Source organism: Primulina huaijiensis, unplaced genomic scaffold, assembly GCF_012295235.1.
Source record: "Primulina huaijiensis isolate GDHJ02 unplaced genomic scaffold, ASM1229523v2 scaffold29509, whole genome shotgun sequence".
Taxonomy (NCBI): Eukaryota; Viridiplantae; Streptophyta; class Magnoliopsida; order Lamiales; family Gesneriaceae; genus Primulina; species Primulina huaijiensis.
This window is the reverse complement of record NW_027357014.1, coordinates 102732-243761: the sequence shown is the minus strand read 5'-3', so window position 1 is coordinate 243761 and position 141030 is coordinate 102732. Positions and strand designations below refer to the sequence as shown.

Below are 141030 nucleotides of genomic sequence, written 5' to 3'. Positions count from 1 at the left end.
TTTTATCCTTTCCACTGCCGTGGTTAGATTGATTTCGAATCCATCAAAGAACGATTTAAATATTTTGTTTATTAAATAAATTTAAACTAAAATTTAAAATAACTACCTAATTAAACTGAGTATTTAATTACAACAATCATGATTGATGCTCTGGATAGTTGCCGACCCCCATTAAAAACTAGATCGATTTCTTTGTATACCGGCAAAGAAAGTGATCGAGGTAGGCTCGAAGAGTTAGTAGTTTTGGGCTAAATACTACGGTAGTGGAGGTTGGGTTCGCAACATGGGTTACCATACTCACACTAACATGATTAACGACACCTTGGGGTCTTAAGGAAAACCAAGACAAGAGGTATGTAGTCGAAGTGAAAGTATCCCGAGGTGGGGCGTAAGTTGAAGATACTCCTAGGCCCGGGCCTTGAATTTGGCAAGTTATCGAGCTCGGGCACGAGCTAAGAGGTCTGGTGGTTGAGAGGATGATAGAATAGACTCAAAAAGGTGGAAACTTAATCCAAATAGGAGTTTTTGTCTCAAGGATAAGAGCTTTATCCTAAAAATGGGGCGAAAGATTGGTCGACGTTGTATGAGTCAATCTAGTTTGCAATAATGAACATATCAGCGAACAAATGAGCTAGAATTGACCGAGCCTCCAGGTAATGCAACTGATATCATCATTACTTTCATCCTATAAATACACAAATTTATGTATTCATTCATGGAATCATTATATATTGCATCATGCGTGCACTTATATCTAACAAATTTTCTTTTTATGTGAGCACAATAATCACCAAAAAACTCTTCCGATGTACCATTCACAAGTTTGATGTTTTGAGTTTGTGTAGGAATTGCTGCCAAGTATCCAACTCCTGGGGCTCAGCCCTTAAAACTCAGTTTGTTGTCAAGCTACTTCTCTAGCTAGGAGCACGGTCACTCCAACTAGAGAAACATCCGTGAAGACACGAAAGCTCCCAGCTCGAGGAGACAACACTAACTCTACCCATTTTCCCCCAACTTCATCAAATAAAAAGTAGACCAAGTGTAGAGATTTTTTGGTATTTTTTAAAACTCTACATCATAAAACAATATTATTAAGTGTGTAATCACTTACAGTAAGGATTCGGTAGGGACAAGAACTAAACAGCTCAATCATTTTCTCATAGTTCGTATATTCTTCTTTTTTTCTCACTGAAAAAACTGTTTAGTATTAAAGGAAAAATGTTAAGAAAAATAAAGGAACTTGTGGGTGCTCGTTCAAATAACAAGGTGATCGTCATATTGTCGTAAACTTCGATTTTTACAAAAGATAAAACTCAAAATATTTAAAAATATACATAAGATTTGAAGCTGCTGTTATTATTATTTCATCAGACAAACTAGATTATCCCTACTTGTTTAATTTGAAGTAGACCCATATTTGATCCTCTAATCTAACAATTAACTAGTATATATGTACAAACAAGCATATATACATGTGGTGTTTAGCTTTCATGGCCCCTCAAAGCATCCATGGAAACATGGGGGGATCCACTCGAGTTATCATCAATCAAAACACTTGCCAAAAAAGTGCAAAAGCTATCTTATCATTAAATTGCTTGAATAAATTATAATTATCATGTTGATAACTGTATCACTAGCTAGCTAGCTTAGATATCTTGGATTTAACTATTTTTTTTACAAGATTTCAAAATGGCCCACCGGGAAAATCTATGCTTACACCAAATGTGGTAAGAGCAACCAGATGAATGATTTCATGTGGAGACGTGCTTGTCAATGATATCGATTGCACCGAGACTTTTATTCTCTGTACGTGTATTATTATGATGATTATGGCGAAACAGTAGCCTTTGGATAAGATATTATAGTCATCTCCAACCCATAAATCTATTTTGGGACAGTTTCTATACAAAAATAATGCAGTTTCTGTACCAAATATAACATTCATCTCCAACCAATTTAATTCAAATCTTACACTAAAAAATATATTCCTAGAATATTCTTTTTGTTTACTATTTATTTATAAATTTAACAATATAATTATAATTAATGTTAATATTAGTATTATAATTATAATTTTATTTTTATTAATAGTTAATTTTATTTATTTGAATCTTATTTATATTAACTCTAATATTTGATTCTTGTATTTTTATTTCAATTGGGTATTGTAATTTTAATTTCAAAATTTTGCTATTGGTTTTCTGATATTTTATCAATTATATATTTATGAGAGTTAAAAATGTCAAAAATAAAATAAAAAAATAGAAATATTTTTATAAATTTTCTAATATAATTATAATTAAATTTTTTGTGTTTTAATTTTTATTATAAATTATATTTTATATCAACACGATTTAATTTTACTCACCGATTATATGATATTATTATTAAAAATATTTAATACATATTTATATTAATTAAAAAACATTAAAAAAATTAAAAATATATATAAAAAAGGCCCAAACCCAACGCCAAAATGGCGCCGGGTTTCTCCTCTGCGCCAAATTTGGCGCAGAGGAGGGAGGCTACGCCATTTTGGAGAAATGGCGCAGCCTCCGTTGGACAATTTAATCATGCGCTCACGCTATGATAGCGCAGGGTTGGAGAAGCCCTAAGGACATCTCTAAAGTTGCACTAAAATGAGGTAAAACACCATTTTGGTGCAACATATCCCTTCCAATGGGGGATCAAAATAGCGCAGCCCCACTCCCTTGCGTCAGGAGAGCCCTTGCGTCAAACCCTGCTTCAAATTTGACGCAGGGTTTGTTTCTTTTTTATTTTATTTATTATATTTATTTGTATTAAAAATTATAAATACTATTTAAATAATAGTCTAATATTTATGTTATTATTTTAAAAATTAGATATTTAATCATATAAATTTAAAAATATTAATTGTTGACTTTTAAAATATTTATTTATTTATTTTAATTATTATTAATTAAGGACTAATTTAATTTAATTATTGTAAATTTATTAATAATTATTATTTATATTATTATTTAAATTTATTAATAATAAAACAGTAGTCATAATTAAAAATATAATAATCAAAATATATGTAAAATAAAAGGAATATTTCGAGAATATTCTTTTAGTGTAAGATTTGAAATAAATGAGTTGGAGATAGATGTTGTTTTTGGTGCAGAAATCGCACTATTTTAGTGTAAAATTTGCACAAAAATAGATTTTGTGGTTGGAGATGACTTAATTGGAGAAAATATATGGAAACTTGAAGAAGTTTTTGTCAAATGTTGATCTGTATTTATATTTAATTGTCCACGATTAATTACCAACTTTCCTTAAAATATATGAGTAATACAACCACCATTTTATTTTCATCACAATAAATATATTATATATCAGTCCGATAGTCCGACGACAATTTTAAGCGTCGTAATTGCTGTTCGGATAAATAAGAAACGAAATATCTATCCCTCATTTCTTTGTCACATGACGGTGAAGATGAAGAGAGCAACCATGAAATGGACGAGGACTTGATACTTATCAAATACAAAGATATTAAGGTAATATGATCACACGTAAATTTTTTTTATTAAATTTATTAGCCGAATCTATCATATCGCGAAGTCTTAGTGTATTTGTTTATTAAATTTATTAGCCGAATCTATCAAGCGACGTCTTAGTATACGTCGAAGGGTTACATTCTTTTTATTTAAAGGAAATACATTAAGAAATTTTCTATGTACAGTCTATGATAGATCCCACAGTCAACTAAACATGGTAGTTGATCTTACACTTGGGGCAAAACCCTATTCGTATGATAGAAATCTCACTTTTTATCATCTAGCTCATGTCAAAATCTTGTATAAAACATTATATTTTAAGATATATATGTCATCGGTTATGGAGTATATAAGCCATCATCGCCCACAGGATTAGCAAAACAAGAAGTCTTAGCCCGAGGGTCGACCCGGCTGTAGGGTTATTTTACTCTATATAGGTTTGGTAAAAGTAATTATCAGAAGGGTAAGAAGATAACGAAATGGAGAAATCTGTTTTTACAAGAAAGAAACAACTGTCCTGAAATGTGTTGCAATAATATCGATACACGCCCACACAACCAACCCATGTATCATCAAATGTCATTATATTGCGTGCCGACCTTTCATATTTGTTGATAGAGTACTTAATTCAAATGTTTTTTATGATTGACTACTTTGATAGTAAAATTAAAACTATACGAATCTGACAAATAGTTTATCACGATTAGTGTTTTGTGGCCGAGATTAATTCGTTCATTATTCTTTGGATGTGTAATGGGTAAACGTCAGATATATTATGTAACAGCAAACAAACCACACAATAGATAATATGCAGAACACTGAAGATATGTTCAAGCAAGAAAAACTTTTATCGGATTCGAAATGTCAATAATATTTTCTGGGCAGAAGGTATATATATTATTGCCACAGTAATTCGTAAGTCATTTTTATATGTGTTAGGATCAAGAAGTTATATTTTTAATTATATTTAGTTTTTTAAGTCTTATATTTTTTATTATATGATGTTGATAGAAATCGTGCGGTCTGCTGGGAGATCAGATTTTAATGAGTAAATGACCTTCGGGTCTTGAAACACAAACATGAACGTTAGAACGAGGCCGAAAGGTTGTTCCGGCGTAGTGCTTCTGACGATCGAATCAAATAATAAGAAAATAAAGAGAGTACTATGTGTTTTGAATGAGTAAATATGTAAATGAATAAACAATCACCGAAAACTGATATTTATTGGAGAAGAATCCCAATGTGAGTAAATTTTTTGACGACTAAAACTCTAATCTCTGTAGAATTTTAAATCTGTTATATATATCGTATTCTAATATTTGAAAATTTGTCTACCTTTATTCATATCGTGTCATGTTGACCCAAGAAATTTATTATTAAAGACTGTTTAAAGATCTTCACACACATGGAAAAATATTATTAAACGAGGAGGTCCTTCACAGAGTACACACACACAACCTGTTACAAACGTACAAGATCTAATCAAGGACACAAAAATACAATCTACGAATATATTTATGTTCATTTGGAGTTTCAATAGTATTTAACAACGCAGCTTCTTAAATTTATGAGAGCTTCTCATCCAACTTTTGCCTGTATAGGGCCAAACCCTGTGAATCCAAAGACAGACATACTCAAAAAACTTGGTCAATTCAACGAAATGCGGAAAGCAGAAATCAAATGAATGAATAAAAGACTCGGAGAAAAGGAGAAGGGACCACGAGACTATCATGCATGATCTCAAATGATTCGGGAATGATGTAGATTTTAAGCTCAAACTCATCACTACAATGGAGATGATATCTTAGTGAACTCCAACTAATTTGACGATGAAGTATGAAGTACATAGCTATTCCTCATTATAACTAGTTCATTAGCACGAGATTTATGACATCGGACAGTTGTGATTTTACAGGACTAATAAATTTAGCGCATCAATGTTCAATCAAAATATGATTTGATCAGAAAGTTCTTTTGTGTGCGAAGTACAGAATTCCCTGACAAGAATTCGAGTCAGATACACATCTCTAAAAAGTAGTTATGGTATGCATTTATAAACAATATTTCTTCTTTTTACCAAAAGAGTGGTATACCTTAGTGTAAGCATAAACACTTGCTTCAGTTGGTGCCACTGGACTACCCCGACGAATAAATCTCCCTTCTTTAAAAATGTAAAGCATTGGTATCCCAGTCGATAGTTCCAAACTGATAACCTGACGAAGAGAAAGATGTGACCTTTTTTCATTACAAAGAAACAAACAAAATGTGATGGTCTAAATAATTCAGCCGAAAAATTGCACCTCTTGAGAAGTCAGTTTGTCTAGATACATAATAATAGATCTAAGCGAATTCCCATGAGCGGCAATCATGACATTTTTCCCCAGAAGAAGCTGTGGTTCAATCTGTTTAACAAGATATTCATTATCGTACTTCCATAAATCAGCATAAAATAACATGATAGACAGGATTCATATCAATCTTACATTTTCTCTAAAGTAGGCAACGGCTCTCTCAGCACACATTTCCAAACTTTCACCATTAGGAGGAGGCACATCATAGCTACGTCTCCACTCATGAACTTTCTCTTTTCCATATCTGTCTGCTGTTTCCTGCTTATTAAGACCCTGTAATTCTCCGTACCTGTATAGGTCAAACACCAAGGTAACAAACAGAGAGCAAAAAGGGGCAAATAATATTTCTAAAATAGCATGTTACAGAAGTCAAAACACCTACATTCTTTCATTTAGCTGCCAAGCCATTACAACTGGAATACACTGCTTGTTTGTTTCTTCACTAAAGATTTGACTCCAAGCTCTCGCTTGATCGCTCTCATCATGCAAAATAATTGGAACCTATATGGAGATTAATGTGTTTTGACAAGTCAAGGTATTGCAAAAGTACTCATTTCCTCAATATTTGAGCACGAATAACAGTCAAGACAAAGGTATTTAAATGGCTACATTATCTTTTCGAGGTTTAAAAAGGTAATCGACAGCAATGCAGATTGAAAATAGTGAGACCCATCAGAAAAAAAGAGCATTAAATTGTTGCTCCCAGAAAAATATTTGATAATTTACCTTCTTACGTCTGTGTTCAGTCATGGCAAGCATGGCAGTCATCTGCGCTCGAATAAGAGAAGAAGTGTAGATCATGTCGACTGGTATATTGCTGATTCTTTTACCAGCTTCGATAGCCTCGTCCACACCTTTCTTGGTTAAAGGCACATCAACACAACCCGTGAATAGATTCTTTTCATTCCACATAGACTCTCCATGCCGAATCAGGATCAATGCAGCTTCGTCTGGAAACATATTTGAAATTTACACCCTTTAAGATTCTACTTGAAGAAAATCTTATCAAGTATTGTTAGCTATCTCATCTTCAGCAAGATTCACATTACTTGATTTCTTTTTGGAGTCACTTGGCGTGCCATTCGACGGGGATAAAACAGGGTCAAACACTGTAGTCTGAGAGCCTGTGGCTTGTATCACACAAAAACTTTGCTTTTTAGAGCGATAAGTTCCTGTTCTCAACATTGCGACATCTAGCCTGAAACCTTTTGAGATCAACTTCAAAGAAGCATTTCCATTCTCTTGATTGCCGCAGGTAGTATTGAAGTAACCACGAGATGGTATAGTAGCTATTGCTTGGTGAAATGACGTTGCGGCCATTTTAAATCTGAACCAAGGTAATCAAATAAGTTTAAATACAAGTGTATTAACTATTTGCATGATAAAAAGTTCACAAAACTCATGTGACACGGTCTCACGGGTGAATTTTGTGACACGAGTATTCTATTTGAATCACTCGTGAAAAAGTATTACTTTTTATACCAAAAATATTTATTTTAATTGTAAATATGGTTATGATTGACACAACTCACGAATAAAGACCCGTGAAACCGTTTTACAAAATAACTACTCGAGAAAGTTTGATTCTTTTTTCACCTAGTGATCAGTAAAGCATTCAAACATCTATTCTGGCACATGCATAGGTTTCGTTGAAAGGAAGAAATATATCAACATAGGTTCAGGTTCAATGATAAGGTCTAAATAATTCATTAATCTCACTAATTACACTAGCCATTTACATGAATGCATCTAAAGTGGAGAGAACCAGAGAAAGAACCCCTTTCATTCTCTATCAAGAAGAGGTGCAAAGCTACGAATATTTCCTAACCAATGCAAACTGCTTAGCTCGAAAGCGATCGATTTGAACAAATCAAGAAAACTATATACACGGGAGATACAAAAAAAGATCTAACAAATAAATAAAGATCATACAATAGACTGACGTTTACACCTTCCAGTAAAAAGAAGCCCAAATCTATACATCCATAACTGAAGTTTCATTAACAAATATGAAATACGAATCGACAAAATTAAATGGATACGATAAACAGCAAAAATTAAAAGGAAAAAAAAAAAGAAGAAGAGCCCAGAAAATAAAATCAAAGAAAAATGCAACTTACACTAATAAATATCCAAAAGAAATATTACATGGTGCAAAACAGATACTATTATAGAGAAATAAAAGATAGACAGATCTTACAGCTACTATTATAGAGAAATAAAAGATAGACAGATCTTACAGCTATATATACAAATGCTATGGCAAAATGAAAGGAAGAATCTCAAGATGGTTGCGACGAAACCGAGGCAGAGCTTATTCCAAGGATTCTTGACGGAGGAAAAAATGGCTTTGGCATCAACTTTATTGCATCAGCGCATTTATGCATCGCATGGTTTCCGTTCAACAATTTTTTTGAGCTGAAAATCTAAAGAATTGACTGATAAATCCATGGAAATCGAGATGCGAATTGGGTAGTTGTATAATCCTGGACGCAATCGAGTTGTTAGGAGAAAAATAACATGAGAAAGGGATATTTCATTTCAAAGAAATCAAGAGCGGCGTCTCTTTCATTCCTTATGAGGTTGGCGATTTGGTGTCGCTAACAGTCGGGCAAAGCTTGGCGGCTCTTGCTCTTTCTTGTTTCTTTGTTTTGTTCTTGTTTTGGCTTCGCTTGGGTAGGTAGCTAGACTTTTGTACATTATTTTATGTTATAGGTCCAAAACAGGGTGTAAACTAATTATCATTTCAACAAATATTTCTCTCTTTTTTAAATTATCGAATTTGAACTAAACTCAAACATGTTCGAATTTTTTTTAATCAAAGTCGATCTCAAATTATTTTGTTCGATAATTTGTGAACAACAAAATATCATTAATATTTATTAATATAATATAATTATATATGAAATAAATATATTGTGTTTTTATTTTAGAGTATTTCGCAAACAAGTTCGAATATTTCGAGTCGAATTCGAACTCGAGCTTTCATTAGAATATATTCGAACAAAAAATTAAAATTTTTGAATCGAACTCGAGTTCAAATATACATATTTATATCCAAATTAAAACTTTAAAATTTTCTTCAAATTTGACTCAATTCGTTATTTCACACCCATAATCCAAGAAAATGGATGAAATCGAAACACAAATTTTTAATTAAAAGCAATTAGTCTAACTCTTTTTTTCTTGAGAAATTTCATACTATCATTAGTTGATAAAATGTGACTAATTCTGAGAAATTTCAGAAGCGTTTAGAATTTGACAAATTGTGACGGCAGAAAATATATAAATATCAATAGCCAAAACTGACTAATTCTTTATGTTTTCTGATTTATTGTTGTTTAGAGCAAAGATAGAGTCGCTTCAAATTATGCTGCGAAATTAAATCATTTGAGTTCGCCGATTGGAAGGTCGTTGGGGCTATGTAACCTGGACATCATCTCTTTTTCTTTTTTTTTTGCGATATTGTACGTATTAGAGAGAACCAAACGTAAATTTACATTATTTTTATAGAAAGAAAACACTTGATTAACTATGACATGACCTCGGTTTAAAATAATAGGACAAAATTAACATATACTAAACATCCAAATACTTGGATAGATCAATCGAAACATGGAGATTGAGCTATTATACTGTTTAAAAGATTTGAGTTGCACCGTTATCATTAACTATAATTTTTTTATATAAGAATTCATTTCTTTTTTTTTTCTTACCTGATATTTGCTCACCCTACCCTAAAAAAAAATTACAATATGAAGTGATTTCACGAATGAGAAATTAGCATGTTCATTTCAATCATTTCAATTATTCACATGATTGATTTGGATTTCGGGAAATCTGATGTGTGATTTTGCCTTGTATTCCATGTTCCAACCACCACGACTCTCAATAAAAGTATGCAGCTGTTGGGGTTAGATTTGAATTGAGCACTACTTAATGCACGAGGCTTGGTCACAACCACTTTTTTCCCCCAACCTTTTTTTTTTCTCTTTTAAATAATAATGTATATAAAAATTAAAATAGTAGATCGACGATCTCACATATGTATATCTATGAAACATATCAATCATGCTCATATTTACAATCATAAGCAATAATTTTAGCATAAAAAATAATATTTTTCAATGAAAGATCTAAATAAGATACATATCTCACAAAATTGACTCGGATGATGTCACATGAAAATTTTTGTTAAAGTAAAAACGAGTAATAACATACTAGTAGTATTATAATGATTCCGCCAAAGATTCTTGCTCCAGTGGCAAGGATGATACACACACATAGACACATAATAGTCATTGGTACTCACTGTATCCATTCATGTGTTTAGAGAAGATACCTAACGGGCTGCTTTTAGCAAGTGTGGGTTTGTAAATGGGCTTCTGCATGTCTTCGATTTCTTGGGCCACTCTGTAGAAGATTATTCATATTCGCTATTCTCTAATTACTTGTTACCTTTATCTGTTATAACCAATAATTCTCGGGCGACACAGATAAATTTTCATTCGCATTACTCGATTCCTCCGGGAAACGCAAAGATCCATCATATGTCAATAATATTATTTCCGTGTCCATTGTCTATATAAGTACCATGGCGATTTTCATGAATCAGATACGAAAAAGAAATTTAGTTTTCGATCATGAAAAAAGACAAGTTTTAGAAGGTGAAATGTTACTGAACTGAGACTCCGTAGATAGCCCAAGCGGTCTCACCCCATTCCAATTCGCCCTAGGTCGTAAGATTGAGTCTCCCGATGTAGTCATAATAAAAAAAAAAAGGTTTGTTACTGAACTGATCATATAATGATAAGAAAAATAGTAGGTCTCTTGTGAGACGGTCTCACGAATCTTTATCTGTTAGACGGGTCAATCCTACCAATATTCAAAATAAAAAGTAATATTCTTAGCATAAAAAGTAATATTTTTTCATTGATAACCCAAATAAGATATACGTCTCACAAAATACGACCCGTGATACAGTCTTACACAAGTTTTTGCCTGAGAAAAATACAAAAGAAATTAGAAGACGGAGATCTATACAAGGCCACGTAATTAATTAGTATATAATAATATATATATATTAAAAGCATAATAATTATAATTATATATTATTATATATATGTATGTTGTAAATCGGGCAGACAGTGAGCTGGTGAATTCATTTTCAGGGTCTCGAAAAATAATGGGACTGTATATTATTTAGAAAAGCAGTCGTCACCGCACGAGCAGATCCACTCTCACACAGACACACAAGCTTCTCTTTTTATTTCTCTCTCTCTTTCGTTGCTTTTTTTTTTCTTCTTCTTTTTTGTTTTTGGTTTATTAGGCGATAAGAAATTATAGAGGTACATTTTCCATAAAAAAATTTACAGTAGGCACCATTTTTTTGGGTGTTTTATTTCTTTTTATTCAAAAAATTATATAATATAATGAAAAAATATCGACAATTACAATAAGTTTTGAGTAGGTTTCTCGTGAGACAGTCTCACAATTTTTTATCTGTGAAACGAGTCAACACTACCGATATTCACAATAAAAAATAATACGCTTAGTATAAAAAGTAATATTTTTTCATAGATGATCCGTGAGACCGTCTCACAAGAATTTTTATGATAAGTTTTAGTGTTATTGCCAACATATTGTGCGAGCAAGATATATAAAGTATTTTAAAAAATACTTGTATATTTCAAATACATTCGAAATTAGTATTATTTCAAATTCATCGTTCAAATCGTTTTCTTTATTCAATTTTTTTCCATCCGAATCAAAACACAACTTCATTGATGATAAGACCTAGGTGGCCTCATACTTTTTTAGTACGTCATTGCATATGACATAAACATTATTTGTATCAGAGCATCCGCATTACACCCACCACCTCATCAAAAATCGTAAGATCCACATGCCACATACACATTACATTAACACATCTATTCTCCCACATTCATTTTAACATTCACACTCATTACTTGTAGGTCCCGCTGTCCACTCATTCATCTTACTCTTACTTTAAATTAAATATATTCACTTTCAAATTTTTTAAGAAATTTGAATTATTATTATTTTATATTAATAATAATATGTTTTTATATATTTAATACGTAAAATCACGTGTGTGAGGCCCGCGTTCAGCGACGGTTTTTGAAAATCCGTTGCAAATAGCGACGGTTTATCACAAATCGTCGCTAATTATCGAATTTTTTTTAAAAAAAAACTGACACAGGGGTGTTCATAACCACACCCTCTCTCATGTGAGTGGGCGTTGGAGAGTTAAATGGGTGTTATGGGTACCCTTAAGTTTCAATTTATTGTTTTTAACATTTATTTACTCTTGAACAACAATTATTGATCCCAATACACAAATAAAATAGTCTGACAATGAGGGGGAAAAAAACTATATTTGCAACTTTTCTTTTTTGTATTAGAATTTATTGTTGGTCATCGAGATTATGTCCATTCTAGAATATCAAGAAAATGTTATAATTATTATATGTTTATGTTAATATTTAATTCTTGAGATCCGTTTTGATCATAATCATAACCAAAAAAGCTCAAGCAGCAAAAGATTCCCAACATTTAGGATGGTGATTGGCCCGACCACGTTAAGTACAACATAACAATAACCAGTTGTATGAATATTATGTTTTAAATTACTTTACTTACATTGAAATATCATGAATTAGTAAGTAATTTGAAATTATTTTCATCCGTGATACTTATTTATTCGATCTATAATTATCTTGAAAATAATATTTTTGACATAAAAATATATATTTTTCATGAGTTGGATCAGATCAAAGATTTGTCTGACATAATAAACCGCGAGATGGTCTCACAAGTGGTTTTGTGTTAAATTTATTTATTTTAAATGACCATTTGTATAACAATAACAATATATCTATATATTCACAGAGAGAATCCCAAACATCATTTTAACAACCATGAAACATTAAATCAAAATATAATTATGATTGATTTATTTAAATAACTTCAATTGCACGTAATTTAAAATAATATAATATATTTGATTTAAAAAATAGACATATAAAATATGTATTAAAAGGGATTGAGGTAAAATGGGGTCCCCAAACAATAATGCAAAAGCTCCTTTCAAGATTCGTCAGCAAGAACTCGATCAANTTTAAGATCTTTTGTTGAATTGAATGTTGGCAAACCTTCTGGCCGAAAGAAAAGGGCCCGGAAATTAGACAATTTTGAAGTTAATTTTTTTTTTTTTTGTTATACAATAGAAAACAATCACATTCCACGGATAAGCATGAAGTGGGATCGGATGACACAGTAATTACAGTTGGGAAAAATTGGAAATAGTTAGTTATTAGGGGAGTGGGTCTGATGTGAGACCGTCTCACATATCTTAATCTGTGAGACGGGTCAACCCTACCTATATTTATAATAAAAAGTAATACTCTTAGCATAAAAAGTAATACTTTTTCATGGATGACCCAAATAAAAGATCCGTCTTACAAATACGACCCGTGAGACCGTCTCACACAAGTTTTTGCCTTATTCAAAATGTAAATTCGAACAAGACTTTTGCTGTGGATGAGGAAAGAAATTGAACAGTAGAGTTGGTTAAAACAGCTGTACTTGACTTGACTTTACATCACTCAAACACACACCATTCGGTGATTTTTTAAAATTATTATTAATTTGTTGTATTGCAAATAATGACAGTTTTCCTTTTTTAAATAATCAATTAATCTGAGACCATACCCACTTGCACAAGTGGGTAAGCGTCCCCTTCCATTGATAAAACCTTTTTCCAAGTTAGTCTAATAAATTATTATTGTTTTTTAATTATTGATACGGTGTTGGTTAGTATTATTATCATGAACGAGTCAGAAATATAACTCTATCTGATTTAAAATTTTAAACTCTAAAATCTTTTAATATTTTAAATTAATCTACCCGAGTTAATATCAAGTTTATCTAAAATTATACAAAAATTTGCATATAAATTTTTTAAAAAAAATTAAGACCACCCGAGTTTTTTTAGCCTGGGTGATAAGGAGTGTGGCTCCGCCACTGATTATTATCATTATTTAAAAAAAAGATAAAGTTTTTGTCTTTCCAATGCCTCGATGGATGATCAAAATTATCATGTTTAAATGTAATGCAACAATAAATCTCTAATCCAAAAAGAAAAGAAAGAAAGAAATATTACAATCGATGAACCATCGTATAATTTTTTTTTTTTATAACTAATCTTGAATGATTAATACTATGATGCGAGTGCGTGTTAAAGAAACCCATTTGTATAATCTTTTTAAGGTGACGATGAATAGATTCGTGAATCTTAATTATCAATGTAAGACTGATTCTACAAGTTGAAGCTCTATCGTACGTTGTCTTGTAAGTTTAAGTTTGTGTTTATTAAAGAGTAATTAGTTTTATCATTAATTCAAGGGTGGACCTTGAACCATGTTATTTATGTCCGTCACTATTGTCCTCAAGTTTTGTTTAAATTAATACTAATGTCAATTTGCAAGCAACCAGTGTTTTAAAAATCGGTCTGAGCTCTAGGCGAGCTGATTGAACCTAAAAGTGTTAGTCGGTCAACTTTAGTCGGACTTAGGCTGTCCTAAAACAAATTTAACAAAAAATGTGATTTGTTGGTTTATCATAACACCCAAAACTTCATTTTATCATATGTTGATATCGTGGAATCCGTCTAACATTGTTGGTTTGACACTCGATCAACGCCTAACGAATTTTAGAACTTTGGTACTTACATAGTTAGAATAATTATCAAAATATAATAATTTTTTATTTTAAATTAACGATTTCTTATTTATTTTTTTATATTATTGGTGATATAATCATCTAAAAGTTTAAACATAGATGATATAACTGAATTTGAAAATATAAGATCGAAAGATTTTAAAATAAGTTATTTTAGGAAAGTTTATATAATAAAGGTATAATTTTGTTTTGAAGTAAGAGTTTACCAAATTAGTTAAAAGTTACTTGGTAGTAAAACCTCTACTTTAATTAATAGTGTAGTAGTGATGATCAAGAGAAATATTTGAATAAAAACTCAGCGTTGGTATAATATATTCGTTAGTGTTTACTAATTTTGAAAAAACGTGATTATGGCCGTCTTATGATATTTTCTTATTATATATTTGACTTATTTAAAGATTGAGAGATCTGTTAAATATAAAATAAATCAATTTCACTTATATTTCTCTTATCTTCTCTTCTCTTCTTCAACAAATACAGGAGCCACCATCCGCGATCGCGGGAGCCTCTTGCCATTGTGGATTAATAAGAATCACTAAGATTTATGCAATGTTTGATTTTATTCTCGGACCTTGATAAAGAAGTTTTGACAAGCTAGAAATTTGGGAAAATAAAACATATATTTTCTTTTATTTTAGTAAAGCATTGATTATGTAATATATATCGTACTGATAATTTCGGTATCAGTAAATTTTATATGGATATCGAACCGAAATTTTCGATATACCGATAAAGTGTACGGTACTTCAAGATTTCGTTACAGTACCGGTATATACCGTTTTATGCCGAAAAACTTTACATTTTTAACTTTTTATAAATTTATTGTTTTAAAATATTATATATTTTAAAATTTTTATATATTTTTTGGGTATTTCTATATTCTTGTATATATCGAAATTTTCAAATTTCATACTGTTATCGTATCAGAAAATTCGATATCGTTACCGTACCGTATCGTATCGAAATCTTATGTATACTGAAAATTCGGTAATTTTTCGCTACGATAATCTTGATATATCGAAATTTCAGTATTTTTTATCACAAATATTTGTGATTAAAAAATATATATATAATAGGGTATTTTCTGAGATTAAAAAATATATATATAATAGGGTATTTTCCGAGAATGATAAAAAATTAAATTGATGGTAATAATTACACTGGAAGATGTCCAAACTCCATACAAATAGATATTTTTAAACAAAGCACAGTTGTCCAAGCTAGAAATTCATTAAAGAAGTAATAAAATAATATGTGGATGTCCAAAATTTTTGGAATTCATGCAGTAATTCATGTGGATGTCCAAAATTTTTGGATGCACGCAAACCAAGTAATAAATGAATCGCACTAGGCCACATGAATTACTGCATGACTGATATTTTCTTTAGTCCTTTTACTCCAAATTATTGGAGCTTATTCACATATTTTTTTTACAAAATACATTAAATCGAGAAGGACGAAAGCAGATACATTAAAACGTCAGAAATAAACAAAAAATAATTCCAAAATTGCCAATTTCAGCTGCTGCATTCATTGTATATCTTCAATAGGGTAGTTTGGATATGGTCCACTTCATGTTTCTACTATGCTTGGGACCTTTCCAATTTTAGAGGGTTCTTTTTTCCTGTTTCTCGCATTTCCAACTTGCTTTTGTTGTTACATTGTTATTTATACATACGGGCTAGTATGTATCTAACATCAAAGTGTTAAGTTTGAAACGAGTTTTTAAATTCGATATTCAATTATAAAATTCTTCTTTTCTTACTAAAAAAAACATATATACCATTAGTTACGCACCAAAAAATTTTTGAAATTTCATTATAATATCAGCGCAAAAATTTATTTGGATTAACTTATAATTTATAATTAAATAATTAGCAACATATGTTTTTTTTTAAAATAAAAAAACCAATCCGGTGAAAACTTAGGGGCTAATACAACACATCAAACTCCTAATTCAAATACCATCCGATCGATGTACATTTGTAAATTAACTCACACCGAAGTATAAATCTTGCGAAGTTTGAAAAAACATAAAATATTATGCACATATATTTTACAAAAGGATTTAGGTTGAAATATAAACAGTACGTCTACTGTAAAACGGTCTCATCTATATCATAAGATAGGTCGATGCGATCTATATCTGAAGTAAAAAAAAAATATCGGTTGATTTTAGTAAAAGATTTATTTCATAAAATTAACACATAAAACAATTTCATAAGAGCTTTTGTGAAATATAAAATCTGAAAAACCTATAGTCTACGTTCAAAACGAGCTGAAATGCTATATATCTACATATATGAAAGCATGAATAAATTGTTATCGGCCTGTTTTTGTATGGTTTCAGGTCATACAAAACACACGTGTCCTACTTTGATTTATCCAACGCACAAGAGTTTGTGCTGTCTAAAAAAGGGCACTTACAGCATTCGGTTTCCACCTTTTCTTCATTTTAAAAAATAAAAGGTTGTTTCAAAAAAAAATAATAAAATAAAATAAAAGGTATAAAAAAACATATATAGAGTTTTGGTTCATAATCAAGAGTCGCTTTTTTACTATGCGTTCTTGCTCTGATTTCAACCTCTTTCCTTCTCCTTCCCTTCACTCCTTTGATTCTCAGGAACAACTTTATCGTCCTCGTCTTCCTTAGCCAGGGTCTGGTTCGGTGCATAGGTTCTTCCGAAACCTTCTTCCTCGGACCTCGTCGCGTATGCTTCTCCAAATCCATGACTCATTGTGTCCCTGTTGCACAGCAATATACATATATATAGATAAAACCGTGTAACTGGGATATGAATCTATTAACCCTTTCTCGGTTTTGGGTTTCTGGTTTTGTTTGACCATTTTGTCATATTCTTCCGCGGGTCCGACTGTAGCTTGTGCATATCAGATTTTGGACGTTTTACTAATAATCTTATGTGGATATGATGGAAAAAAGGAGATGGGTCTGCGCTCGTAAGGTTCTTTATTGCAATAGTGGACATATGTAATTGATCAGAATAAAATGGCCATAAAAATTTGCTTGAATGAGGACTGAAGGTTTATATTATTATTTTTATTTTATTACATATGTGTTCTTTATTGCAATAGTGGACATCTGTAATTGATCAGAATAAAATGACCATAAAAATTTGCTCGGTGTCACGGTAACTTTTACACGTGTCCACTCTGCTCTGACAGGTGTTTGTGCAAGTTCCCAGAATTCAACATACATTTCAATATCTTTTGGTATTTATTCTAATAAAACAAAAGGTATTTTACATAATATTGTTGCATGAAAATTACTCACAGTCTCTACGAGTTTGCAAAGAATTGTATTAAAAACGGAATATGTACAAACTCGATGTCACGCTTCGATACCCAACGTGAATATTTGATGATGTTCAACGATCGCATTATTGATAAACAATAAGTTTCGCAGTACGATATAAATAAAAACAAATTTATAAAATAAATTCACATTTACAATATATAAATTTTGAAAACGGAAAAAATATGTTGAAGCGTTTACAACTTGAATTTAAAACTTAAATAAGCGAAACTAAAATAAACTTTTTGATTCATTTTATTAACCTCAAAATTGGTCTTGCTCATCTTCCTTGATTTCTTCTTCTCACTTATCTGAGAACGTTAGAATAAGAGGTGACCGATATAGCCGTCACTCAATAAATGATGGTTGTTCGACCACATACATAACAAATATGCATGATTTTTCAAAATTTGCATATCATGCATAACATAGTTCGTATAACTTATATCATGAGCATAAACATAACATAAAATTGTCCTCGACACTAAGATTATTTTATTTTCCATCACCGTGTAAGAGTCATAAACTTATCATACATTGAGATTTTCACTCATATACAGCTGAATACTCACAGTGCCAAAACATAGAGTATCATATAACAAGAAGAGGAAGAAAAATAATAATGATCGACCAAAACTTTCAAAACGAACTGAAATAATTCATATACAAATTATTTTAAAACATAAGCTTGTTTACCTCAAACTTGATAAAAAAAACACGTGTATGTGGATGGCTTGGTTCGAAATCCTTGAAGAACCACTATAGGGATTCGGACAGCATTTGTGCAACACTTTGATATTTGGATAACTTTGCCTCGAAAATTTGACAGCACTTGGGAGAGAGAATTTAAAAAATATAGAGATATGTATTCTTTTTGAAAATTTGGGCTTGGGTATATATAGAGGTGTTTTGAAAATCTTATCATAGTTCAGTTGATTTTCTTTCATTATTTTTTTGATAATTTTTCAATAATTTCGAGATGTTCCTTCCATACATTTAACCTTGCTAATTTCAAAAACTCGGTCTTCAATTTTATTAAGTTTTCAAAATTTATATTAGGTTAGGTAGTTGAATGCATTCTGTTTTCTTGTACTTGCATTTATAATTTTCTTCCTAATTTGATTGATACTCTAGCCCTAAATTCCAAAATCCTTAAACAGGATTTTCGAATTTAATATATTTATTGACATGAAAGTTCTGATTATCAAGTATTATTTAATATTTTCGAATTTATTATTACTCACAATAAAACCAAAATTGTGAAAATATAATTTTATACATGTCTATAATTAAATAAATAATTAAATACCAACAAATCATGATTCTCAAAATCGAGAGTGTATTAAGCATGTTCGTGTCCCTTAGTGTTTATCTGTCATGCTCAAGCACTTACAATTTAACTGCATCCAAGCTTAACGATAGATTTTGTTTGTAATGTGTATATTTTTAAACGTAATTTATACCAAATTTCTTATAAACATCATTATTTAAACAATATAATGCATTAAAATTTTTTGAAATATAAACGTTTAAGTACAAGAGAAAATAGTATGTATAAAAAAAAACGTGCCCATTACTAAAACTTAAAAAATAGTAACTATCTCCAACATGTATAAAAATATTTTGTGATTTTTATTTTTATCCAATGGCTAGACAAAAAGATCACGTATACCTTAACCATAGCTTCACAGTAACAACATTGATCGAACTTGTAGAATAGATAAGCTAGAATATATCTTCCTTTGGTCAAAACAACTTCAGGATTTTGATTACTGACACATACAATTAGCAAAATACATGAACTATGTTAACATAATAACTGCTAATGGTGACCTTTTTCCTAAAAAAAATAGTAAAGGAAAAAAACGTTAATTATTATCCAGCATGTTTAGTTGTTAATTTCTTGCTTATTGCTCTTGCTTAGCTTAGATTCATTCAAACTTGTTAGCTTCTTTATTTTTCAAATAAGTTCAATAAATCTTTTGCACGTTACAACATGCATACCCAACTCTAACCAAATTAAGGATTTTAAGTTTAAACATTTTCAAATTTATATGTTTCCACATCTAACATATCAGTTTACACCCAAACATGTCACGCATGCATAATATCTACAATACTAACATTTTTTCTCCCCATATTTAACATTAACAAAAGTTATTTTCATTTGTTTTTAAGTTTTTTTTTACACAAACAGATCAAACTTATTAGTCTTTTAATAAAACGTTGTATATATTGTTTCCTAGCTATATTAATTTATTACAAAGAAATCTACATTTGCTTTACTTTAGTTTATATTTATTTAATTGTCATAAATTAACAAAAGAGAAAATATAAAATTAGACATATACAAATATAAACACATATTCATCATCTTTAAAATATAAACAAAATTGATCATATGTTGCACAACAAACTTGGGTAAACACCTCAAAAATTGAGGTGACTATATACCTAGTCAAACTGCTAAGCCCAATATAAAATGCAATCTAAGAGCTTGATAGTTTATATCACAACTACAAGCCCNTGGAGCCAAATAATTCGGTTAGATTTCGTGTGCAAATGTATTTTCTTATCTCTTTAACCGATAATTATCAATATTCAAAAAGATAAATCTGTTTAAGTCGTAGTTTAACCTGATCATGTACACATCTATCCCATAAAGGATTCTTCAATAGCTTATGGGTTCATAAACGTAATCCAAATTAAATCTAATTAAATTTAAATTCAAATAAAATTTATCTATATCTCATTGGCAATAATTTAGATATATAATAATCTCCAACATACCCAAACACCATAAATTCAAGAGCACCAAACAATCTCCTCATAATATCAGATCCTTTAATTCACTTCACATAAGTAAAATAAAAAAAAATTGCACAAAAACAATGAAGTTTTTCATTGTGAGTTGCATTTTGGCCTCATGTGCTGCAGCGGCAGTTGCGACGGCGGAAAGCCCGTGTGGTGCCCCTTCACCCTCACCGGTTCAGGCCCCCGGAAATTCGGAACCAGCCGACTGCAGCACTTTGGTCTATAATATGATGGATTGTCTTCCATATATAAAGAAGGGTAGCAACGAAACCAAACCGGACGATTCGTGTTGCTCGGGTCTTAAGTCAGTTGTGAAGGGCAACGCTGAATGTATTTGTGTTGCATTGAACAGTAGTGAGAGCCTAGGCATTCATATTGACGTGAGTAAGGCTCAGAAGTTGTCTTCGTTTTGTCACGTTTCTCCGAATCCCGTCGATAAATGTAAAGGTGCGTCTATATTTCTTACAAATTTCGATGTTTGATTTGTTTTTTCCGAAATAAAAACGATTTTATCTAGCTGTTTAGGGCTATAAGAGTTTCCTGGGGGAAGAGTTATGCATGGTTAAATAAGCACGAAGTGGGTTATATCTAATTAATAATCCTCGATTCGATGCACCTAATAGTATTCCCTCTTGATGAAGCCGTACAAATCTTTACAAATATAGAATTCAAATTTATTTATTCATTTTTGCCACATTTTTTAAATGGCTTACTTTGCAGCTAAACCATCACCAAGTCACGGCACACCGTCAAAATCTCCGAAACCTCCGCATGCTGCCAAGCAACCAGCAGCAGCCCCCAAGACTCACCATAAAGCTCCGGCACCTGCTCCTATCAACTCTGGCGCTCATGCCATATCCGCCACGCCCTCGTTTATTTTGATCACATTATTTTGTTTGTCTTTATATCAATTCTTCGCTTAAAGTTTAGGGTTTTCTAGCATGGTTGATTCGCTAGCTACCTATTATATTTTATTATTTTGGTTCTAGGTTTTTGTATGTTTTATTGGTGGCATAGTTTAAAGTCGAATTTGATTTATTTAACTTCGTCTTTGGACGAGTATGGTTTCTTTATTACTTGGTTGTGCCAAAAATAAGAGGCGAAGCATTATAATACGGCAAAAAATCTGGATAATTAGTGGTTTTAGAAATCAAAATTTTAGACTAGAATGGAAAAGGGCATTTGAAAAACTTGATCCCTCACCAAACTAGCCCAATCTCATCCAAATTTAACCATAATAAAGTTCACATTTCAATCATTATATATTAAAACACTATATTGTCAACTATCAAATACAAATTGCTTCCATTTTAGACGCCTTGCCACGTTATTTCAAATATTCTTCATAGTTTTACTTCATTATGTATACATACATCGATCGAATATACTACTATTGTCGATATTTCTCTTTTAAATCTTAAAGGTTAGAATCATAGTCGCCCGAAGCTAGTTTGATATCTCTCGTTTGTCATAATCATACTCATAACAAAAGCCCGCAGCTCAGCTTTCGTTATCCGTTCTTTTCTCTTTATATTTATTGCGGATCACTCTACGAGCGTTTCGCCGTCTAAATGGTAGACATCATTAACATACGTCGTCTCACGGGGCGATGTGATAATTCGGTTATCTTCCTATTTCTGATAATTCTAATAATTTTTTATCAGGATTGTCGATGTGATACTATATATGTCATCATCGTTTTGGTGCAACTTCGGAAGAAAAGACAAAATTTTTTAAAAAGAAACAAAAATAGCGCGAAGTAAAACATAATTTTAACAAATTTAGAAATATGTTTTCCCTTCTTGTGAGATGGGCCGGTAAGTTTCTCAAATTCGGTCTTTTCTAATGTTTTCAAGTTAAGTTGAACCAGAATCCTAGTAATACGTACGCAAAACTTTAAATGATATTTTTCAAACAATAATAGATAATACAGCATGCAATAAAATTTGTAAGAGTTTGATGTCTTATTTTGAAGGAATAGAAAATTTTACTAAGTTTTAGGTGGTATTATTTTGTAAACCTATAGCTAGTTCCACCTAGTTTTCTCATCTGTTTTTTATTTCCCGAAAATTTTCTAACAAAAACTTGACTTGAAAATTTGTTCATACTTTTCCAGGTCATTGTGAATAAAAATACGCTGATACTCTCTCTCCTCGTGCGATTTGTGTATTATAATCCCGCTGTGTACCGGGATCAATTAACCCTATTTTCTGCACTCAACAATACCAACTATTACGGGGTAAGGAATTCTAGTTAATTACCATTTCCTGAATGTATGTTTCAGTGTGCTCTCTTGTTATGATTGTTTCTGAACTTTTAGTGTCTTCACGTGGACTTTCTTCAAAGAATATTCCTATGTTCTGTAGCCACTATTTTGTCTTTAAAGTTTATTCTTTTTAAGTTTGCTATTTCTTTCATCCGACGGTTGTCTGATCAGCTCAGCGTATCTATGCAGTTAGCAATAAAGGCAAATATATTGCTAGGGAAGATAAAGCGTAGTGAACTTTGTTCCAGTATAGTTGGCATTCTTTCGGAATGAGAAACGATTATCGAAGACGGTGAAAATGTCGATAGGCTATAATGTAAAGGTTCCATAATTGAACAAATGGATAATGGATGTTGTTGTGACTGCTCCTTTGTCCATCGAAGATGTAATTTTTGATCTTTTTGCCCACACCGATCACGCCCTTCAGCAACGGGCGGTTGAGATTTATGTTCGCAGATTATACCAGGTACCAGTTTTGTTGTCTTGAAATTATATGAGATACTAGCTGTTCTATATTCCTAGCCTGATATTTAGCGTCCATCATCATCCCTTTTTTGTAAGAGGAAGTACGAGAATGAAAGGCATCAACTCTGGACTTATAGCGTCTTGGGAGTTCTTGGAAGAGCGAGCTAAGACGAAGAATATGTATGAAGATGAAGTCTTGGATGAATCATTTATTGGGAAACACAGTGAGAGGAAGTACACGGTAATGGCTGTCATAAAATCTTTAGTAGGCAAGCGAATCTTCAGCAATGGTATTAGCTGAATTAGTGCTGCAGATTGAAGCAATTTCAGCTGCACGATGGATGAATTTAAGGGTGATTATGGCCTTGATGATGGCTGCCATTTTAGCTCCATCTTTCAACTATATATACCTCTCAATTCTGAAGGAAGACACTTCTTCGAGCAACATTACCTGCCCATTTCAATCTATAAATAGTGCCTCCATATGCTTGTAGAAGAACACACCCTAAGGTCACTGTCCAGAACTTTAAACAGTCAGATACAGATATCTAAATACAATCTCAACCATTTATATTGTACCAAACATCGGTCTAAATATTCGATCAAAAAATTCAGCCCCATCTAACTGGTAGAATTCAGCCACTGGCCTCTGCAATAAAAATGCACAGATTCTATGTGAGAAATCGAGAGCTTAGGTTTGTCGTCCAAAAACTGCTTCAAAGAATCATAAAAACCGATCTTCACCATTCACAATTTATTTCACGTCCTTATGAATCTTTTGACCAAATTTCAGATCCATCATCGCAAACGCCTGTGAAATTTGACTGAAATTTGGATATATGCAAATTCGGAAATTCATGTAACTCTCCTCCTTTTGGCGGCTTGTTGTATGTCAAGATAGGGCAATGACAATGTCTTTTTTATTCTCCATATGGGCTTGTCCCATATGTGCCAGATTCATTGGGCTTTTCGGACTTTTGTTCAAGCTTTCCAGCAAGTTTATTCACGTAAGTGAGCTTACTTATATATATATATATGTTGATAAATTCTCGATCCTATGTCGATAAAAGATTTCGTAGGAGACCGGCTGAAAAATGACGTGATCAAGAATGTGATGGATGCAGCTGGTAACCACCTACAACTGCAAGGAACGAAGCTTTTTTCTCATGGAAAGATGATTCCAGAAACTACGAGGAAAAGTTGCATGACTTGCGCATACAAAAATTTCACTTCAACTGTACGACATCAACAATTCTCTCCACAGGATTTACTGGCGCTACCTCAAAGTCTTGACGCCTTCCTGTAAAAGGAAAACAGTCAAAATCTCTTCCTTTTTTGCTTGCCTTGTTTGCTTATTGATAATGCATGCAGATCCATCAATCAGAGATCATTGAAAGAGTGAGATCAAAGTGATGAAGACATTGGGTCGAAGGAGCTTTGCTTTGCTTGTGACCAATTGGCGGCGGACATCAATTCCATGCTTCCTGGAGCTAGCATCAAACGTTGTCGCCATAAGAGACATTACATTTTTGTATCAAATCTTTATGTACCATTTATTTGGAGTTGTGTCCAATTATTTATTTAATAGTTGCTTTGGTCTAAAATAACTTATTTTTCAATGATAATATTATATTATTTTCATAAAAGAAGTAAAAATTTATAACCAAGAAAAATCAGGTTCAAATTTCAAAATAGAAATTGCTCAAATAGAAAGTAAGTTGATTAGTGAGCAACCCATTATTTTTATTTGTTAAAATTACTCTGACTAATTACAAGGTTTTAATATGATGAATTCAATTACATTTAATGATCCAAATAATAAATTTTTTAATTCATATACTATATTTAAAACAAATTCTCAATTTAAAGTAAGTAAACAGAATTTCATATTTGAACTCACATATACATATAAAATTTTGCGGAAAGCCGTATACGATGGAGAGATCTCCTATCTTTCCAAATTTATCCATACGATTCTTTATAGCTAAATATTTATTTAATAATTAAAATGCAAAAAATAAATTGTTCCCTAAAAAAACTTTCCACTATCACATTATTTTAATCACTATTTTCTTAACATTGAAAATAAAATTATAAATAAATGTTAATTAAACAGCTGTACGTGCTAAATATAAATATCTTCCTCTTGTCAAATCAAACTTAGGAAACCTCCCGAGGATCCTTGCATACGAAGATAACGTCTCACGCGCCTACAGTGGAGCAGGTGAAATCTTTCGGTGCGGACAATATTTGATCATTTTCCTGCTCTTGATATGAATCAAATTATCGCTCTTCACGATTATTTTGACCCGAAAGGACAATATTTTGTGGGTTGATAATCATAATTAGGATCTGAATTGAGGTGCTCTGTCATGGCGATGCTTGATTCCTTCTTCAGCAAACGATTTAATGCTGCAAAATGGTAATTCCTGATTCATTCGAGCCATTTTTTTTGTGTTTTATTGGTAAATCGCGTTTTCATTCTGTGTAGGGTTTTAAATTTTATTACTGTGCAGCTTGTTGAGTGTGGAGAAAATTGTTGAATATTTATGTTCATGGATTCTCTGATCTAAAATATTGACCTTATTGAGATGGGGAGAGTCTCATGTGATTGGATAATAGTTCCGTGTTCGTGTATTTCTTCCTTAGGTTTAATTCGAAACTAGTTTCCATGGTTATGTGTTTTAGAGGTTCTTCTGAATTTTGCAGGATAGTGATCAGTTACGAGTGATTGTGTGAATTTGCATTCTGATTGTTGTTTTCACTTTTTATGTGCCGACTGACAGTAAAACTTTGCTGAAACTTACTATACCTCGTATAAAATTGCTGAGGAATCGAAGAGAGATGCAATTAAAGCAGATGCGTCGTGAAATTGCTAAGCTCCTTGAGACTGGCCAAGAAGCCACGGCTCGAATTCGGGTATTAATGTTACTTCTTATCGCTGATGAATGTTTGTGATTTTCTATTGCTCTTGTAACTTTGGGCAACAAGTGATGATGTATTTGTAGACAGCCTTTTTTGTCTGAGTAATGTTCCTTTGTTTCTTTCCCATATAGGTTGAGCATATCATAAGAGAAGAAAAGATGATGGCTGCACAAGAAATAGTTGAGCTTTTTTGCGAGCTAATTTCTGTTCGTCTTCCAATTATGGAAGCCCAAAGGTATATACATTTTTTTTGCTTTAACTTTTTTCCCCATTTATATAACAATTTTTGTCTGTGGACTTGTTTATTGAGTATTGGCCATGTACGGGGATAAGTATTTAAATTGGTAACAAACAAATTAAACAAAAATCTGAAAAATCAGAGTGATAATCTCTTGAATCAAGCAACTTGAGCTGCCCCATGCTTTGTGAACCTTCCGCATGTAACATTGATAAACCTGTTTGGCAGACTTGGGCTGGGCTTCTTGCGTGTCCTGGTCTTGTGCTCTATCACCTGCATCCTTTACTATAGGAATAATAAGCTCTTTTTGAACTTGAATATCCCACTTTCATCTCAATTTAATCCATGTTGGTGCTAGTTTGGATATGGTGGTGAAGTCTCACGTATGGGCTTGAGTTCCACTGTTCTTTCATCATGTGATAGAGGCTACACTTTTTCTTGGCCACCAATTATATATATATATCGTATTCTGCCATAATCTTCAGACAAATTTGATGGAATTTTTGTGGTTGTTTACTTGTCTTATACCTAAACCTATCCGCATTGGCTGTTCAGGGAATGTCCTCTGGACTTGAAGGAAGCAATCTCTAGTGTGTGCTTTGCTGCACCAAGATGCGCTGATCTTGCTGAGTTGTTACAAGTGCAAATGCTATTTGCTGGTAAATATGGTAAAGAATTTGTGTCTGCTGCAACTGAGCTTATGCCAGAGTGTGGTGTCAATCGGCAGGTTACACAAATTGTCCTATTGTAGTCTGTCATGTAGGTTCAGCAGAGCTCTGTTTTCTCCTTATGTTTGTTTAACATTTTTCAATGTTACAGTTGGTGGAACTGTTATCTATTCGAGCACCCGCTCCAGATGTGAAATTGAAGCTGCTAAAAGAAATTGCTGAAGAGCACGAACTTGATTGGGACCCGAGTGTGTCTGAAAGTGAATTATTGAAGCCACATGAAGACTTGTTGGTAAGATTGCTCTTGTTTATTGATTCCACTTTTGGTTTCGTTATCTGATGTTTTGGCCATTTTTTAGAATGGACCGACACAATTTGTCAGTGGTTCTAAATTACCCCTTCCAAAAGAGAAGCACGATGGGACAACCCATACTACTTCGGAAAATGCCATTTCTGAATATCCAGATTCTGATGAGGGATTCGACATCATAGATTTTCCAGAAGTTCCGACACAGCCATTACAGTCAAACAAAGGCACCTCCTCGGCCCCAGAGATGCTTCCTTTTCCTGCCTCTGCTCTATATGAAATTGATGATCAAGAAGAAACAAAACCTTCTGATGATAATGATCATCAACCGCAGTTGACACTAGAAGACGAGGTGCAAGAGAAACTAGTTGTAAAAGGACAATCACCAACCATTTCAGCTGGTCCAGCTGGAAAAAAAGAGTTTCAGCCAGTTTTATCTGCTCCATCACAGCCATCATCATTTTCTGTCAGGGAATCTAATTTTCCTCCTACCACAAAGACTAAAGGTGATATTATGGATTTACAGGATGTATTGGCTGCTGCTCAGGCAGCCGCTGAATCAGCTGAGCGTGCGGCTGCAGCAGCTCGGTCAGCAGCTAGCATTGCCCAGCTTCGAATCAGTGGTCTTGCCAAGAAGAACAATGAAGACGGCTCTATTTCTACTGTTGAGAACCCTTTTCATCTCGACAAATCCAAGTCAGTCATGCTCCAAAATGTTGACTTTGACAAACAAAAGCCATTTGGGTCATCTGACAGTCTTTCTTCTCCAAACCTAAGTAACGGCTCTGAAAACTATCCCCCAACTCATCAGCCGACAGCTCATCGTTCATCTGAGGTTTCCAAAGATGATTCCTCATCAAGTAGCAGCCCTGTTCTCGATCAGGAAACTGGCCTTCACCAACCTCAGCGATTGCCTTCGATGGACGATGAGCCATATTTTTCATATCCAAACTTGTTCACATCCCAAGCTTCAAATCTCAGCACCGGTGCAGAGTCATTTAAGGAATCCAAATGATCAGTGACATCAACTTTTCTATTGCAGTTTCTGCTGTTTTAAGTGGATCTTTTTTTTTCCTCTCCTGATAACTGGGGTTATTGAGATGGTTTATCCATATACATGATATATTATGCTTGTATATGGCATGCTGTGAAGTGAGCGCTGTGTTAGTTGTGCTATTTGGATTTTTAGTGAATAAGTCGACCTATAGCCGTCTAAATGAATACACTTGGTTCCTGCGTCTAGATCTATACACACACATCCAGAATAACAGAATTTTTCGGCAGCAACCATATCAACTGTAAGCCAAGTGTTTTGTAAGATAAATTTATTTATTTTTTAAGGGGTGAGATCTGCTGGACCAGGTTCCACTGTTGGGAAATTTGGATCATTTTGATCATAGCATAAGCGAATGCCCTTATATAGAATTCAACCCCCCCTAAATCCTAAATGTGGATCCCCATTTCAGGCCGTTGGATTCGGCATAAGTGCGCAGGTTCGAGTTTTTCCCACTGTTGGGTATTGCAATTTTGGGTTTAAAGTGATTGCTATGAGTGTGAGGGGGGAAAAATGAGATTTGTAAAATTCTACCTAGTTTTGCTATTTCAATTGAGTCCTAGAGTGCAAATACCCTAGGCCATCTGCAGTTTGAGATACCTCTACACATACAAAGAATTATTACCTCCATCGGCTCCACATTGAAAATAACATGAAAATAAAGATACGCATTATAAATTGCCCTTCCTATCCACTTCGCAGTCCGCATTTTAGTTATAAATAAGTTGAAAATTCAGAACATTATAATTTTAAATAATATTCGGAAAATATTTTAGAAGTTGAACATAAAGTGCTCTGGCGAGCAATAAACTTGTAATTTTTCTGCTTAAATTAAATATTTGTGCAATTAAGAGTTAAATACAGCTAATTTAGGAAATCCAGAGATTTTCAAACATCGTTTCTCGACCTGGGATAGTGCTAATCCTGTAGAAATTTCTAAAAATGTTAAATGTCGTATATTTAATTAGAGATTGGAATCTTCAAAAAACAAAACTTAAGAGATTGGAACAGTTAATGAAATGAGAGAGAATTCACGTGGACTCCAGCATTTTGAATATACACAGTTCCTATTTCGATTCTCTTAGTTTGTCGTTTAATTTCTTCTTATTTTCCCTTTTTTGTGATGTTGATTGGTTCATTGCTGCTTCTCTCCTCGAAGGGGGGAGATTTTTTCTTTTACGTGGATTCGAACTTCAACCAAGCGGGGATGACGCTTTTGTTATCGATAGCAAAAATATGTGCGTGACGTTTTGCTACTCTACTAAATTTTGAATTCTCTCCATAATGTAGTTTTTTTAATTAGATTTATTTATTGATATTTTGGTCATGAATTAATTTCTTATACTCTAATAATTGGGCACTAATTATTGTTGGCCCCCATGGCATAGATGCCTACAGAGATGACCAAAGCCGTCTGCACATTAAGGTGTATTCCTACCTGAGTACTTTTGGTCGCAAATTTTTTTAAAAAACAGAAAACAGCTAGAGAATGATTTAAAAACTCCGATCTCAAATTATAGACTGATTTTTTATTTGGTCTCTAATCGCCTTTTTCTTGTACTTTCGTTATACAAATGAATTTTAAGGATTTCAACAAATATTACTCCCGACAATTGTAAACGTTCAACCTTGCTTGCGTCAGGAATAACTCGTTGGATTATAATGTATCCAATATCCTCGATGTAATAATATACATGAACACAGTGGTCCTCTCACTACATCCTAATTAAGAAATTTTAAAAGTATAATTTTAAGGTTTTTCATTTAAGCTTCGCCCCCTCTAATGAACCCCGAGTCTGGTTGTGTATCGCAGGAGGCCGGAGAGATAGGTATGGAGCTTTGTCCGACAGGATCGAGCCTACCGGATTGCTCACATGCATGCGGGCCATGCACACCGTGCCGGAGGGTGATGGTGAGCTTCAAGAAGTGCTCCGTCGAGTCATGCCCCATTGTCTACCGCTGCATGTGCAAAGGAAAATACTACCATGTCCCTTCCAGTTAATTTTGTTATCACCAGCGATGTCATATTTATTAAAAAAGTAAAAAGATGGGTCTTTCTCTGGTCATTAATTTGGTAGAATAATTAATAATATATAGTATATGATAGATTTATATAGGCTTTCTTTGAATTTAAAGATAGTTTTTCATGGAGATGTAAGTAGAGGATGTGCTCCAATTTTGATTTTCTACTTCTTTATGTATGTTGGGCATTTTGCGCCATGTTAAATGAGCAGAATATTGTCATTTTTTTTTGTTTAATTAAGTATGTTTTGCATTCATTGTAAGTTGGCAATGTTCCTTTTTCAGCTCGAGTTGTGTGCGTAATTTGATATTTTTTTTGGTAAATTCATATTATTCTCAAGAAAAATGAAAAGTAAATTAATTGGAGAATATCAATATATGGACGGATTTATGGAAGGAAAATACGACGTGAAAATGTATTTTGGCATGCATAAGCGACAATATACATTTTTATTCATTTAATAATTAATTATTTCAGAATATTAAATTTCCCAACATAAAAATCTTAGCCCCGTCCCTGCTCTTCTTAGGCACATGAATTAAAGCGTTAAAATATCCCACAGCATCCCTCTGCAAGTTCCATCACTATTTGCAATATTGAAATAACCACATATGTTCGAAGTGGAGATTTAAATGTAACGTTAAGCTCAAGTTTTTTGATTTATACAATGGGGGTTAATTGCAAACTCAAAACGTACGAAGCAATAATATTCATAGGCTAATATATAGTTCCATACAGTCTAATCAAGCACAATCATGGTTACTAATTCCGTAGCATTGCGCTTATTCATCCTTACCAGGATGAACTGGTACCCAATTTTGTTCGGGAACATCCTTTAGTATATATCACGCAGGTCTCGGAAGACGAGTAGACCATAACGAGCTTAAGGCACGCAGACGTTGAAAATGCTCCGCAAAAGAAACCAACCCTTTTGCTGCTTGTCGTGTCGTCAAGATTCGTGACATCTGTTGTAGACTTTGCTCTCGGAGATGGTCCGCCTGCGGCATCATGAAACTAGTCAAGAGTCGGCTAATTAAGCCACTGAACACTATAGAAAATTTGAGTCCTGTAGTTACTATACTAATGGTTGAATTTTGATACATATACATATATAGATTAGGTGAAAGTACTTGATGTATGAATGTTTCGAGTGATTCCAACTTTTCAAGAGCCGATCCCATTTGGTTGCTGTAGCTGCCTGGAGCCACGGCGAGAAAGGTGATACTTTGCGACATAGTTTGACGAAGCTTGTCCATTCCTTGTGTGAGAGCCTCCTCAGCTTGCGAGCAAGAGTCTCTCAAGTTGGTCACATTCGCTCTTTGCAGATCGTCCAACGGCTCTAGATGAGGAAATACAACCTGTTACAAGGTAACGATAGATTACTTCTGAGAAAAAAATCCTGCAACATTCGGTGTATCATTCTCTATATCATTCATAATTAATGAGTTATAACTTCATTTTACTTTTATAATTAATACACATATAGAAGATTTGTTGAGAGAATAACTACAAAACTAAAGCAAATAATATGATCGAATATATTAAATAATTAAACATGCCACCCCAGCTGAGACTTGCAGTATTGTAAGTAAAATTTCATCTTATAGAAGTTAAAATTGGGACAAAACCAAGTTCTATGATAAGAACAATTAATATATACATTTTATGAATGATTTATTTAATTGTAGGTCTTGTAGACTAATGTCTATATCTAAAAATGGATTTAATAATGAAAGAAAACTTTACGTTAATGAGTTCCGATGGTCGGAAGCCTCCTATCCAGAGGAAGAATCGTTCGACGGATGTTCTCCACATGCCGGAAACCAAGTAGAACGCATCGACCCTGGCAGCAGCTCTTTTCATGCGAAAGAGATTGCAGTAATGATTTAGTACATTTTCTACAAGGATATGGAGCTCTACATCAGCTATTGGTGTCTGCAGAACATTTCTTAGTTCCGAGATTTTCCGGTCTTCCTCCTCAATCCAGCGCCCGTATTCCATCTCAAATGCACCAATTCCTACAAATGCATCAGTTCAAATTGCTGTCAATCCTATTGCTTAGTAAGACAACTGCAACATATAATTTTATAATATTTAATGTCAAAGTTATACGTGAATTTGGTTGTGCAATTTTAAGTCTTCGTCATGTATAGCTTCTAAGTAAGACAACTCCGGCCAACATCCAATTGGTTGGGATCCTCAATATGTGTAATAGCTAGCGCTTTGTTTTAATTAGGGAGGAAAAAGTGGTTTATTAGAGAATATATTTGAGAGCAAACTAAATAAAGGAGGAAGAGGTCCCCTCATATTCCACCATATCTTCAATTATTATCATAAAGAAACCAGCTTGATACCTGAATTGATAGTTCCACAAAATGCCATATTGGTTGCAGCACCAGCTATGAGCAAACCCTGAAATATATACAGTCCCCGATTGAAATTTGAGACTATTGCTCATTTATATGATGTTGTATAGCTCCATCCATATAGATTGTTCACCTGTTGTCGGGCTCGCCCAAGTTCTAGCTCAAGCTGTGCTAGCTTCAAACGGCTTGTTTCCAGTTGCTGAACATAAGCCTGGATTAGTAACACACATAATTAATACCAAGAATATATTTAGACTGAATTTTTCATAAAAAAACTGTTGCTGCAAGTTCAACAGTATATGGATCGACGACGACAAACCTTCTTGCGTAATCGGCTTTTCTTGGCAGCCTCGCGATTTTGAGCCAATCTTCTTTGTATCTGCCATTAGCTAGCCTCTCAAGTCAATTTGTTCCTTTTCTTTAGCTTAATTGACTTATGTATTGTAAGTCCAAATTAACGGTTTTTTTTTTTTTCTCAGTGGATTAGGCCTCACCTTGTCTGAAACACCGTTAGACGCCTGATTATCTTCAGAATGCCCCAGTGATTTATCAGAAGCATATTGATCAGACTGCGATCAATTATAGGATGTCAAAATCAAATTAAACATCAGTATCTAAATATCTGAATTCCGCACACGTACCCTGTCGTCGATTTTGGATTCGGTATCGATGATTGTAGCAGTGCACACACCAGTTCCAGGACTGCAGAGACTACTTTCAAAAGTAGAGTCATCCCACATACTAAGTTGGTGGAGAGGTGATTGATATATGCCGATCCTACTTAAAGGGGCGAATTGAGTCGAATGAGAAGTCATGTTAATGATCTGAAACTGAACAAGGGACAATTGGAAAATTATTCGAATAATTTTTTTTATATATGCAAGAATGAAGAAAGACTCATGCTGACTTCCCGAGATCAATTCAAAACATGAAATTTGTTTCTCAGTTAGTGGCAAAATAAGCTAATCATGATCAGAAACAAGAAAATTTTGATAGCCGCGGTATCGAGATGTATTGTACTTCACACCAGCTTGTTTCTCTCCACAATCAGGAGAAAGTAAGACAAATAATTGAATCGTATGATCCTCCAACTAATTTATAAATAAATGGTAAAAAGAAGCGACTCTTTCTGGTAAGCTACAGTCAAATACTTTTAACTTTTCTTTTCTTTTCCTTTATTAATTATAATCCCACAAACCATATATTATGTTCAGAATTGGAATTCAAAACGTTAAAAAAATCTAATGGTATCATGTCCTTTGTTCTCTCATCTAAAAATAATTAGAACTGCAGTTATGGAATTATTCATTACATTTATGACTTAGAATAAGGTTGGAAGCAACGAGAGACAATTACATGCATGTGTCTCCTTTTTAACCAGAAAAACTAATAATCTATATAAATTTTTTGAGTGCTTTTGATCTTCCCGTCCTTAAAAGTTCTTTGCCTACCTCATTGTTCTGGAAAAAAAAAATTTATATAATTTAGTTCCTTCTTCAAATAGCTCAAGGATCAAGAAAAGACACATTGATCCATGTGTGTACTTACATATGCACGTAATTGGGTAGTCAAATCACTTGATAAGATTGAATTGTTTTCTTTTATAGAAAGCATATAGCTTTAAGAAACCCAAATTCTTTAATGAATAATGTACACATAAGATTCACCCATTATGGGAATGTGTACAGGACACGCATTCCGGTTTTACTTTCGCCTCGTCAAACGACAAAATTGAATAATTAGTGCTTAATTAATCAGAAATATCGACCCAAAGAACATACAAATAATTTTTAAAAAAAAATTTAACAAAACCATATCATAAATTGCCTCCAAGATCCCACCACACCGCCAATAGTATTGGTCGATTATTAATTAAGCTGTCTCATTTTAAAGGGTTTGATCCTAACGATCAAATTATTTTGGGGAATATGGAAACCATCTTCGGACAGAATAGAAGAAAATGTATAATATTAAAAGAAAGTACATGTTTCCGAAAAGGACTTCAAAATCATCCGCTTAGTCATAATTAAGCTTTTATAATCCGAGATTAATATTCTGGCTTTGAGTAAATTATTGTTTTAAGCCATGATTAAAGGCCAGTTGTTACTTTTATAGTTTTACACATAATAAGTACACTTTAGGCACGATAGAACAACAAATATGTAATATATATATAAATATTGTTGAAAAGTCACGAATAAAATTATGAGACAGTCTCACACAAGTTTTTGTGTTTTTTTATATCACCAAACTAAATATGAAACTGGAATAATTGTATTATTAACTACTAATGATTATGGAAAAATATTTAAGAATGGTGATGTTTTTTCGCAGTCTATTTTATGTTAAATACATTCAAATTTATGAGTAAAACTCTAATTAATTGTCCTTTTAAGAATTATTAATTAAAAATATTAACAAGTGAGATGATTTTAATCAATTATAAATCTAATTATTTATAAAAACATGTATTGAAGTAGAAGGATGAAATTTCCTTGAAATATTTTATTAAAAATCTATTTCGAATATAAAAATCCATTTTCTCTTTTCCTCTAGCTTTTACAGCTTGAAATCTCACATTTGAAAGCATAAACTAATTTCCAAAAGATCTTTCGGTGGCTTAGCCCATTTGAATTCCTCTATGTTGGTTAGCTCCCACTTTAATTTGTTTTTATTTATTTATTTATTGACACTTCTTTTTCTTTATTGTTATTATTACTATAATGTTTCTTCCAAATCAAGAAAGTAACGAAACAAAGTGGCCACATCTAATAAATAATCCAATTTATTATCCATATGCTTTTAAAAAAGCTATTAAAAAGAAAGCAATATTAGCACGGTATGTTTTCAAAAAAGTGACCAATTAAACATACACAAGTATAAATAAATAAGTGGGATGTGAAATCTAATCTATTTATTTAATGGTCCGTTATTTGTGAAACAGTCTTGCGGATACATATTTAATAGTTGATTTTTTGTTATACAGTCTCACGGATCTTTATTTGTGAGACGGACTAACTCTGTCCATATTTACAATAATAAGTAATAATTGTGACATAAAAAATAATAATTTTTTCATGGATGACTCAAATAGAAGATTTGTTTCATAAAATTGACTCGTGAGATTATCTCACGAAAGTTTTTGTGTTTATTTAATTGGATTATAGAATTTTATGAATTCATTACACTTGTACGGTCACATTTATTTCAGTTGAATATTATTTTATTAATTATAATGTAATTATTGGTCCAATTATAGTAAGCTTGAAATGTGATATTCATCAATTAACTTTAATAAACCTACGAGTTTGAATTCAAGTAAAACTTAAATAAATAGATAATTTTTTTACTAATATTGAGATAATTAGTTAAATATATTACGTAGCCACTAACTGCATAAAAAAGAAGAAAAAAAAAAGTAAATGTACACTAACGTTGCACGTGAATCTTCATAAAAAAATTTGCACATATTAATTTGAATACATGAAATATACATTAAAGATTAAATAAACGTATTTTACTTTTGAACTGTTTACCACTATCAAATGAAATCTGCATCAGATTACCATAATCTCAATAAAAACAAGAAAAATATATATATATATATATTATGGGAGGAACCAATTATACTTTGCAGATGGGTTAATTATTTATATAAAAATAAATAGTGCAATCCCATTTGTTGTATATGTATATATTATTTGTGAGATATTGCATGTCTCCAATTATTGAGGGCGAGTCATCATTTTATATATTTTAAAAAAATTGTGTGTCACATAATATTTGAACTTGTCGTTATGCTAATTAACAGTCGATTTAAACGTAGTTACGCGATTCTTTGAAAATTTGGCTCAAAGATACATTTACTTAAATGATTAAGTGCATGCTGCCATAATTGATTTTGACATATTATACAAATATATATTATATATAATGTGTGTGTTTGTCTTTTGAATTTAATTATATAGATAAAATGATATCAATCACATGAAAAAGGTTGTGCGGAGATTTTTTATTTTGGCTTTGATTACTTTAATTAATTGCATGTTGTATGGTTGAATTCCTTCTCCTCTAATTACGTTTAACTAAAGCCAATTAACTTGAGAGAATTTTCGACCAGCAGGAGCCCATGTCAGATATGCTCCCCAAACATAGACTACATAAACAAAGAAAATATATGTATATAAGATCGAGTGATTATCGTTTTACCAAAAACTATAGTTTATGATAATGATATAATTATAATATTTTAAATTACACAAGCAACTTGGGACACAATTGAATTGGATGATGCATATATAGGTCATTGTCGACTACTTTCAACAACGCGTATCCTTTGAGCTTTACAACATGTTGATAAGCCACTATATGTCATTAGGCAAAAAAAAATAAAGAAAAAAGATGAACTTTAATTTGCGTCTCCTTTTAAAATTTTTTTTTGTTTTCAAAAATGTTTAAAATTTCTTGATTTTTTTCTTTCCTTTTTCTTTTTCTACTTTAGAATTATTTTTTGTTTCTAACGAAAAAGGAATGACCTCATTTCAGCAAGCCCATAAATAACCCTTGATTACTATAAAAGGTAACAAATCAACACCAAGTTTTATAAATAGAGTAGGTCTCTTGGGAGATGGTCTCACGAATCTTTATCTGTGAGACGAATCAACCCTACCGATATTCACAATAAAAAGTAATACTCTTACGCTATGTTTGGTAGGAGTGATTATTGGAGAATTAAGGAAGGAATAATATATTATCCGTTGTTTGACTGATTTTTTAGTTGACAATTGATAACTCCCAGTCCGTGATAGACACACTGTACGGGCATGAAAAGAAGAGACATTAGTCCCAACTTTTTGGTGGTATACACAATGAACAGGAGTACATATTTATGCTTCTCCTACCCAATTTACCCTTTATCTCACCAACCAAAAAGACCAAACTCTTCTCATCTCTCTTCAATAGCTGCCTCTCGTATTTCTTCAGGCTTCGAAACTGTTGAAGGGTGAAGTACTTTTCTGTCTTCTGTAGCCGTTTTGTAAGCATCCGTTTGTGGAGGTAAATGTTGTATGGGTTTTTTTTTTGGCGAAGACCTCAAATCGAATGAGACCTGTAATTGGTGGAAGAAAAATGAATTAGAGGTGTGCACGAAACATTTCAGCAGTTAGTTTGCAAGAAATTCACCTTTTCAGTCGTCCTCCGTCCACCCAACTTTGCGAAGCTACGATGATGAAATCATAAATCGGAATGAGATTCCCCCAGCAACAGAGGACGTAAGGGTTAGGATTTGGGTTGAGGAAGAAAATCTCGTGGGTCAAATTTGTACCCAACTATTAAAATTTTACTACTATTTTAATATATACAATAAATGCCTACACTCAAATTTATTTTTACTAAATATATTTATATTATTTTTATTATATCTATATTGTAAATTTAAATATGTAATTATATATCTAATTATTTTAAGAATATATATTTAAATAGCAATGAAGGCATTTAGGTCATTACATTAAAATTTATAGAAATAATCCATCATTTTAAAATCATACCAAACACCATGTTATTTATCCGACCATACTATTAATCCATATCTCTCATTTTTTAATCACTTTGATTACTAATCATTTACTTATCTCATCACTCCAAACGTAGCTTTAGCATAAAAAATAATACTTTTTCATGCCCAAATAAGAGATACTCTTAGCATAAAAAGTAATATTTTTTCGTTGATGACTCAAATAAGAGATCCGTCTCACAAAATACGACCCGTGAGACCGTCTCACACAAGTTTTTGCCTTATAAGTTTCAACTTTCTTCTTNTATATACACAAATAAATTTCATTTTGCTCCAGCAAAAAAAAAAAGAAGAAGGAATTATTGTCTTTGTGTTTTCCTTTCATGATTGTTTCTTTTCTTTATAGCAATTATGTGACAAAAGGTCTTTGCGTTTATTCCTTAACGTTATCTTTTCAAAAAGAAAATGTTTGTTCAAAGAAAGAGAGAAGGAAAGATATGTGTGGAACTCATTTTTGCTTTCAAGGTTTGTCCTTTTCCTCACTGAAACTAATGTTGGAAGATATTTATTTATATACGATTGGAGGCCCATTACATCGTTTAAATTGGCCCAATTCATATGTGGCGGCCCACTTCTTTTGAAAATCTACCTCACTGGACTCTGCATAAGCAGGCTTCTAGTACTTTATCTGTTCGTGTGCTTGGTCGAATGATTCGGTTAAGGAAAAAACTGGAATGATACGGAGCTCGATTGATGATAATGTTATGTGAGTTCTAATTGAATGGCCTGAATTTCTGAGTTCTTTTTTTTCTTCTTTGATTTCTTTTCTTTTTTATTTTTTTGTGTGTGTAATTGTAACTGCTCGGAACAGTTCATGAATGCGTTTGGGGAAAAATTATGCGCAGTTGGAAACTTTTTACGGGACCATTTACGTCGGTCAAGTTTCTTATGTAGCATTTTTTTTCTACCAAACTTGGAAATGTTCGATTTACATGTTAAATTGTTCTTGTGCAGTTTACATGTTAAAATATTCTGTCCACATTGCGGTGTTTACTGCAGTTTATCATGGTGAAGATTGAAGAAGTTTTTAAATTTATGGTGGATTTAATAATACAACAGTTGGATTATTAAATACTCTTTTTACATTGTTGCCAGAGGGCCCAGAGGAGAGAAGTCATCCGGTTTGTAGGCCAACACTTTCTGGGAAATAGTCAGAGAAATTCTTTTCGATGTTCTCTCCATTGTATAGCTCCCTGCCCTTAGCTGTATATCAAAATCAACCGCCTTGTCCACTTGATACTCTGTTATTCATTCCACCAATACGTGGAAATAAAGTCTATAGAACAGAAATTCAGTATATAGCCCATTACACTTGCATATTGAATTTCCCCAACGTTTCCAAGAAGCCACCTTTTTTGACTCGTTCACATGCTCTATATGTATCTCCAGAAAATGTGGATGATAACTACAATGTGCTTGTATACAAGACTAATCCAATTATTCAACCAATTGACTCCAGCACATTTTGCCATTGGGTTCAGTCTTGTTCTAATACTGAAGAGGTTAGGAAAAGGCATGCCTTGGTTGTTAAGAGTATGAGAGATCCAGTAGTTTTTGTTAATAATAACTTGATCAGTGTGTATGTGAAATTTGGGGATTTGGTGTCAGCTCGTGGGGTGTTTGATTATATGTTGGAGAGAAATGTTGTTTCCTGGACGGCAATGCTTAACGGATACCAGAGATATGGGATAAATGATGAAGCTTTGAGATTGTACTGTGAGTTTGTTACCAGTGGGTTTGTGGGAAACTCAAAGACATTTGTGTGCATGTTAAATTTGTGTAGCAAGACCTTTGATTATGAACTTGGAAGGCAACTTCATGCTTGTGTAATAAAGAGTCAGTCGGGTAGTTTAATCTTAAATAGTGCCATCTTGCATTTTTACGCTCAATGTGGTGATTTGGATGGTGCTTTTCTTGTATTTAATGGAATGGAAAGATGGGATGTAATTTGTTGGACTACGATAATTACAGCTTATTCACAACACAGACGAGGGCAGGAGGCTTTTGCAATGTTTTTGAGGATGATATCCGATGGACTTGATCCAAACGAGTTTACTGTCTCTAGCTTGTTGAATGCCTGTGGTGAAGAACAAGCACTGAAATTTGGTAGACAATTACATGGAACCATTGTGAAGAATTCATATGATATGGATGTTTATGTTGGGACTTCACTGGTGGATATGTATGCAAAGTGTGGAGAAATCGTGGACTCCAGAACACTCTTTGATAGAATGAAATGGAAAAATACTGTCACTTGGACATCAATCATAGCAGGATATGCTCGTAATGGACATGGTGAGGACGCCATTAGACTGTTCCGTATGATGGGAAGATTGAAGGTATTTGCAAACAACTTAACCGTGGTTAGTATTCTCCGAGCTTGTGGTTTACTCCGGGCTTTGTCATTAGGAAAAGAAGTGCATGCGCAGGTTTTCAAGACCTTTTCACCAAGCAATATTTTCATAGGTAGTGCACTTGTGTGGCTTTATTGCAAATGTGGGGATTATGTCTCAGCATCTAAGGTTCTCCGATACCTGCCCGATAAAGATGTAGTTTCATGGACTGCAATGATTTCTGGTTGTTCCCTCCTTGGTCATGAGTACGAGGCCCTTGAGTACTTAAAAGAAATGCTGGGTGATGGTGTGGAACCCAATCCATATACTTATTCATCGGTGCTGAAGGCATGTGCTAAACTAGAAAATATTAACCAAGGGAGGCTAATCCATTCCTCCATAAACAAGAGCCCTGAATTATCCAACGTGTTTGTGGGCAGTGCTTTAGTTCATATGTATTCTAAATGTGGGTATCTTTCGGATGCGGTTAAGGTCTTCGATAGCATGCCTGAGAAGAACTTGGTTTCCTGGAAGTCGATGATCGTAGCATATGCAAGGAATGGGCTTTGTAGCGAGGCTTTGAGGCTCATGTATCAAATGCGAGCTGAGGGCATTGAGGTGGATGATTACATCCTCTCAACCGTTCTTTCTTCCTGTGGAGATTTTGAGTGGGACGAATGTTTATCATTACAGCATCGTTCGCAGTCATAAAGATCCTCTTCAACAGATTTCGAGAAATACATTCTGATTGACCCTGTGTAAGTGTTACATGCATGGTTCCTAATGTAAACCTAAGATTTAGAGCTTGAGATGTTGGAAGATTTCACGACCTCGTAGCTGAACTTTCCTAAGGGAGTCATTTTCTCACGTCATCACGACTGAAGTAAGAAATAGATCGATGGGGAACAAAGGCCAGCTCACCTTTTTTTTTACCTCAAAACTTGTGAAGCTACTCTTATATATCACACACACACACACACACATGTATATATACATATCTATTCTATTTTATTAACATTGATGACATGACAATAACTACTTAGGAAGGACACCAACTTTTTCTTCAAACTTTACCTTTATACGATACTAATATTACACTTTTGTTTTTTGTTTTTTTAAATTTCAACACACATTTTTATTTTTAATTTTTTTATTTCAACAATTCAAATATCAATTTAGTCCTTCCATAATTTGTCAAATTTCACTTTAGTCTATCGATAATGATAAAAAAGAATGTACACACACGCATCACGTGTGCAGAATAACTAGTATCCATAATGTTTGCAGTTTGGTCTGCTTAAATTGTGTGATGTTTTCGTGTATTCGCTATGTTAGATAGAAGTATTCCACTGTAGTATTCATCAATGTTATGAAAAAAATTACGCGGTAGGCAGACGGTGCTTAGGCACTTAGGCGGCCACTCAAGAGATTTTTGTTGTTAGCCTATATCCTTGAATATTCTTCTACTTCATCTCTATATTTTTCCAACACTTCATCGGTATCCGATTCAAATTCAAAATATACAACATTAGTTTGAAATACAGACTATGGTATATGTCTTTTTTTTAAAAAAATATTGACAAACATAATATCATGATAATAGAAATTAGATTCGAAGAGATGAACTTTCGCATTTTTTTAAAAAAACAAATAAATATTAATCTGTCTGGATGGATTTCGAGCAGCCTAGGCGGTTGATTAATGCAGCAACATACATATGCATCGCATTTCTAACTGACTTGCCTATATTCCCTGAATTCGTACTATTTATAGTCTTATTTTGAAGACTGTACTTACTAATAATACATCACAATTTACGTTCGACGTGTTATTAGTTAATAAAAAATTTATCTAACCATGCACGTGGATCTTTATTTATTTATTTTTTGAAAAAAAGAAATATTTGATGTTTTCTAATTTTTTTCTTGACCCAACCATTTTAAATATTTGAAAAGGGGGGGAAAAACAAATATGTTGCGTAGATCCACCCAAAAATATCCTCCTCAAGTCCCAAAAACCCAAATAAAAAGTTGCAAAAGGGGGAAAAACAACCAAATAAAAAGTAAATAAATAAAGCAACTGCATGGGTATTATTTTAGGTAATTTTCTCTTCCCAAACTCTATATTATCATCAAACCAAGAAAGCTGTAATCAACCAACTAATTGCATTGAAAGCCTGGCGGGATTTCAACTTTAATAACCTCGTCCATTCCGAACCCAACTAAGAAAATTAATTTTACCCGTTTTCGTATGGTGTAATTTGGCTTAGACAGCGATCTTCCTGAATTTTTACTCCACCTCCATTGCTGCACCCTTCGCTTTCCTACAAAGATTCCCTCTTTTCTTTTTCAATTTTTATTTTGACTTGCATTTCAAGCTGCCCCCCACCTTAGATCCGTGATTAGGTACCTAGACGATTCCTAACCTCCTTTTCTTTTACTGACTCAAGTTCTTGAAAATTGGTGTTTCTTTCTTCTTTTTCTTCACTGTTTCCTCTTTAAAATTTTTTATTTCCGAAAATGAGGTGTGAGCTAGTTTAAAAGTGAGCAGTGTCACTGAGATTTATCTGTGTATAGAAGGTTCACTCTCTGTGTTTTTAAATGATTTGACATTATTGCTCCAGTGGTTTTCCCACTTGTTTATCTTTTTGTTCTTGGACTTTCGGCAACACCTGCATTCTTTTTGATTTCTAGTTATAACATTTTCAGATTCTCTGGCACATTTTCAAGACAAGCCTTTTCTGGGATTTCAGTTGGTCTTTTGCTGTGCCCAGGATCATCTGGGGGCGTTGTTGAATGAAGCCAATGAACTAGAAGCCAAAGATTAGCGCTCCCTGTGTCAATTTAAAGAATAACATGAGGAGCGGCCTATTGCATTTCGAGGAAAAGGAATTTCTGTTTCTAACTTCATATATGCTAGAATTATAGAGATATTATTTCGTAAGTTGAATCAGTTTTGCTTGCATTTTCAAGATCTGGGCTTTGATTTTATTATTTGTAACAAGTAAATTCTTTCTTGAATTTTGATGTGATCCCTCTCTCTCTCTCTCTCTCTCTCTCTCTCTGTGTGTGTGTGTGTGTGTGTGTGTCTCACTCTCTCTGCTATTGATGCTTATGGTATTACCTTGTTGAAGTGAACTATCTCGTAAGATATTGATTTTTGAGAAAATAGTTTGTACCCTGTGCTTTGCGGGGTCATCGCAGTTCATGCGCTTAAAACAGGATTGGTTTACGGTGCTCCAATTTTGATTCAGTCAGAATGAAAGGTCTTCTCTTTTGTTCTTGTAGTTTCTTATTTTTGTAATTCGATTAATCGATGCCATTTCTTCAAGACTTTAGCATCCTTTTTAGGTTACTAATAAGATGCAAGTGCGTTCATATCAGACACTCTGCTATAACTGAATTGCAGGTTGGATTGATCAGGATATATTAGAATTATCAGTTAAACTGTATAAGTTCAGTAAGATGCCATAGTTTACGCTTTCAAAATTACTGCTTTTGTGGAAATAATTATAATCTCATGCAACCAACATTGTAAAAAGAGAACCAAAATTTAAGGCTTAGCAAAGGAGCCGAGTTTTAATACTTTCTTAATTTTAACAATTTCAGAGACATTCACTTAAGGTTAGTAATGGAATCTAATTCTATATACATTTAGTGTCAATGCATGGCTAATTAGATGTGAGTACGTAAATTCATGTCTTATCAAAACATTGTTTGATAATCATAAGTTTATCAAATTTTCATGAGGATTGCGCCATCTTTTCATGATTGTAACAGACACCAATTAATATCAATGCTGTTAATGTAGACTGTAGTATATATTTATTTTCTTTGATTATGGTTCATGACAATTTTCTATTTCACATTGCAGGTTTTGAGGAGGTTTTCTGGGTATTATGATATTATCTTCATCTAAGTTCAAGATTTGCTGTTTCAGCTGATGCTTGAATTAGGTTTGATACAATGTCAAAGATAACCAAGTGGAAACTTGATAAGACCAAAGTGAAAGTGGTCTTTCGGCTGCAATTTCATGCCACACATGTATGATTTCTCATAAATTTCATTCCCATATATGACGACTTTTTGTCTAAGACTTACTCTTTCTGAGTGTCTGGTTGTGTTTACCATACCAACACTCCTGTTAATTTTTGTTTAGACACTTTTTTCAATAGGTTGTACTGTTTGTAGATTTTTGTTTTAATTTTTGAGAAGTACTAGCAGTCTTGTACGTTGGACCTGCTCTAAAGATACTGACTAGCTATGAAGTGGATGAAAATTTATTTGGTTCCGAAACAATGAGTTTGCAATGACTGACCGACATTTTATGTTTGATGTCTCAGGTTCCACAGAATGGGTGGGATAAGTTGTTTATATCATTCATCCCTGCTGATTCTGGCAAACCAACAGCAAAGACAACCAAAGCTAATGTAAGAAATGGGACATGTAAATGGGCTGATCCTATTTATGAAACCACAAGGCTTCTTCAAGATTCTAAAAGCAAGCGATATGATGAGAAGCTATATAAACTTGTTGTGGCCATGGTATGTCTCAAAAGTGATACTACTTGTATTCTTTTTTTGTCCCCGATCTTTTCAAACTTCCTGATTAAATTTTGAACTATTTAATATGTTTAAGAATATTGATAAAATAAGCCTCTCCATGTCATTCGCATGGTTGATACATTACTAATTGCCATGAATTGAATCATTTTCTTTGTTGAAACACTTGACAAATATAGCATCATAAAATTTAGATGTCTTCTTTCTAGTTCCAAGTTACGAGAATTTTTTTCAGTCTAAGGCACGAGTACCATATGGATTTCATCATAAAACGCGTGTTCCGGTAATTTCACTTTGTTTAACGAACATTGTATTCTGTCATTGATATCGATTGGACTGCCAGTCAAGCCGTAGTCTTACCCTGTTCTGGACATGTTGTTTTGAGCTTTACCAAGCTAGTCTAATCTTAGGCCAAAATCAATCGAAGGAAATCTAAGAAAAGCCGAATCAAGAAGCTTAAAACTCACAAGTTCTATCATTCTGGTGAAGTGTGATGAGGTTTGAAGGGAGAAAGCAAATTCATGTAGATGACTACTAAGAGCCTTTACCAAAACTTCAAACTTAAGATATCTAAATGGAAAACGAGGATTTTAAAAGGCTAAACTGGCTAGAACTTGTTATTTCGAAAAGGTTGGAGTATCATAATTATAGCGAACTTAAATGTAATGGTTTCAGAGAATCGTGTTGGAATTTGGAGAATCGAATCTTAGTATTAGATGTTACTCATGGTCTATCGATATATTTGCCACACGTACTAATGGATTCAGTCATACTTTTTTGTTAATGTCTACTAAACAGTTCTTATGTTTCAGTACTGATATATCCCTCCAGTAATCATTGACAGAATGTCAAAGTCAGAGCTAGTGGCAGAATTTTAATCTTTTTAGTTCCATTATGTAGCAAGAAAAAACACATGGGCCTGGCATGATTGTTCCATCATTCTCGAGTAGCAAAAGGGCCAATAGTAAAGACTCGATCTATGGGATTAAACACTATCTTAATATTATTCTCTATATTTTTCTATAAATAAAATTCATGTAAAGGACTTTGTACACATTTGTGGTGGTTTTTGCTCTTCTGTTTATCTTCCCATCTTTAATCACAACAATATCAGTATTTTCCCCCAAATTCATTGATTCCAGGGCGCTTCACGGGCTAGCATCCTTGGAGAAGCCACTATTGATCTTTCTGATCATGTTGATGCTCTGAAGCCTTCTGCTGTGGCACTCTCGCTTCATGGATGCGATTTTGGAACTATATTACATGTGAGGGACATAAAGTTCGTGAATCACATTTTTACCATCGATTTAATTCTGCTACACGATGAGCACATTTATTTTTTTACAACTTTGTACTTTTTTTAACATTCATTTTAGGAGTTGACTATTGACTTGGACTCTTGTGGTGATTTAACTTTAGCTAGTTGATAATAGACAGCATCCAACTATCACTCTTCTACGTACTGTGCATCATCCACTTCCACTTGGAAAGAAAAATGTGCACTATTTAACCATTTAAAAGCTCTCCTTGCTAGCCTACAAATCTCTTGTTTTCCTAAGAGCAGATGCAAACTTGCTACAAAATTTTGAATTTAGAAGATTGGTCTTTCCACCCTCAAAAAAGGAAAAGGTCAATAGAGACATATACTTGCTTATAAAGCTTCCACTCTCTCTAGTTATTATTTTTTTCTTCATCCTCTTCTTTGTCTGTTGCTATTTTGATATCGGTACTCGCTCATAGTAATTAGATAAGCATGGTGGTTAGATTTCTGGAAATTTCACACAAAATGTCACCCTGGTTGGGGTAAGTATTATAAACTATATAGTATAATGTATTTTACATTTGATCTAGGCCAATGAATTGCGTCTTCGGAAATGTTGAAGCTGATTATGACACGCTGATGGTTGACAAAATCGCCTGTTGACATTTTAACTCTTGCTTTCATGTCCGTTACCTATGTTTCTGCTCTTCTAATTTTCTGGCCGCATTTGACGACATTTCTCACACGGCTGTCCTTTTGGTTGTTTATGCTTTTGCTTATGATTATAATGTTATATGTTTGCTACTCCTTATATAATATCTTGATTTATTGCATCTGCATCCAGGTTACTGTCCAGCTCCTGACCTCAAAAACCGGCTTTAGGTACTGAACCAAGACTAAAAAAGACTAACCTTTTTTTGTAAGTGAATTGAAATTAAAAATTTAATGCTCACAGGGAATTTGAGCAGCAGAGAGATCAAAGAGAAAGGGGATTGCAATCAGGGGACGATAGCCATGGTCATAATAATACTGGGAAAATACGACATACTGAAGAGGTCTCCTGTGATCAAACTTACATTGTCAGATTATTTTCGATTTTCCCTGTGGCCCTGCTTTGCTGTTTGTTCATTTCCTCTTTTGGTCATCTACACAACTTGCATTAAATATTCTCTTTGATATAACCTGTCAGATAATGTGTAAACCAAGACTAATTGTGAAGATCAGGTTAATTTCTTACTGATGTATTATGATGGAGGATTAATAGAACAAGGGGACAAGAGTGTCTCTGTTGCCTTTGTGGGAGACAGGAGACATATTTATTTGGCAACTATAACAACAATAAATAAATAAATAAGGAATGAAATTAAGATGGTATTTTTCTTAAATGATTTATTTTATCTATTCCTATACTCCATATCATGTTTGCAATTTCATTCTCTCACCACGTCGATCCATTGCTTTGTCTAGTTTGTAGAATCTAAATGTCTCATCACTTGATCTGGAAATCTTCGATGTCAGAGTTTTTTTGTGTGCTTGGCCGCATGGGTTTAAATTTCTATCATCTTATTTCTCAGAGTTCGTTCTCTATTTTTTAGGTCAGTGCAAGGCTTAGATCAGATGCTAATGATCTCTCTCCCCTTGAGGAAGACATGGACCTGAATGAAGAGTATGCCGACTCGGCTGCTGGATTTGATGGTTCATCCAATACATCAGAAAGTTTATTTGCTGAGAAGCATGATACTTCCAGCATACAAGATGTTGATAGCCTCAAAATAATGTTTGGCGATCTACAAACTCTTTCTCATTGTCAAATTCCTCATTCAGAGAAAGGAGATTCATCTGAACCTCAGAATATGGCCCAAGGGAGTAGTGATTCTGCTTTCATCTGGGATTCAGTCTATTCCTTTGATAATGAGTTGGCAATTGCTAGTGAGGATAACAATCGACTTAGAGAAAGTCTGGGATTGGCTGAATCATCCTTTTTAGGCCTTAAGTTGGAAGTCACTTCTTTGCAAAGTCTAGCCGGTGAATTAGGCACTGAAACTCAAAATTTTTCCCACCTCCTTACTTCTGAGCTTTTTTTGGGTGAAGAACTGGCAAAAGAAGTTTCAGCTATGAAATTAGAGTGCCTGAAACTCAAGGATGATATTAACAGGCTTAAAGATTTAAAATCTATCCCTCAGATTGCCATTTCAGAAACAAGTGACGATCGGAATTATCACTTGCTTGAGGATGTGAAGCTTCAATTTTTAAAGGTAATCTCTGCAGCAGAAGGCAAGATAAGAGAACTTCAAAGCAAGATTTACATTTTCGCTGATGGTTGTGACGGTAGACTGATTTACTCGGAGTTGGAGGCATTGCTCAGTATTCTGCGGAGTGTCAAACAAGGAAATGGGGATGCAACAAACTTGCTACATGTGGTGCCATCAGAAAGCACAGATGTGAAGGAGATCCGAGAAATATGCACAGATGAGCATACAGACCATGCATCCGAAAATGGATTTGGTTTGGATTTGTGTCATCCCGAAAGTATTCTTCAGCATTTCCGTGTTCCCCTTCCTGTCTCTGACCCTTCAGGTGCTATGGATGCATTGAAAGGCCAAATATTTGATCTTGTTAGGGAATTGGATGAGGCAAAAGTTGAAAAGGAAGGTCTTATCAGAAAAATGGATCAAATGGAATGTTATTATGAAACACTTATCCAGGAACTGGAAGAAAATCAGAAGCAAATGGTGGGAGAGTTGCAGCACCTCAGAAATGAACATTCAACTTGCCTGCATGCTTTGTCTTCCAGCAGAGTTGAAATAGAGTCTATGCATCAAGAAATGAATCAGAAGATGATACAATTTTGTAATGAGAGGCATGATTTGGAAGTCCTCAACAAGGAGCTTCAGAGAATGGTTTCCTCTTCAGAAGCCTCACTGAGAAGAGCCCGCTTAAATTACTCTATTGCCGTGGATAAATTGCAAAAGGACCTTGAGCTGCTTTCTTCGCAGGTTGTATCTATGCATGAGACAAATGAAAACCTCATCAAGCAGGCTTTTATACAACCTTCAGAATTAAATTTGCAACGGGACCATAATTTTTTGAAGAATCCTGAAGATTATGATGCAAAACGTGTACCTCAGCATCAGAATCAATGTTTGGGTGACAGGAGAAAATCTCTAGGTGGAGATATTCTTTTGGAAGACTTGAAGAGATCCTTCTCCTTGCAGGAAGAGCTTTATCAAAAGGTTGAAGCAGAACTTATCGAAATGTGTAATGTGAACTTGAACTTGGATATATACTCAAAAACATTGAAAGAATCGCTACTTGAAGCAAATGCTGAAATTGGCACAATGAAGGGGAAAATGGATGAATTTGTAGCAGAGTTGGAACTTTTAAACGCTTCTCAGAATCAGTTGATGATGAGGTTGAATGAAGCCTCAGATGACATTCATAGACTTAATGAGTACAAATCTAGTTGCATTTCTCAACGTAGTGAATTGGCTTTGCAAAACCAGCTTTTAGAAGATAAATTCGAAATTTTGTCCGAGGAAAATCATCTACTTTCTGAGAAGGTGAAAGATTTGGAAATTATTAAAATGGAATACAGAAGTTGCCAAAGCAAAATTGAAACTTATTTAACTGAGAATGTTGCGCTGTCTCTTTCCTTGAAACAAGAAGCATTTGAAAAGGAGAAACTTCAAAATGAATTGTCGCTTTTAGAGGAAAAGTGGAGTATCCTGAAATCTGAATCAGATGAGTTGGCATCTTTGAAGGAAAATCAAGATGATCATATCAGCTTTATGCAAGATAAGTTGGCGAATCTGTTGGAGTCCTACAATAAAAAAGTTTGTGTTTTGACTAATTCACGCTGTCTCGATTTCAAGCACATAGATACGAAAGATGCCATCTTACAGTTAGAAGAGATCCAGCATAATGCATGTGGAAGAATTTTTCAACTGATTGAACAAAATAAAAATCTCAAAGGTGAAATAGTCACGGACAGAATGGAAATTATGTCAATGAAGCAAAAGTTTAAGAGTGACATGCATGATATGGTGACTAAGCTTGATGCGTCCAATGCCCTTGTGGAGAAACTTCAAACTCAACTCGAATCTATTGGCAACAAATTCCAGTTCAGTTTTGAAATTGAAGGGAAGTATGTGCAGCAAAACAAATCACTTTTAGCTGATCTTGGTTTGTTGGAAGATCGAATGCAGGAACTGACATGTAAAAATGGTCACTTTGCCCAAGAGACTGCGTGCTTGGATGCACTGGTTGAGGAGCTTGGGAGTAGTAAATCAGCTATCTGTGCACTGATGCAAGAAAAACGAGAACTTCTTGTATCCTTGAAGAATGAAGATGAAAAATCTGTCAAGATTTCATCTGAGTTTACTTATCTGAAAGAAAGTTTGAGCAATTTGAATGATGAGTTGCAAAGAGAAAAGGTTTACAGAGATGAACTGGAGGTAAAAATTAAAGATCTTACTTCTCAGTTGAATAAGGATCATACTAAACTGATTTATTTGGAACAGCAAAATGCCGAAGTTGTTCATACTAGGGGCCTAGCATTAGATCTAGAGTTGGAGAAATCTAGACTTGCTCATCTTTTGGAGCAGCAAATGGAGCTTATGAAAGAACTTCACCGTCAAATTTCTGATCAATCTAGTCTTGAATGCCAGCTACTTTTACTTTATGATTACTCGCTTGCCGCAGATGTTGAGCTGACTTATGTCTCAAACCAGTACAGATCCCTCTGCAAAAAATATTCCCAGCAGCTTGTGCTCTCAGAGAGTTCTCTCAGGGAGGAACGGGAGAGGTATCATGAATTGGAGGTTACGTTGAATCGATACCGCACCGGTGAAGCTCATTTAAGTGAAGAAAGAGATAACTTGATGAAAATTCTTAAAAGGCTCGAGTCTGAATCTGAAGTCGCTGAAGCTCAAAATAGGCTTCTTTCTGTTTACAAAGATGATCTCAAGAATCAAGTTGAGGAGTGCAAGAGTAAGTTGGCAACAGTGGAAAACAGCAGCTCCTTGGATAAAATCTTACAAGCTTCTGAGGTAGAAAAGCTGAAAAATATGATGATAGATGCTGAAAAGAGATACTGCACCAGTGAAGCTCATTTAAGTGAAGAAAGAGATAACTTGATGAAAAATCTTAAAAGCCTCGAGTCTGAATTTGAAGTTGCTGAAGCTCAAAACAGGCTTCTTTCTGTTTCTAACGATGATGTCGAGAATCAACTTGAGGAGTGCAAGCGTAAGTTGGCAACAGTGGAAAACAGTAGCTCTTTGGATAAAATCTTACAAGCTTCTGAGGTAGAAAAGCTGAAAAATATGCTGATAGATGCTGAAAAGCAAATCAGTTGCTTGACAGTTTCAAAAGAAGAATTGGAAATTTTAATTTTAGTACTCAGAGGCAAACTGGATGAACAGTGTACTGATACAGTGCTGCTGGAGGATTACAAATACACGGTGATGGAGTTACGTTCCCAATGCGATGAAATTTCACATATGCTCTCTGAACAGGTTTTGAAGACTGAGGAATTTAAAAACTTGTCCATCCACTTGAAGGAACTAAAAAATGAGGCTGAAAATGAATTGCGTCTGGCTTGTGAGAAAAAAGAAGCTGAAGGGCATTCGATTGCTGTGCATGATTCACTGCGAGTTGCATTCATGAAAGAACAGTACGAAACTCAACTTCAAGAACTGAAGCAAAAGCTTTCTATATCCAAAAAAAATGGAGAAGAGATGTTTCTAAAATTAGAAGATGCTATTGATGAAGTTGAAAATAGGAAGAAGTCTGAAGCTGTGAACTTGAAGTGGAACGAGGAGCTATCGCACAAAATCATGGACATCGAAAAAGAATTGCAGTTGGTACTTGCAGAAAAACGTGAAATGAGCAAAGATTATGACCGCGTAAGAGCTGAACTTGAATGTGCATTGCTTAGCTTAGAGTGTTGCAAGGACGAAAAAGGAAAGCTTGAAGGTTATTTACAAGATTGTGAAGCAGAGAAATCTCAACTTGCTGTTGAAATTAACTTGGCAAAAGTACAGTTGGAGAATACAAAAGTTAAAAAACATGAAAATGGTTCTGTGATTGACGTGGGATATTCAGTGAACGAGTTACCTCAGAAATCATCCCCTATTGTCTTAGATCACAACAAATCTACTTACAGTGGTAAAAGAATACGTGCAATGTCAACCTTGGCTGATGATGATGCAGATTTAGCAAAGGCTGTAGAGTTGCGGACTTTTCAGGTACTGTCTTCTAAGCTGTGATTTTTTTACCACTTTTTAGAATGATTTAGAAATTAAAACTGCATGACTAAATCACATATGCAGCGATGAGCCTCTCATCGTGCTTCCTTTTACTTGTTGACCTCCCCTAGTAAGGGAGCTCCATGACCTCCACTCCTTTCATATGTTCTTGATGCTTACTAGTTTAAGCTATATTAGTTGATGCACAGCTGCCGCTTTCTCTAGCTAATAATCTATTAAGTTGGAAATTTGGAATTGATTATGATGCCAATAAAAGGTATGCGTAATTTGGATTTCCTCTTATTTTTTATTTTCTGAGAAATGATTTTTCACACCTCCAGGATGGAGGCAAGCATCAGATTCCCGAGGCAGCTGTAAGAGAACACCCATGGAGTAATGGAAAAAATTCGGATGTGAAAAGTGATTGTTTAGGATCCCATATATTGAAATCTAGCCTGGAGCACTTACAGGAAGAGGTATTTCTTGTCTTGAAAAGTCTCAGGCTATCAGGAGCTAAATGTTTACTTCTAAAAGTCTGCTTCTGAAAGTAGGTTTTAATGTAATATATTGATGAGATTCCATCATAATTAGTGCCTTTTCTCCTTCAGCTGGAAAAGATGAAAAAAGAAAATATAGACTTTCACATAGATCATGAGGTGGATCCGAATCTTCAAGTTCCTCGTAGAGAAATTATTCAGTTAGAAAAGGTAAGCTTCTGAACCATTTGTAACTATATTGTAATGTGTCAGCAGGAGTTTCATTTCTGTTTCATTATGCTCTTTTTAAGGCAAATGAAGAGCTCAGAAGCATGTTTCCCTTGTTCAATGACATCTCCAGTAGTGGGAATGCATTAAAAAGGGTTCTTGATTTGGAAATTGCGCTTGCCGAATCTTTGAAGGCAAAGAACAAATTGAACGCCCAATTTCTGAGGTATGTCCTTTACAACTTCTGTAGCGAGAAATGCAGACTAAGATTTTATTGGCATTTGCATCACTAACCTTAAGTACGTAGATGCTGAATCAAGAGATGCAGCATATTCATCCAGCAATAGCTTGATTAAAAAAGATTGTGATATTTATATTATAAATCTAGAGAGATTAATAAAAGTTTTAGCCAAGGTTCTAAAAAACAGTAAGCGTAGCGAATCGTCGAGGTTAAGTATCAAGCATTNATATTATTTCATTAAGAATATTAAAACTAAAGAATTAGCATTTTTTGTGCATTAGACGTGCTTAGATGATCAGGGCTTTGACCCATTTTTTCTCACTTTTTATCAAATTGTTATGTTTTTACTTGCACTTCATGCTTAATCTCGTTTTTGAAATCATTGGTTGTAACCCTCTAGACATTGTCTGGGAGATATAGGACCTCATGGTTGGATAATGTGAATTTTTTTGTGGTGATTGATTCTCTTTTCTTATATTTCTACTATTCTATAGCTCAGCTATTAGAATTTGATTACAACCTTCAGAAGAAAAAAACTCTTTTTTCATTGTACAACGAACATAGTGATATTATTTTTTTGATTGAATTTTAAAAGATGTAAATTGTCATCCAAGTGCTTGTTAAAAGAAGCTGTCATCAAGCCCTTTATCATTTCCTTAGCTACGTGAATAAGGTTGAAAATTTTTGCATGGTTTTCTTCTAGTTCTATTTAAGTCACATGGTATCCAAGTGAGGATGTTGCAAGTCCAAAACTCGTGATATGCCATTCTTATATATTTCACTAGGTTGATGATGGATGCTTATTTTAGGCCTTTTTGTCTACTAACTCTTTTGATAAACATCACATCTATAATTAATGCCACATACGATGTTTGAATATGTATTTCCTGCATATCACAGTTCTTTCTTGAAACAACATGGTGATGAGGAATCGGTGTTCAAAAGCTTCAGAGATATCAACGAGCTGATCAAAGAGATGTTGGAACTCAAGGGAAGGCACGCAATGGTAGAGACTGAACTGAGGGAGATGCACCATCGGTACTCTCGACTCAGTCTTCAGTTTGCCGAGGTTGAAGGCGAGAGACAGAAACTCAAGATGACGCTAAAGAATGTTCGAGCATCAAGGAAAGATGTAACCTTAAATCGGACATCATCTGTTGACTGATATTTCAAAATCCCTCTTCGGGCCGAGATTTGGCCATTTTATCGTGCCAGCAATTGACACTTTCAATATAATTTGGTGGGAATGGGATAGCTTAATGCAGTTATCCTTGTAAATTATTATTGCAGTTGGCCATGTTTTGTACCGGCAAAAAACGGTCCTTAGCAGATAGGCCTTTGTAAGAAATGAAATATATTTTCATTTATCGTGTATAGAAGAGTATCAATGAATATGCATGAATTTTCCCATACTCGAAAGTTGAATTCTATTATTTATATTAATCACTGTATTTTATTTTCGATTTATTTGCATATATATGAAAGGATACACTTGGTAGGTTTTCAGTTTTCTATTCAGGTATGAATTGAATTTAGCATACGTGAACTTCAATGTCATGCTCGCATAAATGTAAACAAAATGTGTACTTATCCAAATATCTAAAGTATGTGGAGGGTGGGGATCCGATACTATGCCAAATCTGAGGGGAGCAAAGCTTAATTAGATGCCAAAAAGTTTAAAATAATGATGCTAAACCTTAATATTTTATTTTGTTTGCAATTTGAGGCTGAAATTTTGAGATGGAAACTATGTCCAACTTTACCAGTGAATCTAATTTCTTATTTAAAAAGATCCATCCCTCTAACATGAATCTAGGTACAAAAATCCCATTCCCAACTGCTCAACATATGAGTAAATAAGTCAGCAAATCTTATTAACATGCCTGGAAAAGATATCCACACTTCTGAAACAAATGCTATATATTAAAAAAAAATCAAGAAACAACACAATTCAACCTTGGACAAGACTCAACTTCTGTCTACTTCTTAAAATGCCAACATAATTGCATGATATTTCATCCAAACTCGATACTGTAGGACGATAATCCGGTAAGCCTATAACTTGTGAATGAATCTATTAAACACGTGCAATGCTTCTGAATGAAATCCAGTAACTTCAGGAGATGCAAACGTATAGGGAAGCACAATAGATAAAGAAGACTTGTAGGTTACAAGATGGAGCATGCACATCCGCCATTCTTCTTCGAGTTATCCTGCAGCTTATCTGTAACAAGAGCACCTTCAATATTAGTCAATAGTATGTCTATAGAATATCATACAAGGGCCTAAAATTTCCAATAAATAGCATGAGTTTCTAGGGTTAAGTGTATCAAATTCACGGTAAAGATGCGAGAAATTCATATTGTCCAATCCAAATCTAACAGTGCCTCACATTTCCACGCTCGAACTCTTATATGTGCCAGCTTGCCTCAACTCTTCAGTCTGTCGTATGAGAGTGGGTGACTACAGTTCGGCTTTCGGCCATATATGGATCGCACAAGATATTTTGACCCACATAAATGTCAAAACAGTCATATATTACATGTTCCTGTTACTCAAGCATGGCCGCCAATCATCAACAATCAACTGGAGGACTTTTTTCGTAAAAAAAATTATATGCCCAAATCACACTCTCGTCAGAAATAATCATGCAAGATAGTGCTTAAAACAAGCAAAGTCTCAAGAGGTTGGACTTATGTTTTGATGTCGACAACTCAAAATAAATAAACATTATCAAATCATGAATCGCATGATCCTTCTTTTCCAAGGTGAATGCTTTTACACATGCATGATAGAATAATAAGATTTGAAAATTTTACAACAAAAATGTGAGTGTTTATTATTACCACTATTTTTGTCTGGAAGAGGAGGTCGCACAACAACATGCATGGTGATGACACCTCCGGGAACTTCACTAATTGGAACTCGCGATTCACCAAGTGTTTTATTATTTTCCAGTATTTTTCCCGCATTAATGAGCTTTATGTCGTTTACGGATTTTGGTCCGTTTTCTTTATCTGCATTTCAAATGTAAGTATGATACATCATCACAGAGAAATAAAGATCACAACAAATCCAACACTAAATTTAGAATAAGAAAGAAACTAATAACATATTGAACTAGTGAAAAAACATTTACTATCACTTCCCACTACCACCTTTCAACTTCTCCTTCCCAGAAATGGAAGGAAGTGAGCTCAAAAAGAAATATTTTAATGCTTGTGCTTAAATGGACATCAAAATGGCTTTTGTAGTGAGAAGGAAAACAGAGAGAAGACAAGGCGAAGTGTAAGGAAGATTCCACCTTTAAAAAAAAACTGTCAAAATAAACAAATTCTAGGCCTACAAGCATTGATATTCAAGGGTGAATACCCCACACCAGAAAGGATGAGTTGAGCGATACTCCAAGGAGTCTTCATTTAATTTGAAGAGAGATTTCAGGTCTTAAAATCTTTTTCATATGAAGTGCTGTTTTGCAATTAAGTAATGTCATAAATTACTCTAATTTTTAAGTATGCCTCTATCCTATGGGGTTATCACTCATTCACATTCAGTGCCGGCACTGATACTCAAAGGAGGAAAAATTGAGATTAATATATGATGTCCCTAAGAGGTTTTTAAAAAATAAGGAATCGATAAAAGATTTGATGATTGATGATTGACCAGCTTATGCTTTGATCTAAGATGCGAGATAACAAGGCGGTAGAAAGTTGTCTGACTGGAAAAGATCCAGATACCTACGGTGAGACCATATCAAAGCCTACTGATTGATGCGGTCCTTGATAGAAGAACAACATAGGTGGAAAATGACAGGGAAAGGGATGTATCTTCGTCTTGGCACGAAATTGTAACGGATAACTTTATCAGAAGTCCCATTTACCCATGGCAGAAATACTAGGATCTGTCATGAAATAAATTTTGTGTTCGAATGAGAAATTAATGGAATTTAAACCAAGAAGTTAATGCCTGTCACATATATCTATCCCCTTTAAAATAGCTCCCATTAGAACAGTCATTTTTTATATTTCTAGCTCCTTTAAAAAAGGATATTCAAAATCAAGAAACTGAATTGAGATAAATTGGATCTATACACTTGTAACTAAAAACAAAGGAAGACGAAAATATTTTCAGGATATATACGTAATACAGCTATTATAAAACGAAAAAATATTAAAAATTCCAGTCTGTATTGTCCCATGGGACATGCCAAAATTTCAGTATCAAAAACTAAACTCCTTAGCTCCAGTTAATGAACAAATCTACTAGTGTCCACATGAAACATAGAACTAAAGACCAACTAAAATCACAAACAATCTAGAACTAGAACAAATTGCACAATAATCAACCTTATCTTCATTAAAAATAGCCAAAATATAAACATAAATAAAAAAAAAAGACAACCTTTGGGCCATTGTGCGACAATCTTCTCCTTCAAGGATGCCACAGTTGCACATGAATTATATTTGCTTGGTCCAATGTCACTACCATCAGCTAGTCTGAATTTGAGGTCAACCAATTCATCCACAGCCATGTATCAAATCTTACAACCAAGTATAACCTCAAAAATACTTGTAACCCACAAACCAAATCAACCGCAGCGCCTCACAAAACGCAGTTCAAGAAATTCAGAACACACCTAAAAAAACCCAGATCAGAACTTGTAGAATATCCTATGAATCTTGCTCGGTCAATCAAAAAGTACAAAACTTTCAACACTCTAATCAATTTTTCTTTCAGTCAGCTGCAAAAATAATCGAGTCCCCAGATCAAAACTGACTAGATTTTAGCAATAAAACAACCATATTGCTTGATTAGATTTGTGGAAATATTTTTTGACTCTACAAACTGCGTGGTGACATCAAAGACAACAAAAAATCGAAAGATTTTTTACCACCGATTTTAGTTTTTCTTTTTGGGCCTGAGGATTCTGAGAAAGAAATGGTAACGCAGACTTAAAAGAAAAATCAAGCCCTCGCCAGATGAAAGGAGAAAGTTCTTGTTGGATGAAAGGTATTTTTTATTGGATGATGTGGAAATGATGAAATTGTTAAAAACCAAAGAGGATCCAATAATGGAAGAAGACCAAGTAAGATTCTACTGCTATTTACCTGAATCTGTATGAAAAGCAATAATGACACTATTTACACGTTCAGTGAACACTTGGAGCTCGTAAATTTTGATTCAAANATCTTTAAGGTGTGTTTTTAATTAAAAAAATCATAAAAACATATTTAGTAAATTTATATTTCATCTATAACTAATATATATGTTTTATCTTTATCTATATTTTTTAATTTTGAACTATCATATCATTCATAACATAAAAATCTATTATACAAAACCATTTTTATACCTTTTAATTTTAATATAACATATATTTTTCACAAAAAAATATTTAATACAAAATTTTAATATATATGCATACATTGTATGTGAATGATCATTAATATATGTATATATATATATATATGATGAATTCAACATATTCATGACTCCACCTAGAATTGGCAAAACAGATATCAGGGTAGGACAACCAACTCATAACCTGTCACAACCCGTCATTTGACAGGGCGACGACAGCACGTTATTTGGACAGATTGAGAGATTGTCAACCCGCTAATTTTTAATCATATTTGATGGGTTTGGGCGGGTTGACCCTCAATCTACCATAAGACAACATTTTGTCGGGGTTGAGTCGTATTTTGGGCGAGACAAGAAATTATCAACCCAACAAGAAAGGTGACTCAACTCGATAGACATAATCTATTTTGACAACTCTAACTTAACCACGTAATTGATAAGATATAAATTCCAAATTTTGATTAAATTTGTAGATATCGTTTCAAATATTTGATGGAATGAGTTTTAAAACAAAATTAGTATTTGGAGGATTTTATTAAACTAAGACTGTTTCGAAATCGATTGTATTTTCTGGGAATTCAAATGATTTGCTGGGATTTTATCAAACGTATTTATCCCACATATCGACACCAAACAAAAGCGTAATATCTTTAATTTGATCGGAATTAATTAAATAACCATCTATTCAAAGTTCAAACTTATATTATTTTATATACCAAATTACATATCAATCATTGTCTCGTGGATGAACGATTGACAAATCAAGATTCGTAGAAATTGGATTTAGCAAATTCGAATCTTTCTTCTCCCGAAAATGGTGGTCGGAATTTCAAACAAGTGATACAAAATTATTCGATAAACTATAAAAACATGAATATTCAAATAATATAAACATTATCTAAAGCTATAATGTATGATGTTTTTATTCTCAGGTCTTTTAATTCTATATTGTTCTAGTCAGTCTATTTAAAATTAAAATTTATTTTTTAAAAATTTGAATTTAATTATAACTTCACGATGAATTTTTCTTGATGGTTTGTTGTATTAACATTATTTTACTTTAATTACATATATTGCTGCATGCATAATATTATGATTTTTTCAATAAAATATACTAGACAAGGTTTCCATTTCCCATCAATTCCTTGCGTGAAATATGACTTGTTATTTAAAATTATATGTTGTGAGATTAATATTTTTTTATAGTGTATCTAATTTAATTTAACTGTGTCTTACTATATAGTTATATGGAAATAATAATTGTATAATGAAAATTAAAACACCAAATTATGAAAGAAGAAAAAATATTGAAAAAGGTATCTAAAAAATTATTCAACTCAAGGGGAAAAAAATCAAAAAATTAAAAATCGAAAAATAAAAGAAAACAAAAACAAAAATGATGCTTATGTGATTACAGCCTTAAACGCCGGCACTGCGACCCTAAACCCACTGCAACTGTTACCATTGAAGCACTCCGGTACCGCTTCTTCCACCGTCCGATCATCTCCTTTCTCGATCCCTTCATTCCCACCGTCGATTCTGTCACCTGAACTTTCATCATCCACAACTTCTTCCTCTTCGCATCCTTCCTCAGAGAAAGGTGGTGGCTCGTCAGAAACGTCGTCGTCGAGCGGTACAAGATTCAGTACGAGTCGTCCATTGCACCGATGAACCTCGAAATATTCGCCTCGCTCGGGTTTCTCTTCTTTGATTATCAACCTCCCATCACTCGTACAATACTTCCTCATCACCCAAGCCGCGTGATGCATCGGCGGCGGGTACCCTTTCTCAGCCACTTCGCTCCTACGACGGATACATGCCCCACCGCCGCACGTTTTTGGGCTTTCTACATCGGGTTTGAGATCGACGCAGCTCTCCAACCCTACGCAATCAAGAAAATCACCCATCCGGGCAGTTACGCATCAGGAAAAGAAGGGGTAAAAATTGAAAAAATGGGGAGAATTCAGTTGAATGGTCTTGTTTGTGCATGGAGGTTGGGGCCATTGATTCATATATATATATATATATATATATATATATGCAGGAAAAATTGGAGAAGAAAGAGTACAGATGTATTGTATTGAATACAGAGAGAGAGTGGCATTGACAGCTAATGGTATAGTAATATGCATCACCGGGAAATGGGGGTGATTTTTGGATTTGGTAATTGGGATAATATTTGAATTAATTTCGATTTGGAGTACATTAATATATAATGTTCTTTATAAATTTATTTGGTTTTTTTTTAAAAAAACAAGTACTTAATATAGTTAAGTTACATATCAAGGGAAAAATGGGGAAATTTACTCGTTACAGAGCCAAGTAATTAGCATTAATTTTGTCAAAAAAATACGTTGTATTAATGGCATAGTTAGGTTCAGTGTACAGTGTGCACTACACATTAATTTCATCTTATTTGTTAATTATAATCCAAAAGAAATACACGCCTGGATTTTACATAATTTTTATGTCTGGTATATATAATTTTTCTCTCACAACAAACACTTCTAAGAACGTCTCACATGACAATTTTATGAGACGAATCTTCAACTCATGAAAAAAATTATTTTTTTATGTAAAAAATGTTACTTTTCATATTAGATATGAGTCGGATCAACTCCTCTCATGAATATAGACCCGTTAGACGGTCTGGCAATATACCATCTCCACAATCTTATGTTTTTTTTTCCCGAGCATTACACACAAATTAGAGAAAATAATCTGCATCAAATATTGATTATAATATTATTGGACTTTTAATTTTAATTTGAGTAATTTAAAATTAAGTATTTCTAATTTCATTCATATTAGATGTTAACATGTGCATGTGACCATATCATTATTATTTATAAAATAACGTACTTTTATTGTACTTTCTTCCTAAGGTAGATCTCTTTTGAGACGATCTCATGAATATTTATCTGTGAGACGAGTCAACCCTATCGATATTAATAATAAAAAGTAATATTTTTTCATTGATGACCCAAATAAGAGATCTGTCTCACAAAATACGACCCGTGAGACTGTCTCACACAAGTTTTTGCTTTCTTTCCTATATATAATTATAATATTATTTGTCAATGTACACCTGTTGTAGTGTTGTGTAAGCCTAGTACTTTTATTTATATAACAATATACTTTTATTATAAAGTTTAAAATATAAATTATATTAAGCATTAAAAGTTTTATATTTTTTAGTCTGTCGTGAATAGTTTGAGGTAATCCTTTTTCATGTGGAGGAGGTTAAAGAATTAAATTTTGGGTTAATTTAAAAATATTTGTAATTTTACGGTAATATGTCAAATTGTTAAATCTGAAAAGCGTTTAGAGAGGATGAATGAACTCTTTTAAAAATTCTTGCAAAATATGAGCTACAATAGCTCGTTTTTGAAATGTTAAAAATGAACTGAGTATCAAGATATCATTTCGAATTTGGTTATAAATTGAGCGGAAGAAACTCAAATATAACTCTTTAAAACTCGATTAAATATTTTGTAAAACAATTGAAAAAAATGCAAGTTGAATATATAAAAACGTTTTGGATGAAGTATTTTATCAAATACTTTGTACACAATATTTTAGTGTTTGGAAGAACACATAAAATGTTTCAGCAATTCCTACCAAAACTACAACAATAATTAAATACGATAAATAAAGATGTACAAATTTTTTTATGGATATTCGGATATTAACAACTCCTACGTCACTCAGTATTCCACTTAAAAATAATTTCATTAGAAGACTTTGGTTTTACAAATTTTTGTAACAGTACAGTTCGACTTAAGGCTTATATCTTTCTTAATCAAAACTACAAGCATCCACTATGGCTCGGACGACAATTCATGCAACTCAATACAAGCACATTTTTTAATGTCTATATACAAAGACTCTTTATCAACTATTCTATTAAACACCTCTCTCTTTGTATGAGTGACATCTATTCAAATGATGTTTTATTCTATTTTTGAACACAAAAGAGTGTTCTAAAAATTTGATTTGTTGTGGACGATCCATCTTTTAAAGCTTATCTTCACACGTCACTTCTTGGGCTTGTTCTCAGTCTAACTTCTTTTTTCTTTTATAATTTGCCCATCCTTTTAATCCCCATAAAAAAACTTATTGTTTGATCTACAAAGTGTTGTATTTATGACTTCCAAAAATGATATAGACATTATATACAAGAATGTGACTGTTTGAAAAGTTTATGTACGGTTTATGACATTTAAACGATCATAGTTGAGTTTCTAACCATTTTTAATATCGGGCTGTTTTTATGCTGAGTGTGGCTAGATATGTCTAGCTGGTCCGGTTGGAGTTGTTCCAAGTCTAGCTATGGCTCTATGTAATCCGGTCCGACTGAAGTTGGTCCAAGTCTAGTTGCAGCTAGATGTGGTCTTGTCTGACTGGAGTTGGTCAAAGTCTAGCTGTTCTTTTATCTTGATTATAACACTTGATTCATCGATTTTTGAGCAAAGTGATGAATATAAAAATTATAATCATTTATCTTACATTTCTAAATAATCAAGAATCACTCAATTTTGAGTTATTATGAGAGATATATACTCAAAATATCAGGCTATATACAATCTTAAACTCGTGATTCATTAAGTGCAAAACGAGAAATTTCATATCAATTTTCACCGTTTAAGATCTTATATGGGCATCTACTTAGTAAGATAATTTGCGCAGATCATTGTGTTAGCTTCAAAATGCATACTGAATCATTCTATTTTTATAAATGAGCTAAAAGATATGACCAAAATACCATAACAGCTCATGTCTAGCTGACAGTTGCATCTATGTTATCCAACTCGGTTTTGCATCTACTATTTTGCCTAGATAACAGCCAAATTAGTCAATCCGGTTTGAGGTATGACTTGTATCAATTTGCGTTCTGTTCAGCAATTTTGCTTTTTTCATTTCAATGAGATATCATTGAAATACTTCAACTAACCAGATTTCTAACTTGACTAAATTATAGTTATATTTTCTCAAATCTTTCAATTTGAAATCTATCAACTATATAAATAACGAAATATGTTAACACACAATAACAAGTTTAGTTATAATCAAAATCAAGATTGCTAGCATTTTAGCAACCCAACATAGAACAATTACCATAAAATCCTTGATGTTGGTGAAAATCGTGATACTTGATGGAAGATCAGATCTTAGTCGGTGATTGACTTGTCGAGAGGTCAGGTCTCGAGAGATCAACCCAATATAAAAATGGTTTTTAGCTTATATTTTGAGTAAATATAATATATATAATAAATTAAATGTATGAGTCAAAATATTTTTAATAGTCAATATATTAATTTGATAATAAAATCAACAGTTCATGGTATACTGAAAAAAATTTAAGTTTTTTTTATAGTTATCGATCTTAAAAAATAACGTTAATTCGTGAAATATCATGGTGATTTCCACCGGTGTCAGTTTAACCAATTTGATCCTTGTAAGTTGCAACTAATAGGATTATATCCGAATGTGCCTGTTTGCATACACTTTCGGACTCAATGACGAGTCGGGAATTTCTTTTACGTGCTATTAATTCTAAATTCGTCCCAGATTGTGAATCCGAGATAGAGTTCAAGTACATAAGATTAGATATGTTAAAACGAGTTAATTGGACGGTCCGACCTGTTTTTTTTATGGGTTGGGAAATTACCAACCCTACACACTTATTTTTGGTGGCGGATTGTAAATTAACAATAATCAAACCGAAGACGGCCGAACAGAACAATTTTTTTACAAATTATTAATTCGAAATTCTAATTCACGATCTAGCATGTACATGTTGGAATATTATTAATCTCAAGAAACGTTAATGGTACAAATGCATTAATCTTCGATAATAATTATTATCATTAGCAAAATATTTTAGTTAAATACAAGAATATGTCCAATCGATCGAATTCCTGATTCCAATTAATTATCACATATACGAAACATGCATTTATTGGATATTAATTCCATAATTTGAAAGTTGATACTCTATCTACACCATGAGATTATAATATGGTGTAACGATTAAATGAATTATGAAATAAAATTATATTTGTTAACAAAATATATGGAAAGAAAGATATAGATTTAGATGTCTACAAGAAAAATGATTTTCCGCAGCACGTCATCAACGGCGTGCATTAAAAGTACGCTGCGAATATTACTTTTAACGGCGTGCACTCATATGTGCGCTGTTGATATTATTGCACTTGACAGTATTAACGACGTGCATTAAAAGCACGCTGCGAATATTACTATATCCGCAGCGTGCGTTTATGTGTACCGTTAAAAAATTATATAAACGACAGCGTGTATGTAAACGTGCGCCGTAAATATTTAGCGACGGTTTTCTGAAAACCGACGCAATATTTATATTAGCAACGGTTCTTTAAAACCGTCGCTATATTAGCGACGGTTTAAGTAAAACCGTCGCTAACGTTAGCGACGGTTAATACAACTGTCGCAAAATTCAAATTAGCGACGGTTATATTATAACCGGTTCTAATAGCGACGGTATAAGTACGTCGCTATTAGCGACAAATTAACAACCGTCGTCATTAGCGACGATTTAATACAAAACCGTTGCTAAGAGCGATGGTAAAACCAAAACCGTCGCCAATTGTCTTTAAATATCTCCAGTCGAACCATTTCTTCCCACACCACTTCAGAACACTTGAAAAATTTCTCTCTTAGTCGATTTAAGTTTCGATTTAAGGTACGTTTTTTTGTTTCAATTTTTTGTAAATTTTTAAGTGTCAGTTAAGATGAATATTGTTATTATAGTGTACGTTTTTTTTAAGATTTGTTAAATTATAAACGTAATTTTTTTATTGTAATAACAAGATTAGCGACGGAGTTGACATAAACCGTCGCTAAAATAGCGACAGTTATTTTACTTCGGGCGCTAATTAGCGACGGGATTTTTGAAACACCGTCGCAGTGTAGCGACGGTCTTTTAAAATATCCCTTCGCTAAAGAGCGACGGAATTTTAAAACGGTCGCTAATATTAGCGACGGAATGTGAAAACCGTCGCTAATTAGCGACGGTTATGCTATGATTATCAACAGCGTCCGCACGCTGCGGATATTTGTATTATAAGCACGCCGCGGATAATCTTGAACTTTCAACAGCTTGCAACTTTGCAGCGTGCAATGTGCGCCGCAAAAAGTGAATTTGTGCGCTGCGAAAAGCCATTTTTGTTGTAGTTAATAAGTATGTTTCGAATAATTGACTATGCAAGTAATTAATATGTTAGTAATTTAATTTGAAAAATTCCAAATAAACAAGATCGCAGCATCTCAGTTTCACTGTTAAATTGAAAGCAAAAACTTATGTGAGACGGTCTCACGGGTCGTATTTTGTGAGACGAGTCTCTTATTTGGGTCATCCATGAAAAAAAATATTACTTTTTATTCTAAGAGTATTACTTTTTATTGTGAATATCGGTATGATTGACCCATCTCACAGATAAAGATTCGTGATACCGTCTCACAAGAGACCTATGTACTCTAAATTGAAATGGGATGGAAAAATTAAATTAAGTTACGACACACACTCACACACACACACACATATATTAAAGATATTAAATTTACATATTATGAATTGAGAAAGTTTAATATGGTAGTCCACAAAATTTGTCGAATAATCATTACGGGGTGACCTTTGGTCCAAATTCACATTAAGAAATACACTCAATAGGGACATATCATCAATATATTAAGTAGAATATCTTGACCGCATCGTAGTATTACGATAAGAAACAAATTCATATTAGAATTCAATATAGATTGACGACATAATAGAGAATTGCAAGTATAAATTGAACGTGAAAGTGTAATGTTAGAGATTAAAAAAGCAATTGAAGTCAAAGAGCATGGCAAAGATTTTACCTTTGTTTCTGGTTGTGATTTTCTTGGTTTCTTTTACTTCAGGTAATTTTTTTATTTCTGAAGGCAATTCAAATCCATTACTAAATGTCAGCCATAATTATATATATATATATAAAAAAAAAAAAGAAGTGGGGTATAACTCTACCTTCACAATCATTCATAGAACCAACCGCATGCTGCTTGGTTAACTGATGATCATCTAACGAAAGCAAGAAGAACAAGAAAGCAGTTCTGAAGCTGGGAATCTACGGCCTTCCAAAATCAGCTTATACTCTATATATGACATTTTATTTTTGAGAATTTTTAGTTACAAAAATCGATACTCCGTTAATATTGTTAATATTTATGTATGCAGGTGATCGTCCGCGCCCGTGTGTTCGTATTACACTGGTACCATGCGATGCCGCTGATGTTTGCGTGGGAGTATGCAACAGATTGTTTTCTGGAAGACTTGTTGATATTTTTTGTCGAGATTATACTTGTGATTGCGAGTATGAATGTGGACCACATATTGTATCGGATGCCTAAAAGTGGCTCTATTTGTTACTTGAAATGAAATATAATTTAAAATAATGAATTCCTTGTGTGTGTGTGTGTGTGTGTGTGTGTGTGTGTGTGTGAATATGAAACCTTGAACAAAGGTGGAATCATATTTGTTGATTGAAAGTTGAAACATGCATCTAGGGCTCAAGTTTAAATTTGAATTCAAAAAAATATAAATTATAGATACATGACTAAAATTCAAATATATATGAATAGATATAGATATAATATCATTTAAATTGGCAAATATCTATAAATATGAACAAAAATGTAATTNTGTGGGGATAATTGAATGAAAACTCTGATGATGATGATGATAATTGTTTGGAAAAAATTGAAAGATAAAAACAAGAAGATAGTAGCATTGCATTCACGTTTGCCCGCATTAGAGACCAGCTTCTGTACTATAATATCTTACTCAATTGATCTTATTTTAACCTTCAGATTTATGTTGAGAAAATAGTCAATTCGACTATTTTTTCAAATGCGATAAGTTGATGATTAGGTCATATCATTTTATATAAATATTTCAATAATAATATACTTAATATATATTGAGATTTAATAAAGATACGAAACTTATAAAATTATCAAAAGAATAAAATACCTAAAAAACAAACAGATATTTAATTTAAAAAAATATGCTAAAACTAAAAGAGAGCATCTGATCTAAGTTTATCTATTGGAAAACAAAGATTAACCAATTTTAAAATATTTTAACATATATCGTAATATCATTTGATAAGGTACAATATTTACAAAGAGTCCAATATATAGATTAGCAATACAACGAGCTCCCTCTCCTATTTCGTTGGTAGAAATTAAAAAAATTGAGCCAAAATTAAGCACATGGCGAAGATTCTGACCCTCGCTTTGGTGATGCTTTTCCTTGTTTCTTTAACCTCAGGTAATTCTTGTTTTCCTTGTTCTTATGCAAGCGACTATTATGTAAATTTCTTTTATTTTGGGTAAGTTTTCTGGAAGACGATTGTCGTATTTCGAAACCCTATCTACTTTACATTAAATTTCTCTCTATATATATATATATACATGTATATATGCAGGAGGAAGATCGCGTCTTTCATACGAACTCCCGCAGTGTTTCAAGAAAGTAGATGATATAGATTGCGATAGTGAAGAGTTCTGCTTAGTATTATGCTCAGACCTATGGAATACTTTAGAATTTTTTGATACAACTTGTGAGAATTATACCTGTAAATGCGAGTATGAATGCTGAAGTTGGATGCAGAACAATTAGGCTAGCAAGTCATTTTTTAAATAAAAATATTAAGTTTGTAGAATTTTAATGTCTTTTATTTCAGGGATATTGATTTAACAATAATATGAATTGAGATATGATTAATAATTTAAATATTTTTTTTATGAATTTTTATTTTTTGTTATATACCTTTGTTCGAGGTTATTTTAATATTTTTAATATATGGAATTAGATGCTCAAAGATTTTAGTTAAGCGTTAGTTTTTATGATACTTCATCTCGACAAGAATACACCGATTGTTTCTTTGTGTATGCGAAGGATAGGAAACAAATTAGCCAAAACTCATCCTACGATATACATATTCAAAAACCGAAACGAAAAATAATTAAAATTTTAACCTAATTAATCTTTCACGCCAAAAATCAATTAGGCCAACTAATAATTTCTTCCAAAATTTATCTTGCTCATTTAATACAAAGTTCGTCGGATTGTAGCTATTTTATATCTATACTATATTAATAAAGTTGAGAGATTTATAGTAACTAATTTTGATGTTGTAGTATGTTTTTTGATAAAACAAAAATTTCCCTTCTTCTCAAATTACAAAAAGCGATTTTATTCAATTAAAAATCATAAAAACTTATTTTAATAAATTTTTATCTCATTTATATCTGACACATCTTTATAAAATATTTTTTTAATCTTTATTTATATTTTTGAATTATAAATCATAATATCATCTATAACATAAATTATTAAACAAAACCATTTTTAAAATTTTAAATTTTAATATAATATCTATTTTTTTTAACAAAAAAAATATTTAATATTATTTTAATATATATGTTCTACGAAGGAACATTAGTACTTTTGAAACAAAATGGACGAGTAGATCTCATGTGAGACCGTCTCACGGATCTTAATCTGTGAGACGGGTCAACCCTACCCATATTCACAATAAAAAGTAATACGCTTAGCATAAAAAGTAATACTTTTTCATGGATGACCCAAATAAGATATCCGTCTCACAAATATGACCAGTGAGACCGTCTCACACAAGTTTTTGCCCAAAATAGACACATTACGCATGTTATTACGGTAAAACAATACAAAGAACTAAACTAAAAGTTCAAAACATGTTCATTCTTAAATAAATTTAAGAGATCTTGATCCATGTTAATTGGAAGTTTATTTGCCTTGTTTTTATTTTTGTTTTTAATTACGTGAGAACTTGCAACCCGTATTTCTTGGTTTGTGTTATTTAAACTCTCGAACTAACGTAATTACCTGCAAACAACGTTAGCGAAACAAACCTTATCATTCATTTAAACTCTCGAACTAACGTAATTACCTGCAAACAACGTTAGCGAAACAAACCTTACTGAATGATAATTCCGTTCAAGAAAGTGTTTGAAGAAAAGTCAAATTCCAAACTATTTATTAAATATTCACAAATTCGTACATCTTTGTGTACATTTGTCTTGCTTCTTACTAATGCTTCGAGTCCACCCCCTCCAATTATCGTTATTACGATCATTTTCAGGATGAGGTGTCAAAAGTAGCCTGAGGACGCAACTCCAGTTATTTCTAGAAAATTTTATAATTTTATCCACTGGAATTGGAAATAATAGTAAAAAAAACTAACATTAACCACCCATCTGGAAATGAAAAAAATATCAATCGCGTCACTTACAAAATCCTAAGAATAATCATATTTAAAAAAATTCCTAAGAATAATTTATCATTCAATATGCATTTCTTAGACAAAATAAATTAGAAAAATCAACTGCCAGAGTGATTAAGGTGCACTTGGACTCGTCTCAATGAAATAGAACTCTTTAAGAAAATATAATAAATTAATAATACATTTTTAAAATGTAAAAGCGTTCGAATCAAGAGTTATATAAAATTAGTTTGAAATATCTTTTACTTAATAAAACAAAAAATTATTTGAAATGTTAACTGGATCATGCTCAAATCAGGACTGCAAGGCCTGCGCCATTGAGGATAATACGAAGAGATCATTAACAGCAAAGGCACATTCATGCTGCTGTTGTCGTGATGTCCGTATATAAATTCCATTACACACCAATAAAAAAGACACTGATTTTTTGGTTTTCCGCTTTAAAACGGAGTCAAACCTATATCTCTCCCTGATGCCAGTACACCAGTTATGGTATTGGTAAAACGATGAGGATTTCCATAGTAAAAAAATACCCGTTGCTAGTAGAACATGCTCTTTCCATACATCATCCAGACCTTAATGGCTAAATGCCAAGATGTGCAAACAAAACAATGTGCTAACATCGAAAAAATCATTGTTCTGATAAATTAGGTACTTGAAATAGAATTCCAAACGAAAAGAGAATAAGGTTACACTTATTCTATCGCAATACCACCTCTCACTGGTCTCCTCCAGTCAAAGATTTGATGATATCAGAATCACCTGAAAATATTGAACATACTCCACGTCATTTCCCCAAAACAAGGCATGAAGCAAAATAGAGATGGAAATATTTTGCTTAATCTTACCTGGGTCCAATATACTGAGGCATGATACCCGGAAATACTTTCCACACGCAGTTCCTAGATCAACATTGTCTACAAAATATAGAACCACTATAAGAGGCTAGAATGAATATGAAATACATGAAACCAATGAGAAGGAAAAGAATAGGATAACAGATTTTTCCAACTGTTGTACGAATAGGTTGAAATGGCAGGGTCTGTACAAGCTGAGAAACACGACAGGATCTGGTTATTTACATCTGATCAGTGGTGTCAAATGCTTTGTCTGACTTAAGTAGTACTATAATCACATAATCAATAAATTCGGGATCTTTCATCAAAAAGTAAAGGTAACATGAAATGGATCTCTGATTGAAACTATTCATACATTATAACAAGGATAAACTAAAATCTCAAAAAACTCACAAACTAAGTCCACTAAGGGGAAAGAAAGAGGATAAACTAACATGATAACCATGAAGAGTTCAGATCTTTCAATAGGGAATAAATCATAGTTGTCGAACTCTTTCAATAGGGAATAATCAATAAATAATAAAGAAACCAGTACAATCACAACCGAAAAATGCATCATGCTTCAAAATCATTTGTGATCAAATTTCCCTTCCAGAAAAACCAATTACAGGTAAAATACCCATAAGTACACTTAACAATTAAGTACAGAATCCATGTACGTACACATCCAATGCCTATTACCCATCTCACACACACAAACACACAAAACATTGCAATTTAGCATATTGCCAAATGAAAATTAAAACTAAGAAACCACCCAGAATACTCACTTCCGTTGAAATGATGAACCACAACTTTAGAAAGCATGGCATAGTACTCGATCTCGGACTTCCTCAAAGGTGGACAGTTGTTAGAGATCAGCACCAATTTACCTGGAATTTCCAGTAACCCCAAACACATCGAATTACTTTCGAAAATAAAACGGCGCATAAAATAAAAAAAAAAAAATCATAAAAAGCTGAACCTTTGGAGTTTCTGAGTGTCTTCAGAACTGTCTTGTAACCAAGAGTGTATTTTCCACTCTTCACCACGAGAGCCAACCTGTTGTTTATGCTCTCGTGTGTCTTCTTCTGCAATTCTCATTTTCAATTAAGTTTTTTCTCACCATCGAAAAATAGATCAAAGCACATCATATATATTTATATTTTGTATCTGAACTAATACACATCTTAAAAGTGCGAAGAAAAAGAGAGATTCACCGTCTTCTTAGCGGCGACCATGTTGGCGGCGTTCTGAAAAGGAGAAGCGAATGAGCGGCGTCGGCGGGGAAATTGAAGACGATAATACGAGGAGACTGATGCGAAATCAGATTTATGTTTTTAGGGTTTAGTTAATTAGCTTCATTTTTTATCTATAGGCCCATCGGGCCATTCTATCTAAAAGGGCCATGGTATTGACATGTGGGCCGCAATTTTTTTTATTCATATTCATAATTTATAATTCTAATTTCCTTTATTATTTGAGATCCGAACTGTAATACTCAGTCCACATTGGATTATGAGAAAAAGATTTGACGAGTTATATAGAAAAATAAAATATATTCGAGTATATGAAAATTTCTTCAATATAATTTATATTTTTAAAATAAAAACTTAATTAATACTAATGTACTAACACACATTTTTACACTAATTTTTTTATAATTAATTTGATTTGTTGAAGTAAGGGTGATATCATAATGAAATGTCACATTACAATTTGAAATAATTTTATTTAAATGACATCATATCATTATGATAAAAAGCATTAAAAGAATAAACTATAATTTCAAATAATAATAAAATAAATATAGAAACTAAATTACAATTTTAAAACAATAAATTAAAAATATAAAATAAACAATAACATCAAAACTTTATCTCTATTATATGCTTAAACATAATAATAATGGTAATAAAGACTACGTCTTCATCCAATCATCAATTCAAACAAATCTACCTAATGCCATTATAGCTGCTAAACAAGAGTATATATTAATTTTGTGTTTTTTTAAAGAATAAATTATGTATTGTTTTATTAGTTTTTCAAATATGCAAAAGATATTTCAAAATTTCAAATATAATTATTCAAATGGAAATGCCACACACACACACACACACACACACACACTGATTGTTCAAGAAAAGCAGCAGCTAAACTCCACCGTGTAGGCAGCACCTCAACCACTTGACTAAGGTGCAGAAAAAAGTTCCAAAAAGGCAAAAAGAGACGAATTCCAAAAGGGTTACCTGCATTTCTCTGTTATATTCACGGGTTCTTTTTTCTCTCAGGGAGAAAATGCATCATTTTGCTGCGAATCTTCTTTCAGTTTCCGTGTTTTTCTTCTCCGTTGATGCATTTGCTGCGAAGCCCATTTACTCATCAAGGTTGATTCACAGATTCTCTGACGAAGTACAGGATTTGTGGGCTTCCAAGTACAAGAAAAATGGAGGCAACGGAACGACGAATTGGGCCGAGAAAAAAAGTTTCAGGCATATGAGGATGCTGCTGGGGAATGATTTGAAGCGGCAGAGACTGAGGCTCGACTCCCAGACTCAGCTTTTGGTTGCTTCTCAAGGCAGCAGAACTTTTGATTATGGCAATGACTTGGGTTGGTATGGATTTTTTTTTCTATCTCGTCTTTTACATTTTTAAGATTTTTCTGCTTTGGTTTATTTTATTTACTCGCGATTCTCAGTAATGTGCTTTGGTTTTTCCGTGAATACGTGGGAATGAAGAAATGTGTATTATATGTCCTCTGTTTTTCTTTTTCTATATTTCTTTACTTTTTTTGAGGGTCTATTTAATGAGAAGCAAACATTTAGCTTTATAATGTGGCAATCCCTATGTGTTGGGGATGAAAATGGTATTTTTCTCAAACTTTTTTTGTGGCCTTCTTCTTTATTTCTATGATATTCCTAACGCACCAGTGAGAAGAATGCAGCTAAGATGTGCATTGCAGAGAATTCTCTACTGTGATGATTCATATTTGTGTGTGAAGAATCTTTCTTTTTACTAGTATACAGGGGTCATAGGTTGCGTAGTTTGGACGGATAAGATTTATCAACAATCATTCAAGTTTATCTTATTATCGCTTTGTAAGTCGAGATGATCTAGTAAAAAGTGGATGAGAAATCTCTCTTTATCTCTGGCAAGAGCAATATATTAAGTCCGGCTCATGAAATTTTGTTGTGGGGCTCCATTTTTCCAGTTATGGTAGTTGCAAGGCTTCAATGAGAACGATGAAGTTAGGATACACTTTTTTATGATCATCATCCACCTTTGTTTTTGAGGTAGGTATAAATAGCGGGGAAAATGAATTTTTTGGTCCATTAACTTATCCAATTTTGGGGTTTGATCTATTAAATTTTCAAAGTTTGGTTTTGGTCCATTAACTTTTAATTTTCGTCTATAGTGATCCAATTGTTGATGTATCATCTGACAACTTAACAATTTTTGATGTCATGTTAGTGTTTTTCAATTTCATGTCATCATTTTCCAATTAAATCAGCAATTGGACCAAAATAGTAAAAAATTAAAAGTTAGTATACCAGAACCTACTTTTGAAAAGTTAGTGGACCAAAAACCAAAATTGAACAAGTTAGTAGGTCACAAAATTTCTTAAGCAGCTTATGTGGCAGCTAAATTAGTAAAGTACATAAGCTAGAGCAATTAATTTTATAATGGTTTGGGCATTTAGTTAAAGCTAATTGGTTACTCCGATGATCAGGAGAAAATTGATGATATTTCTGTTAAAGTGAAATCCATTTGAAGGGTCTGACTGCATTTAGTTTAAATATGGATGTGGTCCTTAATCGCATAGCAAGGAACAAGACAGGATACTATGCCACACCTTAAGAATTATGAGCTGAGGCTTGGACGATTGGAACTTTTTTACTACCTTGCATGCTTTTCCGGTTTGCCTGTCACAACACGGAACTTAATGAATCTTGAGAAAATGAAAGCATCCCTATTAATGCGTTTTTTAATGCCATAAAACATTTTTTTGCTTCCCTCAGCACGAGGCAGTTGATGGTTTATTTGTTTAATATTTCTTTTGTAGGCTGCATTACACTTGGATTGACATAGGGACTCCAAACACTTCTTTCCTCGTCGCATTGGATGCTGGAAGTGATTTGTCTTGGGTTCCTTGTGACTGTGTACAGTGTGCACCACTCACCTTAAGTTACGACATGTTGGTAGGCTCTGTTTCCAAGATAAAATCATGTGGTTGGTTTCTTCATGTTGATTTTCGGACTTTGAGAATATAAGTTTATTCTATGATGTCATACTTCTAAGCTAGGATGATTTACATAGTTTTGCTCTTGAACAAATGGTGACGAAGGGATTCACTTTTCTGCATACTATTTCAAACTCATATAGATGAACGAATGCAATTTTTGGTTTCTAAGGCTTTTATCCTTTGCATCTCAAAAATTTTAACTTAAACAAGATAAATTATGAATGATGTTTGATTCATATGTCACGTCAAAAGCTTTTCTTTCACTTTTTAACCCATATGTCAGTCATTCAGTTTTCAATCCAGCACTTTAGAACATAATCAGCATTTTCTCTCTCTACTTTTTTCAGAAGTTCAAAGCAGTCAACTGTACCTAGTATCTGATAGCAGGTCTAGCTGTTAATTCTTCATTGATTGATTGGCAGGTGCTCCCTCATTTGTGGGGCATCTATTATGCAGGATACAGAACTCAGTCAATACCGTCCATCCCACTCGAGCAGTAGTATGAGCATGCCGTGCAGCCATGAATTGTGTGAAAAGGGGCAAAGTTGCCCCAATCCAACGGGACACTGCCCTTATAGAGTAAGTTACTTATCAGAAGATACGTCAAGTTCAGGATTTCTTTTCCAGGATCTGTTGCATTTGGCATCAGTTGGAGGACATAAACCACAAAATGCCACCCAAGCCACTGTAATTATCGGGTATGTTTGGGACTTTTATGCTACTTATCCAACCTTTTTTCACTATTTTATTTATTATATCTTGTACATTTTGTTTATTTTAGCTGTGGCAGAAAACAAAGTGGTATTTATTTGGATGGAATTGCTCCTGATGGTCTTATGGGACTGGGACCGGGAGACATTTCCATTCCAAGTATGCTTTCAAAATCGGGACTTGCTCCTCATTCATTCTCATTTTGCTTCGACGAGAGCTACTCCGGGACTCTCTTCTTTGGAGACCAAGGGCCTGAATCTCAAAGATCTACTCCTTTTTTGATGTCTTACGGAAATAAGTGAGATTAGCCATTACTATATTTTCCTGTTACTGGTTTCTTAAACTTCTAAGTTGACGTCCAGGTATGGCTCTCTCTCTTTTGATTATTGGATTCTGATTTGTTTCAGCGCTGCCTACATAGTACAAGTGGAAAATTTTTGTGTTGCAAATTTTTGTCTTGAGCAAACTGAATTCAAAGCACAAGTTGATACTGGTTCATCATTTACATACCTTCCCAGCGAGAGCTACAAATATATCGTTGCTGAGGTTTTTGTCACTACATATATTTTTCCTCTTAATTTTTGTTTTACCGTCTAGTTTTTTCCTTAATATTTGAATGGTAATCCTTCTTATTACAGTTTGATAAGAGAGCCAATGTTACCAAGATTAGCACTCAAGGATTCGATTACTGTTATGAGTCGAGGTAACGCTAGAAGTATTTCATTTACTTGTGCATTGTCCATTCACGAATTGTATTTGGTCCAAAGCTCTGGAGAGTTGGGTTTGGTGTGGGTTGCTCCAAGATTAGTGTGTGAAATGTTTGTCTTAGATATTGGTCGTGATCTTGGCAAGAGAGGAAGTATTTTTTGGCATGTGACAGTCCATTGTTTTTGTTGGTCAATATGGTTGGAGAAGAACATCGGGATCTTCGACATTATAGCAGATTCGATTGATTAATGTTGGAAAAAGATCAGGTTTAGGGCTGCCTTTTGGACAAGGAAGCACTCAAATTTTATGCATTTCTCGATTTCAGATTTAATTAGGGAATGGAGCTTTATTTGTTGTTTATGTAACCAGAGCTTCATTTATCTTTTAAGTAGCTAAGAATATCTTGTCCGTCTTTTGTAACCTTTAACTTTAATTATTCTAATAAAAGATAATTTCTTAAATATAAAAAAAGAAGTATTTCAATGTCATCCCGCTGTTATATTTCTTCAGCTTTGTAATTGGATTATATATCTGCTGTTTTCCTTTAAGCTGATAGTCTCCATTCTCTCTGACGCAGTTCACTAAAATTGCCGAACTTCCCAAGCATGAAACTTATATTTGCCACAAACCAAAGTTTTGCAATTGAAAATCCCATGCTCCACATAGCAGATGATCAGGTGCATATTCATTATCTTTGTTCTTTTGTAATATTGGTCTGACATTGTTTTGCTGATGCATACTGAATTTTCTCGTAGAATTGGTCAAAGGGTATTACTAAAAGGGATGTTCACTGAACCATTTGTTCAATACTTAATAAGTTGTATTAATCCAAATTTAGAATTCTTCTTGCACTTTTGAATAATGATGCAAGTCTTTTATTGGCTGAAATACCTATAGATATCAGGGAATGTCACGATTAAGCTGATTTAAATCAAAGATATATATCTCAGATGATGCAGTTTTCCAACATTTTCAAAAAGGTGTTGAAGTGTATACTCCGGCTGGCGGGTTTTAAACTTTAACTTCCCATGTCATTGCCCATCTTTTCAGTTCCTGAAAACGGAATATGATTTTCATACTTGGTCCATGGAGTGTTTTCATTTGGCGCATTATTTTTTTTGACGTGCTATAAAGTCGGAAAATGTTTGTGCAGGGGGACTTATTTTGTTTGGGTATACATTCTACAGATGGAGAGCTTGGTATCATTGGACGTGAGTGCTTCTCCACCCTACATATTTTTCCTGCTTTCTTATTGTTTCATGCATAATTATATTCTCACATGATTATTCCACAGAAAATTTCTTGATGGGTTACCTCATGGTTTTTGATTGGGAGAATATGAAGCTCGGCTGGTCTTCATCTAATTGTAAGTGAATTCTGCAAAAGTGTCTGTACTTTTCAAGAGAGGAGGGAAATGCAAGAAATAACAACCAACGTTGAGGCAAAGTTGTACCAGGCAGGAAATGTGGTTCTCAATTTCCACCTACTCATTTTGGAACTGTTTGCATACACTCAAACACGCACTTCATGCTTTTACGAGTAGAATGTCATTAGATAACTTGTTATTCTATTTGTATAATTATATCTTGCAGAAAATATTAATCTTGTAGGATGCAGAATTTGTTATAATGCTAAAACTGTTTGTACCAAGACAACTCAAATTCTTGAAACTTTTTAGCAGGCCAAATGCCTCGTTTCTTGTATTGTGCCACATAGACAAAGATAGAGAACACCTTGGGCTATTCATACCACCTAACAAATCTTGACATCCTTTCTTTATATAAAACTTTTATATTTTCTGCTAATATTTTGGTATTGGTGTGAATCCACATTTTTCCTGACAGGTCAAGATATTGGCAGTGGAAGTGAAATACAATGGACGCCTCCTTCGACTGAAACATCACAAAATCCTTTGCCAACCAATGAACAACAGCAAAACCCTCTTGCGGTTGCACCTGCGATTGCCGGTCGAGCTTCCCCCAAACCATCTGCAGCTTCTAACCTTGTTACTCTCCATCAGTACAGTATTGTGAATTTGCATCTGTTACTTTGGGGCATGTATCTGATCTATCTCGTACGAAACGCCAAATTCTGAACATCCATCTGTAAATCTGATTTCCATTTCCGTAACCTCACTAATAATCTTTTCGGCCTCACAAGTCTCTAAATTCTCAAAATAGTAGTTTGTTTCTTTTTACTGTCTCTCTGTGTTCCTTGTTCGCTCTTTCTTCGCAGTCATAGCTTACAATATTTATTAAATAAGATTATTGTTCAACACACCAAAAAAAAAAAAAAAAAAAAAAAAAAAAACAAAAACAAAAACGCTAGCATGAAAAATGTTAGGCTGTGTTTTGGATAAATTGATTTAGGTAGATTTGATTTCAAATTTAACTCGTCCTCCATTGTATTGATTTGGTCTACAACAAGGGCAAGGAGATTGAAATCCATACTTTTGGTCATTTTGCAAAACAAGAAAAATTAATAGAACAAAGAGTAGGTTTTTGTGATACGGTCTCACGGATTTTTATATGTGAGACGGGTCAATCTTACTGATATTCACAATAAAAAGTAATACTCTTAGCATAAAAAGTAATATTTTTTCATAGATGACCCAAATAAGAGATTCGTCTCACAAAATACGACCCGTGATACCGTTTCACACAAGTTTTTACCTAACACAAATAAATTGATCTGAATCTTATAAACATAGCCAAACTTTATTGATTTGGATTATGTCCAAACACACCAAAACTTCACTTTTCTTAAAATTTTCCCCTTTAGATATCAAATGACTTTTGCATCTTCTGGCGGAACTAATTCTTTCTCGACTTTATAAAAATCTTTGGTCATCCAATTCAATAATTTTAATCTAGACAAATAATTTAAAACTACTTACTATACAATAATATTTGCCATGCTTTAATGACAAACCATGGTCTATATATTACTCTATTATATCCACAATAAGTTAAACAAATTATAAATCATTTTACAAATATACAAAAACTTTAGAGGTTTCTAAATTTGGGTTATAAATATGAATTAATAAAAATAGTATAGGTACATTTAGGGAACCATTACCACTAATTAAATTAATAGGTCTTCGTGTACAAAAATAATATAATTAAAAAATATATATATTAATTTATTTTTTTAAAGTTGTCCACGGTTTTGAGAATAAATTAGCATTTATATGGATAAAAAAATGAACATGGTTACGTATTATATATTATTTTCAAAATATATATATATTTTTTGTCACAACTTTATATATATATTTTATAATTTTCATGATATATTTTTTTAAAATAATCACATAAATATTTCCATGGGCTTATCTTGGATTACCTTCATCCCTGTAGTATATATATTTCGTTTATAAAAAGAGATCAAAGCAACAGTGGCGGATCACGAAACATGGCGGCGGCGCCAGCTTTTCGCTATCTTTTTTCTCACTTTCAGCGTTGCGCTGTTTCCACACGTTCCTCTTCATTTTTCCTCAAAGGCTCGATTCCACTTCACAGAAAGCTTTCCTCCTTTAAATGTACCAGTCATAATCCCCTTGCCATTGGTACACCTGCTAAAGGTCAGCGTTAGCACTTGACTCCGTCGCTCGAACACACTTGCTCGGTTTCTTGAATTGTTTGCTTTTTAATTGATGAGGAATGTTGTTGTTAACGTTTGGTAGAACTAATAAAAACGCCATCAAAATTGCTTGTGGGTGCTCAAGAATCAAGATTGCAACTTTTGGTCTTAGAAAACCGGTAATTGAAGAAAAATGTAAAGGGTGTAAGCTTAATAATTAACACCACATGTATTTTGGACCGTTGAAAGTTAATATATTCATTTCTCTATATCTTGTCAAACATATGTAATGATATGAAAACTATGTTTATGAGTTCTCAAGTTACGACTCTTTATGGTAGAAAACACTTTGGTACTGAGGAAAGATGAGAGAATTGAAAATGGAGACGTGAACTGCGCTGATCCAATTTTGAGCTCGAGTACGATTGCTGCAATTGTAACTTCATTGGGTGGGCCACCAGGTGCAGTGGGAATTGTCAGATTATCGGGCCCCTCATCTGTATCTATAGTTCGGCAATTGTTTCAACCCAAGTCTACAAAGAAAAGAAAAGGTTCTGGATGGTGGCCCGATAGTCATGTGGTCGAGTATGGAGTAGTCATGGATTCTGGTGGGGATGCCATTGATGAGGTAGTATGATTTTAACTGATATTAAGTGAGTGTTGCCTATATCATATGCAAATATACTTTGTGCCCAACACCTGATGGATAAGGATTGTTGGACTTTGTGTGACTTTCTTGCTTATTTCATGTTCATATTTGCATGCTGAAACCTCTTTGGATGTTTGGATGCAGTTCTCTCCATTTTATTTTTATCAATAATACCCAGGCCTAGAAGGATACTCAAATTCATGGTGTTTTGTGCTTTGAACTGGAATGCAACTGTATTATGCTTTTGCATGAAACATGATTGTATTATGCTTTTCGGCCAGGTTTTGGTGGTTCCTATGTTGGGGCCAAAATCATACACTCGAGAAGATGTGGTTGAGCTTCAGTGTCATGGCAGTGAAGTGTGCCTGCGTCGTGTCTTGAGGGCTTGTATAGACGCTGGGGCGAGGCTTGCAGAACCAGGTTTTTTCCACTTTGCTATATTGTACAAGTAACATTTGAGTTTAGGACTCGCTTTTAAGTTCATAAAAAAAATCAATCTTAAGGCTTAAAGAAAGCTGGCGTCGAAAATATTTGGGAGACAACATTTTACATGAGCTTTCTTGCAACCCTCCTACCGAGAAACAATGTTTCTTTATTATCTTTGTGTGTTTGGCTACAGGGGATTTAAAGCCTTTTGGAGGGATTTTTCTATTATGAGGAGAACATTTTCGCGGCACAATGTTTTGAGAGTTGTAATTTCCGATATCCATTTTGCTCGGACTTTTTTCTGTAGGCTATGTAGTTCAGGAAGCATTTGAGTTTTGTAAGGACTTTATGCATTGGAATCTTGGATATTCCAGTGACTAAATTTTATGTATTGTTTTTTGGGTATATGATAATACTTTAACTTACTCGATGTGGTATGTGCTAGCTTTTGCCCAGATATTGGATACATCAAAATTATCGAAATTGGAAGTTTGCATGAACAATTTCCACATATTTGTAAAGTTATGCTCGTTTACTAAATGCCAAGGTGGCTTTTCGAAGCATTTGGCAGAGTTAAAATTGTACAAGGTTCACAGTGGTAGCCAATTTTATCATTCCATGGACTCATGGAGGGATGCATGTTTAATTTCTTCTTTCTACTACTCTTTTATAGCTACTTCTTTATAGCTGTCAGGACAGTGAATCAAGTTATTCAAGAATCTAAACTGTATTGCTTATACCCATGAAGAGTCTGTGTGCTTTAAGTCTATCCATGCCTGAAATTTACTTGATAATTCCTGGGTTGAATCGGTAACCTGTGTTGTAGTTTCTTAACTTGAAAGTTGTAGTATTTACATTCAAATCATTGGTTGGTAAGGTTTCCAATTTTATAGTCCAGTTTGAAGAACCTCATTTATTAGACTAACTGAGAAGTGGTAAATTATCCATGGTAATTCACCGGTTTTCTCCATTTCATTATCCCAGGCGAATTCACGCTTCGTGCATTTTTAAATGGCCGCTTAGATCTGTCACAAGCTGAGAATGTTTCGAAACTAGTATCTGCCAAGTCAGTGGCTGCTGCGGATGCTGCTTTGGCAGGGATACAGGTAATCTAGCATATGTTAGATTTTTATTCCTGTCATGTGTATTTGTTAAGTAAACCTCTTTTGACTCATGATTGATGTAAATATTTTTTCAATTTCTTTCGTATTGATGTAGGTATTCTTGAAATTTTGTTTTTTATGATAGGGAGGCTTTTCTTCTGTAGTGAAATCATTAAGAGCTCAGTGCATTGAGTTGCTGACGGATATTGAGGCTCGCCTCGATTTTGAGGATGAGATGCCGCCGCTAGACTTGAATTTGGTTATAGATAAGTTACATGAGATGTTGCAAGAAGTGGATGATGCTCTGGTAACTTCTAATTATGACAAGCTTCTGCAAACTGGATTTCAGGTACCCTTTGAAGTAGATTTCTTATACATTTTCTTTCATGATGAAGACAAAATTGTGAGATGAATTTATGTGATATATAATATCTCAACTTCTTGTCGTTTTGCTGTTCTTAGTCATATTATTATTTAACCATTTGGGTCGTGTGGGCCGTGATAGGGGTGTACATGATTTGTCGTAAAATTGGCCATCATATACACCAGAGTGGTTCTATCTTGCAATCAGTCTTTATTTTTTGGCAAGCTTTGGTTCTATATTTCCTAACTTTGTACTCTTTTCTGCTTAATCATTATTCAGGTAGCAATTATTGGCCGGCCAAATGTTGGGAAATCGAGCTTACTTAATTCCTGGAGCAAAGTAAGCTTTCGAATTTGATTTCTTTGCACATTACCTTTTCTTTTGGTTTTCCAACTGAATTGGTCTGAGGAGTCAGTGTAGCAAAACAACCGTAATTTTGCCAAACCTATTGGAATAATTTAAAGTGTCTGGTAGTTTCAATATGGCGAATTGGTCTTTGACTGGTTCTTCGTAATGAGTTATTGGCCTGCATCTATAAAGCCATTGCACCTTCAGTTCGTTGTATTTGATTAGCATCTGTAGTATCAACCAGTATGTCAAATGAAAGATACACAAGTTTCAGCTGACAAACTTTTACTTTCAATTTTTGGCTTTTGGATATGGAATCAGTTTTCAGTAAATACGTGACATTTAGTTCATAAGTTTTATAATGCCAGGTCATGGAAAATATGCCTTTCATGCATGTATTCACATCATGATCATGGGGTTAGCATCTCTGAAGACCAGCCTTTAGTTTGTTTCGGACATGTTTGGTTAATAAACAATCTCAGTGGGTGATAATATAAATATATGTGCCATATAATAGCCTCTTTTCTCTTCTATATCAGAGTAGCCCATGCTGAATTTAGAGTTCTATCAGTGTGTTGTATCCTAACACCGTGTTAAATTTCTCGGTATTTTCATCTCTGTGACGCACACTCTACCTAATTGTATAATTGTATCTACATTTTAGCATACAGACTGAGAGAGCAATTGTTACCAATATTGCTGGCACAACGCGTGATGTGGTGGAAGCTAATATTTCCATTGGTGGAGTTCCTGTCACACTTCTTGATACAGCAGGCATCAGGGACACTGATGATATGGTGGAGAAAATTGGTAAGGTTTTGCTCGTATAGCTAACATTATGATTAAATTCATTTTAATTTTAATACTGATCAGGACTGTTCCAAATTTGTTGCCAACATTAATTTTAATAAGCAGTCAGATTCTTCAAGCCTCAAGGTGTCATCTTTTTGGCTCAATTAGTATCCTCACTTTTTGTTTTATGTTAAAACTTCTTATGAGCTCTCCGCATCCTGAAAAATCTATCCTTACCTCTGTTTCTTACTTATCTTGATGCAATTATGATGTTATAGTGACTTGTATTCATATTTTGTGACATCTGAAAATAATGCATTGTTTTCATATTTGGGTCCGTCTATTTTCTGAAAAAGGCGTTCAAAGGTCTGAAGCTGTTGCAGCAAGTGCTGATATCACTGTCATGACCACGAGTGCAATAGATGGATGGACCTTGGAGGATGATAAGCTACTTGAAAGGATTCAGAGTCACAAGGTTTTATAGACTTTTCTATTCACCAGTAGCATGTTCTTGTTTCCTCTTTGATCGGGGTTTTTTGTTACGCCCCTCATTCTCTGGAGCATTAGTAAAATATATCTTGTGAATTGTTTCTCTTAATTATGTGGCACATGCTATGTCAGGCAAAGATGCTTAGAGTTCAGTATAAATTATTTTTTCCTTCCTTTTGGTGTACAGACTTGCAAATTTTTGCCTCCAAGGATTTAGTTGCATTTTCCTCCATTTCTGTTCATTTCTCAAGGAGTGGACAAAATTTACTCAATACCTTATTCCTTTCCCTCCCATGCTAGTGGGGATCCTGTTTTACTTGCTTGAGTTGGTTTTATTTAGTTCAAAGGGTGAGGAACTAATAGTTCTTGTTTACCTTTTTTGAAATCAAGCTCGCATCTTCGTCTGCTTCTCCAACTATCCTCGTAATCAACAAAATAGATTGTGTGTCATCTTCTTGTGATTGGGACGATGAAGTTATTAGCTCTTTCAGCAAGCACATTTTTACCAGTGCTAGAACGGGTCAAGGAATAGCAGAATTGGAGTCTGCCATAATCGAGTTAGTAGGCTTGAATAAAATCCCTGCTGGGGGTCGCAAATGGACAGTCAACCAGGTTAGTGTTTTACCTGACCCCATGGCCGATTTTATTTCACATTAATAATGAAGTTGGCTTTTCTCAGCGGCAATGTGAGCAGCTTGTTCGCGCGAGGGAGGCTTTCTTAAGGTTGGAAGCATCAATTGAAGAAGGCATTGCCTTTGATTTTTGGACGATTGATCTGAGAGAAGCTACCTTGGCTCTCGGACAAATTAGTGGGGAAGACATTTCTGAACAAGTTTTGTCCAACATCTTTTCCAAATTCTGCATTGGCAAGTAAATTAAAATATATATATATGCACCTTTTCTGTTAACATTTGGTGTTGCATTTTTTGTAAAATCAATTGGAACTTGTCTCAAACATCATGTAATATCTGTGTACTACATGAACGGTATTTTACATAAGGGACTAATCAATTGGTACAATTGTCCTGTAATTCCATGTTCTGCCCTATGAAATGTATGAATGCTGTTAGTTTGTACAATACATTATTTCGGGTGGTCATTGTTAATTTGAAGAATATTTTCAATTAGAAAATTATAGCCATTCTTCCAAGGGAAGGAGATTCCCAAAACTCCTTTGTTCATATTCCTCCTTGGAGTCCACAACTCACATAACGAAGTACTCGAAATAAAATAGTTTTTTGAATCGCTCAACATTGATCTCTTGAGAGAATTACGCCTGAACTAAAATATTAACTTATCATTACAAAAAATTTCTACCATATTTGCTTTCTTTTTCGATAAAATTAGAACAAACTTGTGGAAGTAGATTTTTTAACCATGTTGATTAGCTTTACAATGCCATAGGTCTCATTTAACTAGGACAGAAGTAATCATCATATATATCCCCAAACTATAATATATCTATTGAAATAGTTATGAATATTTCATATGGACAACTTTTAGTTTCACAAAATGGCAAACATGTCACCTCAAGTTCCTATGTTACGCAAATGCTCCGACTCCTAGTTCCATCAGAACTAACAAACTCCAATACATAAATATAATGAATACAATTTCACCACAGCATTCATGTGATACGTTAAATATTTCTTGTTAAAAGAAAGATAAAAATTACAATTTATAAGCCAGAGAGAGCAAGGGCCGCAGTAAATTCCTTTCTTCAATTTAGTCAGGATGGTCACCTTGGACCTGATAATTCAACAGCATGCAAGTTTTCGGTCGAATCGACGATCCAATCCGAATTAGGATGTGGTGCTAGCTCGACTTCTTGCCGAAGTACTTCGATCTTTTGCCATTCATCCCATCTCTCAGCTAAACCATCACCTTCGAGCATTCTCACGACTTCTGACATCTTTGGCCGGTCCATTGGAGAGCTTTGCGTGCAAAGCAAAGCGACTTGTATTAGCTGCTCGACTTCCGCCTCCACATATTTGCTCTGCAGATCGGGGTCGACCAACATTTCCAATTTCTTTTCCTTTAGTAGGCCTTTGACCTGAAATAGAAATTAAAGTAAAACCATATTTTGAATGTGTTAGAAATCAAGTAAATATATTATAGAAGCAGATTTGATATAATTAAATTTATCATGCATCTTTTCACAAGTTTTATCTTAATTGTTAAAAAGGATTTCTTGGTTGTGGGTGTAGACATTAACAGCTGAACCACAAAAATCCTTGTATGCCACCTTTCCTTGTATTGCTAGTTCTATCATTTAAAATTCGATATGGTTTGAACAGGAGACCCCGATATAATTTTTTCAGTCTCATGTGCTATCATAAAATGCTGCGACAGACAAATAAAAAAGAAAAGTATGGCATACCCAATCAAGAAGCATGACATCATCATCATTTGCAAGGCGAGCGAGATCAAATGCCCTCTGCCCTGTTATTAGCTCGAGAAGCATGATTCCATACCCAAAAACATCAGTTTTCTCAGAAGATTTTCCAGTGGATAGGTACTCAGGAGCTATGTGTCCTATGGTGCCACGAACAGCAGTAGTCACATGGGTGTCCTTATAATCCATGAGCTTAGCCAATCCAAAATCTCCAACGACAGCTTCAAACACTTCGTCTAGCAATATATTTGCAGCTTTCACATCACGATGAATAATCTTGGGGTCACAGTGATCATGCAAATACGATAATCCTCGAGCAGATCCCAGAGCAATGCACTTTCTCGTGGGCCAATCAAGTGGCGGCTCATTTGGCGGACGTTCTGCATATAGAATAATTGATGAGTTATTTATTCTTGAAGCTGGAAGTTAAGTCTTTAGAAGCAAAACATATTCAACAATATTTAGACGAACGAGCCAAAATATTTTATAAGTAAAATTTGTATATGCATGAATACCTCTTAAACAAGATGCAACACTTCCATTGGCCATGTACGGATAAACAAGCAATCGTTCAGTTGGGGTCATACAAAAACCACGAAGTCTAAGAAGATTTCGGTGCACAGCCATACTGATCATCTCAACTTCAGTTTGAAACTGAAGCTCCCCACCAGGTGTCCGCTCCTCCTTGAGTCTTTTTACAGCAACCAAGGAACCATCTGCCAATCGTCCTTTGTATACCTTCCCAAAGCCACCTCTCCCCAAAATATTTTTATTGCTAAAGCTATCGGTTGCAACTTGCAACTCACGAAGAGAGAACCTTTTAAGCTGTCCCAGATGAACTTCAGGATCCTCCTCAGCTGAAAGATTGGAAACTACTAGTTACTATGGAGCTACAGAACATTTATATTTTTAGTACATGTATAGAATCAAATCACAAACCAGGCACATCAAAGAAATATTCCTGAGGTTTTCCCCTACGCCACCAGGCAAATACAATGGCAGGGGCAGCAAATAGCAAAGCAGCACCAGCAGCAACACCACCAGCTATGGCTCCAGTTGCGCTATTTCCTCCTGTATTACATTCGGTAAATTCAAATAGTACGATAGAGAAACTTGATTTCAGAATCAAATACATCGGGAAAAAAGTTCTAACAGCTTGATAATGTTTCAAACAAAATAGAGTTTGTGATGTTTCAAAAATAAAAAAAAATTAACTCAGATAACTTAATCCTATCATTCAATACTGTAATAAATGCACATCGAAATATTCTAGCTCGGGTTGTAAACAGATTTCAACTCTGACGATCACCCAAGTTGCTTTGGATAAACCACTTCGGTAGAAAAAGCAACTTCTTCATTAATTTTAACCTGCAAATATTGTTAGCTTACCTCATTATACACTACTTCAGTTAAATAAGCAACTTCAGAAAAATAATAAATCCATTCACATGCAACTATCTGGTGTTGCACATTAACAAAAGCAGACACAAATCTTTGAAGGAACTGGCAATGCTCGTCCACATTTCTTTTAAGACAGTGAACAAGTGAACTCTGTTGATAGCAACAGTGTATAAGTAGCATTCACTTCATAAAGTCAATTTGAAAGAAAAATTGAACCATGAAAACAAATAAGCCTTCTATCATTTTTTTCTTTCCTAATTAAACCAAGCCACAACATCTAATCTAACTAGGAAAAAGACCTGGTGATGAAATTGGGGGAGGTGGTATAAACGGCGGTGGTGGAGAAAATGGAGGAGATCCAGGGCATGGTCGTCCCGTGACAGGGCCGCACAAATCCAAGTTATTCGCAAAACTGTGACCAGGCAAAGCACCTATTTCAGATACTTATTAAAGCCATGAGTATATTCAAACTGAAAATACTCAAATACCTGATAGGTGTGAATAAAGAAAAAGAACCATTATCTGGAACTGGACCTGATAGTTGGTTGTTTGACAGATCCCTGGATAAGAATGTGATGAAACGATTCTCTTTACATTTCACGCGTGTGCATCAAAATAAAAGAAAGTAAGATCAAATAGTTGAGACCAAAATGAACACTCACAATACTTGTAGGGATGAGATATTAGTCAATGACATGGGAATGGAGCCTGTCAAGCTGTTATTATTTAGCCGGCTATCCTTGCAATGACATAACAACAGATAACAGTTATATCTGATATTTGTTAAGAAATATTATAAGAATGAGAACATCTTGGGGGAATTCAAGGTATCATATCATATTTGTCCATGGAAGGTATTAACTAAAATCTTTCTCTAACCAAGGTAAATAAGCAGGTATTCATTCTTTGCCAGGAAAACCAAATAAAACAGTAGTTTGTCATTCTCATTTTGTTTCCATACCCTCTGTCCAAATTCTCACATGGTTAATTATCCACCAATCTCAACTGCCTATGTAAGACATCATAATTCATTTAGTTTTGCTTCTTCCGAGGATGGGGGTAGGGGACCGAGTATGAATAGTGAAATGCAATGATAAAATAAAAATTCAAGGAAAACTTTACACACAGGAAGCGCAACTTCGAAAGCTTGCCCAACGTGCCTGGAATGGGGCCAGTAAAACTGTTCAAGTACAGATCCAAGCTCACCAAATTTGTCAGATTTCCAACATCACTAGGTATTGGCCCACTTATGTTATTACTGTATAACTCCCTATCACAAGTAAAACCATTAAAGTAATCAGGTATAATGTGTAAGTTCAAACAAAAAGAAATCTTTAGTCAATTTGTTTAACAAGCACTGGAGCACGTCAAATCCTCTTAAAATGTAAGACATGAACAGCTTCTAATTAACAAAGAGAAGTGCATGGGCGCAAAAGACAGAGTCATGACTACCTGGATGCCGGATTCCCCTATTGTGCCAATGGTCAGAAAAGTATCCGTCATAATTATGTTCAAAATTTGTTTTGATGTCTATGTGTATGTTGGTTGCAAAAAAATGACAGAAAATGGCCATTACTATCTTCCAGCGGTGTGTGAAAATTAATAGCCAGATGAAAAGATATACCTCTAGAACTATAGACTGCTTACAACCTCTTAAAATCACACAAATGGACATCCCAAAATATGGGTAGATGATTTTTTTTTCTAAGCAAAGTTCTCAAAATAATCTTGAGTGTGAAGACAAATATTTAGTATGAACATGGATAGTGATATTCTCAAAATGTGTCATATAAGCTCCGAAAATTTCTGTTCTTTTCGTTTCAAAAGATTCAGTTGTAGCATATCATTGTTGCTTTGATATACATCAAACTTCAGAAATGCAGAAGAAGAAAAAAGGTTTAAATTCTTCTCTAGAAAAAGCCAGTAAAAACTACTGTAAGATAATGCAACCATGACATACAGGTACTGTAAATTCTTCAACAGGCCAAGCTGTGGAACCAATAGACCCGATAATGCAGCATTCCCAAGATCACTGGAAACAAAAAATAATGTTGGAAACAGACTAAATGGAACATGAAAACATGGCACAAAATTTTCATTGGAGATGCTAACACTCTAATCACGCTGTTGTCATTGTTGCAGGTGACGTGAAACCACGTGCAAGGATTGACAAGGGTGGGATCCCAGCTCTGAAGCACATTGTTTGGATCCGCCAGGTTTGCTCTAAGGTTATGCAAAGCATCACCTGTTTGACCATTCCAACTGAAAACTTAGATGCTACAAGTAATAGTTCCCTAATACAAGTAAAGTTATGTCCAAACATGTCAAGAAAGTAGACTTTTTTAATAACATCAAAGCAAATATAGTGGGTGAAAAACTAGGATCGAGAGTAGATTAATACTTGAAATGGAATCCTCGAGAATTACAATTCATGAAAAATCAATTCAACTTCATGTGGGGATATTTTAGATTCCAACCTAAGGGATCAATATTTTGTTACCAATACTTGTGACACCATGTGCATAGTTTCATTGAGCTGGCTCGAGTTTTTCTTAACCATGATAACAGTAAAATCACAATGAAGATAAAAGCTAGCAAAGAAACTCGTTCCATTCTGTCCAGAACACACCAATAAAATCGGGTAAGCTCAAGCACAAAGTTTTACCAAAAGAGCATTATAATGTTTCAACAAGGAGACTGATAACTAAAAATTAGATTCATTCAACTCGTTCAAATATAAATTAAAAATATGAGCTCAGAAGAAGATCAATGACTAAAATATAGCATTCATAAAAAATATTCGGAATTAACAGCACAAACTCATCACCGACCTTTCCAAGATACATGAAAGAAAATGCAAATAATTAACGAAAACAAATCTAAGCACATATTTTCCAATCGAACTGATAAGATTAACTCCATCACCCAACCTAAAGGCCCCAACTTTTCGAAAAATGCAAAAAAGTCAAGATGTAATACTGAAACATGAAGAACAAAACCTAAATCTCCAAAAAAATTGGGGAAAAAATCAAAACCATTAGCACACAAATAAATACACACTTTTAAAAGTACAAACCTTCCATATTAGCATAAATACACCTCAGCGGATGCACAATCAGAACCAACCAAACTACAACAGAAACCATCCCCTCTCTTTCAATGTTCTTCATCTCCATTTATATATATCCCAAAAGAAAAACTACATCTACATATCCAACAGTAGTCTAACTTCACCAGCCCAAAGATAAAAATCTCAGATCCAAATACAGAAAGACAAGAAATTTAAATAAAAGCCATCCAAACCCAGATGCATTAACCCTTATTCACCCATCCACTCCGACCTCCCACTTCTTCGAGAACGTATCCCACACCCCACAACGTCAAGAAACTGAAATGGGCTTCCTGCTAGTTTCCCGAAGATAATAAATCCTTGTACTCTGGGACTTTTATCAATTTCTTGGAACTTTTAATGGCACTCCTGCAAAACTTTTAACCTCTGCAATGTACTTTGCCTTTCCCTCTCTCGCTCTCTCTCTAGAAATCTCTCTCTGCAGTGGGAACTGTGGGGGTGAGAGGGGATGTGAATGTGTGGGATAATTATCGTTTTTCACCTTTTTGGTAGTGTCGCCTGCCCGAACGGTGGCACGAGCTGCCCGTAGAGTTCTGAGCTATAAACTTAAACGGCTTCTGCCTCTCTACGCAAAAAACTCGGCGTGCCACCATTAATCCTTCACCCGACCTTTTTCTCTAATACTCCACTCCCCCATGCTTAACTCTTAATCATAATTAATTAGTATAAAATAATTACATAATATGAATCTCCTACTAAATATACATGCAATTCATTGTTGATTAATAAATCCCACAAATTATGTCATCATATAAATTAATTTAACTATATAGAATTGTTCTTTATTTAAAATTAAGATATATTTCTTATATTACACATCGATAATCTCTTTAATCCCCTTTTGAATCGCAAATTTCTTGGATTAATTTATACCACAACGGGATTCCGCATTTCAAATATTATAAAATGATGTAATACAATAATATAATATGATAAAAATGTGTAAATTATTTTGGTGGATCGAAAAGAATACGGAATATATATAACTAACACATTAGTCTGCAAACCACGTTGATCAAATAAATCATACTATGTAAATCATGTAAACAAGCTCATTCGAAAAAAATGTTGACAAAGAGAATTGAATTTCTAATTGTTGATCAAATATTCACTTAATTCACCGGATTCGATTATCCTCTCGGGCACTATTTAACCCATTGTTCATTTTGTTTGCGGTATAAACAGGAAATTGCACAGAGTCATTCTAATTTATTACATGTAACAATTTACTCTGCCCGTTAATGTAATTAGAAATTGTTTGGGACTAACCCATTTTGATATATAATAATATATTGGTAAATAATAATAATAATAATAATAATAATAATAATAATAATAATAATAATAATAATAATAATATAACAAAGTGAAGTATAGTAAATAAATTAGATGATATAATACTAGACAATTAATTATTTTTCGAAACAAACCGAAAAGTCGCATCAAAAAATACTATCGCACGTGCACATGGAAAAATGCCAACAAATTAATTAGTCCAACCAAGGTATTTAAGTTATTAATTGATGCTTAAAATACAAAAAATCGTATAAATAATTTTTTAAAAAAATAAATATCACATCCTTTTCGACTTTATCTTACAAGCATCATTATTATATATTGATAATAATATTTTAAAGTTGTGCTATAATATCTCCATATGTTATGTGGGCCCTATGATATAGTGTTGTGAATTGTATTTGTATATAATAATTAGAATTTTGATATTAAATTGTGTTGGACAAAAATATAATAGTGTGTGATAGGAAAGTGACTGGTTGTATCCAAAAATTGAGTCGTGGAAAGTGACGGGACAGTCCAAGCAAAACCCCGCCCCGTTACGAGGACCCACTCACGCCCACACTTGGTCAAACATCATATCCTAGTNTTTAATACACATACATTCATCATATACACTTATGTGAATATCGATAAAATAACATTTACATATTGGATGTGTAATTTATCTATGTTTCATCACATCCAATAGATAAATGTCAATAATCACATAAAATGTATAAGATGTATGGTGCAACATATCAAAACTATATATATGTGTGTGAAAGGACATTTGGCCGAATATTTTTGAAGAACTGGTATATAAAATTTTTAATTGAAAAATAGAAATGTAACCATATTTGTAAAATAATTTTATAAATAACTAATATTTGCATCACATTACATATATTACTTAATGTTTGCGATATAATTAGTGATGCCTTACAGTATTTGATTTTTAGTGGGTTTTCTCAGAGGATTCTATTTTGTTGATTCATTGTCTTTGATTGAATCTACCTCACAATTGTATGCCTTACAGTAAATTGTATGCTTTTCATTTGACTATAATTCTCCACTTTAACACATCCATTGTAACAAAAACAATTCCGAGCAGGTTCGAAACAACTAAATCAAGCTCAAATTCGAGTAAAAATTCAATTAATTCATTTCCAAATGTTAGTTTTGCTCGAGGAAAAACTAAAAGCGCGAATACGAATTGTTCCTCCTGTCATTTTACTTTCCCCTTCTTTATTTTGATTTGTATTAAAGCGATAAGCTAAAGTTGTACCAAAGGGATAAAAAAAAAAAAAAGGGAAGGCTAATTTGACTAAAAGAATTCAAAACTTTGAAATTTAATTACAAATGACTACTTTAAAAATTCGATAATGATAACACCTTTGTTTTCTTTCAATCCAAAAAAATCATTAACCGTATCTGTCATAAATGACTGGCGTGTATCAAAACGACTACAAAGAGTTGAACTTTATCATATCTATATCATTCTCATTTCTCACTTTAGCCTCTAAATTCCATCCTAAAAAAGTATTCGCTGCTAATTATTTCATCTAGTGTTCCTTTCCACTTTTTGTTGACCACGGTAGTTATATTGCCTAATTACCAGAGCAAATGTGAAAATTTGACTTTAAAGAGGAGAAAAATCCATTTAGGAATAGTTTATGCAGTTATACCCAACTTTGAGGGGTGTTAATGGTACCCATCCTTACATACGTACACATGCCTATGTGAAATAATTAATTTTAAAGCACGATGAAATAAGATCCCAAATAATAGATAGATATAATTGGGATTATAAGACACGTGCATGAAAAATGCCAGATGAAAAGATATTTCCTAAATCTCTTTCTTGGGAAATTAAGGTTTGATGTTAAATCTTACTAGGATTTAAAAGATCGACACATCATTCATCGAATTGTCATATATATATAATTTTTAAATAATCCAAAGTTATAACAAAATATACTAGACACACACTCCTAAAAGTAAAACAAGATACCCTGTACCAAATTAATCTGGAACATCATGTAAATGAAGATCTGAAAAATATAGCACCCAATACAATAAATCAAATAAAACCTGGAAAACTAGCTACATCTGTACGGGGTAGCTCTCACGACAAGCGTTCCCGCTAGGTTAGCTTTCGCCATAGAGAAGTTTTTGCAGCAGATAAGCACTTTACTCGGGGGAAAACAAAGCCGCCCTTTGGAGGATTCCCATCGACGAGAGAATTTATATAGATTTCTTTACACTCCTGAACAACCTGTTTATCAAAGAAAGGGGACATCAAGGGTTTGAAGAACTAGCATTTATTTACCCACGAAACCAAGTTACATCAACTCCATCAAGTTCTTGGTGTACAATCAAAACAACAATCTCGGACTCAATTATACAGTTTATTTTACATGGTTTTTAAGCTTGTATACGCGACCGCTACACCAAATATATCCAACTTTTACAGTTAACAGGATCAGAAAAGACAATTCAAGAAATTAACTCTGCAGAAAACATTGGTAGGTAATGTTTCACCTCTTTGGCATCTTTCCTAGGTATGCCTTCTCGTAAGCCCACGATTTTTTCTACCACTTCAGGCTGTATACATGAGAACGTAAGGTTAACAAATAGAGATATAAACAATCTTTCTTTTTTCCAAGCAATTCACAAAGAGAAAAAAATGTTAAGAGGCCAAATTTCTACGGAGACTCGACTGATCAATAATTAAAGATGCATTAGTACTTACAGGGCAGTCAGGTTGATGTTCGAGAATATTTGTGTATACAAGGGTAAATGAATCTGGGCTTTCAGATGAAGCAAGTTCTCTCAAGTCACAAAGTACCCGCACTCTATTTTCAACTTTCTGCAATATATGATAAAGTTGTGAGATGCATAGGAAACGAACAACAGACACATAAAATCAATAAACTCGATCCTCTTACTGCTACAAGCTTCCCCTTACATTAGCATAAAGTCCAAAATGAATATACAACCATTGAACCCCGGTTCTAACCCGTCTTTATGAAACATCATAGTTTAGTGATCATTAATTTTCTTTCTTTAACTTTAATACATACAAGGATAAGTAGATTCATGCACAAGTTATACACAAGCACATGTCATCATCATCCCAGCCTCAATAGCAACGAATTGGGGTAAACTAAATTGGAATTCAACGCCAACAATATTGAAGGTAAATTGCTATTTTGTTCCTTAATCATTAAATGTAACAGAAGGAAAGAAAATTCATTCACAAGCATATATCGTAACGTACCAACCTTGATCCCAAAGTAATTGGGAACTTATGATAAAGGAGGAAACAAACGCCAACGAAAGAGTAGTCATGCAATAGAGGTATATTGCTACATCGTTACTGATTCATTTGAGGGGCAGGGATATTAGGCGAGGAATTTAACAGTTCAAGTTCCATAAAAGTGCAAAAGAGCTTACTGAAACACTTATATACTCCCGGAAGAAGTCCATGAGAACCTCTTCATCTAGCTTCATCCTCTCTATTGTCTCTTCCTTGATATAATTTTTCTTCAAAAGAAACGACACTATCAAATGTCAATGATATGAGGTACATGCAACTAATAAGAAATAATTGTAAGTTTTTATGCTAAGCACCTGTACTAAAAGATAGTCAACATAGACAACAACAGTTTCTTCCAAGCAAGCCTCGACAAATCGCCTAAATGATCTTTCTTCAATATACCTTCATAAATGGAGACTAAACATTTGAGAAAGACTAATTTGATCGCATAAAATTCGAAAAAACCCATGAGACTTTATATGGAAGTGATGAAATCTAAATGTTCAGAACTACCAGTAAAATTTGTGCACATTGACTGGAAAAACTTACATCTTGATGTCTGTAAAATAATCATCAAAAGTTTCAACTAGGTATTCGGTGACTTGTCCTTCTGACCAATCTGGAACATGAAATAATGGCTTAGCTCTTCTTGAACATTGAAGTCATGAAAAGATCGCGCATTTGAAGCAATTAAAATATGATTCTTTTGGCTATCTCTCTATAACTGTCTTAATTCAAACTTAAATCTTTCCAACATCGAAAAAGATCCAGAGCAGAGTATTTAATATAATTTAATTTATATGATTATATTAGAAATATATTTTTTTTGTGTCTATAATTGTATTTGCAGATAAAGGGGGCCAATTTCCATGATATGTATAAATAACAAGAATGCAGTAATTGGACGGGATGTGTCCAATGCAATCCTTTCAATATCCAGATAATTCACCTATATAGTGTAACATCACCAGATTGCTTTTTTTAAGAAAGAGAACTAGCAGATTCTTGAATAATATAGAGAAACTACCCTTCCATAGCACTTCAACAATAAAAAAAAGTTGACTTACCTCTTTGATACAGCTTTACCAATAATTCTTGAACTCCAGGATCCTCAAAAATGACACTAACAGTTAGAGCAACGGCTTCCTGAATTATTGGAAAAGTACACCATTATGAATCAATTCATTTGATATGAAAATATTTTCTCCAAGAGCTCTAAACAAACATTGAAGGCAACTCCTTGATTTAAAAAATAATTTTCCAACTTTTGTAAAGTTATGCCATAGCCTAGTCCAGTGAAAGTGAGATTCTACGATTAGATCATGATCACAGAGTGCAATAGGATATCTTTGGGGAAAGGTAGGAAAATTTAAATTCTGGAACAATGCTTAAATGGGAAGTGCTGGCCTCGAGGAGTCCACAATGCTTCCCAGTAAAAGCAAAAGTACATAGTTTTGAAAAAGCAGAAGAGGAACAAATTGTAGCTAATAAGAGCATATAGAAAGTCATATGAGCAATTACAGCACATACTTTTGGAACGTGCATCATCAAAAGTTAAAAATGGGACTTCAATATACCTTTGCAACCTCCAGAAAGCCTTTGCAGGTGTCCTCAAAATTAACCTGTTGTCATAAAGAAACTCTTTCAAAAAGATGGAACATTCTTCTATAAATATATGATAAATTCAGGTATAAAGGTTTATTAAATTAATGCCTTGTTCTCCTAAAAAGTGAGTCAACTATAAACAAGCATTCTACTAAAAAGCGAGTTAGTAACAAGACCAATTCTTCTAAAAATGAGCAGCAATCATGACCGATTACATAAAGTATTGTGTGCCTTTCACCATATCTACAGGGAAAGATGAGGCGTTGGCAGTGAGCATTCTAAAATTGATTATCATAACAGGGTTGTCTCTTCTTACTTCTAATCATTAAATTATTATTATTATTATTATTATATCTATAGTTAAAACGTGTATGGCATGCTCTGCCAACTTCTCTTTCCAACATGGGTGGATAGGCAAAGCTTTCTAAAATCCTCCAGTTTACCCAAGGAATCAGGAATTAATCTTATTAAATCAAAATGTCCGCTGTTTTTTCACATGCACATAGCACCTTCATTTCTTATCATAAGGGTAGCTGTCAATTCAAATGCATAAATATTTTGCTTATGTATATCAAAGTATGTTTCTTCAAAGTGATAGACATTCAATTCTTTTAACCAAAATTACCTAATTCCATACACTTGGGACAACTTCAAAACTCTTCCAGGGAGTAAAATGACACAAATACGTACATCATAATATGAAAATAAAAAAAGGTAGAGGTTCAGCAGATCAGCTATACGGTTTCACCTGTGCAGTTGCAGGAACCCCTCTCCGTTCATTAACTCATTGCTTCATTCAACTTTAAACTACTTCTAAGGTACATTTTCAAGTGGATCACAGAGTTAATTTATCCAGTGAGCCTATTGCCCAAAACAGAATGGTATAAACTAGCACAAACTTGATGACATGACAGGTACACCTTCAATATGATGCAACGAAAAACCGAGCTACTAGCACAATGACAGAAGTCCTATTTCAACCAGAACATGGTACATTATCTTATAATTTTGACTAAGAACTGGAATACAGCAATTGGTTAGTGAGATTTCACATAAGCAATTGGAAGCCTTGAAACATGAATTTTCAAAATAGGCTAGAAAACAAAAACAAGGCAATTAGACATCTCCTCCACACATTTGAAAGCAAGGTTCAAGCTCTTTGAACAGAAAAGAAGGCAGCAGAAAAGTCTTTTTCAAGGTAATACATTTACCTGCTCGGCATAATTCTGAGGGAGAGCTTCAAGTGTGCTAGAACTTAGCTCCATGGCAAGATCATAGCAACGAAGATTGTTATTAATCTGTCATCATCAGAATCTATCAGCAAATGACAATTATCCAACAATAATGAGTCCTGATCACATAACATCAAATTTTCAGAAAATATATACCATTGCACACAAAGCTTCCAGACCAATTTCAGAAGCAGGTTCCTCCAATCTTTTTCTTTCAGCAGCTTGAAAATCAATCATCACCTAAAATAGAAAGAACTATGAATGATAAATATATTCCTTCATTTTTCCAACTTGATTACTCAAATGGATGCTCTACAATGCCTAATTTTTCCCTTGGAAGCATTATTGCTAATATTTTAGGGTTCTATATAGCAGGCAATTAACTAAGTTTGAGGTTATCAGAAGAGGACTACAATTAAGAAAGCTGCTTAGCAAAGGACTTGTTTTAGTTTTAGTCTTAGTTAAATTTGAAGGTTTTAGACAGCAACTTCAGAAGAAGTCATTTTTCTCTTTCCATCAAACTTTTTAAATTTCACTTTCGTGGAATTATGGAATTGGAACTCAACAAAGCTCATTCAGCACTTTATGAGCTTCTTTTACTTTCTCAAACCACAAATTTTTCCAGGTGAAACAATCGCCACACCAATAAGACACAAATAAAATAATATTCCTGTTCAACCAAATGTGAAATGTTTGAAGGGAAGGTAAATAAATTTAAGATCAAGCGAATACATGTGATGTATTTTAATAGAGTATGTTATCAATAGTTTGGTTGTTCCACCATGTGGTTTCATAACATATATCAACCAATTAAGTATTTTTCACATAACAAACATTGATATCTGCTAAAATGTTACACCCTCCATAACAAAACTAATATATGTTAGGTTCAATCCCAAAGAAATCTAACATCAGTAAAAAAATATGAGCTTCAGATAAACATTTCAAGAATGGAAACATGAAAGACAATGACAAACACAGGTGAATTTTTCTTCTGAGAAAATTAGAGGGCCGAAAGAATTATGACAATCTAATTAAAGTGACTGCACAAGCAGGTAAGATTAATAATTTCAAATTGATTAGATATACATGTGTAAATTATTCCGGCTGCAACTACCTGAATAATAGCCAATGAAATTCTGTACAACATGACATCGGTGCTATTTTCTCTTACAATTTGCACTTGCTCTCCAAGGATGCGAAACAAATCAACAGCTGCAGGTGTGTACAGCTTTCCATCATCTGTTTTCTTTGGTGGCTGAACTTTGTCTGCCTCAAGAATATTCAAATACCATTTCTATGCAACAGAAAGAGGACTTCAATTAACTAATTAAACAAATAACAGGACCTAATATGAGATAAATACAGAACTTTAGCCTTATCTTGTTACCCTTGTCGTGGCTTGCATTCTTTCAACATAAGCATTCATAAGTGGGTCCATTGCACCACTTTCAGAACATACTTGAGCCAGCGACTCATCAACACCAAGACCGGTCAGATTCTCTTGATATTCAACGACCCAGCCGGTCACCTAATATTGAAGTGATACTTACATTAACATAGAGTAAATATAATTGCAATCAGCAAAGAGGATGCAGAAGAATAAAGTAAGAAGCTGCGGTAAATTAAACATGATAAAGAAGAAGGAACACTGAAATAACACAAGACCGCCTATCCATGATTAAATTCTACTTGTACAAAAGAATGGCTATCTGGCAACCCATTTTACAGATTTGGATCTCACGTCTAGATGAGAAGCGGTCCAGAATGAATCATGTGGTACATTAGAAACTGATTCACCACGTCTATTCCTTGTCTTCCAATGTAAATGGCATATGGGTGCATGCATACAACTTCAACATCATTCCAAGGTTTTTTTTTCAAACAAGATTTAGTCTGAAATATCTTTTTTAATAGTCTGCGAACCATGAATGCAATGTTGTTTTATTTCCAGATTCTTGATAATGGATAAATATAGTTTACTTGAGAATTTCCTAGTTTAATTTACAAATTTGGGCATCTAACATTAGACATAATTTATTAGAGATTGAGTCGTACTAGATAGCTATCCAAAGATCTATTACACACACAAATATGTAAGAACAAGATGAATATTACTTGTTACAGAAAAGAAAACAAATATCTTATGGCCACACTCTAGCACAATTAATTACAAAATACCCAAAATGCAAGTCTACCACGATAAATCGCCAGTTATCAATTTAAAGCGGCAAGTTTAAGGATTAAGAAATTTGTACTATGGATGTAGTTTCAATCATAGCTGCAATTCGTATGTAAATACCTTTAAAATCTCTATGTTTGTGAGCTCATTAGCTTTGTCGCTGAGCAGTCTAAGCCATTGAATAAACCTCTCAGTATAAAGATTCACCATAAGCTGGAATATTTCATATCTGAAACAAATTATAAATTCAAAAAATAAAGTGAAGTAATCACAAGTTAAAAAGAAAAAAAAAAAACAGTCTATAAAAGAATTACACACACCAGCTGCAGAGCCTTTTAATTAAAAAATCAAAAGCACAACAGAAATCTTACATAATTCAAAAAAATATATACACACAAAAAGAAAACTGTGAATCAAAAGAACATATTTTGGATAGTATGGAACTATGGATGAAATGATAGCAACACACACATTAAATGTTCCAGTCCTAATAGAGAACATACTCGCAATCTAATTCTGTACCAAGAAGAACAATAGGATATTAATTAATCCTCTTTAAAAAAGGTGTAAGTGGATTACCAAGAAAATATGCTTCAGAGAAGGTGGTAAGACAGCATGACTCATGAGCATAAACATAATCGTTGCTGCTGTTCTTTACTTGCAAATATTTTTGATAAATGACTATTTGCCATGTTTCATATTGCATACCTTGGAGGAAAGCAAGGAGCCACATGGTCGTATATATCACCAAGTTCCTCACCAATCTGATACCATGCAAAAAATTGCATACATTTATTACATCATTTTCTAAATGATAAGAGGCATGCAGAATGAGATGAAGCAATTTAAAAGACGATAAACTAAGAAAGCTTAATCAATAAAAGGGTACAGTCCATCATATTAGCCATGTGTTCTACTGATCCTGGAAAACAAAACCAATAAATAGTTTGGGATTGAGCAACAATCTGATACCATGCAAAAAATTGCATGCATTTATTACAATTCTTGCTGCTCCTCAACAATATTAAAACATGTTACGTAGTTTGTCTCTTGTGTGGGGGGTTCCGGACAAAGATAAAAGGTGTTTGGTTAGACTTATTTAAAACAACTTACAAGTTTATGTCTTATAAGTTGTTTTATGAGCTTATAAGCTGTATGATCTTATTTTGAAAATAAGTATTTAATGTCTTTAAATAAACTTATTTTAAACAACTTAAAAATATTGATGTATTTGGTATTATAAGATCTTTTTATTGTCAAAATTATAAAAAATGTTATAATATTATGAAGATAATGTAAGTAGTTATATATGTGTGTGTGTGTGTGAAAATAGTTTTAGAATTTTATCATAAATGTTAAGCCTATATTATAAAAAAACAATTTTATATCTATAACTTAGAAAAATGGATATTTGTTAGAAAAATGAAAAAATAAATATTTAATAGTACCTTTAATTTTATTCAAGTAAATTTGATTAAAAAAATTGTTAGGTTAAATATTTATCACATTTTGTGGAGAACACTGTAGAGATTTAAGAAAATACGCAAAGATATTTTGGAGAAGTAAAATGTTAAAATAAGATCTTATAAAAAATTGAATAATTGAACTTTTTAAAAACAACTTATAAGCTGTCAAACTTATTTTAACACCTTATAAGTTGTTTGCAAAAAATGTTGACAAACAAATTTTAAGAGTTTATAAGCTCTGTCAAACACATTCTTACTTTAATTAAGTAGCATACGCACAAGTTCTAATGATATAACAAATTCATACCATTCGAGCCTCCTCTAAAGCTCCTTTTAGATCTTCAAATACAAGCTGGAAAACATATCATGATCAGTATATGCAGGAAATCAAGAATCACAACTTCATTCTAGTAGCATGGAACCTAAGAAGAGGTGAACCTCTGTAAGCAACTGGTTGAACCGTGCTTCAACTGACTTCCTAATTTCCTCATAGCATTTATCCTTGTATCCTTTCCCCGGAACCTTTAGCTTCTGTTGCGTAAGATTTCTAGAAGAGGCAATTGTGTTTGTAGATTTTCTACAAGAAATTTTAACCACGTTGTAAATTTATGCAAATTTGATTCAACTCTTTTTCTTTTAAAATCATGGTAGAAGTAAATACTTGGAACTTCGATGAGGATTAGCTACAGATGCCATTGCACCACCTCCTTCTGCCTCAGCAGCTTCTTCAGCGAGTTGTTGATCCAAGATTTCTTGCATCTCAACAACCCTTTTCATTTCAAGGGTTAAATTAAATTAGATGCATTGCAGACTACACAGGAACTGAATTGGTCACATGGTAAGAGTGACAATTCAAATTTCACCTACCTCAAAGCTCGAACAAGGGTTTGTGGGCTGCAAAAGAAATAATTGTGATAATTAGCAAAATATGTATGAGAATACATGCAAAAGGACATATACTGATAAGCATTGAATTGGACGGAATGGTATAGAGCCTATCTAATAAGTCAAAAATGAGTTCAACCATGTCAATGTCATCATCTGCTAAAAAGGAAAATACAACGAATCTCCAACAGATTAATTCAGTAGAGTTATTAGTGATAGTGTGACACATAGATAGAACAACAGTGGTTGAGGAATTTTACGAAATAAATTAAATTAAATAGTTTCCTTTTCGTTTGTTTCGAAAAATCTATCAATCAATTCCAATTCTTTTTTTTTTTCTCCTTATTCTTTTCCGATCGAGATGTATAGATGGCTGGCAGAGGCTTTAGTAACACCAAGAGTGTCCAACAAATTAAATCTTTTAAATTAAATAATTTCTCAATATATAAATAAAAAGCTCTGAAATTCTCTCTCTAGGTTTCCACTTCTTTTTCTCACATCAAAAATTACAAGCCATCCTTTCCTCGTAAAGTTGCAGCATAATAATAGAAAAAATGTGTTTACCTGTGATTATTAAACAAAAAATTAGTTCAGTAAAAAGATAACCGATTCATGTTGCCGTTTGATAAAAGGTTTGATAAAAGGATTGACATCATTTCAACATGTTCTTCACTTTTTTTTTTATTTGTCTTATTGTACAGCTTTTCTAGTAACATTTATACACCAGTATTGCTACATACCATTCGTTGACCAATATAACTTGCTTTATACAAAAAAACGAAGCTTAAATGTAAACACCAAACTATCAGAATCTTGAATTTTCAGGAGGATACAAGTATCACTCCTTATTTTTATCACTATAAAATTTGGTGTACCAAAAAACCGACACACATTCCTCTATCATTTTTTTTTGATAGGAAACAAATTTTATTAAAATATTGGAATAAGTTACAGTCGGGGCGGATGAGTAATCCGCAAGAGTTACAATATTAAAGCGCTATTCTAAACTATCAATGTAGACTTTCAATTTATTTTGCTACGTAACAAATGACAACTTTACCCAAATTCTTAATTTTTTGACGAGAAAATTTGTTCAAACAAATAAATAGAATGGCATGGAAACTTGGCGGAAAAAACATCTTACCCATCTTTAGCAAGTTTGAAGAAGTTGAAAATATGACCCCATAATGTCTTCTCAAATGTTTCCCATGTGCGATCCACATCTTCAAAATATTCTCTGAGAAAGATTATGCTTAGTCCATCGTCAGAAACAAAAAAGAACCAAATACACTATGGATTTGTCAGTAATGAAGTGAAAACAGCAAATTTCGACAAAAGATAAAGCGCTAAAGACTTGATGGTAGAGAAATAATATGGCCACTAAGCAATCCAATAAATATAATGCTGATCTGGTCTTGCCATTCAAATGATTCTAAAAGGATAGTTTGAAATGGTTAATGAGACAAAAAATACTCAACATTCTGAGAAAGTAGTTATTGAGACATATTTTATTTCCCGAAATATACAGCAATGGCATGAAGGTATGGTTTCTGACCTTAACCTACCGACCTCTTCTTTATGAGATCCCGCAGCCGCTAAAGCAAACCGTCGTTTTCCATCCAGAGCTGTTAATCTCTAAATAGATTTGAAGATTGTAAATATACTATCGAGAAATTTCTGGAATGAGTCATTAGATAGGTCAACAACACTGATAAATTCCAACAAGAATTTCAACCTCATATGTGTTAATAAGTTCCTTGTCATCACTCAAAGAATCACGTGCTTCAGAAGCCTCAACAGATATTGACATCATACCTTCCACATCCTGTAAATGAACAACTAATTCATTTTAGTACAAAGAGAATTTAAACAAAAGAAAACCAAAAACTCACAATCTAACAAGAAAAACCAAAAGCACACAATCTAAAAGCATTCAAATTGTAATTATAGCCCAACAGTGCAAGTATTTGCACTGGAGCAGAGCGCAACATTGCAAGCAGTTTGAAATAACCTTTCGCACGTCTGAGAGATTTAAAACCATTAACACAAGGTGTCCAGGTAACAGAAGAAGCAAAGTTAAAGAATTTACGCTCATGACTCACCTTTAGTGTTGTGTTGAGGTTATTTCTTGCATTACTAAGGAGCTTTATTTTATCATGATTTTCAATCAATGTCTGGCATTCTTGACACAACCTATGAGAAAAGACTTGCATAAGCATGAAATGACAACAAAATTGTCATATAAGAAAGATTGAATTTCCTCGCATTCTTTTCTGCTGGAGAGGATTCTCTCCAGGCTACTGTAAATCATTAATCATGAATGTTTTATCATACTTTTCAATGCCAACAAAGTTTTCTCTGAGCTGGTTTATTGTCTTCTGCGATAAGGAAAGAGATTCTAGACCAGCTTGTGCTTGCTCCACCTGAATTCCAAGATTCAATACAGAAAAGTTTAAATGATGAACATATTAAAAAAAATTGAACAATGAAGAGACTCTCAGTAAATACAACTTATCATGCTCCGCAAGACATGCCGAAATAAAATATAACCTTTTCTTAATTACATATGGCATACAAAGTTTGAGAGTTTAGGATTCAGATATACCTGTTCAGCAACCATAGTACTGAGTTGTGCATCATTTGCCTGATAACAAACATAATGAAAAGGTTAATAACAGTAGAATTATGGCCACAAGCGTTCAACCAGTAAGCCCAATATAACAAAAGACAAATGCAATGGTGCAAAATTCAAGAATAAAAGATTAAAAAACACAGCTCAAATTCTATAGGGCAACAGAAAAAAGAGTAGATAAACCTACGGAACAACCAATTTAGACAGTGTTACTTGAGACAACTTAAGTATTCGATACCCATGGGGCACAGCTGCAGTGTTTGTTGAACTCGACTGCAGCCGAAATTTAAAAGGCAAAAAGAAAAAAGTCCCCACAAACACACTAATGAGGTTCATATCAATCTAATAAGAAACCAAGTACATAGTACTCTATTTACAAATGAAAATTTTAATAATCTTTAAATTCGCAGCAAACACAGTTCCATTAAGTTTAAATTTTTAGACAATTTTGAAATTATGTATTCAACCAGATATCATTAAACAAACGAATAGTTCATTAATCAAATAATAAAGAGTCACGTTGGCTCGTAACCAGCATCACCTCGAAATTCAATCTCAGAAAACTACGAGTGAAATAATGCTACAAGGCGAAAGAGGAAAGCGAATTTCAATTAAGAACAAAATGCTTCAAAGGGAAAGATAACCTGTTGACGAGCAATATAATCAGCTTTAATGGAAGCAATAGAGTTCAAGAGCTCCGGCAGCGGTAGAAGCTTGGCCACCTCTCTCACTGCCGCCTCCTTCGCCTCGACCCCCAGATCATCCGCCATCATCATGTCTTCTCCCTGCAGTAATCCGCCTCAATTTCTTCGATTCATTAGAATAAATTTAATCACGAGATCGGAACATGAATTTAACGTTTTCCAAATGATTCATTCCGCAGAAGGCAAACGGTCTTAGCTTGTCGATCAAGATCCGATTAGAGTATGACTAATCGGATGCGCCGGATATTTTTTAAAACAGTCTCGTCTCGGATTTCTGTCGTATTAAATTTGGGCCTCATTTTAGGCCCACTGGGTACTTGGTTATAATTTATTTCGGGCTTCTTAATTTAGAAACTTGAACTTAACATTCTGCAGATGCATGCAATCGACTTTAATTGTTGCCTTTCTCAAATTTTATTTTATTTTTATAATAAGTTTTGAAAATACATTTACAAATATCACACATTCCAGTCATTACTCTTTTATACAGTGTACTAAATTTCATCAATCGAAATATTCATATAATATTTTTGTGATATATATCATGTGAGAGAATGATATGTCAAAACGATCAAATAACTCTCGTCATAAGTATTTCGATTAAGCCAACTTTCGCCATAAAGAAGCTTTTGCAGCCAGTAAGCACTTTACTTTAGGGAAAACAAAACCACCCTTTGGACATACACAGAATATATCCAAGTGTTACAATCACTGGGATCGGTGATGCTCGAATATATTTGTATACACAAATATGAACAAATTTGGGCTTTCTGATGAAGCAAGTTCTCTCAAAGCCACAAAGTATCCACACTATATTTTCAACTTTATGCAATAATGATAAAGATATGAGATATACAGAAATCCAACCACAGGACACATACAATCGATAGATTTGACCTTATGGATGCTACAGGATATTATTTGCATTAAAATAAAGTAAAACATATCCAACCACAGTAAATATGGAACATCATAGTTATGTGATCATAAATATTCGTCCTTCAGCTTTATGTACATAAAAGGACAAGCAAATTCATGCACAAGCATAAATCATGCATCGTGGTACAAGCCTTGATCCCAAAATAATTGCAGTCAACTAAATGATAAAGGTGGAATCAATGTTAATGGAAAAAGTAGTCATGCAATTAAGGTACATGTTTATCTTGTTATGTATTCATTGAGTGCGAGGAGCTGGATTTCATGCTTGGAAGTTACCAGTTCAAGTACCATTAAAGCACGAAAGAGCTTACCGAGACACTTATATACTCCCGGAAGAAGTCTATGAGAACCTCTTCATCTAGCTACCTTCATCCTCTCTATTGTCTCTTCCCTAATATGATTTTTCTTGAAAGGAAACAAGACCATCAATGTCGAAATGATGAGGTGCATGCAAGTAGCAGGAATGCAATTTCAAAATTTTCATGTTAAGCACCTGTACTAGAAGATTGTCAACATAGATAATAACAGTTTCTTCCATGCAAGCATCAACAAATCGCCTAAATGATCATTCTTCAATGTACCTTGACAAACACTGATTGAATTTTTAAAAAAGTCTAATCACATTGCATTAATCCCAAAAAACCATTGAGACTTTCATAATGAATTGATGAAATTTAGAACTAGATTTAAATTGTTCAGAACCACTTGTAAGATTTATACAAAATGTCTGAAATGACTTACATCTTGATGCCTGTAAAATAATCACCAAATGTTGCAACTATGTATTCGGTGGCTTGTCCTTCCAACCAATCTGGGAAATGAAATAACGCCTCAGCTCTTCTTGAACATCGAAGTCATAAAAGAATCAAGCATTCGAAGGAATTGTTTTTATTTGATAGTTCCACAGCGAGTAGTAATGAACGGCAATCTAGAGGAATTACCATTTAAGCATCCCCACATGATAAGAAAAAATCTCAATTACAATTCAGTGGAAGTTAGCAAAGTTGACTGACCTCTTTGATCCACTGAACTTAAGGATCCTCAAAAATGAAACTAACGGTCTGAAAAACAGCTTCCTGAATTATTGGATAATTCAGTTTTTTTACTCCAGGAGGCCAAAACAAAAACATAAAGACAATTCATTGTTTTAAAAACAATTCTCTCCGTGAACTTATGTCATAGCTAGCCTAGTCAGCAAAAGTCTTGTCCAAAAGGAAATCTTTAAGGAACCGACATTGTAATGATGGCTTCCTTTTGAATGACTCTGTGCACTGAGTCACATGAACCAAGAAAATATACCTATGGTAGGGGAAACCACAACCACAAAAACAAGGAAAGGAAGGGGAAAATGCGTCCAGGCAACCGTGCAGACAAAAATTTGACTAAACGGCATTCAGAAATTGGACTGCATTTAAATTCTGGAGCGATGCTTTAAATAAAAGTGCTGGCCTCAATAAATCCTCAATGCTTCTCAGTAAAAGCAAAGGGACATAGTTGTGAAAATGTAGAGAAAAAAACAATTTCAGCAAGTAAAAAAAGCACATGTACGTATTCACTGATATGAGCAACTATATTGTATGATGAAAATATTATGTAACAGTTTATTTGCAACGAACTTTTTGTCTGAAAGATGAACATTCTTCTGTAAACATCTAATAAATTAATTCCCAGTCCTCCTAAAAAGTGTGAGAGTAATAAAAAAAAAGGCATTCTACTAAATAGCAAGTTGGCAAAAGGAACAATTTCTCCTAAAAATGAGTTATAATAAACCAAACTAATATTCGTGGTAGATTGATTATTTAGAGAACTTGTTAGCATATGTATGGCATGCTCCGCAGATTTATGCGCGACATCGAAGCCCGAATTTAGCTTATTCCAATTGATTCACTCTGCAAAAAGGGAATAGTTTCCCGATAGATTTTAATCGTTTGCCTCTAATTTGATTTTTATAAATAAATTAATAATTTTTATTTAAAATACATTTGCTAAAGGTTACACATTCCCATGTAATTACTTTTCTCAGAGCATATAAATTTCATAGATAATAAATATTCATACAAAAAAAATAGGTGGGCAGAGTTGTGAATTGTTCACTAAAGTTAGTATACCACCGTAAAGTTATACCAAACACATAAATCTAACAAGGATCTCTACCTTATAAATTAACTCAATTTTCAATAGGAATAACAAGGTTCATTATTTGATCCCAAAAAAAAAGGATGGTTATTCTTTCTTCAACTTGTGATTTTTTTTGTGTAAATAATATATCAACAACTCTCTATATTTATTTAGAAAAAATTTACTGATCATGTATATTTAATTTGTTTCTTTGCATTTTTGTCCTCAATATTTGTCAAAGTTAAGTTTCAGTAATGTAATTTTCAATTTTTGACAACTTTAGTCATTTTTCATTTTAAAAAAATGTTGATTCAAAACTATTTACGTGAGCAATACGTCGGAATCAGGTCAACGTGCCATGTTTGAAATTTGACAATATAAAAAATTAAAATCATAAAATGAGAAATACATCATACCAAAATTAAAAATTTCCCTTTTGTCTGTTCATCTTAACAATTGGCCCTCAATAATCATATTTCAAGAGCATAAATCTCCATGATTGAAATTTATAAAATAAAAAAAAAATATTAGAGAAAGCCTTTATATATGGTTAATAGCAATTCCACCTTATGCATTCTGTCGAGTTTAATTAAAAATTCGAAATCTTATCTCAAAAAAATTATAATAATATATCATTTTTAACAAATATCCTAGAACAATGAGATGATGAACTAAATTAGGTGAATTGTGGAGACAAAGTCACACTGATCAAGTTTATTGCGTCGAGTCACTTACGAATGCTAATTAAGAACAAAAATTACCTTTTTTAAAGGACAAAAATTACCTTTTAATAGAACAATTTATTTCCCTTTTCCAATATTCCTAGTGCGTGTGATACACAGGTCAAATCCTAGAGGATTAGTGTGTGTGTGTGTGTGTGTGTGTATATATAATTAAAATTTGTCTTTTTAAAATATATTAAACGTGTTATATATATACTGAGAAAACAGTGAAATTTCGAGTTTTGTATTGGATTTTGAATGTATTTCACATCTCCACCGTTTGCACAGACTGACCATAAAAAATAAGGGTCTGGTCCCGATTCCAATCAGGATAGATACAAGAAAACTATGTTTTACCAAAGGAAGAAAAGATGAGTCACTTGTCGACAAATACAATATCTATGCTTTGATTGCAAGCAAGAACATCTTAGTAATTAATTATCTTTGGTTTATGATCTGGAAATGTCTAAATTTAGAACATTACTTCACTCGAAGCTTTTAATATCAAGCTGGTTTTAGAAATTATTTACTTTTCATTGTGCTAACTCTTAATTTTCTTTTTTTTTTTCTATTTTTTTTAAATTTCATAGCACACGTATCATGTATTAATATTTAAGGAAAAATGAATTTTTTAATTCATTAACTTGTTCAATTTTGGGCTATATATGAAGTTAATTTGTTTTTGGTATAATGACTTTTAATTTTCAGTTATTTTGGTTCAATTGCTGATGTGACATATGATAAGTCAAAAAATTTTTTATGTCCGATCAACATTTTTTCGATGTCAGGTCTGCATTTTCCGGTAACTTGTCAGTATTTTTCGATTTCACGTCAACAATTAGACGATAATAGTCAAAAATAAAAGTAATTATACCAAAACCAAACTTTGAAAACTTAGCGAACAAAAACCTAAAATCGAACAAGATAGTGAACAAAGAAAAAATACTCTTTCATGAAATACATTTGAGAAAAAAAAAAAAAGAAGACAAAACCATATAAGTTATGACCTAAATCTCAAGCCCTAGGACGGTGTTCCATCGATATCTTGAATTGAATGCATTGATAATTAAGAGTTATTTTTGGTATTTTTTTTAGTGTTTAATGGAGATAGCACTCATAATACCTGTTCCCGTAATGTCCATTACTCGATCACTTCTTCTTGAACACTCAAAAAATATATTCACTTAACTTCAATTCCAAGAATGAGGAATTAATGTATGTGTTTTTCCATATCTGTAACACTGCGTGCTACGCATTTCTTTAGTATATTCTTTAACTACTATCCTTCTAAGAAGATTTTGATCAACGAAATTATTTTACATTAACGTAGAAGCAAATATTGATTTTACTCCCAAACTAATTAATATCGATCGGTCAATATTAATATATAAGATAATATAAGGACACTAAAGTCTTAAGTGTCCACTTCTATAGATGCATATGCCAATTTGCCAAAATATTTTTCCTTACTACATCTAATTATATATTGCATTAGTCAGCCAACTGAACCCCTTTTTCGTATTTCCTCCACACAACTCTATAAATAAAGTCCTGGAGAAATACGCTTCAATGTTATATATAATATATAGAATTTAACATAATATTTGTTCTAACATCTGCATAAAAATGTATCTTAAATACCTTCATGTTCTAATTTTCATAATCTTTGTTTCCTCCCTTAGTTCGGGAGCCTTCGTTCGTCGTTATCGTTTCATTGTGAGTGCTAAATATCGTTATATAACTGTACCTCGTCCTCTTAGCCTCAAGTTCGTGTCGTATATGAAATTTCGGGTGTTGTATATATTGTATGGTATAAATATAAATTGTATTTTTAGGTGACGGAAGCTTCATACATGAGATTATGTAAGGAAAAGAAGATTTTGACGGTGAATGGGCAGTTTCCGGGGCCAACTCTGAAAGTTCACAAGGGTGACACTATAGTTGTGGATGTCCATAACAGAGGAAAATACAACCTCACCATCCACTGGTAAGAAAATTTCTGTGATTATCATTGCTAGTGCATTGATTTGTTAGAAAAGTTGATAGAAGTTTACGCTATGTACGTATGCTTATGGCTTGGAAGTTATGTAAAAGGCCATGAAAATTTTCAGGCATGGGGTGAAACAGCCTAGAAATCCTTGGACAGATGGCCCTGAATATGTCACACAATGTCCGATCCAACCTGGAAACAAGTTCAGCCAAAGGGTTATATTTTCAACAGAAGAAGGGACGTTATGGTGGCATGCACATAGTGATTGGTCTCGTGCTACGGTGCATGGCGCGATCATCATCTACCCGAAACAAGGAACGTCCTACCCATTCCACAGACCCGTTGCAGAGATTCCAATCATACTAGGTGTGCATATATACATTTTAATTAAATATATGCAATTCATATTCCGAGTTAATTTTTGCCTCAATTATTTTAATATATACAGAACGTATATATCATTGAGGTTGTTTTGATCGATGTCTAAATACGACGTGCTTTTGAGTGTAGGGGAGTGGTGGAAAAAGGATATAATGAAAGTTTATGAGGAATTTGTTGCTAGTGGAGGGCAACCGAGGGATTCTGATGCATATACTTTAAATGGTCAGCCTGGGGATTTTTATCCATGCTCAAAACCTGGTGGGTTTCAAGTTGCTATCATTTAAAGTTATTTTTTATTCCACATGCATACTTGAGTACACGAGGGAATTGTGGTGTGTATCAGCAACGGACCAGTCAACAAATTACGAATTTTTCATTAGTACATATACAAACTAACGTAACTAATGTTGTAAAACATAGACAATAATATTTTCCGTATCATAATTCCATAAAATAATATTTTTGGTCTAATAACTTGCATATTTTTTATTTTTTATCATGTTATTAGTCAAATCATGATTTTAGTTAATTAACTTACACTTTCTCTCATTTTAAGTCTTTTCTCATCGGAGCGTTGACGTGACGTCGGTGACACATAAACATTTTTGGTTGTCATGTCACGTCGACGTTTTTTGGTCTAAATCAACATTTTTGGGTGTCATATAAGAATTTTATTGTCTCTGTAACATGTATTTAATTTTGAACGACGATATAGTCTCCTCTTTCAATATAGTATAATCGGCCAACAAGAAAGATCCATTTGTGTCCGCCGGCTTTAATGAATCGACCTATATATAGAAGAATTTGGCAATATGGAATAGAACGTAATAATGCAAAAAGGCCACAGCTAGCTAATTTGCTGAAATTAAAGAACCTTAAAATTGATTACATCTTTGTTGCATTAACACCTAAAAATGGACAGCTTCTCTTCTTATATGATTAATGTCATTTACGTATATATATGTACGTGTTATTTCAAAACAAACTTTGTAATTGTGGAATATTTGGTAGGCACATTTAAAGTGAATGTGACATATGGCAACACATATCTCCTTCGTATAATCAATTCGGACTTGAATGAAATCCTCTTCTTTGGGGTGGCTAAACACAAGCTAACAGTTGTTGGAACGGATGCGAGCTACACTAAACCTCTGACCAGAGATTATATCGCAATTAGCCCAGGACAGACCATGGACTGCCTTCTACGTGCCGATCAACGAGAACACGACCGATACTACATGGCCGCCAGACCATATGTAAATGGTGTTGGGGTTAGTTTTGACAACACAACGACTACAGGTAAAGGATAAATTGTAATATATATATATGATCCATGGTAAAAACGTAATTAAGTTGAAAAACCTAAAGACTTGTGAAAATATGCAGATATCAATCCGTTTTAAACAATGAAGATGAAAGATGAAAAACCCTAATTTATGTCATTTGACGCTCTTAAATACTTTGCATACTATAAACTATGGGTTTTTATGATCTGTTATTTAAAATATAGGTGGGTTTAATCCATTTCAATTTTTACAAGCTAGGATTTTACATACGAGTTCCGTTGCGGGGATTCGAAAATGCAATTAATTATTCTACATAAGCATAAAAAAATCTTTTGTAAATTTATCACCAAATTTTCCTGTAATTTATGACTCCACCACTAATGCAGGGATCATAAGATATCGAGGGCGTCACGGTCCTTCCACGACGATGCCTTTTCTGCCCTACCTTCCCTACTACAACGACACTTCTGCAGCTGTAAACTTCACATACAGCCTCAGAAGTTTGAACTCTGAATCCCATCCAGCCTTGGTCCCTCTCAACATAACCAAACGACTCATATCGACAATCTCCGTAAACGCATTCCCATGCTCTCCCAACCAAACATGCGCAGGCCCGAACGGGACACGTCTCGGCGCCAGCATGAACAACGTCAGCTTTGTGAGCCCTTGGTTCGACATTCTAGAGGCGTACTACTACGGCATTCGTGGCGTGTTTGGAAAGCGTTTCCCGAGTCATCCGCCCTTCGTGTTCAACTACACTGCAGATTTTCTTCCCCTGGAACTAGAGATTGCGAAAAGAGGGACACAAGCGAAAGTTCTGGAGTATAAGTCATTGGTAGAACTGGTTTTACAAGGCACAAATCTTGTTGCCGGGATAGATCATCCTATGCATTTACATGGATTCAGTTTCTACGTTGTGGGGCACGGGTTCGGGAATTTCGATGAGCGCCGTGACACATCGAAATATAATCTTGTCGACCCTCCTCTACGTAACACCATTGGTGTCCCAAGGAACGGATGGACCGCAATTCGATTCAAGGCAGATAATCCAGGTGATAACATTAATTTACTTTCTTAAATGAAGTAAATGTCTGCTGTTTAATTTGATTGGAACATAATATTTTGAAACACGGTTTTTAATTGAAAAGAATGCCTTGATCTTACTATAATTATACTTTTTAAAATAAAGTTGAGGGACAAAGTTATGCAGTAAATGATATATTTGCAATTATTGGTTTATAAATATGTTATATCTGACTCTTATTTTGCTTAAAATAGGGGTATGGTTTATGCATTGCCATTTTGAACGTCACCTAGTATGGGGAATGAACACAGTTTTCATTGTGAAAAACGGGAAGCGCGCGGACGAATGGTTACTGCCACCGCCACCGGACATGCCACCGTGTTGATGTTCATGATGCTGTCAAGAAATTATATATTATGATTTCTACTTATCGAATGTTTTGAATTTGAGTATATATTATGTAAACTGTGTGTGACTAAAATTTAATTAAGAAAAGGTATGGTGTGTGTAATTATGATATGAATGTTGGTATTTTTAAGCATATTCTTGTGTATATTTTACATAGAAGTTTGGAGGTAAGATTGATATATCTTAAGATTATGAATAATATTATTTATGGATTTTGTATGAAGTACAATGTCCTTGAAATAGATTCGTCTTCTTCGGTATGAGCTTCGATGATCAAGTTAGAGGACTATTTCTCATAATACAATGGAACAAACAGCAGTAACCTAGTATGAAGGTATTACGTCGGCGAACTGAAGAAATACGTGAATTTTATCACGTGTTGGAGATGAAAGTAATATGCGAGTTGGAGATGAAAGTAATATGTGAGTGTGAGATATGCTTGAAGAACTTGAGGCAGCCTCTATATATAGGCACTTGAGTTCCACATAGACAGTCACATACGCCATCCGAAAGGCCAAAGATTACTCAACTAGAACACCAACAATCAGCCATATGGAGCACCGTGGAATGTCACATCCAGAAAGAATTAGAGTGAATTTTCGAAAATAAAAATTCAGGAAAATAGTAAAAGTCAGGTGGCCAGTTTTGCCTTGATCGGCCCGACATTCGACACACTCGTGTCACGCTCGTATACTTGCACATAAGTCAAGCATTTTTCAGTGCAAATCGTTCCCTTGATTTGCACCCATACACAAGGGTGTGCGAGAGAAAACATCTTTACCAATCATTCTTATACATTCACAAAATATAAATCAATATTATAAGCTTACTTGTGTTAATATTATTTTACTACATGAGACACTCCTTCTACACTTAAGCATCCACTTATCAATGTCATAAGGCACTAGTCAAAATTTTCCATTCAGAATAGAACAGCCCAATAATCCTCCAAAGTCCAACACAATTTTCTAAAGTGATTCCGATTAGTTGATCAAATATATTTTCGTATGATGTTATTTTTATGTTTGTTACATAATTTTTTAAATAATTTTATACTTTTTTAATGGGAATAATTTTATACTTTAATACACATAAAAACTGAAGAACGACTGAAAATAAAATATATAAGAAATAATACTTTTCAAAAATTCATGTTACTTAAGTAAACCAACATTAGGAAACTGAAACAAATACATTAGTAAACCAAAATATTAATACTTACACATTTTATCGACAAACATAGGCCTGCAGGAGGTCTGTTTGAATGTGGGCATCTCCGTTAATCAATCAATTAATCAACTAAGTAAATTAATTAATGAATTAATAAATAATCTGTTATAGCCATACATAATTACCCAAACAACATATGAGGATTGAGGCCAGCTGTTCAACGTTGATGGGAGTATTACAATTATATATGTTAGGGAAAAATTACATAGTAATAATTGGAAACAATACCACGAATAATTATGACGGGAACAAGTACCAGAAATACTGTAGTTATTTCAATTACATTATAACTCTGAGTCGGACTCAATTTTCCNTTAATCTTTCTTAATAATCTAATTAGAAATTCAAATCCTCCGATTGGTTTAAAAATAAAATTGACTGGCATTACTTAAAAATATATACATTAATGTCAAAATTGATCATATATATTTGTTTATTCGTGATCTTAGCCATTTATTTCATTAAATTTTAGTATTAATAAATTTTGACAATTTTAATCATCTTTTTATTGAAAATGCTGATTGTTAGATAAATTTATAGCTTAATTAATAAAAATTAAGCTAATAAATATATAAAACTCGAAACTGATTGTTCTATAAGTAAGGGGAGGCATCCCACATGCGGCCCAGATTCCAGGCCGCGGTGGTAAGCATGTAGAGGCGCCTAAGCGCCTCCTCACCTCCTGTCGCACAGAGGAGCCCCTTTGTGCCCTAGCTTAAATATCAATCCATAATAATGAATTAAAATGACAAAGAGAAAAAATAACATCAACTTTGAGATAATCATACAGAAGAAGATCATTTACATTCATATTATACTTTTCTTCTTCTTTCTTTTCAAAAATGAGTTTGCTTCATTTTATACTTATGCAACTCGTGATTTGTAGTGTTACTATCATAAGTTAGAAGTCTTTGTATTTTAGAAGACGATTGTCATATCCCGTGAGCACCATGTGGTGGACAAGTTTGTTTTTAAGGACAAAGAGTTCTCTCTTGTCTCGAATTCGAAATTGCTACCATATTTTCTTGAGTCGTATCATCTTCAAGTTGTAAATCTCGTGAAAGTGTTATGGAAAACTCACCAACAACACTGATGTGACGTTGTACACATTAGTATCGTATCAACATCACGTCAGAAAAAATGACCAAAATTAATAAAACAACAAAAATAGCATACGAAAATTTTACAACGAAGAAGACCAATGCAAATCACAAAAACACTTTATGAAACAAAAAATATAATTTTCCCAGATTTATAAACGTGTGATACCATTTCTAATATCAAACCTTGCGTACACACACTTACCATAACCTTCTCTATATGTTAATCACTAGCAAGCTAGCTAGCTAGCTAGCTTGTATGTGCGTGTACGTATGAATGTACGTATGTTCCTGTTTTTCTTCGCTTGGCATGGATATTCAAAGAGGAATAAAAGGTTGAATTACAAACCAAATCATATTTGTTTGGCGTGACCAAATCAAACCCCTGACTTTGTAGCTTGGCCTCCAATTCTCATTCTCTATAAATATATATAAGATCACATTTTTGAAAAAGATCATAAAGCTGGTTTCCTGAAAAATATGATTAGATTATTTTCGAAGATGGCAATGTTGCCTTTCTTGTTTCTTGTGTTCCTTGGTTTTACTCTCTCTATCCATGCAATGACTCATCACCATTACTTTGTGGTAAGTGTCGTTTTGCTCTTTTTTTATATATATTAGGAACGAATTTGCCTTTTTGTCTATCCACGTTGCATGAAACATTGAAACAAATTTTTTCCCGACTTTTGAGCATTACTCTATCAATATCTCCAATTTGATATTTGACCAAAACGTGATTTATTTGTTGCAGGTAACGGATACTCCTTACAGCAGGCTTTGCAGCAACAAGAGCATATTGACCGTAAATGGACAATTTCCAGGACCGACTATATATGTCTCCCAAGGAGACACGATTGTCATTGATGTCATTAACAAGGCAAAAGAAAACATAACCATTCATTGGTACGACGGCCCTAGCTCCTATATTGGCTCTGTCTTAATTAATTAATTTGGTGACCATTATTTGAACATACTAGCTAGCTAATTTTACGCTAAAACGATTTACTTGGTAGGCATGGCGTGAAGCAGATAAGATTTCCTTGGTCCGATGGACCGGAGTACATTACTCAGTGCCCGATTCGACCTGGAACCATGTTTAATCAAAGGATTGTTCTATCAGATGAGATAGGAACTTTGTGGTGGCATGCACATAGCGACTGGTCGCGAGCCACCGTGCACGGTGCACTCGTCGTCTATCCCAAGATTCAAAATGACTATCCTTTTCCTACACCTTATGCACAAATTCCAATCATACTAGGTACATATGTGCGCATATATATACCATATACTATTTATCTCCGCTGATTCCAAAATAACAAATAACTTGTATGGTTTTACATGTCTTCGTTTTTTTTTTAAATATATATGCATGGCTACCTCAAATTACAAGAAATTAATTATGTATTTTGCACACCCTGGTCCATTTGTTGAATTTGACTAAGAAAATTAAATTTCTAGAAACGTGTTGAAGACTTATCGAGCTTTGAAATAAAAATCTTTATTGTTTTTCTTTATACAGATGTAACATATTATATATAATCAATTAATTTTACAAAATTTTCAAGTCGACTAATCCTTACAAAAAACGAAGACTTTGGACATTTAAAGTTCTTTAAAATAACTCTAGAAGGAAGAAAATGATAATTAGCTAATGCTTTGTTGGTTGTAATAATTGTCTCAGCTGGTCCTTATGCTGTTGTATAATTTAAAATATTTGAGTTTCACCATTACCATCAGTTATAGTTTTTGGTAAAATGGCAAGCGCTCGATCATACAACTGATATCATGGTCAAGGTCCACATTGATTGCAAGTAGTGCAATTATTGAGAGATATTATTAGATACAATAATTGTCTCTGCTGGGTAGAACAATCGAAAAGTGGTGATTAAGCTGCTGTATGATTTAAAATATTTAAGTTGCATCGTTATCATCAGCTATAGTTTTTAGTAAAACGATGGTTCTACAAACTTGAAATATTATTATTATAATTTGTTTTATTGCAGGGGAGTGGTGGAAGAGTGATATACAGGCTGTTTTGAGTGAATTTCTACGAACTGGAGGGGATCCAAATGTGTCTGATGCTTTCCTTATCAATGGCCAACCTGGAGATTTATACCAATGCTCACGAAATGGTAAAACTCTGTTACCATTTATTTAAAATTTTCTCTAAAAAAATGAAGGTGAACGAGCACGCACACGCACACGAACTGAGTCGTTTGATATTCATAAAGGTAATTACAATAGAAATAGAATCGGGAAGAATTGTCGACATATATATAGTTGTGGTGAGATGCACCTAGTGATTAATCATATAAAATTAAGCAAATTATAATTTCTAAGAATTAAGTAGCTTAATTGTCTCTTGTCAATGCCCACGAAAATTAATGGAAAAGAAAGGTGAGAACGATTGGATATTTTTCCACTATATATGGAAAAGCTTCTATCTATGTTTATTACCACGCAAATGAAACGCTGTCGCCCAAAATATGTTTCTTCGAAAATCCCAGCTTTCAAATTGTCCAGAGATATTTGGAATTATTTTTTTATCATCGTAAAATCGAAATAAGTTATTTCAAATTAATAATTATAACTCGAGAAATAAATATTATTGAATCTCATTTATACATTGTATTCAACTCATATTCTTTATTTTTTCCTGAATTAAACATGTTAGATACGTTCAAAGTGATGGTGGAATACGGCAAGACATATTTGTTCCGAATGGTCAATGCGGTAATGAACAACATTATGTTCTTCAAAATCGCAAACCATAATATCACAGTGGTCGGATCAGATGGGAGCTACACAAAGCCATTAATCAGCGATTACATCACCATTTCCCCAGGCCAAACCATCGATTTCTTGCTCGAAGCCAATCAAAAACCTAGCCAATATTACATGGCTGCTAGGGTTTATGCCAGTGCTGCAACTTTTGACAACACAACCACCACCGCGATCGTTGAGTACCTAGGAAACTACACGACCCCATCTTCTCCCTCTCTCCCAACTCTCCCCGCAATAAACGACACGCTCGCCTCGACAAATTTTACGGGAAAGCTCAGAAGTTTGGCTGATAAAACCCATCCAGTTGATGTACCTTTGAAACCAAGTACGATCTTGTTCTTCACACTTTCTATCAACTTGCTCCCATGTGATAACAATGCTACTAACTGCACCGGGCCATTCAACGGGAGATTTGCAGCAAGTGTGAACAACAACAGTTTCGTTCTACCTAGTGTTTCCGTTCTTCAAGCTTATTATGATCGGATAAAGGGTGTTTATACAAATGATTTTCCAAGTAAGCCGCCACTTAGGTATAATTACACGGAAACGTTTGTTCCCCAAGATTTGTGGAGGTCGGGTAATGGAACAAGAGTGAGGGTCCTTGAATATAATTCTACCGTGGAACTTGTCTTCCAAGGGACAAATAGTGTTGCGGGTATAGATCATCCCATGCACTTACATGGACACAGCTTTTACGTCGTCGGATGGGGATTCGGAAACTTTGATAAGGATAAGGATCCTTTGAACTATAATCTAGTGGACCCTCCATTCCAAAACACAATCGCGGTTCCTCGAAATGGATGGACAGCCATCAGATTCAGAGCAAATAATCCAGGTACTTTAGTAAAAGATGTTCTTGTATTTAAACTGATTTTGACCATACATATATATAATCCATCACAATTAAGTTAATTTAATTTATGTGTACGTACCGCAGGTGTTTGGCTCATGCATTGTCATTTAGAGCGTCATATAAGTTGGGGAATGGAGATGGTGTTCATTGTTAAAAATGGAAAGGGCTCAAATGCCACAATGTTGCCTCCACCTAAAGATTTTCCACGATGCTAGTCGATATATCAATTATATATATAATTTGTTCAAGAATTAATGGTAATATCTCCTATATTTATTGTACAATATACTAAAATTTCAAGCATTGAGTTCAAGTAATAATGATAACAATTCTTTTTTAAAAATTGTTTGTTGCGATAATAGACGTCATCATTCAGTTTTTATGGTTGGTGCATCCCGAATGACCACAATATTTGAAATATGTGCAACGGTGGGTACGCTCTATCCATCAATGCCAGCACATGAAAACAGAGACACCAATGTCTTTATATAAATATATATATGATTTCATATAAATTTCGTTGACAAAAGTGTCACGATTACGATTATTTGAAAGTAATATGATTTTTTGGGCTAAAAAATAGATAAATAAACAAAAAAAGATTGATTAATCCAAAATAATTTCTTGTCTATATACATTTGTCTTAACCTTTTCTTTCTCGGAGCTTGAAGATTCCTCCCCCATGCAGTTAGAGCTCCGATTAAGTCTTGTTGGATCAAGATTAATGCACGCATCAGCTTGTTCCGGCATAACCCAAAATCATTTACCCGGCCCGGTGAATTTCTCAGTATCATTCATGTGGTTATATTCCCACGACGGCACCACTTGTTAATAAATATATCCATCGAATATTACTGGTTTCTTGAATGCACTTAGACATAAGAAATTAAACAATACTACTGGCTCACAATATCTGATCAATCAAGACATAAGAATCATAAATCATTATGTAGTTTGGCCTAATTGGCCTACATCCACGGGAGAGCAGAACATTTCTTATTATCAAGAACAAATGATTTTACAGAAGATAGAAAGGAAAGATTTTTACTTAATAGCCTTCAATTTACAGCCTAAATATCTTTAATCTCCTTTTTGCGTCTCTCTTGTGTTCTTCTCCCTCGCTCTTGTTTATCTGAATACTGGTGATTGAATGAATGAACTCACTAGCAGAATATACTTGGACATTTTTTTACTATGGCAATTTCTAATTGCAAAGTAATAGATAGTAATCGACTTCTGTTTCAAAATTGACAAAGTAAGATACCATTTAGACATTGCATGTTAAAAAAATGGGTTTCACTTTAAATTTGAAGTAACATTTTATTTCGTAATTAGTAATTTGATGAAATGATATGTTACCCAAAAAATTTTTAATCTCATAGTGCTGAAATAATTTTGTCAATTTTATTGGTTTCCATAATCCTTCACAAGATTTTCGTAAATTCAACTATTTTAAACTATTTGTCTCTTATGTACACTTTCTAAATCAGTAAGGTGCCCAGACTATTTTTGTTTTATTATAGATTAATAGTCTTAATTTACTCTAACCGAATTATTTATTATTTGAGTATAGTTACCTCTACAAATACTTGAAGGAAAGAAATTAGGCTGATTATGTCTAATTTGTGGATCCCGTCATTAAAGAATTCTTCCTCTCACTCTAAAGTCAAGAATGCTAGCTAGCTAGCTTGGAAGAAACATCATCAACATCGTGATTGAAAATTAAGATGATTAATATACAACTTAAATTTAAGTTCAAACTTTTTTTCCTTTAAAGTTGTAACAAAAATTTATTTTATTTATTTAAGTTTTAATAAAATCTTTATAGTAATCTATTTCAGTTTTTCAATTTTTTTTTAAAATTTAGTTAAATCCAATTTAATAAAAGTTTAAATTAAAATTTAAAAATTTATGGCTCCAACCGGAACCCTGAAACCTCGCCCATAATGCCACCGTCAAAAAATAAAAAATAAATAAAATTTTGTTGCATGATTTAGGTTATTACAAGTAAAAGATGCACATACGTTGTATGTGTTATTATATATTATTTTTAATTTGATCAAATACTACTAAAAATTAACACGAAATTATTTTCAATTTAAAAGAGTTTTTCGATTTAAAAGGTNAATATAGTGAATGTATAGAATACTTGTTTAATAATTAAATAATATTATATTTTTGAAACTGAGAAAATTTGAACCAAAAGAGATTGAAAATGGATATGAAAAAATACAGGTTGAATATATATTTTTGTGGAAGAAACTAACATATATAAGAGAAAATTTACTTTTCATTCTAGAGACTTTGAAAATATATTCGCGTAATCAAATAAAATTTACTTTTCATTCTAGAGACTTTGATCCAGTCCAATTAAATGTGTGTGTCGATACAAAATTTTATTTTTTAAAAAAAAATATCCGTGAGACAGGTCGACTCGATTAATATATCGAATGAAAAATTAATATCTTTGACATAAAAAGTAATATTTTTCATGGGTTACATCAGATAAGAGATTCTTCTCATAGAATTAACTCGTGAAACGATCTCATAAGAGTTTTTGTGATTGAATTATGACAAGTCAATTAAACCACCTCAAACTATTAATTACATCTCATTATCCTCATCAATTACACGTACATAGAATTGGGATTGATAATTAAAGTGTAAGAAAAAAATCATGATCGTTGTTCCTATCCTTATTTATAAATTTTTATCTATTTAAAATTTTTAAAGTAAAAAGTTATTCGATCCTTTAATTAATTGACATCAAAATGAGATCATAGTTAATTTCTTCTCATCAATTGCAAGTTATTAGGTGTATTACAACTTTTATTTTGATAGCAATCGAAATAATCATGTGTTTAATTGTTGTATTATATATTTTAAAAAAAATTAATTTTAGAATAAAAAAGTGTCTAGCTAAGGTTTGAATCAGCTTAAATGTTTCACAAATTTCTATTAAATTCATTCATTTGATAAATGCATGCATCTTATTTAATCATAACATGACTACATTAAAATCTTTTTGAGTGATTAAATTATTTCTTTAAAAAATATAGAATACGCGCGGTATACACACACTTAACGTAATGTGGGTAATTAAACTAGCTAATACACGTGTATACATAATAATCGTTTATATAATTAGGAGCCAAATTCCAGTCAATCAAGCTAATTTATTTGCAAAAATTAATTATATATGTTTTAATTAATCTTTATTGTATTTTCTTCATGCATTTATTGTTTTTGGGTAATGATACATAGTCCACGTATTTCTTTACATAATAATAATAATATAATATAAGATTGGACTTGTAAATACTTCTTGGAATGTCTTGCTGTGTTTTTCTTTCATCCGATCAAAATCATTGATTTATTCTTCCACGCGTCTGCAATAGTTCTCTAGCCAATTGCAGGCGAAGACTATTCTAAATTTTAATTTCCCAAATAATAAATATATAAAGAAAATTAGAATGTGAACTTTATAAAAATCAACAAATTAATTACACCGACAATTTTATAAATAATTTGTCAGAATTGAGTTGCACGTACACACTTATCTTGTTCTGATTAAACAAATAATTAGGTTTAAACTTGAATTTATGAATTTGAATTGAGAAATATTTAGTATATTTAAAATTCACCACAATTAATATTGAAATTGCATAACTTGAATGCTTAATATTGAGTGATTTCAAATTCACTTAAATTTTGTCTATCCAAGCAAGACGAGAAATTTAAAATATATCGTCTCGAATTCATTACAACCTTGTGTTGTATTTGGATACAAACATTTGAAATCCATTGTTTAAATATATTTTCATTATTTACATGACTTAAACAAATTAAATTCATGAATTCATCTCCCTAATTATTTGATCTACAATTATACTAGTCACGATGAATTTGTAATTGAAATCATTTGAAATTTATTGTGATATATATGATTATAGTGTAAATAAATAGAATATAAATATGAATTTCATCTAATTAACTTATTGAACAAAGAAAATAAATTCGAAATCATAGATATCAAATTGTTGAATCCAAATACAACCTTATTATTCTAACTAAAACAGCTACCTCGAATCCGTCACTGTCACTTCGATCAGCAATATTTTATCAACGCGATAAATCCGAAGAAAACAAAGCCAACTAAACTGATAAAACCCCTCCACCAGTTGTCAAAGGCAAATCCAAATATACCTCCTCGTACAGAATCCAAAATAATATTATATTTCATATGACAAAAACTGTAACCAGTGAATTACAATTTATTCCTAATATTTTAATTTTACGTAATGCAATCTTTAATCTTTCTTAATAATCTAATTAGAAATTCAAATCCTCCGATTGGTTTAAAAATAAAATTGACTGGCATTACTTAAAAATATATACATTAATGTCAAAATTGATCATATATATTTGTTTATTCGTGATCTTAGCCATTTATTTCATTAAATTTTAGTATTAATAAATTTTGACAATTTTAATCATCTTTTTATTGAAAATGCTGATTGTTAGATAAATTTATAGCTTAATTAATAAAAATTAAGCTAATAAATATATAAAACTCGAAACTGATTGTTCTATAAGTAAGGGGAGGCATCCCACATGCGGCCCAGATTCCAGGCCGCGGTGGTAAGCATGTAGAGGCGCCTAAGCGCCTCCTCACCTCCTGTCGCACAGAGGAGCCCCTTTGTGCCCTAGCTTAAATATCAATCCATAATAATGAATTAAAATGACAAAGAGAAAAAATAACATCAACTTTGAGATAATCATACAGAAGAAGATCATTTACATTCATATTATACTTTTCTTCTTCTTTCTTTTCAAAAATGAGTTTGCTTCATTTTATACTTATGCAACTCGTGATTTGTAGTGTTACTATCATAAGTTAGAAGTCTTTGTATTTTAGAAGACGATTGTCATATCCCGTGAGCACCATGTGGTGGACAAGTTTGTTTTTAAGGACAAAGAGTTCTCTCTTGTCTCGAATTCGAAATTGCTACCATATTTTCTTGAGTCGTATCATCTTCAAGTTGTAAATCTCGTGAAAGTGTTATGGAAAACTCACCAACAACACTGATGTGACGTTGTACACATTAGTATCGTATCAACATCACGTCAGAAAAAATGACCAAAATTAATAAAACAACAAAAATAGCATACGAAAATTTTACAACGAAGAAGACCAATGCAAATCACAAAAACACTTTATGAAACAAAAAATATAATTTTCCCAGATTTATAAACGTGTGATACCATTTCTAATATCAAACCTTGCGTACACACACTTACCATAACCTTCTCTATATGTTAATCACTAGCAAGCTAGCTAGCTAGCTAGCTTGTATGTGCGTGTACGTATGAATGTACGTATGTTCCTGTTTTTCTTCGCTTGGCATGGATATTCAAAGAGGAATAAAAGGTTGAATTACAAACCAAATCATATTTGTTTGGCGTGACCAAATCAAACCCCTGACTTTGTAGCTTGGCCTCCAATTCTCATTCTCTATAAATATATATAAGATCACATTTTTGAAAAAGATCATAAAGCTGGTTTCCTGAAAAATATGATTAGATTATTTTCGAAGATGGCAATGTTGCCTTTCTTGTTTCTTGTGTTCCTTGGTTTTACTCTCTCTATCCATGCAATGACTCATCACCATTACTTTGTGGTAAGTGTCGTTTTGCTCTTTTTTTATATATATTAGGAACGAATTTGCCTTTTTGTCTATCCACGTTGCATGAAACATTGAAACAAATTTTTTCCCGACTTTTGAGCATTACTCTATCAATATCTCCAATTTGATATTTGACCAAAACGTGATTTATTTGTTGCAGGTAACGGATACTCCTTACAGCAGGCTTTGCAGCAACAAGAGCATATTGACCGTAAATGGACAATTTCCAGGACCGACTATATATGTCTCCCAAGGAGACACGATTGTCATTGATGTCATTAACAAGGCAAAAGAAAACATAACCATTCATTGGTACGACGGCCCTAGCTCCTATATTGGCTCTGTCTTAATTAATTAATTTGGTGACCATTATTTGAACATACTAGCTAGCTAATTTTACGCTAAAACGATTTACTTGGTAGGCATGGCGTGAAGCAGATAAGATTTCCTTGGTCCGATGGACCGGAGTACATTACTCAGTGCCCGATTCGACCTGGAACCATGTTTAATCAAAGGATTGTTCTATCAGATGAGATAGGAACTTTGTGGTGGCATGCACATAGCGACTGGTCGCGAGCCACCGTGCACGGTGCACTCGTCGTCTATCCCAAGATTCAAAATGACTATCCTTTTCCTACACCTTATGCACAAATTCCAATCATACTAGGTACATATGTGCGCATATATATACCATATACTATTTATCTCCGCTGATTCCAAAATAACAAATAACTTGTATGGTTTTACATGTCTTCGTTTTTTTTTTAAATATATATGCATGGCTACCTCAAATTACAAGAAATTAATTATGTATTTTGCACACCCTGGTCCATTTGTTGAATTTGACTAAGAAAATTAAATTTCTAGAAACGTGTTGAAGACTTATCGAGCTTTGAAATAAAAATCTTTATTGTTTTTCTTTATACAGATGTAACATATTATATATAATCAATTAATTTTACAAAATTTTCAAGTCGACTAATCCTTACAAAAAACGAAGACTTTGGACATTTAAAGTTCTTTAAAATAACTCTAGAAGGAAGAAAATGATAATTAGCTAATGCTTTGTTGGTTGTAATAATTGTCTCAGCTGGTCCTTATGCTGTTGTATAATTTAAAATATTTGAGTTTCACCATTACCATCAGTTATAGTTTTTGGTAAAATGGCAAGCGCTCGATCATACAACTGATATCATGGTCAAGGTCCACATTGATTGCAAGTAGTGCAATTATTGAGAGATATTATTAGATACAATAATTGTCTCTGCTGGGTAGAACAATCGAAAAGTGGTGATTAAGCTGCTGTATGATTTAAAATATTTAAGTTGCATCGTTATCATCAGCTATAGTTTTTAGTAAAACGATGGTTCTACAAACTTGAAATATTATTATTATAATTTGTTTTATTGCAGGGGAGTGGTGGAAGAGTGATATACAGGCTGTTTTGAGTGAATTTCTACGAACTGGAGGGGATCCAAATGTGTCTGATGCTTTCCTTATCAATGGCCAACCTGGAGATTTATACCAATGCTCACGAAATGGTAAAACTCTGTTACCATTTATTTAAAATTTTCTCTAAAAAAATGAAGGTGAACGAGCACGCACACGCACACGAACTGAGTCGTTTGATATTCATAAAGGTAATTACAATAGAAATAGAATCGGGAAGAATTGTCGACATATATATAGTTGTGGTGAGATGCACCTAGTGATTAATCATATAAAATTAAGCAAATTATAATTTCTAAGAATTAAGTAGCTTAATTGTCTCTTGTCAATGCCCACGAAAATTAATGGAAAAGAAAGGTGAGAACGATTGGATATTTTTCCACTATATATGGAAAAGCTTCTATCTATGTTTATTACCACGCAAATGAAACGCTGTCGCCCAAAATATGTTTCTTCGAAAATCCCAGCTTTCAAATTGTCCAGAGATATTTGGAATTATTTTTTTATCATCGTAAAATCGAAATAAGTTATTTCAAATTAATAATTATAACTCGAGAAATAAATATTATTGAATCTCATTTATACATTGTATTCAACTCATATTCTTTATTTTTTCCTGAATTAAACATGTTAGATACGTTCAAAGTGATGGTGGAATACGGCAAGACATATTTGTTCCGAATGGTCAATGCGGTAATGAACAACATTATGTTCTTCAAAATCGCAAACCATAATATCACAGTGGTCGGATCAGATGGGAGCTACACAAAGCCATTAATCAGCGATTACATCACCATTTCCCCAGGCCAAACCATCGATTTCTTGCTCGAAGCCAATCAAAAACCTAGCCAATATTACATGGCTGCTAGGGTTTATGCCAGTGCTGCAACTTTTGACAACACAACCACCACCGCGATCGTTGAGTACCTAGGAAACTACACGACCCCATCTTCTCCCTCTCTCCCAACTCTCCCCGCAATAAACGACACGCTCGCCTCGACAAATTTTACGGGAAAGCTCAGAAGTTTGGCTGATAAAACCCATCCAGTTGATGTACCTTTGAAACCAAGTACGATCTTGTTCTTCACACTTTCTATCAACTTGCTCCCATGTGATAACAATGCTACTAACTGCACCGGGCCATTCAACGGGAGATTTGCAGCAAGTGTGAACAACAACAGTTTCGTTCTACCTAGTGTTTCCGTTCTTCAAGCTTATTATGATCGGATAAAGGGTGTTTATACAAATGATTTTCCAAGTAAGCCGCCACTTAGGTATAATTACACGGAAACGTTTGTTCCCCAAGATTTGTGGAGGTCGGGTAATGGAACAAGAGTGAGGGTCCTTGAATATAATTCTACCGTGGAACTTGTCTTCCAAGGGACAAATAGTGTTGCGGGTATAGATCATCCCATGCACTTACATGGACACAGCTTTTACGTCGTCGGATGGGGATTCGGAAACTTTGATAAGGATAAGGATCCTTTGAACTATAATCTAGTGGACCCTCCATTCCAAAACACAATCGCGGTTCCTCGAAATGGATGGACAGCCATCAGATTCAGAGCAAATAATCCAGGTACTTTAGTAAAAGATGTTCTTGTATTTAAACTGATTTTGACCATACATATATATAATCCATCACAATTAAGTTAATTTAATTTATGTGTACGTACCGCAGGTGTTTGGCTCATGCATTGTCATTTAGAGCGTCATATAAGTTGGGGAATGGAGATGGTGTTCATTGTTAAAAATGGAAAGGGCTCAAATGCCACAATGTTGCCTCCACCTAAAGATTTTCCACGATGCTAGTCGATATATCAATTATATATATAATTTGTTCAAGAATTAATGGTAATATCTCCTATATTTATTGTACAATATACTAAAATTTCAAGCATTGAGTTCAAGTAATAATGATAACAATTCTTTTTTAAAAATTGTTTGTTGCGATAATAGACGTCATCATTCAGTTTTTATGGTTGGTGCATCCCGAATGACCACAATATTTGAAATATGTGCAACGGTGGGTACGCTCTATCCATCAATGCCAGCACATGAAAACAGAGACACCAATGTCTTTATATAAATATATATATGATTTCATATAAATTTCGTTGACAAAAGTGTCACGATTACGATTATTTGAAAGTAATATGATTTTTTGGGCTAAAAAATAGATAAATAAACAAAAAAAGATTGATTAATCCAAAATAATTTCTTGTCTATATACATTTGTCTTAACCTTTTCTTTCTCGGAGCTTGAAGATTCCTCCCCCATGCAGTTAGAGCTCCGATTAAGTCTTGTTGGATCAAGATTAATGCACGCATCAGCTTGTTCCGGCATAACCCAAAATCATTTACCCGGCCCGGTGAATTTCTCAGTATCATTCATGTGGTTATATTCCCACGACGGCACCACTTGTTAATAAATATATCCATCGAATATTACTGGTTTCTTGAATGCACTTAGACATAAGAAATTAAACAATACTACTGGCTCACAATATCTGATCAATCAAGACATAAGAATCATAAATCATTATGTAGTTTGGCCTAATTGGCCTACATCCACGGGAGAGCAGAACATTTCTTATTATCAAGAACAAATGATTTTACAGAAGATAGAAAGGAAAGATTTTTACTTAATAGCCTTCAATTTACAGCCTAAATATCTTTAATCTCCTTTTTGCGTCTCTCTTGTGTTCTTCTCCCTCGCTCTTGTTTATCTGAATACTGGTGATTGAATGAATGAACTCACTAGCAGAATATACTTGGACATTTTTTTACTATGGCAATTTCTAATTGCAAAGTAATAGATAGTAATCGACTTCTGTTTCAAAATTGACAAAGTAAGATACCATTTAGACATTGCATGTTAAAAAAATGGGTTTCACTTTAAATTTGAAGTAACATTTTATTTCGTAATTAGTAATTTGATGAAATGATATGTTACCCAAAAAATTTTTAATCTCATAGTGCTGAAATAATTTTGTCAATTTTATTGGTTTCCATAATCCTTCACAAGATTTTCGTAAATTCAACTATTTTAAACTATTTGTCTCTTATGTACACTTTCTAAATCAGTAAGGTGCCCAGACTATTTTTGTTTTATTATAGATTAATAGTCTTAATTTACTCTAACCGAATTATTTATTATTTGAGTATAGTTACCTCTACAAATACTTGAAGGAAAGAAATTAGGCTGATTATGTCTAATTTGTGGATCCCGTCATTAAAGAATTCTTCCTCTCACTCTAAAGTCAAGAATGCTAGCTAGCTAGCTTGGAAGAAACATCATCAACATCGTGATTGAAAATTAAGATGATTAATATACAACTTAAATTTAAGTTCAAACTTTTTTTCCTTTAAAGTTGTAACAAAAATTTATTTTATTTATTTAAGTTTTAATAAAATCTTTATAGTAATCTATTTCAGTTTTTCAATTTTTTTTTAAAATTTAGTTAAATCCAATTTAATAAAAGTTTAAATTAAAATTTAAAAATTTATGGCTCCAACCGGAACCCTGAAACCTCGCCCATAATGCCACCGTCAAAAAATAAAAAATAAATAAAATTTTGTTGCATGATTTAGGTTATTACAAGTAAAAGATGCACATACGTTGTATGTGTTATTATATATTATTTTTAATTTGATCAAATACTACTAAAAATTAACACGAAATTATTTTCAATTTAAAAGAGTTTTTCGATTTAAAAGGTAAGTTTTGTTTAGATTTTTTTCTATGTAAAATATGAAGTGATTTGAGTAGGTTTTTAGTAAGTTAAGAATTAAGAGAATTTATGAAATTAAATATTTTAATGTCTTATACAGTAGTTACTATAAGTGTCTCACACTTAATAGTATAGAAATATAGATTATCTAAAAAAATTCATTTAAAATTTTTTTTTTACTAAATTATAAAGGTCGAACCATAATCATAAACGTAATTGAAACCGTTATCAAATGTTACAGTTAGAGATTGGGATATTTTGAACCGAAAAATCGGCAATTCCAAACCGTCTAGCTGGCGATGTCTAAACTTCTTACTTATTATATCAAATAAGTTAATTTTTTCCTTTCAAAAAATTATAACAAGATGATTTCAACTTTGGTCCCTCCAATATATTTTTATTGATTTTTCATTTTATATTTGATACAAACTTTTTCACGTGGAATTAAGAAACATTGAATAATTTATGATGAGATAGCAGTGATTCTGAGATGTCTTGACATATGATACAAATATTAACGTTCTACGATTTGATATGTATAATCGTTAAAGCATGCGCATCTATATATATGCCATTATTTTTTTTAATATCGAGTAACATTTAATTTTTTTGAGTATGGTAATCGCAATGTGGTGTTTGAGTTGTTTTATGGTTAAAAATATTTAAGCTACATCGTTACCACTTACTATAGCTTTTGGTAAAGTGACAAACGCTCGATTTTACAAGGTATCAGAGTCAAAGTCACGAGTTCGATTACCATTTATTGTAAAAAGTGCAATTATTGAGAGGAAGATTGTTGAATACGATACTTATCTCGATCTCCTGAGTAGAACAATTGAAACATGTTACTTAAGCTGATGTATAGTTTAAAAGATTTGATTTGTATTGTTACAACCAACTATAATTTCACTACAAAAAAACGGGCAGAATAACGACGGTTTTTAATAAACCGTTGCCACTATAGCGACGGTTTTTAATAAACCGTTGCTTTTGTTGCGACGGTTTTTTATAAACCGTCGCATTCAAAGAGTAGCGACGGTTTTTAACAAACCGTCGCTATATTAGCGACGGGTTTTGACATACAGTCGCTCATTGAGCGACGGTTATTAAACACCGACGCTATAATAGCGTCGGTTATTCATAAACCCGTCGTCTACTAAAATAAGAGACGGTTTATCTAAAACCGTCGCTCTTATAGCGACGGTTTTACAATAACAGTCGCTATATTAGCGACGGTTTCATGACACCGTCGCTATTTTGTGCGACGGGTAATATACCCGTCGCCATGTGCGACGGTATAATAAAAAACTGTCGCATTATTTTGCGACGGTTTATATAATCCGTCGCCATAAGCGACGGAATTTCTAAACCGTCGCCAATAGCGACAGCTTTACGTAACCGTCGCCGATCTAGATCGGCGACGGTTTCTCAAAAACTGTCGCTAATGGCGACGAGTTTTTCGACTACCGTCGCTATAATTCTTTTATATACCGAAGTTCGCGAACACCTTACAACGATTTCGCCTATTCGGATTTTTTTTCTTTTAACGAGACTCTATCAATTTTTTCGTATTTTCTGTTTTTTTTTACTTGTACTAACATTTTTTTGTATTAATTTCGTAGATTTGCTCTTCGGTGTAATCTTTCAGCGTTACGTGGATCTGCATATCTTCGCGCAAGTAAGATTTTTAAAGTTTTTTTTATCGAAAATTTAATATTTGAGGTGTATGTATTTATGAAATTTTGCTTAGTATTTTTTTTGATGATTTTTAATTTTTTTAACGGAAAACCTAGCTTAATTAAGCTACGGTTCTTTAAAAAACCTTCACTTTATATAGCGACGGTATTTCGATAAACAGTCGCTTAATATAGCGACGCGTTTTCAAACACCGTCGCTTAGTGTAGCGACGGTGTTTTAGAAACCGTCGCTTTCATTCAGCGACGGTTTTTAAAAACCGTCGCTTAATATAGCGACGGTATAATTTAACCCGTCGCTATATTAGCGACGGTCTTGTTAAGAAAAACCGTCGCTCCAGGCGACGGTTTCTCAGAAACCGTCGCTACAAAATAGCGACGAGGCCTCCTATTACCATTTTTCAAACCGTCGCTTAAACCTTTTAGCGACGGTTTTGGCCGTCGCTAAACCCTTTTTTTTTGTAGTGTTTTTGGTGAAACGACGAATACTCGGTATTACACACACATATATATAGAATTTTGATATGTTGTCTAGCTATCGGTAGAGATCTCATGGGCTTCACAAGAGAATCACGTGAACTTAACATGCAGCATAATTTTGTTAATCCAAACAAATCAAGAAATTTAAAATCATTAATGGATTTGAAATTCATCAATTCAAACACAACCGTGAGTTCAATATGTATACGCACCTTGGGATTATTACAATACGCAAGTAACCTTGTGAAATTAATTAAGAAAAAAGTTTTGGACTAAAAAAATCAATTTTTCGATTTTACAAGCATAGATGAAAGATTGGCAGAATCATCAAAAAATTATGTAGGCGTGTCAAGTGATCATGACAAAATATTCTATGAAGGATAAATATTTCTTCTAAAAATTAATATTGAATGCGTCATTGTGGTTTGATTATTATTAATATTGATTCCAAGTTGGCCGTATTTTTATTTATTATTAATATTAATTTTATTTTTTCTTTAACCTAAGCTCGTGAGGCATGTGTTCTGAAACTTTTCTATCATTCCTAATTACTTTGTAGTTTAGTTTGTTTTTATCAATTAAATAATCTTCATGACCTTTCAGAATATCGACCGTCACGCAAATACAAATATATAGTACCTTGATTTCGTTTCTAATTTATTTTATACTTTCATGAAAAGCATTTTATTCGTAATTAAAGATCATGTCATTTTATTTAATTCTTCTATTTTGTATGAGTAATTATCGTTTTCATATTACAGCTCAGCAAGATATTTATATATTATTTCACTACAAGGACAGAGTGACTCTTCCATGATTAATTGCGTATGAGTTATAGCACAAACCATAAATTATTTTAAACTGCGATAAGCTTAGATATTATTTGACTCGTGAGATGAAAATAAGTAAATGATTTATATTAAATATATAATAAATTGAAATATGTAGATAAAAAAATTATGTTTAACTTCGATTATAGTAAAACTCGAGTCAAACAATTATTTTTAACTTATGTTCAGTCCTATACATTAAATTTTATTGTAATTAATTTAGAGGAAGAGGGACGCCAATGGTGGCTTTCGTTTCAGATATCTCCAATGCTGGACGACTTTATTTTAGTGTAAATTTTACACGCTAAATTTAAAATTCAACTTAAATGCGTCCAGTTTTAAATTTACTTTGAAAGGAATGTTCATATAATAAACTAATATTTTATACCATCAAATACACACACACACACACACATCAAATTTACATTTTGAAAATTTATGCCATTAATATCGTTTTAATTAATTTTCTGGTTAAATTCCTTCAAATAAAAAATAAATAAAAATAGATATGAACTGACCCGATAGGTGCGTATGAAATAATGGTAAATATTTGTCCCTCTCCTATATATATATTTTTATAAAATAATATTTACTCCTCTATAAATATTGACTTTTCATTTCTTATTTGACTAAAAGAAAATACATTATATAATTTATCGTGGGGTATTAAAGGATAAAATAGCAGCACTGATTATGAGAGAAGAAGATGATCCGACGATCATAATATATGATATTATTTTTTTTATCCATTTAATCGTTATAAAATAATATAATATATGAGCAAAATGAAATTAATATATATATATATATATATTTACATTTTTAGTTTTCTAGATGTTACTATATTTCAGTAGAGATATATACGAAATCATTAGGATAAAGGGGAGTACGATTTTACTGTGACAAAACCTTTCAGTTATTTTTCAATATATATATGGAAGAAAAAATATTTTTCATTTTAAAAATTGGCCTAAATCAGATTTAGCCTTCTAATTAGTCAAAAATATATATATTAATATAACAACTTCACTTTTACACGTTTAGTCATTTTTTCTTATATTTTAATTTTTGAGAAAAAACAATCGATTCAGTTAATCATTATTCACACTTGGTGAAAAATAAATTTACTCTATTAGGAAAGAAAATTAGTCTTAAAAGCTGCTACAAATATAAATATAGGAAAATTACAATTTATATTATATATTTGTTTCTCGTGATTTCGGTCCTTTATTTTATCAAATTAAATTTTGTTTTGATATATATATTTTTTTGAATCTTTTTGGTCTTTTTATGATGGGACAATGACTTGACAATAATATGATACATAACTAGTGTGACATCAACACTCTCGATAAAAAATGACAAAAATTATCAAAAATTGAAGGACGCGTGATTAAGATATAATTTTTATAGTATAAAAGGCCAAAATTTTAAAAAGACAAACTAAACATTCGGAACAAATCAATTTTATTAAATATATTGCTAAAAATTATTCTGCCTTCAATGACTTGCTAGCATATATATATGCATGTTGAGACCCACTCTTTTTCTAAATACCTTCATAAGTTTTCAGAGATGTAAAGTACTTTTTAGGCTCAAAGCATGCAAAGCATATTCCGAAATAAAAATCAACCAATATTTCTAAATATATTTCTATTAAATAATTATCATTTTCATATTTACAGGTCGGCAACTCCATTTTTTTATATTATCAAATTGTATTTTCTGAAGATAATATATTATATAGAGCGATTCTTCCATGTTTGTATGTGTATGTATACATCGTAGGACAAACTACGACTTATTAATTTGAAACTAAAAGAAACGTGCAAAACACAGCTAAATTTTTTAATTAAATTAAAATTAAAGTGCTGAAGTATAACCTCGTCTACCTATTATAAATAGTACTGGAATGTTTACTCTGAGCTGAACATCAAAATACTAAGCTAGAAAAAAACTCTAGCAAAGTATTCAATTATTAAAAATTAATAAATATGAAAGTTTTTGTTTGGCCTCTCGTAAGTGTTGTTCTTCTTTGTAGTGTACTTGCGAGCGACGCTGCAATTGTAAACTACAGATTTGTGGTATGTTCTAATTTTGTTAGAATATAAAATTATTATTAATCTATTTTTCATCTGATGAATTTATAAATTTAAACAAGTATTTCACAAGAAATTTGATGATATTAATTTGCGATGTTATAATATATTAATTACGTGAAATTTATTATATTTTCATGCATGCTATTTGATTTGCAGCTTCAAGATAAGGAGTACACCAAGCTTTGCGAGAACATAACAATTTTGACTATAAATGGACAATCTCCAGGACCAGCCATTTATGCAAGAAAAGGAGATTTAGTCATTGTTGATCTTATAAATCGTGCTAACCATAATATAACCATCCACTGGTATTAACTTTTTTCACTTATTATATATTAATTAGATCGATCGTTGTTAACTATAAAATAGTGAAAAACCCTAACTCGTCCGGTTGATCCGTTCGACGATATATCGATACATGCGGTAGACTAAGGTTTATAAGTACTTACTAAAACATTTAAAAACCTAGGAGATTCAAACAAAATCAAATGAGATTTATTGCTCCCATATTTTCAAAATATCATTCTTTTTAGCTTAAATTCTAGCAATTCGTTCATTCAATTTGTAAAGATCTTGCGTCCTCACTTCGAGTGGGAAATTTGACCACATCTCTCTACTTGTACGTTTTGATTTGTACAAAAAAAATTAAACCTGTCCACCATTCAAACCAATTCTTTTTTATATATCCTATCCAATATAAAAACTAATGTGTTGATTTTTTTGAAGGCATGGAGTGAAAATGCCAAGATATCCTTGGTGGGATGGCCCCGAATACGTTGCCCAATGCCCCATTAAACCCGGCCAAAGATTTAAGTATAATATTGTGCTCTCCGACGAGGAAGGAACTTTGTGGTGGCACGCACACAATGACTGGTCGCGTGCAACCGTCTACGGCGCACTCATAATCTTACCGGAGGAGGGAGACAGCTATCCCTTCCCTAAACCTGCTGAGGAATTCCCCGTTATAATCGGTACATACTAATTTTTCGTAACAACTTCGAAATCAAGCCTATACGTCCCTGTAATCACTAAAAGCTGTAAGTTTTTACGTTCGCAGGAGAGTGGTGGAAAGCTGATGTGCAGAAAGTTATGGAGGAATTTCTAGCAAATGGAGGTGACCCAAATAATTCTGATGCGTTCCTTCTAAATGGTCAACCCGGCGATCTATATCCGTGCTCGAAACAAGGTTTGTGAGTCACCCAAAAAAAACTTACGTACATGATGGATCCATGAAAGCAAATCTAGTGTAGAAATGATTGACTCCATCATTGTGATGGTGATCTTAAAATTAAACAAATAAGTGGATTTGTAAACATTAAAGTACATACACAGAATTACTCAATCACTTATAATGTTCCACGTAAATATATGCAGATACATTCAGGGTGACGGTGGAATTCGGCAAAACTTACTTGTTCCGTCTGGTGAATTCAATAATGAACAACATCATGTTCTTCAAAATTGCAAACCATAATATCACAGTCGTCGGATCAGACGCAAGCTACACAAAGCACTTAAACAGTGATTACATCGCCATCTCTCCTGGCCAAACCATAGATTTCTTGCTACATGCCAATCAAAAACCTAGTCACTATTACATGGCTGCCCGAGTGTACGCCAGCTCTGGAATTTTTGACAATAGCACCACCACAGGAATCATAGAATATGCCGGAAACTACCCCCCGCCGACGAATATGGTCGTTCCAAAGTTTTTCGACTTCAACGACACTAGTGCGTCGGTGAAATTCACAAATCAGCTCAGAAGCTTGGCCGATAAGAAACACCCCGTTGATGTTCCTTTAGAGGTCGATAAAACTTTATTCTTTACCCTTTCGGTGAATAAACGTAATTGCAGCAACTGCGTCGGGCCGGATGGAGACCGACTTTTGGCGAGTGTGAATAATATAACGTTGTTGCTGCCGAGCATATCGATTCTTGACGCTTATTACTACAATATACCAAGAGTTTACACACCAGACTTCCCTGATTCCCCGCTGTATAAGTTCAATTATACAGGACCTATTACCCCTAATCTAGAGGATCCTCAAAATGGAACTCGTGTGCTTATTCTTGAATATAATACTGATGTGGAACTTGTGTTCCAAGGGACTAATATTGTCGGTGGGATTGATCATCCGATGCACTTACATGGGCATAGTTTCTATGTTGTCGGGTCCGATATAGGAAACTTTGACCCAAAAAAAGATCCTCGGAGGTACAACCTCAAAGACCCTCCTTTAATGGAGACAATTGCCGTTCCAAGGAACGGTTGGACCACCATACGATTCAAGGCAAATAATCCAGGTACTATTGAGAGTGTATTTAATTTACATGAAAACTAATTTTTTGGTCCATTATATTAACTTTCCATTTTTTTGCCGTGGTCCATTAAATTTTAAAGTTTGGTTTTGGGGTACTAAATCTTAATTTTCGATTATTTTGATCAAATTGCTGATGTAACATCGAAAAATGATAGCAATTATATTGGACCAAATAACCTAAAACTAAAAGTTATTGTTCTAAAACTTAAAAACTTAATTGACCAAAATCTAAAATTGGACAACTGAATTGGCTAAAAAATCGTTTTCCCTAATTTATATCACAACATTAGATTGTCTATTTCAGTTTTGAGGTATATATATATATATATTTATATATAATAATTGCAGGAGTTTGGTTCATGCACTGCCATTTTGAGAGGCATGTAAGCTGGGGAATGGGAATGACATTCATAACTAAAAACGGGAAAGGCAGAAATGCTCGGATGGCTCCACCACCTGATGATATGCCTAAGTGCACATAAGGGAAACTTTTGAAATCATTCAAACTCCAATGTTTCTGGTTGCTTATTCATTTTATTTATGTTTTGTCTGAAAATCAATTGTAATATAAAATGTTGTGATGAATAAAAGATTATCCTTTCGTGCATTATATTTCTCTTGAATAAGTGATAACTTGTAAGTCACCACCTTTGTTTTTGCACCAATTAGAAACACTTGCTTACAAGAGAATATTTTCTCTCAT

General features: G+C 33.3%; 16 protein-coding genes and 2 long non-coding RNA genes across 23 annotated transcripts; 10 read left to right on the top strand and 8 right to left on the bottom strand.

Moving 5' to 3' along the window:
- Window positions 1–4889: 4889 nt before the first annotated feature.
- LOC140967868 (2,3-bisphosphoglycerate-dependent phosphoglycerate mutase 1-like) lies at window positions 4890–8541 on the bottom strand. Of its 2 annotated transcripts, XM_073428636.1 has the most exons (9): window positions 8119–8541; window positions 7811–7853; window positions 6928–7205; window positions 6605–6828; window positions 6261–6379; window positions 6011–6167; window positions 5828–5929; window positions 5621–5740; window positions 4890–5137 (listed from the first exon to the last, which is right to left on the bottom strand). In XM_073428636.1, the coding sequence occupies exons 3-9, from the start codon at window positions 7196–7198 to the stop codon at window positions 5093–5095; spliced, it is 1038 nt and encodes a 345-aa protein (XP_073284737.1). In that variant the 5' UTR covers window positions 7199–7205; window positions 7811–7853; window positions 8119–8541; the 3' UTR covers window positions 4890–5092. The 2 variants fall into 2 exon arrangements, with proteins under 2 accessions (XP_073284737.1, XP_073284736.1); XM_073428635.1 differs by lacking the exon at window positions 7811–7853.
- A 17101-nt stretch (window positions 8542–25642) lies between these two features.
- LOC140967894 (uncharacterized) lies at window positions 25643–28860 on the top strand. Its single transcript, XM_073428666.1, has 6 exons — window positions 25643–25924; window positions 26289–26421; window positions 26559–26662; window positions 27221–27392; window positions 27485–27625; window positions 27693–28860. The coding sequence occupies exons 1-6, from the start codon at window positions 25875–25877 to the stop codon at window positions 28653–28655; spliced, it is 1563 nt and encodes a 520-aa protein (XP_073284767.1). The 5' UTR covers window positions 25643–25874; the 3' UTR covers window positions 28656–28860.
- Window positions 28861–31329: 2469 nt separating this feature from the next.
- LOC140967864 (transcription factor TGA1-like) lies at window positions 31330–34157 on the bottom strand. The gene is made up of 9 exons (XM_073428632.1): window positions 33991–34157; window positions 33725–33913; window positions 33578–33652; window positions 33403–33462; window positions 33217–33294; window positions 33072–33129; window positions 32464–32735; window positions 31848–32075; window positions 31330–31715 (listed from the first exon to the last, which is right to left on the bottom strand). Exons 2-9 carry the CDS (start codon window positions 33896–33898, stop codon window positions 31563–31565), a joined length of 1098 nt encoding a protein of 365 aa, XP_073284733.1. The 5' UTR covers window positions 33899–33913; window positions 33991–34157; the 3' UTR covers window positions 31330–31562.
- A 5092-nt stretch (window positions 34158–39249) lies between these two features.
- LOC140967905 (pentatricopeptide repeat-containing protein At4g18520, chloroplastic-like) lies at window positions 39250–41741 on the top strand. Of its 2 annotated transcripts, none has more exons than XM_073428689.1 (2): window positions 39250–39364; window positions 39763–41741. In XM_073428689.1, the coding sequence occupies exon 2, from the start codon at window positions 39828–39830 to the stop codon at window positions 41700–41702; it is 1875 nt and encodes a 624-aa protein (XP_073284790.1). In that variant the 5' UTR covers window positions 39250–39364; window positions 39763–39827; the 3' UTR covers window positions 41703–41741. The 2 variants fall into 2 exon arrangements, with proteins under 2 accessions (XP_073284790.1, XP_073284789.1); XM_073428688.1 differs by lacking the exon at window positions 39250–39364 and adding an exon at window positions 39481–39539 and having other exon boundaries at window positions 39754–41741.
- Window positions 41742–43158: 1417 nt separating this feature from the next.
- On the top strand, window positions 43159–55415 carry LOC140967904 (uncharacterized). Of its 2 annotated transcripts, none has more exons than XM_073428686.1 (11): window positions 43159–43887; window positions 44873–45034; window positions 45334–45534; window positions 46695–46817; window positions 47658–47695; window positions 47769–47868; window positions 48409–53058; window positions 53400–53534; window positions 53667–53765; window positions 53846–53988; window positions 54904–55415. In XM_073428686.1, the coding sequence occupies exons 2-11, from the start codon at window positions 44957–44959 to the stop codon at window positions 55166–55168; spliced, it is 5832 nt and encodes a 1943-aa protein (XP_073284787.1). In that variant the 5' UTR covers window positions 43159–43887; window positions 44873–44956; the 3' UTR covers window positions 55169–55415. The 2 variants fall into 2 exon arrangements, with proteins under 2 accessions (XP_073284787.1, XP_073284788.1); XM_073428687.1 differs by lacking the exon at window positions 43159–43887 and adding an exon at window positions 44105–44256 and having other exon boundaries at window positions 44865–45034.
- Window positions 55416–55877: 462 nt separating this feature from the next.
- On the bottom strand, window positions 55878–59086 carry LOC140967906 (membrane-anchored ubiquitin-fold protein 3-like). The gene is made up of 4 exons (XM_073428690.1): window positions 58895–59086; window positions 58405–58639; window positions 56850–57020; window positions 55878–56227 (listed from the first exon to the last, which is right to left on the bottom strand). The coding sequence occupies exons 2-4, from the start codon at window positions 58532–58534 to the stop codon at window positions 56172–56174; spliced, it is 357 nt and encodes a 118-aa protein (XP_073284791.1). The 5' UTR covers window positions 58535–58639; window positions 58895–59086; the 3' UTR covers window positions 55878–56171.
- Window positions 59087–60686: 1600 nt separating this feature from the next.
- Window positions 60687–61377, bottom strand: LOC140967863 (uncharacterized). Its single transcript, XM_073428630.1, has one exon. The coding sequence runs from the start codon at window positions 61269–61271 to the stop codon at window positions 60768–60770; it is 504 nt and encodes a 167-aa protein (XP_073284731.1). The 5' UTR covers window positions 61272–61377; the 3' UTR covers window positions 60687–60767.
- A 7159-nt stretch (window positions 61378–68536) lies between these two features.
- On the top strand, window positions 68537–69110 carry LOC140967877 (uncharacterized). The gene is made up of 2 exons (XR_012173656.1): window positions 68537–68716; window positions 68874–69110. It is a non-coding gene; the product is annotated as an uncharacterized lncRNA (long non-coding RNA).
- A 2142-nt stretch (window positions 69111–71252) lies between these two features.
- LOC140967869 (large ribosomal subunit protein eL30) lies at window positions 71253–72923 on the bottom strand. The gene is made up of 5 exons (XM_073428637.1): window positions 72769–72923; window positions 72534–72639; window positions 72340–72441; window positions 71561–71629; window positions 71253–71474 (listed from the first exon to the last, which is right to left on the bottom strand). The coding sequence occupies exons 1-5, from the start codon at window positions 72787–72789 to the stop codon at window positions 71431–71433; spliced, it is 342 nt and encodes a 113-aa protein (XP_073284738.1). The 5' UTR covers window positions 72790–72923; the 3' UTR covers window positions 71253–71430.
- Window positions 72924–73666: 743 nt separating this feature from the next.
- On the top strand, window positions 73667–79407 carry LOC140967903 (aspartic proteinase-like protein 1). Of its 2 annotated transcripts, none has more exons than XR_012173661.1 (10): window positions 73667–74163; window positions 75612–75747; window positions 76248–76489; window positions 76573–76800; window positions 76910–77048; window positions 77141–77205; window positions 77788–77887; window positions 78364–78421; window positions 78505–78666; window positions 79055–79192. XR_012173661.1 is itself a non-coding variant. In XM_073428685.1 (10 exons), exons 1-10 carry the CDS (start codon window positions 73847–73849, stop codon window positions 79303–79305), a joined length of 1608 nt encoding a protein of 535 aa, XP_073284786.1. In that variant the 5' UTR covers window positions 73667–73846; the 3' UTR covers window positions 79306–79407. The 2 variants fall into 2 exon arrangements, 1 of the variants encoding a protein (XP_073284786.1); XM_073428685.1 differs by having other exon boundaries at window positions 78505–78576; window positions 79055–79407.
- Window positions 79408–80564: 1157 nt separating this feature from the next.
- On the top strand, window positions 80565–85857 carry LOC140967907 (uncharacterized). Of its 2 annotated transcripts, XM_073428691.1 has the most exons (10): window positions 80566–80796; window positions 81137–81423; window positions 81726–81864; window positions 82855–82976; window positions 83119–83322; window positions 83617–83676; window positions 84357–84495; window positions 84834–84952; window positions 85357–85578; window positions 85646–85857. In XM_073428691.1, the coding sequence occupies exons 1-10, from the start codon at window positions 80628–80630 to the stop codon at window positions 85838–85840; spliced, it is 1656 nt and encodes a 551-aa protein (XP_073284792.1). In that variant the 5' UTR covers window positions 80566–80627; the 3' UTR covers window positions 85841–85857. The 2 variants fall into 2 exon arrangements, with proteins under 2 accessions (XP_073284793.1, XP_073284792.1); XM_073428692.1 differs by lacking the exon at window positions 85646–85857 and having other exon boundaries at window positions 80565–80796; window positions 84834–84980; window positions 85357–85494.
- A 553-nt stretch (window positions 85858–86410) lies between these two features.
- LOC140967881 (somatic embryogenesis receptor kinase 2) lies at window positions 86411–92494 on the bottom strand. Its single transcript, XM_073428651.1, has 11 exons — window positions 91839–92494; window positions 90875–91007; window positions 90723–90794; window positions 89889–90032; window positions 89425–89496; window positions 89251–89322; window positions 89062–89174; window positions 88301–88432; window positions 87877–88218; window positions 87347–87741; window positions 86411–87019 (listed from the first exon to the last, which is right to left on the bottom strand). Exons 1-11 carry the CDS (start codon window positions 91936–91938, stop codon window positions 86705–86707), a joined length of 1890 nt encoding a protein of 629 aa, XP_073284752.1. The 5' UTR covers window positions 91939–92494; the 3' UTR covers window positions 86411–86704.
- Window positions 92495–95114: 2620 nt separating this feature from the next.
- LOC140967880 (exocyst complex component SEC6) lies at window positions 95115–107429 on the bottom strand. The gene is made up of 25 exons (XM_073428650.1): window positions 107136–107429; window positions 106465–106503; window positions 106194–106282; window positions 105962–106052; window positions 105595–105684; window positions 105415–105494; window positions 105004–105096; window positions 103842–103868; window positions 103636–103743; window positions 103413–103551; window positions 103282–103326; window positions 102217–102272; window positions 101629–101737; window positions 100717–100857; window positions 100444–100623; window positions 99483–99566; window positions 99306–99392; window positions 98067–98111; window positions 97557–97635; window positions 97039–97108; window positions 96804–96891; window positions 96627–96716; window positions 95923–96039; window positions 95712–95774; window positions 95115–95445 (listed from the first exon to the last, which is right to left on the bottom strand). Exons 1-25 carry the CDS (start codon window positions 107265–107267, stop codon window positions 95314–95316), a joined length of 2274 nt encoding a protein of 757 aa, XP_073284751.1. The 5' UTR covers window positions 107268–107429; the 3' UTR covers window positions 95115–95313.
- Window positions 107430–108496: 1067 nt separating this feature from the next.
- On the bottom strand, window positions 108497–109009 carry LOC140967878 (uncharacterized). The gene is made up of 3 exons (XR_012173657.1): window positions 108876–109009; window positions 108628–108715; window positions 108497–108539 (listed from the first exon to the last, which is right to left on the bottom strand). It is a non-coding gene; the product is annotated as an uncharacterized lncRNA (long non-coding RNA).
- A 3433-nt stretch (window positions 109010–112442) lies between these two features.
- On the top strand, window positions 112443–116234 carry LOC140967867 (laccase-15-like). The gene is made up of 7 exons (XM_073428634.1): window positions 112443–112690; window positions 112810–112961; window positions 113086–113330; window positions 113475–113603; window positions 114357–114644; window positions 115018–115683; window positions 115910–116234. The coding sequence occupies exons 1-7, from the start codon at window positions 112601–112603 to the stop codon at window positions 116038–116040; spliced, it is 1701 nt and encodes a 566-aa protein (XP_073284735.1). The 5' UTR covers window positions 112443–112600; the 3' UTR covers window positions 116041–116234.
- Window positions 116235–118826: 2592 nt separating this feature from the next.
- On the top strand, window positions 118827–122344 carry LOC140967866 (laccase-14-like). The gene is made up of 6 exons (XM_073428633.1): window positions 118827–118978; window positions 119145–119296; window positions 119407–119651; window positions 120397–120525; window positions 121068–122012; window positions 122115–122344. Exons 1-6 carry the CDS (start codon window positions 118874–118876, stop codon window positions 122243–122245), a joined length of 1707 nt encoding a protein of 568 aa, XP_073284734.1. The 5' UTR covers window positions 118827–118873; the 3' UTR covers window positions 122246–122344.
- A 5215-nt stretch (window positions 122345–127559) lies between these two features.
- Window positions 127560–131077, top strand: LOC140967874 (laccase-14-like). Its single transcript, XM_073428648.1, has 6 exons — window positions 127560–127711; window positions 127878–128029; window positions 128140–128384; window positions 129130–129258; window positions 129801–130745; window positions 130848–131077. The coding sequence occupies exons 1-6, from the start codon at window positions 127607–127609 to the stop codon at window positions 130976–130978; spliced, it is 1707 nt and encodes a 568-aa protein (XP_073284749.1). The 5' UTR covers window positions 127560–127606; the 3' UTR covers window positions 130979–131077.
- A 6768-nt stretch (window positions 131078–137845) lies between these two features.
- Window positions 137846–141017, top strand: LOC140967884 (laccase-14-like). The gene is made up of 6 exons (XM_073428655.1): window positions 137846–137988; window positions 138163–138314; window positions 138733–138977; window positions 139064–139192; window positions 139381–140310; window positions 140676–141017. The coding sequence occupies exons 1-6, from the start codon at window positions 137899–137901 to the stop codon at window positions 140807–140809; spliced, it is 1680 nt and encodes a 559-aa protein (XP_073284756.1). The 5' UTR covers window positions 137846–137898; the 3' UTR covers window positions 140810–141017.
- The last annotated feature ends 13 nt before the right edge of the window (window positions 141018–141030 follow it).

Excerpts from the sequence above, each read along its gene's own strand:
- LOC140967884 (XM_073428655.1), top strand. The coding sequence starts at position 137,899 with ATGAAAGTTTTTGTTTGGCCTCTCGTAAGTGTTGTTCTTCTTTGTAGT. Across the intron at positions 138,315-138,732 it reads CATAATATAACCATCCACTG|GCATGGAGTGAAAATGCCAA; the intron begins GTATTAACTTTT and ends ATTTTTTTGAAG. Across the intron at positions 140,311-140,675 it reads ATTCAAGGCAAATAATCCAG|GAGTTTGGTTCATGCACTGC; the intron begins GTACTATTGAGA and ends TAATAATTGCAG.
- LOC140967906 (XM_073428690.1), bottom strand. The coding sequence starts at position 58,534 with ATGGCTGTGGATGAATTGGTTGACCTCAAATTCAGACTAGCTGATGGT. Across the intron at positions 57,021-58,404 it reads TGTCGCACAATGGCCCAAAG|ATAAAGAAAACGGACCAAAA; the intron begins GTTGTCTTTTTT and ends TTTGAAATGCAG. Across the intron at positions 56,228-56,849 it reads TCTTCCAGACAAAAATAGTG|ATAAGCTGCAGGATAACTCG; the intron begins GTAATAATAAAC and ends CTCTTGTTACAG.
- LOC140967874 (XM_073428648.1), top strand. The coding sequence starts at position 127,607 with ATGATTAGATTATTTTCGAAGATGGCAATGTTGCCTTTCTTGTTTCTT. Across the intron at positions 128,385-129,129 it reads ACAAATTCCAATCATACTAG|GGGAGTGGTGGAAGAGTGAT; the intron begins GTACATATGTGC and ends GTTTTATTGCAG. Across the intron at positions 130,746-130,847 it reads ATTCAGAGCAAATAATCCAG|GTGTTTGGCTCATGCATTGT; the intron begins GTACTTTAGTAA and ends TACGTACCGCAG.
- LOC140967863 (XM_073428630.1), bottom strand. The coding sequence starts at position 61,271 with ATGGGTGATTTTCTTGATTGCGTAGGGTTGGAGAGCTGCGTCGATCTC.
- LOC140967894 (XM_073428666.1), top strand. The coding sequence starts at position 25,875 with ATGGCGATGCTTGATTCCTTCTTCAGCAAACGATTTAATGCTGCAAAA. Across the intron at positions 25,925-26,288 it reads CGATTTAATGCTGCAAAATG|TAAAACTTTGCTGAAACTTA; the intron begins GTAATTCCTGAT and ends GCCGACTGACAG. Across the intron at positions 26,663-27,220 it reads CCAATTATGGAAGCCCAAAG|GGAATGTCCTCTGGACTTGA; the intron begins GTATATACATTT and ends TTGGCTGTTCAG.
- LOC140967868 (XM_073428636.1), bottom strand. The coding sequence starts at position 7,198 with ATGGCCGCAACGTCATTTCACCAAGCAATAGCTACTATACCATCTCGT. Across the intron at positions 6,380-6,604 it reads CTGAACACAGACGTAAGAAG|GTTCCAATTATTTTGCATGA; the intron begins GTAAATTATCAA and ends ATCTCCATATAG. Across the intron at positions 5,138-5,620 it reads GTGTTTATGCTTACACTAAG|GGTTTGGCCCTATACAGGCA; the intron begins GTATACCACTCT and ends TTGGATTCACAG.
- LOC140967881 (XM_073428651.1), bottom strand. The coding sequence starts at position 91,938 with ATGGAGATGAAGAACATTGAAAGAGAGGGGATGGTTTCTGTTGTAGTT. Across the intron at positions 90,795-90,874 it reads GACAACAGCGTGATTAGAGT|TGATCTTGGGAATGCTGCAT; the intron begins GTTAGCATCTCC and ends TTTTGTTTCCAG. Across the intron at positions 89,175-89,250 it reads TCTTTATTCACACCTATCAG|TTTTGCGAATAACTTGGATT; the intron begins GTATTTGAGTAT and ends GCCTGGTCACAG.
- LOC140967904 (XM_073428686.1), top strand. The coding sequence starts at position 44,957 with ATGTCAAAGATAACCAAGTGGAAACTTGATAAGACCAAAGTGAAAGTG. Across the intron at positions 47,696-47,768 it reads ACCTCAAAAACCGGCTTTAG|GGAATTTGAGCAGCAGAGAG; the intron begins GTACTGAACCAA and ends TAATGCTCACAG. Across the intron at positions 53,766-53,845 it reads AAATTATTCAGTTAGAAAAG|GCAAATGAAGAGCTCAGAAG; the intron begins GTAAGCTTCTGA and ends GCTCTTTTTAAG.
- LOC140967866 (XM_073428633.1), top strand. The coding sequence starts at position 118,874 with ATGATTAGATTATTTTCGAAGATGGCAATGTTGCCTTTCTTGTTTCTT. Across the intron at positions 119,297-119,406 it reads GAAAACATAACCATTCATTG|GCATGGCGTGAAGCAGATAA; the intron begins GTACGACGGCCC and ends TTTACTTGGTAG. Across the intron at positions 122,013-122,114 it reads ATTCAGAGCAAATAATCCAG|GTGTTTGGCTCATGCATTGT; the intron begins GTACTTTAGTAA and ends TACGTACCGCAG.
- LOC140967903 (XM_073428685.1), top strand. The coding sequence starts at position 73,847 with ATGCATCATTTTGCTGCGAATCTTCTTTCAGTTTCCGTGTTTTTCTTC. Across the intron at positions 75,748-76,247 it reads CCTTAAGTTACGACATGTTG|GATACAGAACTCAGTCAATA; the intron begins GTAGGCTCTGTT and ends TCTATTATGCAG. Across the intron at positions 77,049-77,140 it reads ACAAATATATCGTTGCTGAG|TTTGATAAGAGAGCCAATGT; the intron begins GTTTTTGTCACT and ends TTCTTATTACAG.
- LOC140967864 (XM_073428632.1), bottom strand. The coding sequence starts at position 33,898 with ATGACTTCTCATTCGACTCAATTCGCCCCTTTAAGTAGGATCGGCATA. Across the intron at positions 33,653-33,724 it reads AATCCAAAATCGACGACAGG|TCTGATCAATATGCTTCTGA; the intron begins GTACGTGTGCGG and ends AATTGATCGCAG. Across the intron at positions 33,463-33,577 it reads CTAACGGTGTTTCAGACAAG|ATACAAAGAAGATTGGCTCA; the intron begins GTGAGGCCTAAT and ends AGCTAATGGCAG.
- LOC140967905 (XM_073428689.1), top strand. The coding sequence starts at position 39,828 with ATGTTCTCTCCATTGTATAGCTCCCTGCCCTTAGCTGTATATCAAAAT.
- LOC140967880 (XM_073428650.1), bottom strand. The coding sequence starts at position 107,267 with ATGATGATGGCGGATGATCTGGGGGTCGAGGCGAAGGAGGCGGCAGTG. Across the intron at positions 98,112-99,305 it reads CTCAGAATTATGCCGAGCAG|GTTAATTTTGAGGACACCTG; the intron begins GTAAATGTATTA and ends TTATGACAACAG. Across the intron at positions 95,775-95,922 it reads AACATCAACCTGACTGCCCT|CCTGAAGTGGTAGAAAAAAT; the intron begins GTAAGTACTAAT and ends TCATGTATACAG.
- LOC140967867 (XM_073428634.1), top strand. The coding sequence starts at position 112,601 with ATGTATCTTAAATACCTTCATGTTCTAATTTTCATAATCTTTGTTTCC. Across the intron at positions 112,691-112,809 it reads TTCGTCGTTATCGTTTCATT|GTGACGGAAGCTTCATACAT; the intron begins GTGAGTGCTAAA and ends TTGTATTTTTAG. Across the intron at positions 114,645-115,017 it reads TGACAACACAACGACTACAG|GGATCATAAGATATCGAGGG; the intron begins GTAAAGGATAAA and ends CCACTAATGCAG.
- LOC140967869 (XM_073428637.1), bottom strand. The coding sequence starts at position 72,789 with ATGGTCGCCGCTAAGAAGACG. Across the intron at positions 72,640-72,768 it reads TGGTCGCCGCTAAGAAGACG|AAGAAGACACACGAGAGCAT; the intron begins GTGAATCTCTCT and ends TGAGAATTGCAG. Across the intron at positions 71,475-71,560 it reads CCTCAGTATATTGGACCCAG|GTGATTCTGATATCATCAAA; the intron begins GTAAGATTAAGC and ends CAATATTTTCAG.
- LOC140967907 (XM_073428691.1), top strand. The coding sequence starts at position 80,628 with ATGGCGGCGGCGCCAGCTTTTCGCTATCTTTTTTCTCACTTTCAGCGT. Across the intron at positions 81,865-82,854 it reads GGCGAGGCTTGCAGAACCAG|GCGAATTCACGCTTCGTGCA; the intron begins GTTTTTTCCACT and ends TCATTATCCCAG. Across the intron at positions 82,977-83,118 it reads CTGCTTTGGCAGGGATACAG|GGAGGCTTTTCTTCTGTAGT; the intron begins GTAATCTAGCAT and ends TTTTTATGATAG.